Raw genomic sequence first — 136,579 nt, forward strand, 5'->3', positions numbered from 1 at the left:
TTGTTGTCAATAGCTTAATTTCTCTCTCTTTTTGAAGTATTGTTCATGCCTATCTAACTAGGTGTTATGCTTTTGTTGATCTCTCCATCCAAGCACTCTTGCTATGCTCATTAGGAATCTATTCTAATGAAATTCTCACTATGTCTATGTTATTTTCCGCTACACACAAGTTACTAGACCATTAAATGTTACATTGGTAGTAGAGCACAAGGCTTCTCTTTTCTTGCTCAAGAAGAGAGGTCCTCAAGATGACTATAAATGGTTGGTATTATTAATTGCAATTGAGTAAGTAGAATAGGGATTTTTCAACCTTGTAGTGTGCCTGCTTTGTGCAGATAACGGGGCATCACCGTCAAGAGCTATGGTCTTAATAGTGGAGTCCTACGGGGCTTGCCTACGGCTTAAAACCACTATTGAGCTATTAGAATCGTGACAAGAGCTAGTACTATTTTGGTGGTGAAAGACCCTCTCTTCTATTCCTTGTAGTTAATGATATTTGAGCCACGTGTACATAAGCTTGAGTGCTTTTCTAAAGGGGTTAAGCTGAGTAGCAACTAGGGCTTGAAGTACCAAAGTACGCTTAAAAGATTTACACCTAAAAGTTGTTAGAATGGCTGACAATAGTAAAGAGAGTGAAATTAATGTTGATAACCTTGATTTTGCTAATGAACGGGCTACTAATGATGTCTCTATGCTTGTTAATTACCTTGTTACTAGGATTCAACAAGCCATGGGCAATCCATCCCTCCAAAGTGAAGTGCAACGGCAGCTACGTGCTCATTGGATTCTCCAAACTCCCCAACAAGAAGAGAGAGTACCTAGGAAGCCTCCTTGTGAGACTTCCAAAAGAGGCCTCTCACCGATAAGGGAAGACAAAGAGGATCCGCACGAAGGGCTCAAAAATCTAGTACTTGACGATGCATCTCCTTTCCAAAGGAGAACTCAAGTTTCAATGGTAGAGCCCCCACCAAAAGAACAAGAAAGAAGTGAGTATCCTGCCACCTTAGTGGAGATGGCTCCACGAAGACGGAGGGGGCTAAGACCAAACCCAAGACCTCTTATTGTAATACTCACCTTGAAACTTTCTCGAGCTGGTAAGCTTTCCATCTCTTTCCAGTCAAAAACGGCCAAACTAGGTCAAAAACTTATGAACTTCTCTTAAAAGAACTAAAATAGCATTCAAATTTTAATGCAAACATCAGCAAATTCTTTCAAATTGTATCTAATCATTTATATGTAGTAGCATCAAATCATGCTAAACAGGCATACATGTGCAATAATTTAAAATGCAAATGCTTCTAGCATGCCCATGCATATCCCAATTAACCTGGAATTGTGTACAAATTGTCAAAAAGTATTGCGGTCTACAAAGTGTCTTTAATGTTAAGGGGCCAAAAACCTAAAGGTTTTATGGCCTTTGAGCAAGAAGACGTGCCCAATTCGGGCTACTACAGAGGCACCGACAGCAGCTCGTGGTGTGGTTGTGGTCGACGCGATGAATCAGCAGGATCTCGTACAGCGATCGACTACTGGCAACCTGGTTTGAAGACTGTGGGTGATTGAGGTGCTAGGGGGGCAATGCTGGATCTTGTTACTGCAGCAGGATTTTGTTACTGCAGAGCGACACCAGTTGACTGTTGCTGGAGACCTTGTTTGAATATTGAAGGTGGTTGACGCACTAGGGAGAGGAGGGAAATGCTGTGTACTAACACCCCCCACAGGGCTACCCACTCACCTAGGGGGGGGACTGAGAGAGAGAGAGAGAGAGAGAGAGAGAGAGAGAGAGAGAGAGAGAGAGAGAGAGAGAGAGAGAGAGAGAGAGAGAGAGAGAGAGAGAGAGAGAGAGTCCAAAGGGGATCCAAAATGTTCGGTCAAGGTCATTCCAAAGCAAGTCAAACAAGCAGGTGGCCCAAAGTGGACAAATGGAGAGCATGTCCGAACAATCAAAGGTGGAGGTCTAGGGGGGAGAGAAAAAATTAAAAAATCCTAAGTGCTAGGGGCAATATCGATGTTGCTACTACACCCCTCTCTCAAGCTAGCACACCCCCCCTCAAGTTCAAGTGCAAAGAGGAGAGAGCAATTCAAAGGAGGCTTCCCCCCCTCCCAAGTTGCTAAAAAATAATGCCAGATGGTCCAATAGAATCCCAAATTCCAAAATTGAAGAGAGCATCCCCTATATACGCCATTTTTTAGTCATTTTTGGGAGCTTGCAGAGAGCCAAGAGAGTGAGTGTGTGAGTCCTTGGGTGGGCTTCTTATGCAAAGGTATGTGCCTGCAAAGCCCCAAGTGTGGTTTTTCTTGCATGGCGACCATGTGGGTGTGCCATTTGTTGTAACTAAGTTGTACATGGTGTTTTGAGCAGTGGTGAAGCCTCCATTGTGTTTCTCTCGCATCATTTCCCCTGCCCCCCTTTTGTACTTCTTTTGCTTGTGTGTGCGGTGTCGATGCAGATGTGTATGCCCCGCAGGCCTCTTTTTTTAGTGAAAAATGGAAGTGAGAGTGTGGTTGCATGTGCGGCAATGGTGTGTGGCTTGAAAGGAGTAGTGAAATGCATGGATAGTTGTGGTGTGCACAGTTGTGCGCCCATGTGTGCGGGCGGTGGCCTGCTAGCGTGTGTCGAGAGTTTCAAAGGTAAACTCTAGTGGATTGTGGTGCTATGAGTTCCTTGGGCTATAGAGAGGCAGTCTTTTTGTGTGTCAAGTGTGTTCCCCCATTCCCCCTCTTTAATGTCTAAGAGGTGAACCTCCTGAGCACCTAGCTTATCACTAGAATAGACACCTCAAATGAAGGATATTTACAATGAACGATGATACTAATTATTATGATGAGACTCACAATAACGCTCTAATACCACTTGTAAGGCTCTATTAAGGAGGATAATGATTAATAATATTTATAATTAAGACATTAAGCTAACGCACTAATTTAAAAATGATGTAAGCAATCAAAGTGCAAAATAATACAAAATATGTAGATTGATTGATCACTTACATAATTTGTACAATGAGCTATGTGCTTATATAGTGACTATGAGAGTGTAGACTCAAGCCACATGCTAAGCCACATCTGGCAAAGGAGGTGGCACTCTTAGGTGAGAGGTAGTGGCATGTAGGTGGCACATTGGTAGTCATGCAAAGTGTAGGGTTTCTTCCCACTAGAGTGTGTGAGAGTAGTACCATAAGGCATTGTTCACATAGGAATAGGATGGAAGTAGGTTTAAACCCTAACAAGTTAAAGATGTTGTAGAGTGATTAGGAGACCAAAACAATAAACCTAATTTTTGTCGTTTATCTTCAGTGCAATTTTTTCCAGATGTCAAAACTGGCATTTTTAAGCTTGATCTTTTCTTATATGACCTATTGAATTAGTGTAGCAAGTTTGGATCCATTCCAATAGTCCTAGCTATCTTAAAAGAGATGTGACAAACTAGCGGTTGTCATGACTGCTTGAGAAAGATAGGATAGAGAACTTTTGGCAAGGGTCTTTTGAGAGATTAGCTAGCTCTTGTAGCCTCCATGCACTAGTCGGGTCAGCTACATCCCACAACTTGACATTTCATGTCTGTGGTTCTTACTTTGCTAGCATTGATATGGTGAGTCTTGGTAGTTGGCTAACATTTTGGCATCGTTGCCAGGGACGAGGCAACCTAGACTAGAGAAAAACCCAAAGCATTCACTAAAATTTCCATTTTTTCCTCTACTTTCAACTAGAGTAAAACACTTTTGGCTTTATCACTACTGAGAGGTGCTTAAGAGTAAAGATACTCGATAAGGACCTCAGGGCATTAGTTTAGTAGGACGAACTAGGTGAATGGCTCTTCGGTAAGTGGAAAACATTCAGGACTGCGTCTGATTTGAGGTGCACTTGGAAAAACCAAAAAATTGTTATCTTTGGCATGCCAAATAGAGACAGGGGTTTTGGGGGGCTGAAACTAAAAATTGGACTTACAAGGTTGAAGAATAACTTGTTTAGACGATCCCCATTGATTTTGGTATCATTTGGACCACCAAAAACCTGGTTGGGCCCAAATCTTGCAAAAAAAACTCCCAATTGTGAGGAAATTAAGGAAAGTAAAGAAAGTTTTGGACCAAACATGAAACCAGTGCAGGGGTAAACCTAAGACCAAGGAAGAAATCAAGTTGTAACCAAATCTGCAAAAAAAATACAATTTTGGAGAATTTTATATTTGCCGCCTAAGATAGATCTCCCACCAGAGGGTAAAATTTTCAATTGATAGAGCTCCATTGGAACATTATATAGCTCTTGAGCAAGGTTGAACAAGTTTGGAGCTTTGTAAGGGTAAGAAACACCAAAAAAAAGGTTGAAACCTTCAACAACGAGACCAAAAAGGGTGACAAAACATTGGTGAACAGTCAAAACTTTTTGAAACTCATTGGACAAGCTTGAAATCACAAATAGAAACCCAGGCAAGTCATGTTGGGCAAAAATATCTTGAAATAGGAAATTATTAGCTTTGGTGCACTAAAGATAAAATTCTCACTAGAAGAATAATTTTGTTGATTTGACACCAAGATTATCTTTTTCAAGCTATGAGGACCTCATGCAAGTGATCAAAGTTAGATTTACTCTCACATTAAGTTATAGACATCTTTGGTCTACCAAAGATAGCCTCCGAGGAATTACAAAGTTTGGGTCACATTGAGTGTATCCAATGATTGGTAGTGGGAATTGTTAGGTATTTTATGACTTTAAATTAACAATCGTGCAATCACATATGGTTTCAAGTGTTGATGTGCATGAAATACATCTTGGCTAAAAAAGGGCTAGACACGGATCAGAGGCACTCTGTCTGAAACAAAAGGCATTTTTCCACGTTTGAAGTATATATTTAAATAAGTTGTTTGAGTCCATATATGAACTTAAGATCTGGTAGAGTGTTGGCAAATCTAAGCACATTGGGAGAAAATAGGAGTAGAGTGTCCATGGAAGAGAGTGTAAACCAAGGGAGACCTTTGGAGACTATAGTGGAAGAGGTTCTAGACACTTACTCTGACTCAAGTTCCAAGATTTCTTCTTTTTCGACTCAATCAGAGACTCGGATCTCACTCAAGCTCAAGCACATTTTGAGCTTCTTTAAGACTAACAAGTATGATACCTTGATTTATTTGGATCCTAACAAGGAATTTGTCATAAGTGTAGATGACCATACGGTTGAATTTGAAGAGGAGGTTAGAGAGATTAAACAAGATACTTTCTACATGGGATCAAAATGGGGTTTGGAGCCAATTTTGAGTTAGACTCCCTTCGTTCGCTTCCCTGACTCATTCCCAGAGGTGGTTTGGCCAATCTCCCTCAATTATGGGCACTCTATCTAATCCCTCTCACTATATGGAACTATTAATATAGGTGAAGGTGTGTCAATGTCTACTAGAGTTTCCTTCAACTCTTCATTCTCCTGCATTTTTTCTTTGTCGGCTCTAGTCTCGATTTCTGTTCATTTCCTTATGATTTTCAATTGGGGTTTCTATTTCTCCACTATGGATTGCATGATTTGCACTAAGCTTTTGTACGCTTCTAGCTTAGCAGCTTCCATATCAGGTGCTGGATAGTTTTCCCATTTTGTTTCTAGTGTATGACATGCTTTCAATCTAGCTTGGAAGGCTTCCAAGGGTGCATTGATTGGTTTGTATATTTTGTCCACACAAGTACATACCCTGCCAATTTTGTTTTGGATTCTTTAAAATCTGATGACATTGTCTGCATTATTTTCTCTACCTTATTTTGCACTCTCTTTATTCTCCTTTCGTTGTTTGTGTCTCTTGAGTTTCTATCATTTACATCGTTCTTTTTTGGACTCTTTGGGTGATTTGATGGGTATGTCCAATCCACTTGCGTTATTCCCCTTAGCATGTGCCCTAGTCACTACCCGAATTGAAACTATGGATTCCCCCTCTGAGGAGCTGCTCGACTATGTATATGGTGGTTTTTTCTTTTATTTTCTAGATTCCTATGACAATATTCTGGAATATGTCCACCCTTGCAACTACACACTCCACAATATGCCTCCATTGGTCTCACATTCTTATCTGGTTCACACCAGTCATTTTTCCAATGGTTGTTTGCTCCACAATTATGACAATTCTTGGTTTTTAGTTTAGGCATTAGTTTCATCATGGGTGGTCTAGCCCCTTGGTTTGCATTGAAGTAAATTGGTGTTGAATCCAAGGGTGCTTGATAAACTTGTTCTACTATGAAATTTGTTGATTGAGTGTATCATTCGCCCTCTACTCCCATCATTGCCAAACCCGCTTCATCATACGACATGATTGGTATTATAGCTTGCTCGCCCACTTGCTCTTTAGGAAGCATGTACTTGACTGGTAGAACATTGTTCCTTGGAAGTGGTGGCTACTTGCCTAATACTATCTGTGGTCTCTCCATAGCCATTGGTGGTCTATAAAATGTTGCCACATTTGGTGGATATCTATGGGTTGTCCTTGAGGCCTCATTGACACATACTGGACGCTTCCATTGTATTTGGGCTTATAGTAGCACTTGTTCATCTCATGGTTTGTCCATTTTTCTTCAATGGAACACCATTTCAAAAGTCTGTGTTGTCCCATAGGTATTGTCTTTGGTCTCTCCATAGCCATTGGTGGTCTCTAGAATGGTGCCACATTTGGTGGATATCTATACATGGGTTGTCCGTGAGGCCTCATTGACACATTCTGGACGCTTCCATTGTATTTGGGCTTATAGTAGCACTTGTGCATCTCATGGTTTGTCCATTTTTCTCCAATGGAACACCATTTCAAAGGTCTGTTTGTCCCATAGGTTGTCCCTCAGATGGACCCTGTCCTGACCCTCTCATAGGCATCATTTGCATGTTGGTCATCATGTTGTTCATGCACTTCAGCATGTCTTCTATAGAATTGACAAGAGGAACCACAATTGGTCCTACTTGTGTTGGCATAGTAGATGTGGTTTGCTCACTCTGTGCATCCTTAACAATGCTTTCCCCGTTAAAAATCTCATAATTGTCTCCCAAATTAGTTGCGTCTAGGCTACATGATTCCCAAGTGGTGTGTTTTGTGCTATACAAAATAGCATGCAACTCCTTATTCATTAATCCTTCCAAAAACAACGAAACAAGTCTCTCCTCTATTGGGATTTCCAACTTTGAACATCTGTCAATATATTGTCTCATTTGACTCACACAGTCTCTTCCCGTTTCTCCTTGTTTCTATCTAAAGCTATAGATTTGTGCCACAATGCTATGCTTGGTTCCCATTTTCAAGCAAGCAACAACAAATCTCATTGCTAAAGTCGGTGGAGCAGTTATAGATCTAGGTGTAAGACAAGGGAAGCTAGAGCCTGAGAGTCCACCACCCAACCACCCATTATATAGCATAGCCCCTAGCCCTTTGCCCTATTTGAACTCCCTTTCCACACTTCCTAGCTGGGCCTTGCCCTTGTCTAGTCCGGCCTTGCCGGTGTCCTGACATTACTCCCCCCTTAGGAAGATTTTTCGTCCTCGAAAACAAAAGTGGGGAACTTCTTCTTAAGAACACTAATATTTTCCCAAGTGGCACCTTCCTCAGGTCTGTCTTTCCACTTGATTAAGGCTTGTTGATGTACGTGACGACATGTACGCAACTCATGATAATCTAGAACACGTTCAAGTTCATGCGCTAAGGTAAGAGGCTCAATGAAATCAACCAAAACCTCTTGTTCAATGACATTGTTGTCCCCATGTAACCGCTTACGTAAACGGCTTACTTGAAACACCGGATGAATGCAAGAATGTGAAGGTAGTAATAATTTGTAGGCACGATCGCCTACTCACTTAAGTATTTTGAAAGGCCCACAATATCGGGGAGATAATTTAGGTGTTGGCCCAGTTTTCAGACTTTCTAAATGTTCTGGCACACGTAAAAATACTTCCTCCCCTTCTTCAAAGGTAACTTGCCAACGTTTCTCATCAGCGTACTTCTTATATCGATCTTGTGCTTGTCGGACATTCTAACGAGCAAGTTTCAGCATATTCATGTGGTCTTGGAGAAAATCCTTAACCTGTTGGAGTTTTTCGATTGCCAACCCCACCGTAACTGATGACCTAGGTTGAAACCCGTACATGATCATGAAAGGACTAAAGCCTATTGTGACATGCTTAGCACTGTTGTAGGCAAACTCGAGAATAGGTAAGTATTCTTCCCAGTATGACTGTTTTTTGCTGACGTAATCTCTTAGCATATCCTCTAGCACCTGGTTAACTCGTTCCATCTGACCATCTGTTTCTGGATTATCAGTTGTATTGAGGTTCAGTTGTGCAACCAATTGTTTAAATACAGCTCTCCAAAAGTGGCTAATAAACTTGGGATCACGGTCACTGACAATGTTACTTGGCAAACCATACACTTTGTATAGATTGTCCACAAACAACTTGGCTAGTTCTGGTGTCTTAACCGTTGATTTGGTCGAAATAAACTTATATAGTTTAGTCAACCTGTCTACGACCACCCATACCAAGTTATGACCTCGTACTATGGTTGGTAAGCCCACAATAAAATCCATACAGATGCTTTCCCATTTTCCATTGGGAATTTCCAAAGGATGTAAGAGTCCTTCTGCTTTCAGGCGCTCTGCTTTGTTAACTTGACACTTTTGGCAATGCAAGACATAAGCTTGAACAAAGCTATGTATACCTGGCCAGTAAAATTATCGTCGTACGAGAGCATAAGTTTTTCTAATCCCGGGGGGCCCTGCACTTGAACTATCATGGCATTCATAAAGAATTTGGCACCGAATGTATGTGTCTGTCGGTACACAAACTCTCCCCTTATGGAGTAGGTACCCATTGTCGATGGTAAAAAGCTTCCATCGATGTAGTTCATCACTTAATAAAGGAGAACTAGGTGTGGAGGTTAATTGTACACTATCGTCATTGGAGTGAGAAGGATCCCTCTTTTGAACATGGCTCCACACTTTGGAATATGCTTCATCATGCTCTTATTTGCCTTTGAGAGAATCTAAAAATGCACTATGAAGTTCAGTGAACAAGAGCGAATTGATCTCTGGCATTCGACTTACAGCGTTCGACATTGTACCGGCCTTTGCGATACCTTAGCTTAGCGTCATATCCCTGAAGAATCTCGGCCCACCTGGCTTTTCGACCCTTCAAATCCGTTTGTTGTGTAAACCATTTGATGCTTTCATGGTCAAACACAATCTCAAACTGAGCACCATACAGATAATGCCGCCATGTTTTTAAGGCAGACACTATTGCGTAGAGTTTGCATTCATCAGCAAAATAGTTTTGCTGAGCTACATCAAGCTTCTTGCTTTCAAATGCAATCGGCCATCCGTCTTGTAACAGGACTGCTCCAATAGCACGGTCACTGGCAACCGTTTCCAAAATGAATGGTTTCAAAGGATCTACAATAGCCAGTTTAGGAGCTATAGCTAATGCATCCTTGAGAGTATCGAAACTGTGTTGTTGAGCGGATCCCCAATGAAAATCTTTACCTTTGCCTTTTAGTTGATCCGTCATAGGAACAACAATTTGAGCATAGTTTTTAACGAACCTTCGGTAAAAACGTGCAAATCCTAAAAATATATGTAATTCTTCCAGATTTTTAGGAGAAGGCCATTTCCGGATGGTATCCACTTTGGATTGATCCATATATAGCCCTTTAGCTGAAATAACATGCCCTAAATAATGAATTTTGTCTTTTAGAAAATCACATTTAGATTCCTTGGCATATAATTTGTTTGTGCATAACAACTCAAACACCTGCCTGAGATGTTGTAAGTGTTATTCTTCAGAAGCACTATAGACTAGGATGTCATCGAGGAAAACAATGACAAATTTGCCCAAATATGGCTTCAAGACACTATCCATAAGTGTCATGAATGTTGCGGGCGCATTGGTTAATCCAAAGGGCATCACCAAGAACTTGTAGTGTCCAAACCGTGTTCGGAATGCAGTTTTGGGTATATCGGTAAGTCGATATGGACTTGGTGATATCCTGACCGCAAGTCTATTTTCGTAAAAATGCGAGCATGACTGAGCTTATCAAACAACTCATCTACTCTGGGCAATGGGTATTTGTTCTTAAGCGTAACCGCATTTAAGCCACGGTACTCTACTCACATGCGCATACTGTCGTCTTTTTTCTTCACTAAGAGGATAGGAAAAGCCCATGGTGAAGAACTGGGTTGTATAAACCCTCTGCTAAGGTAGTCAGCAAGTTGACGTTCCACCTCAGCAGCTTCTGAATAACTCATACGGTAAGGTGGTTTACTAACAGGTTTACAGCCTGCAGCCACATCAATGCTATGTTGTACTGATCGTGTCAGCGGTAATCCTGATGGAAAATCATTAGGAAATACATCTTGAAATTCCTTTAATAATTTCTGTAATTAACTAGCAACGTTTGCTTGTTTAGAATTAGCAATTGGTAGAATACAGGAGAGAGAAGCATGCAGCGTTGAGGAATGTTCAACAGACTCAATGTTAAAAAGAAAATGAGACAGTGAGTAACACAAGAAAAGCTAATCTATTTCATTATCAGAAACGAGCTGCATAAGCTTAGCGGTATAAATCAGTGGTGATGAAGGTATATCTTTTTCTCCTAACAACAACACGTGTGAGCCATGGGATTCAAACATCAAGCTGTTGTGCTCATAGCTACTCTTCAGTGATGGTGCTAGGCTATGCAACCACTCCCTACCAGGAACCACATCAGCCCTTTCCATGTTCATAACCTGAAAATCCAAACATGTGGAGTACCCTTGTACTTCCAATGGAACAGCTCGGCATTGAGTATCCCAGATTTTAGTATCATGTCCATTCATCATTGCTACCTTGTAGCGGTGGGTACTCGGAGTTTGAGGCAATTTGAGTTTTTTCACCAATTCGTAATTGATGAAATTGTGAGTAGCACCATCATCTACCAAGATGCGCACCTTGTGCCCTTGCAGATATATGTGCATACGTACTAACTCATGTGGTCCAAAGGTTGATTGCCACATGGAAGCTGTGAGACAGCATTCGTGCACCACCTCAGTGTGTGTTACTTCCACTATAGAGAATCGTGAGGAAGACTCAAGAGGCAGCATTTGCACCGTGTGCACTGCTTTCTCCTTGCCCTGAGCAACAGATTTCCCCTTCGGACAATCCTTTTTGCCATGACCTCTTCCTAAACGTTGAAAATATAATTTTTCTTTCTTGGCTTTTCAAGAGAGAGAGGTCCCTTGGACCCCTTGGGTTTTTTAGATGCATCTGAATTGGCAACTAGAAATTTCTTTTATTGTGCACATACTGAGTGCGTGTATTACCATGTATATTAGTAGGCAGTGACTATTATGTGTTTTCTTTTCATCTGGATCATCATGAATATGTGCTTTCACTATGGCTTCCTCAAGTGTTTTAGGGTCTTGGGTCTTGACATACTTCTTAAGCTCGGGTGTCAGACCTCGTATGAACCCCCGTACTTGTTGAAAGGTATCTAAGCCTTCCAACTTGAGGATAACATCCCAATAGTGAGAGATATATTCAAGTAGTGATGGGTATTGGTGCATGGAACATGTGTCGCAAGCCGTCCAATTCCAATCGGCCTCGTTTGTGGGTAAAAATTTTCCTTGCTAAACATTGCTTCAAAAGCTGCCTAACTCTGTGGTATGATGTTCTTCTCCTTGAGAGACATCCACCATTTGTAGGCCTTGCCTTCTAGAGTTACGCTCATTTGTAGAGCTTTGACTGCGTCCGGAGTATGCCGTAAGGCGTGAATTCCATCCCACTTGCTGAGAAAGATATTCACTGCATCCTTATTGCGGTCTCGGTCTTTTCCCTTAAAAATTGGTGGTTTGGTGTTTTTCAACAATTCATCCACCTCCTTTGCAGTGAGAGTATGCAACATATCAACATTTGGGCCTTGCCCTAGATTAAAAGTGCCTTGCCCTTGTGTAGCAGCGTGCTCATGCATGTGCATGTCAGCAGGACTCTTGGACTGCTGTTACATTTATTGAATTACTAATGTGGATAGTTTAGTAACATTTTCATTCAAAGCTTTAAAATTTTCATCCATGACTCTCATGCGTGTCTAAAGTCCACGAAATTCTTGAATATCGAGCAATTTGTAAGTATCCTCACCTGTCGTAGCGTCGCGGGTACTCTCCTTGAGAGGATCTGGCCATGGGCCATCATTGGCAGGATCAGACATACTTTGCTCAAAATCGAATGTCATATTGATATCCGAATCCATGGCAAAATAGTGTAGTGGAAAGAATAGCAAGAAAAAATACCTGTAGATGTAGGATGCACCGCCAAGGCTAATTAAGGTCAATTAGCCTTGCTAATTACGTCGATTGTCTAAATTGAAAAACGATCCAAAATTTCAACCGTGCAGGTACTTGTCTTGAAAACGTTGCAGCCGAATCGAGTGCGAGTGGTATTGCTTTCGACCGAAATCAATTTGAGAACTACTGTCGCAAATGAATCCGCTTATGAAGCTTTATCGACGTGCAGAATTTCTGCAACCAGCACACAGGGAATTTGTGAAAGCCGTGTACTTTCCGGCCCCGTCTCAATTTCACTCGGATATGTGCTCAAATCTCGAGAGTTTGTTGCTCGTGGCGGGGTGTGTGTCGGTTGCAGGGGTGTGTATCACCCCTAAGCTTTAATTTAAAGTCCTCTTAGGCGTTTAAGTGTGAACTCCAAGCTTCAAAACGCCATCGCCATGAGCAGGTAGCACGCAGAGGCTTGGGAAGCTGAGGGCGGATGATGCGTTGCAAGGCGCGCTTCCGCCCTGTGTCGAGAAGTGACCAGCAGGCCCGCGCGTCTCGGTTGAGCCCGAGTGCCATTGATTTGGTGCTCCTGCACCCGGTAGCTCTCCTTGCCAAGCCCGCTTGCCCACGGTGCTTCCTCCTCCTCATTTTCCTTAGCAAGGGGTGATCTCCACAGTCTTCGACCACGACATGCAAGGCTTTGTGTGGTTAGAAAGCACCACGCCTTCCCCTTTCCCAAAATAGGAACTTAGCTCTGATACCAGTGTAAGACAAGGGAAGCTAGAGCCTCAGAGTCCACCACCCAACCACCCATTATATAGCATAGCTCCTGGCCCTTTGCCCTAGTTGGACTCCCATTCCACACTGCCTAGCCCGGCCCTGCCCTTGTCTAGTTCGGCCTTGCCGGTGTCCTGACACCAGGGGGTATGGTCTAGAACCAAGTCAAAGCCTTACATTCTAAGGTCATTCCAAACCCTTCAAACTATTGTGGAGTATGTGTGAAAGTTTGCTATGCATTTAGCTCTCAGAACTTGTGTAAAGCTTGCTAAGTGATCATATCATTTATACCAGTGGATCAGCAAATCATCCACATATAGAACAACAATGAGAATTTCATCACCCTCACGCTGCTTTACATACAAAGTGCTTTATGTTGGACTATTACGAAAGCCTCATTTAACCAAATGAGTGTCAGCCTTATCATACCAAGCACGAGGATATTGCTTCAACACATAAATGCTTTCTTACATTTGCACACTTTATCTTCCTACACTTTAATGAAAAAACCGTGAGGCGGCATTAAATAAACTTCCTCAAATATGTCACCATTCAAGAAAGCAATAACAATGTCTGACTGATGTACATCCCAACCAAAATGAGATGCCAATGCACATAGAAAACGCACAGTAGCCATACAAAAAGTGGGAGAAAAAGTCTTTTCATAATCTATCCCTTTTTGCTATGCATAACCCTTTGCAACAAGTCGAGACCTATAGCAATCAATCTCACCATCCGGCTTGCGTTTCAACTTGTAAACCCACTTCGTATCAATGGAATTTTTGCCAAGAGGCAAATCGCATAAAGTCCATATGTCATTTTCTATAAGTGCATTATATCCTGATTTCATGGCAGCCATCCAATTTTTTAAATTTTGTGCTTCATCCAAAGATAGAGGTTCCTCAACATCACATAAGCTAGACATAGCCAAAGCGTAACAATTTGATGCATAAGATGCATGGCAAGAACCTGAACGATTACGGCTAGACAAAGGTACATCCAATTTACTGTCACGCAAAGTATGCACCAGCCATTTTGGCATACCTCTAGCGTACTCATTCTCATCCCTTTTGTCATCAAGTACATCATGTACACCTGCATCAGGAATAGGTTGATTTGTAATATTTTCAGAAACCTCCATATGTTGTACATTTGCCTCATTGGAGTCTATATTCAAACTTCCACCACTGAAAAGAGGCAACAAAGTGTCATAAATGTCCTGTGAGCTTACACTATTGTCTCGAGTACATGACATCAAGGGCTAAACAGAATCTTCCACAAACACAACATCCTGTGAAACCAAGATACGCTTTGTTTGCGGATGATACAACTTGTAACCTTTGCTTTTAGCACTATAACCATCAAAAATGCATTTGCCAACCTTATCATCTAATTTTCTGCGCAGGCATAGTAAATTGGTGTTTTATCCCATTACTAGCTAGAAACGCATTAAATTCATGAGACATATACTCTCTCCCTCGATATGAACGGAGGGTGCCCATAGTACGTTTTGAGACATTTTCAGCCATAGCCAAAAATTGTTTGAAGCACATAAAGACTTCGGACTTTGCCTCTTTCTTTTTAGCCTCTTTTGCCTTTAATGTTGGACACTTGATCAAGTGATCATTAGCTTTACAATAATGGCAACGCATTTTCTTTTTGCCCTTTTCACCAGAATTCCCAAACAAATTTATGCCATCAAAGTCATTAGGAACATGTGATTTACCACTCGCACAAGAACCATGAGGAGTGGCTACATTTTTGTTACCAACTTTTCTTTGAGCAGCAATAAAGGCATGTTCAACTGCATGTTGTCTAGTCCTATTTGTTTTTGGAAAGTGACTCTTGCAGCAGCAATGTGCATAATGCATAAAACTTGACAACTTCTAGATTTCCTTGGGTCATGAGTCTCCAAGTACTAGCAAAATTCTGGTAAGAATCTGGCAAACCATCAAGAACAGTCTGCACAAGGGAACTATCAGAAATGACTTTGGCTGTAGAAATAAGTTTCTCATTCATATCCTTGACACCAGCAAGGAAAGTGTCCATCTCATCTTCCTCATGCATAATCTTTGACTCCAGCTCTTTACGCAACAATGCAATTTTAGCCTTATTGTGACTTGCATAAAGACCAGCCATAATATCTCAAGTGTGTTTTGCAAATTTTGTTGAACAAATATGAGGAGTAATAGTGTGCTTCACAAACAACGCAATCAAAGCATGAGCATGTGCATCTTCTACATCCCAACGAGCTTGCTCAGTCATATCTTAGGGTTCTTCACAAAGGGGAGCACCAAGGTGAAATTAAATTTTGACATTTTTGTCTAGTTCTCATGGTATGCATGCTTAACTGCAAAGGTTTCCCAAATTGGTTATTAACCCAAAACCTTAAGATGCTAGGACCTCCACTCTGACCGATTTTATGCGGACCTTGTGATTAGGCATCACCTATATCTCATGAGTTGGGCTTACCCTAGCAATTGATCCACATATTTACATCAAAGTGCCTTTTGATATCTATACAATTTCAAGATTTCATACATGATTATGTAGTCAATCTCAAATTGAACAAGGTGAAGATCTTCACATTGGCATTTCAAATCCCTAAGGGGTCACTAGAGTCAAAAATCTAATTTAGAAAGGTGAAATCTCACAATGGCCTCCAAGTGCACCACACACACACACACACACACACACACGTGTGTGTGGGTGTGTGTGTGGGTGTGTGTGTGTTTTAGAGATGACGGTTAACATTTAGGGTGGGTTCAGACTAGGCGGCAGAAGAAAAATGCAAAGGGGCGTCGATCCTTCATGATGAAATTTTATTGGTTGGAGTTGAGGCACTCTTCCGCCGGGCCCTCCATTTTTCTTCCAACCCCTCCCCCCTCGGAAGAGTTGATAACCTCTCTCAACCCCCTTCACTTTTTCACTTTTTCTCCTCCACATTGTTCACACTAGGCGTCGGCACATTTAGGAAGGCTTGTTTTTTCCGTCCGTTCAGTCTAAACCCACCCTTAGAACATGAGATGAGAAGTTGACATTACCCCATCCACCCACTTGGTTTTTAAAAAAATATATAGCCTTTAAGAAGATTTAGATAGTAGAAGATGGCTAGTCTATTTGAAAGTAAAGCTTTTTATATTTGATAGTAATGTTTCTTATGTTTCGTCTACATCACTCTAGACTCTTTTTCTTAAATGATGGTGACAATTTGGATGGCAAAAGTTCTCCTCTATGGCCTTCTGTGGGCCAACAACGAATTTTTGGTGGTGTTTATAGGATGGGTCCTCTCCCATAATTTGGATGAACACACACCTTACTTTACATGCCTTCCAACTCTCTCTCACTCTCTCTCTCTCTCTCTCTCTCACACGCGTGTTTGACAAGGTTTTGTGATTTTCTTCCGAAAAGAGAAAAACGTCGAAAAAGGGAAAGGGATGTGTTGAAAAGTCTCTCTCACATGGACCCTCTCAATCTATGACAAGTGCTTGTACCTTTATGATCACAATATTATATAGGCCCTAAGCTTTAAATGTAATAACACGCTTAGCATGTATATGAGATGCAAAAGGCTAATGTTTATCACATTGACTTCTTGAATGGTTACAATCATACTACGCAAAGGGAAGGAGAATATTTTGTCTATGATTATCCATAAAGGTTGCAAATGCCCTCTACTGATGGTGTTCTATTCTTCAAATCTCAAAGAGCTATCAAAATTTTCACACTTTGTCAAATTCTTTTAGGTTCTAGAGCTTAGTTTGGACCCTCCACACTGTCCACACACTATATGTGGACCCAAAAGGTAGCACCACATGCATATGCAACACACCAACCATCCTTCATCAACTTTTGCACAATGTATACATCAATAATGGATGATCTAGTAAATGCATTATTATGAAACATGCTGCCTACATTGCTAGAATGAAATCATGACCAAGTTTGAAGTAAATTGTTATGTACCCTCTATTCACCATATCTTAGCAGTTTTGAAAAACCGCTAACATTGGTGGCGTCTTGCAACAAAATGCTACCAGTAGTGATGTTACTACTGAACAAGACTTGATTCTTGAAAGAAACCTACATGTGACCATAGTCACAACGTCTACTAGCCAGAAAGAATCACAGATGACGTTTGAAGCTTGTTTTGAGGATTCAAGACCGATGACTCCATGTAAAGTGTCATGAATTCGAAAGCTCTTTTTTAAGGGCTGGGCATCCACTTGCAAAGATCCATCATAAGAAAAGCAAATCATGTAAGTTGGACCTTAACTACTTCCTTGCTTGTGCTACATTAAGGCATGCAAAGTTGTATTGAGACAAGAAGCTTTCAAAAGATGAGGATGGGGACTACAAGTGATCAATTAGCATAGAGTGAAATCTTCCAAGGTTGGCCTTAGGAATTGACACTGTCCATATGCCTTAGTCAAGCAACATCCATATTTTTCCTCTCTCTCTCTCTCTCTCTCTCTCTCTCTCTCCAAAAAGTGAGCATGCAAAAAGCATGAAGACAGTCTATGGCAATGGCTTTGGTGCCCTTCAAAGGCAACTTTTACTCTTCAGAGAAGGATAACAAAAATTTTACCCTTCGAAAAAAAGCAATATTCAAGAAAGGGCATTTTTCCAACCATACATAATTACTATTTACCATTTCCCTAAAAGGAAATTTTAAAACTTTGAGCTATTAGGTATTGATTTTGCAATATTTTGCTCAAAATCTAGATAGGATTTTTTCTTTTTTCGCTCGCTCTCAATCGGTATTTTTTGATGTTCAAAGTGGCACGATCATGAGTTTGTTGAGACACACTTTTCCTGAACAGTGGAAGAAGGATAAGATTTTCAAAATTGTTTTTTTTTTAAAAGTGGTGTCACAAAGCATCCGTGACCTAAAATATGGCTCGAGGAGGGGGGTAGGTTGAAATTTACCCTTCCAATGAGAGATTAGGGTCACCCTTTAGAAATGAGGCTTGACAATGAGATATCACAGAAAAACACAGAGGAGTCCAAGGATCTTCTTTTTGCTTTTGGATGAGAAGGGGAAGTGGTTAGACTTTGAGCAAGCTAAAGTCAAAAAAAAAAAAAAGATATGGTTATGGGATTTTTGTTCTCATGCACGCGTGCTGACTTCTTTGTGATGAAACTTTTCAACATCAATATCATGCACTCTCAAAAGCTACACTGCAAAGTCCACACCAACCTTTTTGTGAATAATTATGCAAGCACCATTCTAAATATTTTAGTTCCTACTTGGGCAACTCCATCACTCACGTGCTTTCATGTTCATTTACTGTGAAGGCTACCTTTTTTGTAGAGTTCATTACATTTTCTATTACATAAACCTTGGGCTTCACACAATTGTTGGAACTTGGCAGAGATTTTGTAGTCTTGCCACATAGTTTGAGAGTGAACTCTATGGAGTCAACTTGCTTGAGGATCTCATCATGTTGAATGCGGTGTAGAGACAATGGGACGACTAAGTCTACTCACGCACATCATGTCAGGGCAAGGAACAAACACTTGACTACGCATTGTGCTATAGTTTGCTATCCCTTTGAAGAAGATGGCTGTCACTAGTTTTGTAACTTACATATCAACGGTTTCAATGTGGGTACTTTTGTTCATGAAAATTGAATCTTAAACTAAAGCTTGTTTCTTGATGTGAGCTGAGGTTTTTGCATAACAATTTATTATCCCTTACCCCACTACGAGCAATACCGTATATGTACCGAGTCAAGTGGAAAAAAAGTATATAGGCCTTAAACAAACTAGGGCAACACACTTTGATAAAGTGGTAAATCAAGTTGGTTCACATGCTTCCATGCTGTAATTCAAGCATATTCAATGCATATTACCTTTGTACCATCCAAATTCTTGAAACAGTGGCAATGGTCTCAATTACCAAAAAGTATCTCAATTCTCAACTCACCAAGCTTCTTCATATCGAATTCTCTCAACAAGATATTCTTGAAAACCATAATCTACTCATCAATAAGGCCTCTACTACACATTTTAATCCCTTGCATCAACAATGTGATTATCTTTTTACTTCCCAAACAGCTAGTTACATCATTACCATTCCTATTGGGTTAGATCTAATAGCAGTTTGGTGATTTGGTTTAAGTGATTTGGTTAGCACCTTCAAGGTGCTCCTTAATTTCATCAGGAGTTGAAGCTACAACCAATTGCCAAACTCCCCGTGCACACTAACACGGCACACCATATTATTAAGTAAACCATAAGGCAATTTTATCAAATCCCTTCTATTGATATGAAGGTTCTTACAAGCACATAAACAATGAAAAAAGGCATCATTTTCATGGTATGTATATGTGTTGAGCTTTCTCAATCCTTTTGATCCATAGTCAATTTCATCACGAGACTACAACATACACTTCTTACTTGGTTAGTCCAAGATGGATTTTAAGAGATAAGCATTTTTGTCAATGCTTAAAAGATACAAGTTCATTGTTCATCTCCTTTGATCCATCCCAAGTAAGCAGGGATTGGATTTTCTCTGTTGGCAAAAACAAGAACTCTAATGAGGGGAAGCGAACACTTGTTGACACCAGCTATTAAAAAAGTGTCTTGTAAGGGAGGGCTCCCAGTTAGCAATCATATCACATCTTCAATCGTAACTCTATAAGTGGCTATGAAATGGCAAAGGCCTACACTATTATGTATATTTAGGATCCTCAAGGCTTAGACCATGCTTCAGGCTCATTGTAATTTCATTTTTGAGTTAATTTAACTCCATTCACAATTGTGAGTGTAAGGAAACAAAACAAAAAACAAAGATACAATTCCATTCAACTACAGTATATGTGGTTTCTCATTTCAATACATGGAACAATTGTAGTTAGAGTGGAGCTTGAAGATAAAAACAAGTTGTGGAACTTCCATGATTGAGGAGGATGCTAAAAATTAAACAACCATTTACGTTGTCGAGGATCTCTCATCAATCTTTAGATGACTTTGAAAGTTGTGGGTTGTGAGTTGTATGGTAGTCCTAGGAAAACTATAGGCTTTCTAGTAGGGCGTAGAAGTGTTTTTATCAAGATACTCATTTGCACGAAAAAACAATTTAATTAACGCTAATGTGCAATTATTTAACACAAACTTTCAAAGAATGAGCTTTTTTGCAAAATATTAACAATTGCGGATTACAATTATCGACTTCATTTATGGAAATCTTGCGGCCCTAGGTTCAACTGTTGAAATGGATATGGCTATAAATTTAAAATTACAAAAAATAGATTTTGGGAAGCTTAGAAGTTGGAATCAAAGTTTTCCAAGTTTTGTGATCAAATAACAAAAACATCCTAGAAGCTCACTGCACAAGTTTCTACATACTTTGTGAATTTTAATTGCATATTGCAAATTTAGTGTCCCCGTTTGGGGACTTTATCCAAGAAAAAGATCATGGCCATGTACACAAGAGTTCGCTCCAGGCCGCATGAGTAAGAGAGTTTCTTAGTGAAAATAGCTTTTGCACATATAGCCTTTTGGCTCATGCATGCAACACACAACAATGGAGTTTAAATTGATTGGTGGTTAAGAGAATGCATGACACAAGGTTTCATCTCCACATAGTAGGAGGTCAGTTGTGCATGGGTACCAGAAGTTGTTGCATGCCTCTTCCCAAGCCTTTGATGTATATACTTTAGGGAGGCTTGAACTTGATAACCTTGAGAATTTTTGCAAAGTAGGCTTCAAATTTGATAGAGAACTATCAAGCTTTAGCTTCAATCTCGAGGACTCTTGGTTTCTTGTGCGATTTCTCTTAAAGAAGACTTTTGAAATCTAAAATAGTTATTTTTTTATCAAATTGAATGGTGCTACTATTGAGCGAGTTCACGCGGTTATAAAGGTTATGAAAAGATTATAAGGTCTTTTTTGTCGATGCCGTATGACGTGGTCTCCTCCACATGGGAATGAAAGCTCCATGGTAGATGCTTAACAAAGGTTAACAATGAACCACAAAAATGGCTCAGATCAAGATTCTTGTGAATGAGACATAACTTTTGTATATGACATCAAAACCTCATGAAACTTTTTATGTATGGGTTTAAGATATGAAACAAGTTTTCAAATACACAATTTACATGAAAAGCTTAAATACAAAAAAAAAAATCTTTTCTAAAATTATCAAATTAAATGTAAAATTACACTTGACTACTTGACTTACACAAATAAAAAATGTCAATTTGAATATAAGTCAAAAAAGCTTGGTACATTTGTCACATACCTATTGAGGGATTTTCTAGAGAAGTTTGAGCCTGCTTCTCCACAAATTAGTTGTCGAAGATGGCCATGAAAAGACGCCTTTCAACCTTCATTTAGCTTTGTACTATTTCTTATCAACTCTTATTGAGTGTTGGGCATAATTCCCTGAAATCATTTTTCTATTTAGATAACCTACATAGTGTTGAAGAATGTTTTACGAAAGTCTCTAAAACCACAAAAGTGGATATTTTTTTACAAGACTAATGATAGACTCCATCTACCACAAAAGTTACATCGACTAATCAGGGTACGCTTGGTTTGTGGATTATACAACATGCAATCTTTGCTTTCTTAACTATAACCAAAAGTCTCTAATAGCCACATAGCTATTTTTTTACAAGACTAGTGTTAAAATCCATCTACCACAAAAGTACATTGACTAATGAGGGTACGCTTGGTTTGTGGATCCTACAACGTGCAATCTTTGCTTTCTTGACTATAACCAACAAAAATAAGTTTCACAACCTTATCATCCAATTTTCTACATTGTTGCTCGTGCATTAAAGCATAAGCCAAGCATCCAAATACATACACGTGACCAATGGATCACTTCTTGCTATGCCACAAGACCAAGTGGAACACCGATTTAGTACATATGCAACACACATGATAGCCTCAAGCCAAAAAGCACGTACAAAAGCTCGTTTTTTGACCATACATTTTGCCATCTCTATTCATGACTTGTTTTTCCTCTCCATAATGGTGAGAAATATATGACACTATGCATTGATGTTTTGTTCCACGACTTGCCAAAAATTCATTGAACCTCTTTAGACATATAATTCTCCCTTGATCATGTCAACAAGTACCTACAATACAACCTGATATGTTTAATGTCAAATTGTGTGCATCACATTATAACCAGTATGGGCTTTGGTCGTAAGTAGATATACCCATGCATACCTGGAGTAATTATCAATAAAAGTCACAAAGTAAAATGGTTTTCAAGAGAGAAAATGTGTGCATCGAACCACAAACGTTACTATGAAAAAAAACTATAATTTGTGAGTGCCATGTGCATAGAACCATCCTTATGAAATTAGTTTTTTGTATTTTGCCTAAAATATAGCCTTAACATGTATGTTTCAATCATGCTAAAGAAGGAGAAACAAGGAAATCATATCAAATTTCTACAAATGTAGCAAATTGATAAAATTCTGAAACATGTGTACCCAATTTATTACATGTAAATACTCTTAGAATCAAACATTACACATGTTGAATCTTCCACACTTCTCTTGTACTAAGCTTACAACACACACAAAAATTTCCAAATGTCCCAATTTTGTGACCAAAACTAAGATCATCCCCAATACATCGGTCATCCACAAATTTGACTACAAGGCTAACTTTTGCAAGTGCACATACAGAGAGAAGATTCTTCTTGATTCCAAGTACATATAAAGTGTCAGCAAGTGTGAAAGAACTTCCACCTAGATCAATAAGAATAGTCTCACCAAGTTAAGGAACTCCCTTAACTAAAGAAGAGGCATCATTGGTACATGTAATAGTATTTTCTAAGAGAAGTCTACAAATCACTGTGAAACATAATTTTCTTGGTGCCACTACCATCAAAGTACCAAATATAAGCCACAAACTACAATAAATGCTTCTTGACTAGATGGTTATTGTATTGTAAAATAAAATCCCATTCTGCACTTTAGAGAGTAGTTTTTTAATCGCATTTAAAGAAGCATAGAATGGTTGTGTTTCCCCCTTTCTTGTGCAAGCCTCTTAGTATTAATCTGAGGACATTGCTTAATGAGGCAATCATTTTCTTATAGGAATTGCTTTTCATCTTCTTCTTGTCTTTCTCACCAAAATTCTCAGCCATTACTATGAAAGAGGAGTTGTTGTTTGAAGAAGAAGCAGCTATTGTATCTTGTTGCCCAAAGGAGCCTTGAAAAGGGAACATTAGTATTTTTCTTTTGAGGAGCCACAAATGCCTGTTCACCCTAGCCTTATTTTTTCTAGATTAGGCATCTTACACCAATTTAAATAGAAGACCATCCATCATCAGGTTTATTCTCTATTACAAGTCTCTAAGTAAAAGCCAAAGTCTGACAAGAATCTCCCAATGCATCAAGGATTGTCAGCACAAGGAAATTTCCCAAAATAACCACACCAACAACAATGAACTACTCCTTGAAATCTTTAATCTCCATAAGGAATACATCCATATCATCCTCCTTGTGCATAACTTTTTATTGTAACTCATTACACACTTAAGCAACTTTTGTCTCAATATGTTGTGCATACAAAGAAGCTCGTCTATCACATGCTCGTGTTTGTTGTTTTTGCTGAGCAAACTTGCAAATTAATGGAGCACTTACCAAAGAGTGCAATCAATGCCTTGGTCTGCACTTGTCTGATGTATTTCGGGGTCTTTTTCTAGAAAAATTATTGCACATGAATATCATGTTTCTCTTTGCGGTGTTCTCTATATACTAATGCACAACAATTTGTATTACAATTTTGTGTTTTCCGATTCATGTGGCAACCATCATAGAAAAATTGCTTTCCTCTTCATATATGTGTTGTTGACTACTTCAAAAATGGGGCAACCTTTTTAGACGAATCAATCTACACAAATTATGGTCTCATGAAAATCTTTTTCACAAATGTGACGCAAATCTAGTTGGCTCCTTTAAACCCAAAGCTACTAAAACAAGGAAATGTGACCGCGACAAATTGTTGCATCAACTAGGCTTGAAATATATGGGTTTATGTAGAGACGGGAACTTTTTGAACTAAATTATTGCAACGAGGCACATTTTAACACCTTGTTCATATGAAATCCTCCCCTTATCATTTGCAACCAAAATTTTATAAGTCAAAAATTTGATGTTACCAAAGTCGGTGGTATTTACTTGCCATGACCGGGATGGAAATTCATGTTTTATGCTTTAGACTTACCAACAAAAACTGAAGGGGCTATGGCATTGTTCTGATTTAAACTTGACATTGGTATGGAGCTACTACATTGTATGGAAATTGGGTTGTTTAGAAGAAGATAATCTGTGCAACTTTTATGTATGTGAGTAAGTGCAAAATTGTTGCAAGTTCCCTAGGTGGCATCAAGGTCTGGACATGGTATTAGCCTTCTAGTTCAAAATTGGTGAAATGTTTTGACGTTGCAGTTCTATTAAGAATCTGCATGTGCACTCCAAAGACCTAGCTGCAAGGTATGTGGTAAAAAGAAAATTCCAACTTGCATTTGATACGCACGAACAATAAATTGCAGAGGTGGCTGCGTAGGTGAAGAGGTACAAGCTCATGACATTCTTAGAAACCTGATTGTTCAATTTATACATGATGGGTTTTCGTCTCTTATGGAAAATAAACTATCTTGGAATTCATGCCTCAAGGATTGCTTGAAAAAGCACCCCATGTAAAAATCAACATGGAACTGCTAGACACTAGCGAGGCGGTTCATTGGTAGCACACACACAACTGAACTAAACCTGCAAACACTTTGACTTGAAAGAGCACTGGACACAAGACTATGCACTGGCCCCTAAGTCGGGCACTCCACACAATACTTCTTTGCTTACTGATGAGCACAGATACAACTGCCCAGAGTCAACATGCCTAAAGGTGCCACTTATTTCTGTCTGTAGTGATGGCTAGCTACTCTTGCAATAGAGGCTAGTGCCTTCCATCACCTTTATGGTAGGAAAGGCAAAACAACAATGCTGATATTGCCCCTGCCAAACTTATTGCTACTGTGCAAGTCGCATCTGTTCACACCCAACACCCTTCTTCACACGCCATATATTCTGATGTCCAACACTAGGTTGCAAGACCGCGTTTCGGCTGCTGAAATGCATGACATGAAACTCTTATAAGCAATCGACCATCTTAGTAAAAACTGGCGAATTGAGTGATCACAAACCTTTCTAACTGGGAGCTTAGATACTGCTGTCAATCATGATGCCAAAAAAATTGACAGACAGCTGCATCTTCGTGCTATCAGATGGCTTATTCACCTGGGACCTTGCTACCGACATGTGGTATATGACTATAAGAACTACTGAAGTCCATATCCATTGGCCATTGCAAGACAGCTAAGTTTTAAACCAACAGTTACTGGTACAGATGGAAGGAGTGTAAAAAATGGTTTCATTCTATATTTCTCTCCAGAATTATACTAGGAATCAATGGCACAATGCTCAGAAAACATATTTCTCTAATGATACATCACAGAAGTGCCAAGTTGTATATTAAAAAAAGTAGCTCCCTATCATTGATTGACCGAGGCTGTATTGGCCACTATCTGCTGGGGACCCATTGTATCGTACTCTTACCTACATTGAATACTATTACACTGATGAGAGCTAACAAAACTTTCTGGCAATCCCAAAACCAATTTTAAGTTCTTGTTGATTTATCTACAAAATCAAGAACGATAACAGTGGTGTTATCCTTTGTTCGTAACGTGCGGGCTTTATTGATGAGCATCTCAGCTATGGATTTTACTGAAACTGGTTTTGAAATAACCCCATCCGTGTTTCCTTGACCTTCCTTTACCTGCAATATTGTACATGGTAGTCCAGCAGTAAGTACTTAAAAGTAATGCAAAGAAAATGGAGGAACCCAATGCAAAACCAAGGTAACAGCTTCCAGGATTGATTCTCGCCTTCCAGTACCAGTATTGCGGCTTCCCCAAACCTCCTACTTTTTTTTTCCTTTTAGCAAGCCCGGAAGTCAGCTGACCTACTCTGGCAGGGCGAAGATTTCGTCACTGATTTAAGCGCCGGAAGGCACCACCTTGGGGACAGTGAGCCTGTTCAATATTTTAGAACTTGCATCCTTGAACAAGGAATCCCTGACAGACTTCGTTAGGAGCATGACAGTGCCCAAAGGCCCCTTAGGGTCCCAGGACTCCCGACTTGGTTTCGCTCACCTGCTAAACCCTTGTTTACCCACAAAAGAAATTGCCATGCGTCGACTCGAAGGTGGAGTCCCGTTCCTGCAGCAATTAGAGTCCCTTCCCTAAACCTACTACATCAGGCCCTTGGCCAATAGCTGTCTTAGCTAATGTTGACTTCTCATCGAGGACATTGAGCCATTCTATAAGGCAGTACATTTAAGCTGAAGTTAACGCGTTATATGTAGCCATCACGCATGTTTCAGAGCAGCAGATGTGTAGCCTGCACAATTTTTTAATTGGCATCTTTTTCGAACATCACAAACACGATAAACAAAAGGAGAAATTATATCATCTAAGCCTCTAATTTATCCAATCGGGCTGATCCTTTCCACCCAAGGTGATTCAAACCCGTCATTTTCCTATGGCAGACCATTACTTTCCAAAGGTCCAAATGCAGGTAACAAGCAGAAACTGGGTCAATGATAAATGAGCCATTATACCTCAAGGGCCAGTTGTACAGCACGCCGTTGGCTCAGCACATCCCAAAGCCCATCACTGAAACCCAAAATTTTATGGGGGTGACTTAAATGCAGAAAGACATTTCAGTAAACAGACGAGCTCCTGAATAAATCAAACCTTGCCATAACTGCTAAAGCTTTGCATTCTTGTGTTATTTGTAAAACATCACTGACAAATGGTGTAGAAGAAAACCTAACTTCTTGCTCCTTCAAAAATTTGTCACCCAACACACGTGCAATGTTCATACCTGAACCTCAAATGTAAAAGTCAAGCACAGTGCTTGTTACTGGCTTCTAGAATTGGAAAGTTAAACATAACAGCAGAAACCACGGAATGGCTCTCTTACCACAAAGACGAGTCTCTCCTTCACGAAGCTGCTTACCCATCTCCAGCATTCGTGTTTGTTCAGTAAGACTCGTCAATCTGTGATCTTCAGTCATGCTAATATACTTGCCATCGACACTGCATGATCAGATGAAAGCAATGTTACTTACACAGGCAGTGGTAAAGGTAAGAAGATTTATTCTTTTCATTTAGGTTTAAGCCAAAGTAAAAACGCGTTTCAGCCTCGAGCTTCTCCGCCATGATCCCCTTCCAGGCTCTCCTCCATTCTTCATGGGAATACACTAAAACCTAGGTATTTACTATTTTTTAAGCACTGCTTCCCCCTCCTACCAAAATTCCACATTAAAACATCCAAAATTTCAAAAAGATCTCAAATTTCATGTTCATGCTGAAGGGCAGAAAAACATCATCGTTATACTGCCTCTTCAATTCCCCCTTCCCCCTCTCCTATGCTCGCTCCCTAATCAGCTCCTGTGTGTCTCATAAGCCCCTCTTGTACACTTTCCTTCTTGAGTGCGCCAGGCCCGTCCTCCTAAGGCGGCACGTTGCACCTCCTATTGTAGCATCATCTCCATCATCGACTTGACCAAAGCCTCCATAAGATTTGGTGCAGTCCGTGGCGTAGATAGGGATGGGGGAGGATCGGGGAACAATCCTCCTAGTGTAGAAACTTCTTCTTCTCCAACTCCACTCTCATCACCTTCACGCAAAGTGTCACGTGACACATCCAACCCTATGTGTCCGTGGACAAGCTATAGCATGACCAAGGTTCAGTTCAGTCAAGTCAGTCTAGAATAGGAAGTGTTCTGGCACTTTTATGAGTCTGTTCGCAGACCGTGCATGTCCAAACACTTAGATTAGATGCATATCCTCTGGTTGCACCCAGCATTCCCATCAGAATCCATCAGGGGAATTTTCCAGTGCATTAAACCTATTTTCCTTATTTTTGACATTTTTCACTTATTTATTAAGTGACTTTTGTTCGGAACTAGGTAGGGTAATTTTAGCAAGCAAATATATAAGTAAACCTAGCGCTAGCACTTTCTGGCAGAAGAGGTAGCAGGAGCAATCGCTCAACAGGCAACTTCTCAGCCAAACCCCCAGATGCCCTAGCGTTTTTGGACCAGATTAGCCAACGTTTTTGCATTGGCAACAGCCTGGCGACAGCAAGAAGCAACAGACTCCCCAGCGTTAGTAGCAGATTTCCACCACAAGGACAGGGATCAGCCCTAGCATTTTTGCATCTGCAAGGCACTTCAACGTTTTTGCAGATCTTCGCGACGGAATCCCCACAAGCATCAGCGTTTTCAGTTTTCAGCAGTTAGCACCCGCAGTAGACCCTTCAAACCTCGCAGATCTCACCTTCCCGCAGCAGATCCTCGCCGCACGGTCAGATCCCACGTAGTTTGCAGATTCAGCCTGGAAAACGCAGATTTCAGCATCTACGCTTTCAACGCATCGTCGTCATCGCCATCGTCAATGACATAAGAGTCAAAATTCAGCACATAAAGATTTGCAAATTTCAGCCCTTAGCATTTTCAGGTTTCAGCCCGTCTCGTCGTAGTCCTCATCGTCGTCGACATCGTCAGCAAGTCCAAGCATTGTAGAGATTTGTGCAATCAATAGTAGACCGCTCTCGCCATAGAAAGTGGGGCCTTCGGAGGAGGGTTTGACAACATTCTGGTGTCGTATTCTCTCTATCTATCTCTCAGTCTCAGCACCTTCATTCACAGTGTCCATTCACTTTGTTTGTGTCCATTGCACTCTCTCACTAAAGGAACGGAAGGCTCTCCCTTCCCTAAGTAAAAGGAACCTTGAGCACAGTTCAGAGCACTCATCTTGAGCAAAGTTCAACATTCACACTTCCGCTGCACCTTACATTAGTATCAAAGCTTTGGCAATGTTCTGTATCACTCAAGGAAAGAACCACAAGATTTTTTTTTGCTTGTTGCGGTCGCACGTAACCCAAGTCCTCTTGGCGTGTCGATTCCTAATTGTGTTTTTGAAGAGTGACAAGAAACCCAAGAAAGAAGGGCTTGTCCAGCCTCCCCTTGTGCCTCTTTTCACTCATTGAAAGCGGACCGTGCACTTAGCGGCCGGCCAATCAACGTGAGGTGGGAAAAAGCAACCTTGGTATGAGCGCAAGGCGGCCAAGGGGTGCGCCCGCGGAAAAGAGCAAAACTCGGGTGAAGAGAAGATCCTTCTCTAACACACATTGCAAGAAAAAGAAGAATCTCAAGAACCTCAAGACCCTCAAGAACCTCAACAACCTTAAGACCCTCAAGAACCCTAGACCCACAAGAACCCAAGTTCCTCGTGAACTTAAGAACCCAAGACCACCAGAACCCACGACTTCAATGGATGGTCATCACTCGAAGCGGAATGGATACTTCGCTTAGAGGTGATGAGCATGAGAGAGGTGAAGAAGAATTTTCCCCACCATGAGGTTTTTCCGACCCTCCCCCTTCCCCATCTACGCCAAGGATTGCACTAACTCCTATGAAGGAGTTGCCGCAGTTGTTTATGGACAGGAAGTTAGAACAGAGGACAGCCATAGATCGTGACTACGAAGAAAGAAGGGCAGCCATAGATCGTGAATACGACGCAAGAATGGAAGCCTTAGAGCGTGACCACGAGCGCGAGAACAAAGAAAGACAAGCAAGATTTGATCGCGAAAACAAAGCAAGAATGCAAGAGATGTTGCGACTCTTTTCTATTGTGTAGGCACCATTTGAACAGAATCCGGAAAAGGAGAATCTCTCCGTCTCTTCTTCTCCAAAGCACGAAACACAAGATTTGCATGATGATGAGCATGATCAAGATGTGCTTTCTCACGAGCATGATGATTTGCATGATCAAGATGTGATTTCTCACAAGCATGATGGTTTGCACGATAAAGATGATGTGATTGTTCACAAGGATGATGTGTTAGTTGATACTTTCTCTCGTAAAGCTAACCTCATTGCAGATTTGATCAATCACGAAGAACCAGTCTTGGCTCTCGAGTCGAGGTCCAAAGAACCTCCACAAGAAGATTCGATAAATCCCGAAGAACCGATCTTGGCTCTCGAGCCTAGGTCCAAAGAACCCTTACAGGAAGTACTATGTGTTCGAGTCAACGTCTTTATGTGATCCCTTTTTCTTAGGCATGACATATTGTACGTTGAGCACGTTTCACTCATGAATGAGCACGGATGTATGCGGATTGTTCATGAATAGCTAAAAAGTATGCATTCAAGGAAGTCACATTCCATGTCTTTTCCTTGGCACAAGAAAGAGCACATGAAAGTATGAGCACCAAGCATGGGCATTTCCAATGTGAATTTCCACAATTGATTTATTTAGATCAACAAGACAAGATTCGATCTCATTGTTTGCATGTGTGTGGTGAACGGTTTGGCACTCCGTCTATTTGTTCATCTACATTGCATGCACAGTCTTTTAGGAAGACAAGATTTTCTCCACTCACTTTACATGGAATAGGTATGTTCATGTTTTTGTGTTGGAAGTGGTTTCAGGAATTTTCAGCCTTGGAGATTCTTGAAGAAGCTGGACCTACGTCCATAGACAAAGTTGAAGCATTGAAGGAGCTACACATGATTTTGTGTCGCTTTCGGCGCGGCCCAAAGAAGCAAGCGTTGCAGACCTTTATGAAGTTCAAGTATCGCACGACCCACACCTCACAGTGGGCCGACGAAGAGTCCTTTCCAGGATTCCAGATGCTATTGGCGATCTCCCTCGGCGCCATATAGTTCGGTACAAGTACCTCACTTTGAAAAGGAGGGGATGTCACGTGACACATCCAACCCTATGTGCCCGTGGACAAGCTACAGCATGACCAGGGTTCAATTCAGTCAAGTCGGTCTAGAATAGGAAGTGTTCTGGCACTTTTAAGAGTCTTCACAGACCGTGCATGTCCAGATACTTAGATTAGATGCATATCCTCTGGTTACACACAGCATTCCCATCAAAATCCATCAGGGGAATTTTCCAGTGCATTAAACCTATTTTCCCGATTTTTGACATTTTTCACTTATTTGTTAAGTGACTTTTGTCGGGAACTAGGTAGGGCAATTTTAGCAAGCAAATATATAAGTAAACCTAGCGCTAGCACTTTCTGGCAGAAGAGGTAGCAGGAGCAATCGCTCAACAGGCAACTTCTCAACCAAACCCCCACATGCCCTAGCGTTTTTGGACCAGATTAGCCAACGTTTTTGCATTGGCAACAGCCTGGCGACAGCAAGAAGCAACAGACTCCCCAGCGTTAGTAGCAGATTTCCACCGCAAGGACAGGGATCAGCCCTAGCATTTTTGCATCTGCAAGGAACTTCAACGTTTTTGCAGATCTTCGCGACGTAATCCCCACAAGCATCAGCGTTTTCAGTTTTCAGCAGTTAGCACCCGTAGTAGACCCTTCAAACCTCGTAGATCCCACCTTCCCGCAGTAGATCCTCGCCGCACGGTCAGATCCCGCGTAGTTTGCAGATTCAGCCCGGAAAACGCAAATTTCAGCATCTGCGTTTTCAGCGCGTTGTCGTCGCATCGTCGTCGTCACCGATATAGAATCAGAATTCAGCAGATAAAGATTTGCAGATTTCAGCCCTTAGCATTTTTAGGTTTCAGCCAGTCTCGTCGTCGTCGACATCATCGGCAAGTCTAAGCATTGTAGAGATTTGTGCAATCAATAGTAGACCGCTCTCACCATAGAGAGTGGGGCCTTCAAAGGAGGGTTTGACAACATTCTGGTGTCGTTTTCTCTCTCTCTATCTCTCAGTCTCAGCACCTTCATTCACAGTGTCCATTCACTTTGTTTGTGTCCATTGCACTCTCTCACTAAAGGAACGGAAGGCTCTTCCTTCCCTAAGTAAAAGGAACCTTGAGCACAGTTCGGAGCACTCATCTTGAGCAAAGTTCAACATCCACATTCCGCTGCACCTTACAGAGTATCCATTCCGCTTCGGGTGATGACCATACACCGAGATCTTGGATACGGGGGTTCTTAAGGGATTTGGGTTCTTGAAGTTCTTGGGTTCTGGAGGTTCTTCAGTTCTTGAGGTTCTTGGGTTCTTAGCTTGCAATCGGTGTTTGAGAAGGATTTTCTCTTAACCGAGCTCGACTCTTTCCTGCGAGCACACCCCTTGGCAGCCTTGCGCTCACACCAAAGTTGCTTATTCCCACCTCACGTCGATTGGCCGGCCACTAAGTGCACGGTCCGCTCTCAATGAGTGAAAAGAGGAACAAGGGGAGGTTGGACAAGCCCTTCTTTCTTGGGTTACCTAACACTCTTCAAAAACACAATACGGAATCGACACGCCCAAGTGGACTTGGGTTACATGCGACCGCAACAAGCAAAAAAATTTATGTGGTGTGATACAGAACACTGCCAAAAAGCTTTGATACCAATGTAAGGTGCAGCGGAAGTGAATGTTGATATTGCTCAAAATGAGTGCTCCGAACTATGCTCAAGGGTTCCTTTTACTTACGGAAGGGAGAGCCTTCCGTTCCTTTTAGAGAGAGAGTGCAATGATCACAAACAAAGTGAATGCTACTGTGAATGAAGGTGCTAAGAGTGAGAAAGAGAGAGAGAGAAGAATATGACACCAGACGGTTCTCAAACCCTCCTCCAACGGCCCCCCTCTCTATGGTGAGAGAGGTCTATACTATAGATTACACAAATTTGGTACAATGGTCTAGATGCGATGGACTTGCCGACGATGTCGACGACGAGGACGGCTGAAGACTGAAAACACTAGGGCTGATCTGCTGAATTTCTGAAAACGCTGACTTTCTGCTGAAAACTGACATTGTGTCGGCAAGGACGGCGATGGTGACGACGCGACGACGATGCGCTGAAAACGCAGATGCTGAAATCTGCGAACAGCGGGCTGAATCTGAAAACGCTGGCTAATCCGACGGTACGATGAGGATTTGTTGCGGGTAGGTGAGATCTGCGAAGCTAAGGATCTGCAATGACTAAGGGCTGAAAACTGAAAATGCTACCTGGTCTGACTAATCTGGCGACGGAAACTGCAAACACTAGGACGGACTGCTGGTGGAAACGTTGGGGCTGATCTACAACTGAAAACGCTAGATGCTCAAAAAACGCTAGCTCTCCTGCAGGCTGAAAACGCTAGGTCTTTTGCCGTCTTGCTGAGGAGAGAACACTGCAAGCCTAAGCTTCTTCTGCCTCTTCTGCCTGTAGTGAGCACCCCTCCCTCTGCTTGTATACCTAAACCAGGCTGGGTCGAGAAATCTCCCCAACAGCCCACGACCTCATAAAATGGAATTTGGACATGCTGCTTGGACAATGCATATGCTAGGTGGTACTGGGTTGTGCAATCAGAGGATATGCAACTACTCTAAGTGCCTGGACATGCACGGCCTACGCACAGGCTCACAAAGGTGCCAGAATACTTCCTAGGCTAGCTTGAACCCTAGACCTGAGATAGCTTGTCCACATGCACATAGGGTTAGATGTGCATGTGACATTTTGCATCATTTGACTTTTGAGCTTTTAAGCGCTAGCTTTTTGAAGAAATTGACTTATAGGCTTTTAAGCCTTTGTAAAACCAGGCCAAGGGCCTTAAAATGAGCCTTGGGGGAGCCAATTGCACTCATACAGTTGCTGAGTTTTGGGCAAAGCTCCTCCCGATAGTTGTACATGTGAAGAGAAATTATTAAAGGAATACCATAAGGGGTGCCTAGTTTGGGGCCATTGCATCTGGGAGTCGAGCTCTGCCACTCTGTGTCTCGTTTCAAAAGTGAAGATCTCTTTCAGTTAAAGTATTTAAAGCGTTGAAGATTCTGTTCCAGCTGTTATTATCCATCAGCACATGGTGCCTTTCAATTAGACCCTTGACGTGCACAGTGCATAGATGGATGCTGGGCCGTTGCTCGCATGTGGCTAGGGGACTCATGGCTGCAGCCCCGCCCGAAATTATGGTGAGTGGATTCAGAGGATGCACAGAGTGACAGATTGGAGGAGACGGAAGTCTGACTATGCCAGGAGACATTCAAGCAAAGGACTCAGCAGATTTGCACATTCCCTGTGAGCTCCAGACCCCTCCAAGGATGGGGGCTTTCACATGATTGGAGGTGTTGATTGCAGTCAGAGAATGTACAGACGAGGGGAGAGAGCATTTCTTTTGAGGTTCAGGAGGGGCGGCTCTTTCACAGACAGTATGCCTCTACCTTTGTCTCAAAGTGCACCTTCCAGAGGTTCAAGGCTCTTGCAGCAACAGAAAGTTCGTGGATTCTACACCCGGTTCCAGGTAAATCAATCAAGGGACACTGGAGGTTGAGAGATTTCCGCACACGGCCCCTAGCGCGGCTAGGGGGTGGGACCTTTGGGAGTGGTTCGGAGGGACCCCTCCTCCTCCTCGCCCCCCCCACCCCAAAAAAAAAAGGGCAGAGACCTGGACTCAGGAGAGACACACGGGAGTTGATCATTAGCCTTGGCCTATAATTCATCTGCAGGGCTCAGTGATTCTTCGGAGGGGCAGCATGAGCCACCTGTAGTGACGTTTCATGCTATCTTGCTTGAGCTTATACAGGGCAGCTCAAACAAGGGTGAGAGACGACATGCAAGGATTTCATCAATTTGTGGCAACCAAGACCTTCCTTTACAGTGGCATGGTCTCCATTGGAACTACTTGTTTGGCTATTTGCCCCTCTACTCCATAATGTAGCCATTTTATATCTTTTTCTTCCAAGTTGAAATGTCTCTTCTTTCTTTTGGCAACCTGGTGCGCACAAGAGTCAACAAAAAGCCACTACCAATTGCCTAAAATTTGACTGGTCTTGTCTATCTTTTGATCAAACAGATACACACTCAAAAAAGTATCTTAATTAATAGTCATAAAACCCTGGCTACACTATCAAGCTTTAATTTGTGGGGTAGTGGAGAGCAACACTGACCTAAATATACACGCAGAGTCTCCAACATTTGCGCATTGAGCATGGATAACCCTGCTAGCATCCAGCCATACTAAAAGAACAGTGGCAGTGCACCCCTGAAACACAATTCAGCCAGAAATAGAGTATTTTTCATCCAACACAAAGCATCAGTATTGTACCCTGAAAAGCAGAGACAATGTTTAAAACACCAATTGGCAACGAGTCACAAAGGGGTATAAAACACATAATATAGGGCAATGGTCATTGGTCTCTATAGAACAGCAAAAAGCCCCTTCTCTGTTATTAGATGGGATCCATTTACAAAATCTGGATGGAACCAACCCATTTTTAAAAGCTGGCCCCAGAAGTTGAAAAAATTGACCAAAAACATTTGCAGATAAGACCTCATAGTCATATTCCAAAGCTGCTTCTGTTGCATTAAATGCATCCAGTAAAACATCTTTAGCATCAGCACTCCTAATGACCTCTTCCCTCCTTGAATCAACCTTCAACATATCATGCAAGTTTTGCCGTAGAATCCTGTCAGTAAACAAAGCAGAAAAACCAATAAAGACCGAAGGGACATACTTTTAGCTGATAGATAATAAACTGTCAATATTCTTGAAAATGTGTAAAAAAGTTAATGATCAATACATGGCTTTGGTAAAGATCCAGCCAAGGATTCACCCCCCCAAAAAAAAGGCAAGGCAGAAAACGGTGCCTTGGGAAAAACAAGAAAATGAGATAAAGCTAAACTTACTGGCTTGCTGCTGAAGCAGCTGCAGCACCACCATGGCCATCAAAGATGCAAAAGACTCCAAACTGCAGATGCACCATACATACAGGTTGCACTGAATCAAGTACGGCCAACAGAAAGGGGGGGGGGGGGGGGGGGGGGGGGGAATGCTTTATAAATATACACATGAACATAAAAGCATGCACATCCAATCCAGAAAAAGCCAACAAACCTCTAGAAGACCACCTAGAGGCCATTCATAGAAGTAAACATCTTCCATTGGCAGCCTTTTCCCGCCTCTACGCAAGGCCATGGGATCAGCTGCAACACCAACTTCAATTGGGCAAGCTGACAGGGTAGGATCAGATCTAGAGCCATTGACATTTTCATGTATATGAACCTGCAATAAACATTCTTAAAGCCTGTTTACTTAACAAGAAAGGAAGTGTAAATGTGACATATGAGGATCTGACGTAACAAATAAGCTTGCAGAACAAACTTGATTCAAGGAAGTAGGTTATAACCAACTAAAACTGTACAATTCTGAGTGCATGTTTAACTATGATCGCAAAACAATTGCAGACAAAGCTGGTGATCAGAAATGTCCCAAAAGCAACAAAAAAAAGGGCACAAGCCTAGCATTATTAAAACTTCTGCCCCACCCCCTACAAACAGACCATCACACAGCAAGTCACAATTACAGGCCAAAAAACACAACAAATCTCCTAAATAGATAATAATCAGCTAAAAAGTGTAGAATTCTGAGCGGGTGTTGAATCATGATGGCAAAATAATGACAGGCAAAAAGCTGGTGATCAGAAATATCCCCGAAAGCAACAAAGAAAAGGATCAAGCCTAGCATTATCACACTTCTTGCCCCCATACAAACCGACAGTCACACCGGAAGTCACAATTATAGGCCAGAAAATACAATGAAGCTCACGGCTCCTTGTTTACTTCAAGTGTTACCAAAAGCATTAGCAATATCCACCTACATAGAGAACTACCTAATAATTACTCAAGTCAGAAGTTTCCTGAAATGCTCTCTTGTGTGTACACGGGAAATTTCACACAAAAGGTCCTGTCAGGCACATGAAATGATAAAGACTGTCAAAGGTGCAGTGGAAAAGTGAATCAGATAATAGCCGAGTCTGCAACTAGCAAGAAAAGACCCTCTTGGCCAAGGGCAGTCAACGAACCTCCAGTCTACCACGATGAAACTACTCTCACTCGTCCTCGAGCTGTGGGAAGCCCTCCATAACAACGATGCGTGGCCTAGGGCAGTCCGTCCTTGTGCAAACCGGCAAGGGCAACACATAGCGAAGGGGAAAGGGGGGGAAGGTGTGTGTGTGTTGGGGGGGGGGGTTGTTTAAAGTGTTCCTTCATAGGGAAAACCGGGCCATGCCCGACCCCCCCCCCCCCCCAAAAAACCGGACGACCCAATGACATATGGACGCCCTTGTTTCCTTGCTTGAATGTGTGCTACTTAGCACGAATGATGGTTCCTTTTATTTCTTTGTAAAGAGAGAATGAGAGAGAGGTAGAGATGTGTAGAGAGGGCTCCACACCATTGCCGATGTGGTATTTTCTTTTGATTGGGTAAATGGAATGTACACACAAGCAATATTTTAATGCAGACTCTACGGACTCGAGTGGGGATAGTCACCGTGGTAACTCTTCGAAATGAAGCACCTCCGGTGCTGATTTGATGCACCTTTGGATCTGTCTCAACGAGGGCTAATGGCCACCAAGGGGTAGATCTAGCGCTGATTTGCGCTCCCGACATGCGAGGAATGAAGGGCTGACAATGCAGATGATGATGGAGCAAATGATGGACAGCGATGGGAGCACTCGATGCGGCAGGGAATGGCCGGAAAGAGGCTCAATCGGTTGCCAAAGGTCCGGGCTGCAGCAGCAGGGGGAGTAGCGTTAGTAAATCCAAGAAAGGGGGTGAAAACTGAAAACGTTGTACTGATTTGCTGATCTGGGCACTTGCTCACGGTGAGGACCAAAACGCCAAGGTTGATCTGCAGATGCAGAACACTAGGTCTGAATTCTAGCGCTCGCTAAATATGACCCAAAAAGTTGGCTGATCTGCTTCTTTTATAAGGCAAAATTCTGCTTATGAACCTTTTAGGACTTACGGCAAACTTGGAAGACAAAGTTATAAAAATAAATCATCTGAAACGATTTAGCAATAAACTTGACTTCGACAGAGTTTCTGGGTGAAATTGTCGCACATCTGTCCACCCGGGAATCCGATTGACGCGAGGAATGGCTCCTTGGATTCCTCTAACCTAGAGCTACATGCGCGCCATGCCAAATGCCCACCATAGTGTAACAACATCTGTCAAAACTCTTGTACAAACCATTTATGCAAGAGGGTTCCAAAACTGGAAAACCTAATCTAATGGACTCGTCCAGACATGCAGGTATGCGATCGGGCTCACAAAATTGCTAGTACTAATCCTCCTAGGATTCTAAACACTCGTATATAGGGATAGGTGCAAAATTGGCTCCTTGGATTCCTCTAACCTAAAACTACATGCGCACCATGCCAGATGCCCACCGTAGTGTAACAACCTCTGTCAAAACTCTTGTACAAACCATTTATGCAAGAGGGTTCCAAAACTCGAAAACCTAATCTAATGGACTCATCCAGACATGCAGATCAAGCTCACAATTGCTGGTACTAATCCTCCTAGGATTCTAAACACTCGTATATAGGGATAGGTGCAAAATTGGCTCTGGAAGTCGATGAAGCATGTCCATGTGGCATGCAGAGCCATGTGCACGTGACATTACCTCCTCCTTATGGTGAGGTACTAGTACCAAAGTGCAGGCCTTAAGATGGTCTCGCATGAATGGCCTTCTAGATGATGTCTTCCACAGCTACTTTTGAGAAAGAAACTTCACGTCCCCGGGTGATGTAGAAATGTCCAAAAGACAAGGATGGTGATGATACATCTACTAGCAACCAATGGACTGCCTCCTAGATCAACGATTCCCTTGTTGGTTATCGGGTAGCCTTTGTTGCCCCAACTCAGATGGTGTGAACCAAACTACAAATGGATGCACGTAAAACGAATGGCTAGATATGCAAGAATTGATGTCCACGAAGGATACTAGCCAACCTATGATGTCTCATGAAACCGCCAAATAACTCCTCAAAGATAAGAGACTCCTCTTGGGGCTTCGACTAGATTGCCGTATGATGAAAGCTATAGATGACTCCTCGTCTCTGCAACAAATGTGGCTATGAATGTAGGCTCATGATGCTTGTAAACTCACACCATGGTTGCCTCGGATTGGAATCCTTTGGCTCCAGATTGATGGCCACTGATTGCTAAGAAGATGCAGATAGTGTGGACCCAATGTGCTGCCAAAGATGTGTTTATATCGATGACGATGCAATGCCTCTTCTGGAATCATGCAAGTCTCCAAGCAGATGGGGAGAGGCCCGTGGGGCGGTAGGCTTTGGCTTTCACCCGAAATTCTTTACTTCAAACACACACACAGAGAACGTGCAAAGGAAAGCTGTGACGAGAATTAACACTTAAGCACACACGGCTCGGACGCTAGAATGCTCCGAGCGTACGCTGACAACCTGCAGGCCCAAAAAGTGGCGCCCCTTTCGGTATTTCTTTATACTTAGAGAGGGTAAATTACAAAGTAGAGTCCTGGGAATTCTTTACCTGTATCCACCTAGATACCACCTGTTTTGGCCAAATTTTGGCACAATAACATCCCCAAAACTTGCGCAAAGCCTATTCCCCTGCTGGAACTCACTTCCATTGGCAAAAACCCTCTGATTTCTGCCCAAAAACAGTAAATTCAGCTCGCTGTATTTACTGGTTTTCTCCTTGTTTTCAGCCCTAAACAGTCCCCAAACTGTCCTCTGTCAGTGGGGCACTCTTCCCAATGATGGTGGCGTCCGTATGGCTGAAAAACAGTCAAAATACAGCGCATAATCAGCGCTGAAATTGCACCTGTACGATGAGGTTATCACCCTCACCGGTGCCTGCTTTTGGAGTAGTAGTTAGCTACTCCTGTTCCTGCTCAAGGAGGCTCTTGCCTCAGCACAAAAGCATGAAACCACACAGTTGTACATCAGTCAAATGAAGAGCCCTCTTCTGCACGTAGGGGAGAGAGAGAGAGAGCACTGGGTAGCCTGCAGGTCATCACTCCTAGCACCACACTGTACATAGAGAGGAAAGCAAGCACTCCATAGCTCTTAACCTGTGACAAGTTCTCAATGAAGCATCCCCCCAGCATAAATCGAGCACCCCCTCTTCTGCGCTTGATCTGTAATGCATCTGTGAACAAATAGATGCAAAAAGGGGAAGATTTCCATAGCTGCCAAAACCTGCGTATCGCTGAAAACGCAGCAAAACAGCCCTGTAAACACGCATCTAATGCCTTCCAATGCTGAAAATGAGCTCGTTGGTCCTAGGTAAAGTCATGGGAAGCTCAAAAATGGAGAGAAATGGCTAAAATTCAGAGTTATCAGCCTCCAAAACTACTCCAAAAAGTCACTTACGAGCTATGTTCTCCCAAATTTGGTAAATTAGCCAAAAAGTGCCATTTGGCATTCATACATGCAATTTCTCCACATTGGGCTTCCCGCTTGAAAACCTCTTAATTGATGCATCAGTTGACTTTGCAGCAAAGTAATAAAATGTTCCCCTTGTCATTCCGAAGCTAATAACGCGAGCAGATTTCATGGCCCAAAATAGCAGTTCCCTAAATTTTAGGAGATGCTTCCGTTGGGCTCCCATTGGTCTTCTAACCATCTATCCTCATTGGGACCACATCCAAAAGTGCAATGTGGCCCAACTGTCGGATACTTTCTGTTGGTGATCCCACCTTGACTTTATGCCTTTATTGAGTTCACGTCCTAGTATCCACCAACTTGCTAAGTGCGACGGGGGGACCTACATGATCTTAAACTGAGCCTAGACATCCCCTTACTATACGAATTCCAGTGCCGACCAACTTCTCGTCTGCGGGTGAAACTATCGTTCACATTGGCCATATAATATCTGACCATTTGCAACTTCAAAAAGAGGATCTCAAAAATAGAACAAAAATCATTGGAAAGAAACCAACAACTAAAGTTAGCAGTTGCCACGTCCTCGTGACATAGTTAACAGTTTCCACGTCCTCGTTACAGCGCACCGTCAACTACCCTCTCGCAAGCGCATCACAATTGTAACCCCCAGTATACAGTGTTCGCATTTCCGACGCTCAAGGCGCATGGTCCTACGCGCAATGGCAAGTCTTGCAATTTATGTGACAGAAGCATCCTTGGCCAAAATGCTACAACACACACTCAAACACTAGCGAGAAAAAAATATAAAATTCAAAGATTAGTGCATTAGTGCAAAATCACAAAACTTTGATAGCAATGTCAGGTGCAATGGAATTGAAATTGTGACAAGATCTAGACTTTGTACCTCCACAAATCTTGACTTCGGCTGAAAACTGAAAACGCTGGGCTGATTTGCTGATCCGGGTACTTGCTTGCGGTGAAGGACCAAAACACCAAGCCCAATCTGCAGACGCAAAAGGCTAGGGCTGAATTCTGACGCTGGCTGATCTGCTCCCTTTATAGGGCAAAATACTGCTTATGAACCTTTTAGGACTTTAGTAGGGCAAACTTGGAAGACAAAGCTATAATATAGATCATTTGAAATGATTTATTAATAAACTTGACTTCGACAAAGTTTTTGGGTTAAACTATCGCACACCTGCCCATCTAGGAATCTGATTGAAGCAGGGAATGGCTCATTGGATTCCTCTAACCTAAAACTACATGTGAGTCATACGAGATACCCACCATAATGTAACATATGTTCCAAAACTCAAAAACCTAATCTAATGGATTCATTAGAATACAAGTCCTGCGAACAAGCTCACAAAATTGCTGATACTATTCCTCCTAAGATTCTAGACACTCCTATCTAGGGATAGGCTTTGGAAGTCGATGAAGCATGTACACGTGGCACACGGAGCCCTGTGCATGTGACAGCAGCAGAGGATTTTAACTCAAATCTAGTACTTCGCACAAACACAAGGTTACTTTACTTCACTTAATACAACTGAATTGAACACAATGAAGGAGAGGTGCACACACACAGAGAGAGAGAGAGAGAGAGAGAGAGAGAGAGAGAGAGACACTGCATGTCGGGTCCCAGCCACCCTCAAGGGCCCCCTTGCTCTATTGCCATGTACTTAATTTAGATTAATTGCACAAATTGCTACAATGTTGAATGCTAGATGCTGAGGAGAGCTGGTACTGTTTTTTGTTTTGTTTTAGGAGTCGGGTTGGGCACTTCCAGCCGCTCCCCTCATACACCAAAAAGTGCACAAGAAGAACGACCAGAACTATGCACCCAGGCTCCTAGAGCAGACGCTTTTGTCACTAGTTTCCTCTGGACTACGTGAGGCCAGAATTATCTACACTCTGAGAGACCCATTTCGCTGACTAGTGATGGGCGTAACAACGACCAAGTACCTTTGTTCAGAGGCCCAAGTACTGCGGGACTTGCTTCGGTCTTCCCTTTGGAGTTGCCTCCTCCAAGTAACTTATCGCTCACCTCACTAAACTGCCCTTGTAACCCGATGGTTTTCCCCTAGGAAATGCCATACCCGCTTGGAAGGGCGTCGGCTCAAAGGTGGTGTCTGCTGAGGTTGGTGGTGTCTCCCTTTTGCACCTCCCAACCCCTTTTAGATGAGGTTGACCCTCCCGGGGGGAAAGGCATTTGGGTGCTCTTGTAGCTCATTTGGTTTCACTTGGGGGGAATTACGTCAATTCCCCTCGGAAGGGATCGGATTCAAAATAAAAGCATAGGAAGGGGAGCGGTTGGTGGTGTCTCCCTTTTGCACCTCCCAACCTCTTTTAGGTGAGGTTGACCCCCCCCTCCCCCGGAGGGGAAAGGCACTTGGGTGCTCTTGTAGCTCATTTGGCTTCGCTTGGGGAGAATTACGTCATTTCCCCTCTGAAGGGATCGGATTCGAAATAAAAGCATAGGAAGGGGAGCATCACCCCCCCATCGGCCTATGCAGAGTACCCAAGTACCGAGGTACAACCTCACCAAGGAACTTCGCCACAGGCACGTGCCCTGCGGTTCCATCCCTCGAGTGCACATCACGACATACCCAGAAGGGCATCCGCTTCTCGCGAGCCTCCCCACCAAGGAGGATAATGGTCCTTTCTTTAGGGTCCCCGTCACATGATACATCTAACCCTATGTGTACGTAGACAAGCTACAACATGACCAGGGTTCAGTTCAGTCAAGTCAGTCTAGGATAGGAAGTGATCTGGCACTTTTGTGAGTCTGTTCGCAGACTGTGCATGTCCAAACACTTAGATTAGAATCTAGATGCATATCCTCTGTTTGCACACAGCATGACCATCCGATTCCAGTCAGAACCCATCAGTAGCATTTTCTCAGTGCACAGACCTATTTGCCCTATTTTTGACATTTTTCACTTATTATTTTTAAGTGACTTTTGTTGGAAACTAGGTAGGGCAATTTTGCTAAGATAATATATAAGCAAATCAAAGTTAGCACTTTCTGGCAGAAGAGGCAGCAGGAACCAGTGTGTTCAACAGGCACCTTGTCAGCAAGACCCCCCACATCAGCAAGGCTAGCGTTTTTGCATCTGCAAGGACCTAGCGATTTCATCCACAAGTAGCCTGGCGTTTTGTGCACAGCAGATCAGCCCCGACAGCAGCAAGACAGAACAAGAAGCCTAGCGTTTTGCATTTGCAGGACATCCAGCAGCAGTAGGAGGATTTTCAGCCCTAGCGTTTTTGCATCTACAAGGCCTTTCAACGTTTTTGCAGATCTTCGCGACGGAATCTCCACAAGCACCAGCGTTTTCAGTTTTCAGCAGTCAGACTCTGCAGTAGAAGTCCTGAACCTCGCAGATCTCACCTTCCCGCAGCAGATCCTCGCCGCACAGTCAGATCCCGCGAAGTTTGCAGTTTCAACCCGGAAAACAAGATCTTCGCGACGGAATCTCCACAAGCACCAGCGTTTTCAGTTTTCAGCAGTCAGACTCCGCAGTAGAAGTCTTGAACCTCGCATATCTCACCTTCCCGCAGCAGATCCTCGCCGCACGGTCAGATCTCGCGAAGTTTGCAGTTTCAACCCGGAAAACAAGGCATCGTCGTCACATCGTCGTCATCGACATCGTCATCGACATAGAGTCAGAATTCAGCAGATAAAGATTTGCATATTTCAGCCGCCGTTAGCATTCTCGGATTTCAGCCCGTCTCCTCGTCATCCTCATCGTCGTCGGCATCGTCGGCAAGTCCAAGCATTGTAGAGATTTGTGCAATCATAAGTAGACCACTCTCGCCATAGAGAGTGGGGCCTTCAGAGGAGGGTTTTACAACGACTCTGGTGTCGTATTCTCTTCCCTCTCTATCTCTCAGTCTCAGCACCTTCATTCACAGTGTGTATCCACTTTGTTTGTGTCCATTGCACTCTCTCACTAAAGGAACGGTGTCGTATTCTCTTCTCTCTCTATCTCTCAGTCTCAACACCTTCATTCACAGTGTGTATCCACTTTGTTTGTGTCCATTGCACTCTCTCACTAAAGGAACGGAAGGCTCTCCCTTCCCTAAGTAAAAGGAACCCTTGAGCACAGTTCGGAGCACTCATCTTGAGCAAAGTTCAAACATTCACTTCCGCTACACCTGAACTTTGCTCAAGATGAGTGCTCCGAACTGTGCTCAAGGGTCCCTTTTACTTAGGGAAGGGAGAGCCTTCCGTTCCTTTAGTGAGAGAGTGCAATGGACACAAACAAAGTGAATGGACACTGTGCGTGAAAGTGCACGAGACTGAGAGATAGAGAGAGAAGAGAATACGACACCAGCATGTTGTCAAACCCTCCTCCGAAGGCCCCACTCTCTATGGTGAGAGCGGTCTACTTATGATTGCACAAATCTCTACAATGCTTTGGACTTGCCGACGATGAGGACGACGACGAGACAGGCTGAAATCTGAAAGGGCTAATGGCTGAAATCTGCAAATCTTTATCTGCTGATTTCAACCATTAGCCCTTTTGAGATTTCATTGAGCACAGTTCGGAGCACTCATCTTGAGCAAAGTTCAACATTCATTCGGCTGCACCTTACATTGGTAACAAAGCTTTGGCAGTGTTTTGTATCACTCAAGGAAAGAACCACAAGAATTTTTTTTGCTTGTTGCGGTCGCACGTAACCCAAGATTCTTGGGTGTGTAGATTCCTAATTGTGTTTTTGAAGAGTGATAGGAAACCCAAGAAAGAAGGGCTTGTCCAACCTCCCCTTGTGCCTCTTTTCACTCATGAGAGCGGATCGTGGACTTAGCGGCCGGCCAATCGACATGAGGTGGAAAAATGTCACGTGACACATCCAACCCTATGTGTCCATGGACAAGCTACACCATAATAGGGTTCCCATCAGTCCAGTCAGTCTAGATTAGAAGTGATCTAGCACTTTTGTGAGTCTATTCGTGGACCGTGCATGCCCAACCACTTAGTTTAGATGCATATCCTCTGGTTGCACATCGCATAAGCATAAGCATTTCCATCAGATTCCATCAGAGTCATTTTGGGGATTTTTCCAGTGACTTTATCCTACTTTCCCTATTTTTGACATTTTTCACTTATTAATTTAAGTGACTTCCCAACAAAAGTAGGTAGGGCAAATTGGGTAAGAAAATATATAAGCAAAGTTCAAACCCAAGTTAGCACTCTTGGGCAGATGAGCAAGGAGCACAACAGGCCCTCAGGCAACAAGTACTCCCCCCTCTCTCAGCAAGACCCTCTCCAAGCCTCCCTTGGTGAGCCCATCCCCATCCAGCCCCTAGCGTTTTGCTATCACCACCCCTTCCTGCAGCTTGGCGTTTCCACAAGCAGCCCATCACCACAGAGACCAGCAGCCTTAGCGTTTTCCATACCTTCAGCAGCCCCAACCTCTAACGTTTCTGGATCGCTATCAAGACTTGCAAGTGGGCAGCGTTTTCAGCCTCTGTCGCAGCCCTAAACCTGCCATTATTCAGCGTTTTTAGCCTTCAAATGCAGCCATAAAAACGCAGCCCTAACCTGTTATATCTCAGCGTTTTTATCAGCCATAAGACCAGCGGCAAACCAGGGATTTTCAGCCACAAAAACAGCAGCTAACACAGCGTTTTCAACACCCAAAAGTGGTCCCAGATTCTCAACCATTATCCCTTTGTGGACAGCAGATAGAAGAGCACCGAATTCAGCCCTAAAGTCATCGTCGTCGTCACCGGCATAGTCACGAATTGCATCAGTACATGCATCATCATTGTTCACCTTTGTGCAATCAAAAGTAGCCCACTCTCGCCGACGAGAGTGGGGCCTTCGGAGGAGGGTTTTACAACGTCTCTGGTGTCGTATCTCTCCTCTCTCTTTTTCTCAGTCTCATACACTTGCACGCACAATATCCACTCACTTTATCCGTGATCATAGAACTCTCCATAAAGAACGAAAGGCTCTCCCTTCCATAAGAACTAAAAGGAACCTTGAGCAAAATATGGATCACTCATCTTGAGAAAATACAACATTCATTCCGCTGCACCTTACGTTGGTATCAGAGCTTTGGAAGTGTTCTATATTACTCAAGGAAAGAACCACAAGAATTTTTTTGCTTGTTGCGGTCGCACGAACCCAAGTTCGCTTGGGCGTGTCGATTCCTAATCGTGTTTTGTTGAAGACTGACAGGAATCCTAAGAAAGAAGGGCTTGTCCAGCCTCCCCTTGTGTCTCTTTTCACTCATTGAGAGCGGACTGTGCACTTAGCGGCCGGCCAATCGACGTGAGGTGGGAAAAAGCAACCTTGGTGTGAGCGCAAGGCCGCCAAGGGGTGCGCCCGCGGAAAAGAGTAGAACTCGGGTGAAGAGAAGATACTTCTCAAACACGATTTGCAAGCAAAAGAAAACCTCAAGAACCTCAAGATCCTCAAGAACCCAAGAACCCAAGACCCTCAAGAACCCAAGTTCCTCGTGGACTTAAGAACCAAAGATCATAGTCATGGTCGTCACCCTAAGCGGAATGGATACTTCGCATACAGGTGATGAGCATGAGAGAGGCGATAAAGAATTTTCCCCACCAGGAGACTTTTTCGACCCTCCCCCTTCGCCATCTACGCCACCAAGTGTACCCAACCCTATGGAGACAATGGTCAAGCAGATGATGACCATGATGGACAAACAAGAAGCAAATCGCCTTGCTTTAGAACGCGAGCGTGACGCACGCAAAGAAAGAAAACAACAAAGAAAGGCGGAAGAGACAACACGAATCGCGGCCTTGGAGACCGAGCGAGAGGCTCAAAGAGAACTACGAACTCAAGAATTGGTTCAACAGGTACTTGCCTCGAAGACCGAACCACCCAAGGATCGTGGGAGTTCATCAAGTGACGCAAGCCACGATACGGATTCCAACAACCCGCTCACACAGAAGTTGCCTTTCAGTAAGTATGATGGTAAGATGGATGCTACGGTTATTCGTTCTTGGTTGCATCAATTTAATGTTTATTTTGCGACACCTAAGAAGACACGAATAGCAAAGTATTGACGGCAGCTATGTATATACCTTCATAAGTTCAGAATAGTCTGAACTCACGAATTATAAGAGGGAATAAAGCACTCCTAAAACTATAAAAGCAAGGGACACAAGAAAAGAAAAGAAAAACAAAAACAAACAAAGAAACAAACTAATTCACTTTGTTTGCTACGAAACAAAACTAGATAAAACAAAGCATTATTAACTTTAAAATGTTTTTAGAAAAGGCATGTGTAAAATAAGTTGACGCAACTTACTTGGCTTAAAACAAGTACTCAACTTTAAGCCAAACCAAAAAAAAAAAAAGGATAAGACATCTTAAAAACTTAATCCTAGAAATCAAACTTCACACAACAACTTCTAACGGAACACATTCTTAAGTCCTCAGGTAAGCTAAATATGAAATCGAAAAATGAATACTACTACAAACCTACGAAGAGCAAAGAACCAAACTTGACAATATGTGATCTCAACTTCACTGCTTGTCCAAACAGGAAGAATAAGATTATCACCTTTATCATGCATAGCTTGGACAACAGCTATGACATCCCTACTCACGTCGTCAGTGCCCAAGAGTAGGTGCAGGTTTTATAGAGGTCATTCATCCTTTGAACGTACTCTACAAAACCAACGAGCTAAGTTTCTATCACCCTCCAGAGGTGATGGGCATACTCAGCCATGATAAAGGCTAGCAATTGTCAAGCTATAGTGAAAATACTAGAAGCGCTAAAGATCAAAACAACAACATAAGGTGTTATTAAGTCAAACAATAAGTGGGCTTTTTAGCTCCCCACTTCTATTGAATTTACTACTGATTATCTTGAACATTCCAAAGGAAGAAACACTAAAAATAAACTTACTACGATGCAAAAATGAACGAACTTTTCTCATGATTCTTTTGAATGAGTATCCTTTTTCAACTAGTAAAGAAATAAGATGGCAAGATTGAACAACAAAAGTAGATTTGCTAGAACAAAGACGAGAAAATCTAAATAGTTGAGAGCAAATGACACTGTACTTAGCTAAAAGAGAAATGTTCGAAGAAATGTGAGGCATACGGATGATTTTTAGATTGGCATATTCTGGTTGAAGGCGCTTATCATAGATATCTACTTCTAATCCCAAGGGAGTCTGAAAATCCTTAAGGTCTAAAAAGGCACAACAATCACTATTTGTGGTACAGTTAAGTTCACAAAACTCCTTGGGATAAATTCCTCCGCCTACAGAACTCGAATTCAAGTACATAAAATCTTGAAAAGAAGGAAGGTCAGGGACAAAAAGATCATCTACAAAGCGTCTTACATTGCATAACTTGTGCAAAAATATTGGGCAAGTGTTAGCAAGGACAAGACGCTCCATAAAATCAAACTCATAAGTAAAAAGATAGAAATTAGCAATAAAAACAGCACAATTGGTGCCCATAGGGATACCAATTGTTTGCTTGAAAAGAGAGTCGCCGATGGTTATATATAAATTGTCCAAAAGAAAATCTAACCAAGATATGATATCAATGTCGTCTACAATCCTGGTGAATCTCTTTTTTCCTTTGTCTACATCTACATTCTTATTTTTCAGCCATAAGAAGCCAAAGTTCAAGGCTGACTTTTCTACTAGCAATGCCTTGTACCTATCCTTCTCAAGCTTGTACGCAAAAACTTTTGAAATAAGAGATTTGACTCTAAATTTAAGGTCCTCCAAATTTAGCTTCGTGTATAGCGTTGTAAAGTCAAAAGTTTGGAGACATAAAGGAGAAGATTTCTCCTTAAGGCTTCTTGAAGAGTTCAAAAACTTTAAAACAGGAATCACACCTACTGATCATTTAAAATCCAACTTGAATCGGTAGGTACGTCTGCTTCCTTTACCATATTATTCCACAATTCATTTACGGTAGGTAAAATGGCTTTGAAACAATAACTAAGCCATTTGGAAACCTCGGTCAAAGAGGTGTTACAAGAAGCAGCTATAAATCTAGGCTTTATAGGGTTCTTGTGGAACTTCCAAACGGTATATAAAAAAGGTAATTTAGGCTGGCACTTGAAACCAAAAGACTTACAAAAGTCTTGATGTTTCAAGATAACCTCTTGCATTGAAAGATCACAATCCCTGTAAGTCTGAGAGTTTACTTCACCTAACAAGCATTCTAAATAGAACTTTTTGCACGTAACAACAAAGTTATTAGAGCACTTATCTACATAAGAGATTACAAAATCACGATGAAATTTCCTAAGAGCATCACGATCAGAAGAAGATAAGCTATTCCTTCCTGAAGAAACGTTCCGAGAGCAAGATGCTAATTTCAAAGAAGCTTTCTTGAGGATTACAGACTTCCAATGGGTAAAAATACCTTGAACTCCTAAAGACTCCTCAAACTTTACTACGAAACTAGAAATTCCTTTTTCTATGGCTTTGGGAAGGCAAGAGTCGTTTGAGGAAGGGAGCCTATATTTAGTACCTCTTGAGAAAAGTTCTTTCAAGGAATCCAAAGGAAGGATAGAACAATCGGCAGTAACTACATGACCCAAAGCTCCATTTATGTAAGAAGAAAACACACTTTTACTACAAGGGCAATCAATACTTGAGATTGCTAGCCTCTCTTGCTTTTTAAAATTACGTCCTATGTCACTATAGTTGAAATCTTTTTGTCCTAAAGTTTTCACATATTTGAAAGCTACGACAGGATGGTTCCATACCTTTCTCACACAAAGAGGGAGAGCATCCAAAGCTTCTTGAGATCTCAAAATAGAGCTTAATCCAATCTTGTCTAAGTCAGGGGAGGTGAAGATAGTTATCAACAAATCTTTCTTTCCAACCAAGGGATTTTTCAGACTAGGACATTTGGACTTCAGAAATTTGCCTAACAGTACTCGAAGTTGAGTACTATGAGACTCTCTTAGCTCCAAATCTTCATAAGAGTAGTTCTCAAGGGTATACAAGAGCTTAAATAAGATCCTTATATTATACCTTTCAAATATTTTATAAGACAAAAGAACCCAATTCCATGGCTCTAGATAGGTAAATCAATCTCCGTTTGAAATCTCTATAAGCAAAAATTCTATGGTTAGAAGGGTCATCACTCTCAATTCTAGAGATTGAAGCCCTAGGGAGACCTTGTACTCTACTAGAAATAGTGTTGTGCAAAACAACTGGATTGATTTCAAGGATAGAAGGCGGATCTGAACAAGAACCTTTAGGAATCCAAGTTTTTTTAAACTGACTTGAAGGGAGAACTAACTCGGGTTTGGGATGCCTTCGCCAAAGCATAGGTTTCTTATGGTAAATTGTCTTATTTTTACGTAAAGAAGACTTTCCTTCCAAGTTGAATCCTTTAGGGAAAAAAGTATGCAAAGTTCTCATCCAAAACAACTCTCAAGGCCACGCTAACTTATAGAACTCTTTAGAGTTTCTAAAATTACCTTCTATGTGCTCAATGGGAAAACAACGGAAAGACTCAAACCCATGTTTTGCTATTGCCGCATACAAGGGTTTCACACTTTCACGTACAGTGCTCTTACTTTGAACTTTTCTCGCTTCTCTTACATATTCTTGAAAACGAACAAAAGTTGTTCGAAAGGTTTGGCCAACATACATCATAGAACTATCGTGAATATTATAAATAACATAAATAACTTGAGAGGTAAGAACCGGACTTAGAGGACGATCTACCGCAAGATGTTTTTTGCTTAAACGCCTTAAACGATTGAGGGCTTTTATGGAAGAACTTGTGTAATGAGTACTAACTAAGACATTCTTAAAAGAAGCCCAACGAATAGGACCATCACCAAAAACATGCAAATTCTTCAAATTAAACTTAGCTAAAAACTTAAATGTTTCTTGATATAGATTAAGACTATTTCTAGCTACTGAAAAGAAAGAAGGGTCGAAAAGACGTACCTGAGAGTCATCAACATTGCTGGTTGAAGCTGAAGAAGAAGTAAAAGTGTTTTTCATTTTTGTGGTAAGGTCAGTGTTTCAGATCAACGCCCGCCTCAAGGCTAAAGATCCTAAGGCTAGATTGGTGCTAGCCACACCCCTCATTTGTATAGCAGGGCTGCTGCCAAGCAGTGAGGTCCTTAAATAAGGCTGCTTGCTATACTCAAAAGATCATCGACAATAGCGTGCAATCGAGTGCCCGTGATCCCTTGCTAGAATAACTACTCAACCTCTCCTCTCACAAGAGATATTTCATGAAACCGCACAAGAAACCCTTGATCCAAAGGACCCAAATTAAGATGTTATTTTTATTTTTTAAGAGATTTAAGAGAAAAACATTATTTATTAAAAACATACAATCTACAAAGTTAGATTTATAACTTTCTCACTACAACAATCACACACACACACACACACACACACACAATCAAAAGCAAAAAACAACAAATAGATAAATCAAGACAAATTAAAAAATAAAAGACATAACACTGAAACAAACCAAAATCAAAACGAAAAGAAGCTCTACACAATAAATCAGGATACAACCAAAATTACAAAAAGACCCATTACTTATAAATAAATTAAAAAATATTTTTTTAAATTTTTTTTATTATTATTATTATTTATTTTTAGTAATAAAAGTAATACACACATAAAATCACATCAACACACATGAGTATAAGATCGGTAGCTGTTGGGATATGCACACCCTCCCAATATATCTTCATGAAGCTCAACAGCTGGTCACCACTCGGACGAAAATCAAAAAGATTTGTATGTCCGCTAGATGACTGAAAAATATACCTTCATAAGTTCAAAACAGTCTGAACTCACAAATTATAAGAGGGAATAAAGCACTCCTAAAACTATAAAAGCAAGGGACAGAAGAAAAGAAAAGAAAAACAAAAACAAACAAAGAAACAAACTAATTCACTTTGTTTGCTACGAAACAAAACTAGATAAAACAAAGCATTATTAACTTTAAAATGTTTTTAGAAAAGGCATGTGTTAAATAAGTTGACGCAACTTACTTGGCTTAAAACAAGTACTCAACTTTAAGCCAAACAAAAAAAAAAAAAAAGGATAAGACATCTTAAAAACTTAATCCTAGAAATCAAACTTCACACAACAACTTCTAACGGAACACATTCTTTAAGTCCTCAGGTAAGCTGAATATGAAATTGAAAAATGAATACTACTACAAACCTACGAAGAGCGGTTTATGCCACCTCAGTACCTTGCACGATTGAAGGACGATTGGCGCGATCTCAAGCAAAATGGTATGCCGGTTATGTCTTTCTCTAATCGTGTGTTGCAGCTCGGCACTCAATTACGCAAATCGGATTCGGAGCGCAAGGAGGCATTTCTTTACGGATTGGACGAGTATATCAAGTATGATGTCGAGGTACTTGATCCAATCGATCTCAACAAAGCAGTAGCGATTGCTCTCGCACACGAGATGAAGCACAACAAAGGAAAGCCTAAGGAAAACAAGACTTCTCAAGGAACCCCGCAAAATTCTCAGAACACACAGAATGGTAAGAACAGTAAGAATGGTAAGAATGGTAATTCTCTTAGCCCTTCTTCCTCTAATTCCTCGGAAAAGAACTCTAACAATGAATCTAAGGGTAAAGCTAAAGCACCTGCAAAACCTAAGCTAACCCCTGATGAAAAAGCTTCACAAGGAATTATAGGAGGATACATCACGGCTGAAGAACAAGTGATTTATGCTAAAGAAGGTAGATGCTTTCAATGTCACGTCAAGGGTCACATTAAGAAGGCCTGTCCTAAGACAGTCCCACCTAAAGAACCAAAGGCACCCACACTGCACAGCTACCACGAGCACTGTCACAACACAACCTGCATCTTCTCCTGACTCTGACACACACATTGATGAGTCTCTCCTGAAGTGTTATGGTCATGTAAAGGAGCAGCGTTCATCATATTGTTTGATCCAGGAAGTATGCCTGATGTGATTAGTCCCCCTCTTGTTGAGAGAGCTCGCCTAGAGGTTAGTCAGAAATCTCCTCTCGAGGTTTCTGGCTTCGCTCCTGGTATGGACTCTCTCATCACGAAGGAGTGCCTTGATCTGATGTTTACCGTTCAACAAGCTTCTTTTCGTAGGAAATTTCTTGTATCTCCTCTCTCAGGATGTGATATGATTTTGGGCATTAAATGGTTTCGTGAACTCGATGCTCACATTAAATTTGGTGCTAACACGATCACTTTACATTCCAACACTGATTTCCCCCTCATCATTCATGCTGAGGAGGGCTTGCATTCTTTGCCTCTCATCTCTCATGTGCAGGTAAAGCGTGAATTACGTCGAGGAGCACAAGCGGCATTCATCCATGCTGCTCCAGTTTCCCAGGCTCCAGCTAAGTATTCAGAGTTGTTTACGAAATTTAAACATCTCTTTTTGCAGGATGATCTTCCACCTCGTCTCCCACCCGAGCGGCCGGACGACCATCGCATCGAGCTTATGGAGGGGGCGCAGCCTGTCAGTAAGGCTCCCTACCGTCTGAACAAGTCTGTCACGTGACACATCCAACCCTATGTGTCCGTGGACAAGCTACACCATAACAGGGTTCCCGTCAGTCCAGTCAGTCTAGATTAGAAGTGATCCGGCACTTTGTGAGTCTATTCGTAGACCGTGCATGCCCAGTCACTTAGTATAGATGCATATCCTCTGGTTGCACACCACATAAGCATAAGCGTTTCCATCAGATTCCATTAGAGTCAGTTTGGAGATTTTTCCAGTGATTTTATCTTATTTTTCCCTATTTTTGACATTTTTCCAGTGACTTTATCCTATTTTTTTCCCTATTTTTCCAGGGCAAATTGGGTAAGAAAATATATAAGCAAACCCAAGTTAGCACTCTTGGGCAGATGAGCAAGGAGCACAACAAGCCCCCAAGCAGTAGGTACTCCCCCTCTCTCAATAAGACCCTCTCCAAGCCTTCCTTGGTGAGACCTCCCCCCTTCAGCCAGCGTTTTTGCTAGCGCCATCTCTCACAGCAGATTGGCGTTTTTCCCAAGCAAAGCCTCGCCAACAAAAACCAGCCCTTGGCATTTTGCCATACCTCCAACAGCTCCAACACTTAGCGTTTTTGATCGCCAGCCAAACTGCAGATTTCAGCGTTTAATATCAGCGTTTTCAGCATTGGAAACGCAGCCATGACAGCGTTTTACAGCAGGTTCAGCAGCAAGTAAATTCAGCCCTAAAAACACAGCCTCATCTGCGTTTTTCAGCCATACGAACAGCCCCAAAGTCCCGCAGTTTTCAGCCCTTAAGTCAACGTCGTCGTCACCATCGTCGCCACTGACTTAGTCTCAAGTGCATCAGTTTTCCATGCATCATCATTGTACCACTTTGTGCAATCAAAAGTAGACCACTCTCGCCGACGAGAGTGGGGCCTTCGGAGGAGGGTTTTACAACGTCTATGGTGTCGTATCTCTCTTCTCTCTCTATCTCTCAGTCTCATACACTTGCACGCACAGTGTCCATTCACTTTGTTGTGATCATAGCACTTTCCATTAAGAACGGAAGGCTCTCCCTTCCATAAGAACTAAAAGGAACCTTGAGCACAGTTCGGAGCACTCATCTTGAGCAAAGCGCAAACAATCATTCCGCTGCACCTAACATTGGTATAAGAGTTTTGGCAGTGTTTTGTATTACTCAAGGAAAGAACCACAAGATTTTTTTTTGCTTGTTGCCGTCGCACGAACCCAAGTTCACTTGGGCGTGTCGATTCCTAATCGTGTTTTTAAAGAGTGACAGGAAACCCAAGAAAGAAGGGCTTGCCCAGCCTCTCCTTGTGCCTCTTTTCACTCATTGAGAGCGGACCATGCACTTAGCGGCCGGCCAATCGACGTGAGGTGGGAAAAAGCAACCTTGGTGTGAGCGCAAGGCCGCCAAGGGGTGCGCCCGCGGAAAAGAGTAGAACTCAGGTGAAGAGAAGATCCTTCTCCAACGCGATTTGCAAGCAAAAAAAAACCTCAAGAACCTCAAGACTCTCAAGAACCAAGTTCCTCGTGAACTTAAGAACCAAAGATTCTAGTACATGGCCGTCACCCGAAGCGGAATGGATACTTCGCATACAGGTGATGCGTATGAGAGAGGCGACGAAGGATTCTCCCCACCAAGAGATTTTTCCAACCCTCCCCCTTCACCATCTATGCCACGAGTTGTTCTAACTCCTATGGAGATGATGGTCAAGTCAACGATGGACATGATGCTGGCACAACGAGAAGCGACTCGCATTACGATGGAACGAAATGAAAGAAATGCACTACAACAACAAGAAGCGACTCGCATTACGATGGAACGAAATGAAAGAAACGCACTACAACAGCAAGAAGCGGCTCGCCTTACTTTAGAAGCGAATCGAGTTGCGTTGGCACAACAAGAAACCAATCGCCTTGCTTTCGAACGCGAGCGCGATAAACGAAATGAACGAAAAGCAGAAAGGGAGGCCGTCCGTGAAGCTGAAAGGGAGCTACGCATTCAAGAGTTGCTTTCCCAAGTGCTAGCCGCGAAGATTGAACCACCCAAAGATCATGGGAGTTCCTCAAGTGGTGCAAGCCACGATACGGATTCCAACCATCCAGTGACAGAGAAGTTGACTTTCAGTAAGTATGACCGTAAGATGGATGCTACGGTTATTCATTCTTGGTTGCATCAATTTAGTGCTTATTTTGCGACAACTAAGAAGACAGGAAATAGCAAAGTTTTGACGGCAGCTATGTACCTTGCCCGGTGATGCCATCAATTGGTACCATGCATGGCAAGAGGCACAGCTAGCCGCGCACCTAGAGGAAGCCGACGAATTCACGCCCCTTTCCTTCAATTGGGCTGATTTCCAAGACAAGCTCAAGGCACGGTTTATGCCACCTCAGTACCTCGCAAGATTGAAGGACGATTGGCGCTCTCTCAAGCAAAATGGTATGCCAGTTATGTCTTTTTCTTAATCGTGTTTTGAAACTAGGCACTCAATTATGAAAATCGGATGATGAGCGCAAAGAGGCTTTTCTCTTTGGATTGGACGAGTATATCAAGTACGATGTCGAGGTTCTCGATCCAATCGATCTCAACAAGGCGGTAGCGATTGCTCTCGCACAGGAGATGAAGCACAACAAGGGAAAGCCTAAGGAGAACAAGACTTCCACAAGTACCTCGCAGACTTCTCAGAATCCTCAGAACGATAAGAACGGTAAGAATGGTAACTCTTCTAACCAATCTTCCAACAATCTCTCAGAAAAGAATTCTTCCAATGAATCTAAGGGTAAGGCTAACACAATTACTAAACCTAAGCTTATTCCAGATGAAAAGGTAGCACAAGGAATTGTAGGAGGATACATCACGTCGGAAGAGCAAAGCACTTATTCTAAGAAAGGTCGTCGTTTTCATTGTCACATTAAGGGTCACATAAAAAGAACGTGTCCTAAGCTTGCATCGAATGAATCTAAAGAATCCATAGAACCCACTTCGTCTGTCAATGCAGTTAATGATAACACGAGTGTGCCCCAAGTTTCTCATGACCCTCCCATTGATGATTCTCTCATTAAATGTTATGGTCGTACGTCGGGGCAGCGTTTTGTCATATTGTTTGACCGAGGTAGTATGCATGATGTGATCAGTTCCTCTCTTGTTGAGAGAGCCCGCCTCAAAGTTAGTCCGAGATCTCCTATCGAGGTCTCTGGCTTTCGTCCCGGTATGGACACTCTCATTACGGAGGAGTGCCTTGATGTGTTGTTTGCAATTCAACAGACTACCTTCACTAAAAGATTTGTTGTTTCTCCTCTCTCAGGATGTGATATGATTTTGGGTATTAAATGGTTTCATGATACTAAGGCTCTCATTGATTTTGAGACTAACACTTTAACTCTCAATGCCAAAAGTGATTCTCCTATTGTCATTCATGGAGAGGACATTGCTCATTCTCCATCTCCCATTCCTAATATGCAGGACAAGATTGAAAGGATTCGGGAAAAGGAGACTCTCTCAGTCTCTTCTTCTCCAAAGCATAATACCAAGGATTTGCATGATTGTATTAAGCATGATGAGAAATTGAATGATATTGATTTGCATGATGATTTGATTGACCATGATTTGCATGATGATTTGGATGATAAAGACAAGCATGATGATTTGCATGATCAAGATGTGATTTCTCACAAGCATGATGAGTTGCATGAAGAAGATGTGATTGTTCATCAGGATGATGTGTTAGTGGATGCTTTTTCTAGCAAAGCTAACCTCGTAGATTCGATCAATCACGAAGAATCGATCTTGGCTTTCAAGTCGAGGTCCAAAGAACCCCCACAGGACGATTCGATCATTCAAAAAGAACCGATCTTGGCTCTCGAGCCTAGGACCAAAGAATCCTCACAGGAAGATTGATACGCACGCATTGTTCAAGTGTTTCATTCGTGATCGTTTCCTGTATTTTAGTCAGCATCGTTATGTGATCCCTTTTCCTAGGCATGACATATTGTATGTTGAGTCCGTTTCACTCATGGATGAGCACAAATGTACGCGTAATTTTTCTAAAAAGCTGAAAAGTATGTATGAAAGGAAGTCACATTCCATGTCTCTTCCTTGGCATGACAGTTTTCGAACGAGCACATGAAAGTATGAGCACCAAGCATGGGCATTTCCGTTGTGAATTGCCACAGTTGATTGATTTAGATCAGCAAGAAAAGATTCGATCTCATTGTTTGCATATGTTTGGTGAACGGGTTGTCACTCCGTCTCTATGTTCATCTACATTGCATACACAGTCTTTAGAGAAGACGAGATTTTTTTCTTGATATGTTCATGGTTTTCTGTTGGAAGTGGTTTCGGGAATTTTCAGCCATGGAGATTCCATTTCCATCAAGCTCAAGGCTCAAGTTTGAACTTTGAAGCTCTCCTCTCCCTCTTCTACCCACTTTGAAGCTCTCCTTTACTCTCTCTCCACACAAGCTCTCCTCTAACCCTTCTAACTTCTAAGCTCTACTCTCTCGAGTCTCTCCACCATCATGTCATCTCAAGCCAACTCCACTTCTCAAGCCGCTTCTTCTCGAAGGAGGCCCGCCGTGCAAACGTGGTCGTGGTGGGATGAAGTCGACTTTAGCTCGCGTGGCAAAGGTGGCGGTGCAAGACCATGGACGTGCAAGCTATGTCCATACAAGAGATCGGGTGGTTCAAACAAAGTGCGAGCCCATCTTCTTCATGAACCCGGTCACGAGGTGAAGTTTTGCCCTCATGTAGCTCCCGAGAAGAGGTTGGATCTTCTTGAGAAACTCACGGTGTATGAGGTTGCGGAAACGGCCAAGAGGGGCCGTTTTGTTGCCATTGATCCCTCCGCCACGGCGACACCGCGAGAGCAAAGGGAAGCCAACCTTGACGACATCTCTCGAACCTTCAAGAGCCATGGATCTACACCGTCCTCTTCCCTTTCGCATCGCCGAACCACTCTCAACGAAAATTGGAATCCTAAATTGAAGGAAGAGGTGGATAGGTCGGTTGCCCGATTCTTCTTCCACGACCACATTGCCTTCCATGCTTCGCGGTGAGTTTCCCTTGGCATATGCACATTGCAATCTTCCATTTTGTATTCATAATGGGTTATAATTTCTCGACTCTCCATACTAACGCAACATGCTCTATTTTGTGTGGATAGGTCTCCGTACTTTCGAACCATGGTTACGAAAATAGGGGAATATGGCTCCTCTTATGTGCCACCTTCATCGGAGAGGCTTCGCACCACCCTCCTTGACAAAGAGAAGCTTGCCGTGGAGCAAGCGGCCCAAGCAACAAAGGATTTGTGGGAGACCAATGGCGTCTCTCTTCTTGTAGATGGATAGAGCGACACCCGCAAGCGGTCCATCCACGGGGTGGTGGCCTACTCTCGGGGGGAGATGTACTTTGTGGAGTCACATGATGCATCCGATAGTGGCAAGGCCGCCGAGATGCTTGCTGCAGAGTGGACAAGCACCATAGAGATCACCGGCCCGGAGAATGTCCTTTGTATGGTTGCAAATGGAGAGGCGTCAAATAGGGCAGCCGGAGCTATCATTGAGGGCATGTATCCCAGCATCCATGTCACATTTTGCATGGCGCATTGCCTCAATAACCTCCTCAAGGACATAGGGAACTTGTCATGGATTTCACCCACCATTGGTGACGCCTCTCGAATTGTCTCCTTTGTGCTCAACCATCAAAAAGTGCGCCATGAATTCTCAAAGAGGAGCCACTTGTCTTTGCTCAAATATTCAGAGACAAGATTTGCATTCAATTGGCTTATGCTAGGCCGCTTGTCTACATGTGGCGGAGCCTTAAGGGGCCTCTTTCTCAGTGATGAGTTCCAGGCCATGCCGGAGTCTACATCAGCAGTAGGATTGAAATGCCGAGAATGGGCCGACGACGCCGCTTGGTGGGAGGAGGTGAAGACTCTTGACGCCATGGTCAAGCCTATTCTACACCTACTTCGAGTGGTGGATGGCTTGCAGCCATGCATTGGCAAAGTCTACGAAGCCATGGATCGGATGATAGAGGCACTTGAGAAGCTTGTGCCTGACCCTGTTCAGTATGCGGAGATTCATGGCTTGTGTGAGTCGAGATGGAATGGATACTACTCTCCACTTCATGCGGCAGCTTATGTGCTTGACCCTGAGTTTCAAGGAAGACGTCAAGAGACCGACAAGGAGGTGAGCAAAGGATGGCGGCTTGCATTGGAGCGCCTTGAGCCTAGCAGTGACATTAGGCGCAAGATTAGAGACGAGCTACTCAACTACAGGCAAAAGAATGGCTCCTATGGATGTGCAGATGCACAGCTTGATCGCAACAAGATTGGCTCGGTTTTGTGGTGGGAGGACTATGGAGGAGATGGCCCACATTTGCAGCGCTTGGTTGTTCGTGTCCTTAGCCAAGCATGTACCACTAGTTGCTTGGAGCAACTATGGAGTGTGTACAGCCACATTGCCTCTAAGAAGACGAATCGCCTTGGGATTCAGAGGGCCAATGATTTGGTGTTTGTGAGCACTAACTTGCGCATGCTTGCCAAGAGCGTCACACACAAGGCAGATCCTTTCACTGAGTGGGAGATGGCACAAGAGAATCCATCTATGGCCGATACTCTTTTGGAGGAGCTAGAGGAGGATTTCGAGCCTCAATGCGAGCCTCCGGAGCCGGAGCCCTCATACGTTGTTGACGACCTCGACTACGACGACGATGTGGAGATTTAGCAGGCGAGCACTTCTTGAGTTTGATGATCATTGATCACTCGACTCTCGAGTCTAGACTCTTGAGTCTACGACTCTACCTACTACATAGCCCTTTGTACTTTTTGTTATCCTTGAGGCCTCAGGCTTGTCCTAAGTCCTTTAGGCTTTTTGACTCTTGAGCCCTTGTGGCATGCACTTCTCATTTTGTATCCATCGATCATCGATGTTTTATTAGCACATTTCAGCCTATATGACTCGTGTTCTTTGGTCTATTTAATGTAAATTTATAGTCAAAGTGATGCTCTATGTGTGTGGCATGTGTGTAGGTCAAAAAATGCCAAAAAAACTCTCCTTTTTTTTTGCCGTTCCGACCCCCGTCCCCGTTTCCTGACTTTTGCCGTCCCGACCCCGTTCCCGACCCCGACCCGCCGTTCCATGTAACTATGCTTTTCGCACCGAGCGACGACAATGGGAGTATATTGTTATGCCTTTTGGATTGACAGGTGCCGTAGGTACGTTCAATCGTCTCATGGTAGGTCGTTTCAACGATATGGTCAGTGTATGTGTGGTCATCTTTTTAGATAATATTCTCATTTTTTCTGCATCGTGGGAACAACATGAGAGAGATGTTGAAAGGGTACTAACTCGTTTGGATGAGTGTCAGTTGTACATTGCAGCTAAGAAGTCTGAATTTTTTCTTACTGAAGTCACTTATCTGGGTTATATCATTTCTGCAGAGGGCATCAAGCTGGACTCCGCGAAGGTGGAACAAGTTCGTAATTGGGATTTGCCCAAAACTGCATATGATGTGCGTTCTTTTCTTGGTTTAGGTCAAGCATATAGTTCGTGTCACAAACGGGAGCGCATAACAATATAAAATACATTCGGATAAATAGGATTTATCACTTATTATTGAAGCCAGAGGATATAGAGAGAAATAAATAGAGAGAGAGATAGAGAGTGAGAAGATCGACACAGTACTGGGGACCAGAAGATGGGCTGGTCCCCCCCCGTAATAGTATCCTATCACCCCGTATAGAAGACGTTGCCAGTGATGCCCATCGCGGCCGGTTTTTTTTTTTTTTTTTTTTTTCCTGTTCTGCCAGAAAAAGAGAGAGAAAACGCTGGCTGATCTGTTGCCTTATTTATCAGATGGCTGGCCACTTATTAAATGGGCGGCCGGCGTATTTTAAAAAATAGTCTGAACCTGCCCAAAAACTCAATAAAACCTCATAAGTTAAAAACAATGCTTTCACAGCACTTCCCAGGCGTCCCTGGATGCAATCACACGCACAATTGCAATGCAAACATAAACTTCCTCCCGGGAAAGCATCTGCTTTCTCGAAAAGCAATCCCGCTTTCTCAGAAAGCATCTGTTTTTCCTCAAAGTTTCCTCTGAATCCATCTTCATTCAAGTGCTTGCTTTTTCCTTGTGCACAATTCTAACACAGTTCGGAATTTCCTCCCGACTATGGATATTCCCTTTCCGATGCACCCGTCACCCACCTTGTGACGCATCAGGAATACCCATCACCTAGTCCTTTCCTACCGAACTTATGGTACAATCTCCTTCACTATGCTCTATGTCACCCATCCTATGACGCATCAGAGATATCCGTTCCCGGATGGTCGGATACTTCTTTCCGATGCTCCCTGTCACCCATCCGATGTGACGCATCAGAAGTACCCGTTCCTGTTGGCCTTACAAATATTCCCGTTCTCAGTGCTTCCGTCATTACTTTGAACGACGCACTAGGAATACTCTGTACTCGGATGTCTCCAGTGAGAAAAGCCCTCTCACTTAAAATTCCAATAATTCATTTAGAATAATTTTTCCTTGGTGTTCCAAGCAAGAAAACCCTCTCACTTATAAATCCAATAATTCATTTAGAATTATTTTTCTGTAAGATAAAGCCAATTTAGCAACAGTTCGCACATAGAGAATTTTGCACGCATTGCTGCACCTATGACTGATGTTTTGAAAGGGGTAAAGACTCGCCGTCAGCGCGTAGACTTGCCCGAGGCAGCCATTGAGGCTTTCACAGCTCTCAAGGTTGCGGTGACAGAAGCACCGTGTCTTATCCTTGCCTCTTGGGATGATCCCTTTGAGGTATGGACGGATGCGAGCAATGTCGCCATAGGCACTGTGCTCCAGCAGCATGGTCGCCCAGTAGCTTTCCTTAGCTGGAAGCTCAATAGTGCGGAAAAGAATTATTCAGTTTATGATAAAGAACTTTTGTCTGTCATTCACTCTCTTAAGCATTGGAAGCATTTTCTGTATGGTAGAGAGTTTACAGTGCGCACAGATCATCAAGCCCTCAAGTGGCTCCAGTCTATGTCTAGTGCACATTGGAGTGATCGCCAAGCGCGGTGGTCACCAGAGGAGTGCAAATGGACCCGGCCAAGATAGAGACTATCCGTGATTGGCCCGATTTGAGGAATGTCCATGAAGTTAGAAGCTTCTTGGGACTGTGTTCGTACTACAGGCGGTTCATACGAAAGTTTGCAGAGGTTGCTTCCCCTTTGCATATCTTGACACAGAAAGGAGTACCTTTCTCGTGGGGACCCACGGAGGTGACTGCCTTTCAGACATTGAAAGAGAAATTGACTACGGGACCTATTTTGACTTTGCCGGACTTGCAAAAGTCATTTGAAGTATATTGTGATGCTTGTGGTCGTAGTCTGGGTGCGGTCTTGATGCAAGAAGGCCATGTCATAGCTTATGCGAGCCGATTGTTCTCTAGGCCGGAGATGACAGCACAGATTTATGAGAAAGAGCTTTTGGCGGTTATCCATGCTCTTACTCAGTGGCGGCATTACCTACTCGGAGCGGATTTTACTGTCTTTACAGACCATAAGAGTTTGTGCTACTTCTTGTCACAGAAGCAGCTTTCGGAAAAGCAGATGTGTTGGGCGAACATCTTGTCACAGTTCCACTTCCAGATTGTCCATGTGCAGGGACGGAAGAATGTGGTGGCAGATGCTTTGTCTCGGTCCTCGGAAACCGTTGGTTCTGGCTATTTCCGCGATACATCATAAGAGCTTCGAGAATATGGTCGATCAATTTGCCACAGATACAGATTTTGCAGATATTTTCACACGGATACGGGATGGGGAGACAGTAGCTGGATACTCCCTTCGGGAAGGCTACTTGATGAAAAAGACTATGTTGTGCGTTACACAGCCGTTGAGGGAAAAGGTTACGACTGAATGCCACTGTCCACCTTTTACGGGTCACCGCGGCATTGCTACCACCATGAAAGGGGTAGAGAGATATTTCTTTTGGTCGAGACTCAAGAAAGATGTGGAAGAGTTTGTGTGCAGTTGCTTGGTATGCCAGAAGGTCAAGTTTGATAGGCATAAGGCACAGGGACTGTTAAAGCCTTTACCCATACCCACCCGCCCCTGGAAAAGTATTGAAATGGATTTCATTGTTGATCTCCCGAGAACACAGAAAGATCACGATGATTTTCCGATTGCATGGCACGTCTGAGACGATTGTCTTCGACAGAGACCCCATATTTATGAGTTTGTTTTGGAAGGCAATTTGGGAGAACATTAGCACGCAGTTGCAGTTCTCGTCATCGTTCCACTTGCAGACTGACGAGCAATTTGAGATTGCCAATTCAGTGATTTTAGATTTATTGAAGTCTTGTATCTCGTATCAGAAGACTCAATGGGAAAAGAACTTACCTTTGGTGGAATTTGCCTACAATAACACGATACACTCTTCGACGAGGAAGACGCCATGTGAGATTGTTGAAAGTGCTGCGAAGGTTCCATCCTTCCTGAGCACGAAAGGTTAGATATTTGAAGCGGATGAATATTCGCGAGATTTGGATACGGCTTTTGCCAAGGTTCGCGAGACTTCGCAGGAGTCTCAAGAACGATAGAAAAAGGAGCGGATCGCCATTGTCGCGACTTGAAACTGAAGGAGGATGATTGGGTGCTCTTACTTTTGAGAAGGCACGCCTAAGAAAGAAAAAGGGAAAGGAGAGGCTTTTTCCAAAGCTTAATATGCGATATTACGGACCTTTCCAGATTACTGAAAAGATAAATGATGTCTCCTTCCGATTGAAACTGCCAAATACTTGGAGGATTCACAATGCATTGCATGTGAGTCTCTTGAAACCTGTTAAAGTGATGTGCCTAATGATGGGGAGCCTGATGAGCAACCCGAAGTGGAAGAAAACGAGGAGATCCTTGTTCCTGAACAGATTTTGGCACATAACGATACGAAGAAAGGTAAAGTCCGAAGGCGGTTCTTGGTTAAGTTCAAGAACTTTCTTGCATTTGATGCGAAGTGGATGGAGGAGGAGGACCTAGCAGATACTCCTCATATTGTGAAACTTTACCTAAATGCTTTTGGTTTAGCATAGTCTACTCCAAATGGAACCCAGAATTCAGCTTGGCTGAAGATCTGGTGCAGTGGGATGCACAAGAGGGGAGTCACTCCACTCCTTTGTCAACAGATGCTTTAATTTTGATACTAAAGTCACTGATGTCTCTTTGAGCTTCAGGGATACTGAGAGCTGACAGTATTCTGCTGGATGACTTTATGAAATGGAATTCCTGATATTGATACTGATTTGTTCTTGACTTCTTGTGAGTGCAAGAACTGATAGCCGAAATGACTGCAACATTTTGGTCTGATTGATCTCAAATAGACATGGTTGCAATAGAGGTTAGTCAATCGGACATCATTGAGGTCCCGATTGGACCTAAATGTGATTTCTAGCTACATTGCCGATAAATCATGGTCTAAGATCCGAATGAATGTTGAATGTCATGTGATGTCCTGTGATGTCGTCTGATGTGAGTGTCGATTTTGTACATGTGCTAGATATGTGTTCCTAGTACGTAAGTACTAATAGTCAGTGTCTGCTAAGACGGTTTATGGCTTTTGTCGGTTTTGCAGGCGTAATCGCGGTCGATTACAATTCACAAAGTGATGACGTGGCGGACAGCAGAAACCCTAATTTCTGCCAGAAACCCTAATTTCCGAAAATCGCGGAGGCTAAATTTAATTTTTTATTTTTTTTTAATGAGCGACGCGAATCTTGCTTTTTCTCTATGCAATGAGAAAGAGAGAGAAGGCTTTTGCTTTCAAGTTTTGACTCTCTATGAGAGAGAGAGAGAGAGAGCAATTGCTTTTGATTTAAAGCTTTTGGGGCTCTACTTTTGGGCATCCCTTGTAACCTTTAAATTAGTGGTGAGGACCTCACTTCTCAGAGCATCTGGACGCAGAGTCCGAGAGTGAATCCCGACCCACTCTCTTATACTTTGATCTGACTAATATAAAAAGAAATACCGAAAGGGGCGCCAATCTTTGGGGCCAATATCTCTAGGCACAGAACTCCGCCGGGCCAGTGTACATTTATTGTGATCTGTGACTTGTTTTGAAGTGGTTATGTGGTGTTGTTGCGGTTGATTCTTGACTTGGAGTGTCCAAGTCTGTTACAGATTTCCACATCATGAAGTTGGGCAATTGTGACCTTCTATTAGGCATGCCTTGGCATGACAAGAATGATGCCACTCTCCAGGTCCGGAACCGAACCATCACCGTGATGCAGAAGGGCAAGCCAGTCGTCCTCAAAGTTCGGTTGTCCGAACAGAATGAACTCTCTAGTTGTTTTAAAGTTAGATAATTTTGAACTTTGTTTGAGAAAGTATTGTTTGCAATTTGTTTGAAATGGATAATATCTGTTTAAAACCTGTCTTGGTGCCGATTTGAAATGTTTGACTCTGGTTTTAAAACTAGTTTCGATGATTGGTGATTTTACTCCCGGGTGGAGTAGTGAGAAATGATGTTTGAGAATGCGTATTCATACTCATGGCCCGGACCCTTGTGGTTACTTGCAGGGGAGTATTGAAAAATTGAAAAGTGTTGTTTTTACCATAGTTACAGGGGACGGGCCCTAGGGCTGGGGGACGGTCGTAACCGGGCCGGGAACGGCTGGGAACGCCGAGGGACGGACGGAAAATGGGCCGGACGGGCGGGTCGCAGGGGGGACGGACCGGGGTCGGACGGGGACGGCAGGGGTCGGCCGGGGTCGGATTCAAAAAAATGGCCGTTTTTTACCGTTTGCAACGGCTCTGTGCAGCCCCAACTGCCATATTTTTTAAGCCTTGGCCCTTGGGAGGCTATAAAAGGCTCCCTTGGGCCTCTTAATACTCATAGTCTCAATGCTCAATGCTCATTCCATTTCCCTCAAGCTCAAGGCTCAAGTTTGAACTTTGAAGCTCTCCTCTCCCTCTTCTACCCACTTTGAAGCTCTCCTTTACTCTCTCTCCACACAAGCTCTCCTCTAACCCTTCTAACTTCTAAGCTCTACTCTCTCGAGTCTCTCCACCATCATGTCATCTCAAGCCAACTCCACTTCTCAAGCCGCTTCTTCTCGAAGGAGGCCCGCCGTGCAAACGTGGTCGTGGTGGGATGAAGTCGACTTTAGCTCGCGTGGCAAAGGTGGCGGTGCAACACCATGGACGTGCAAGCTATGTCCATACAAGAGATCGGGTGGTTCAAACAAAGTGCGAGCCCATCTTCTTCATGAACCCGGTCACGAGGTGAAGTTTTGCCCTCATGTAGCTCCCGAGAAGAGCTTGGATCTTCTTGAGAAACTCACGGTGTATGAGGTTGCGGAAGCGGCCAAGAGGGGCCGTTTTGTTGCCGTTGATCCCTCCGCCACGGCGACACCGCGAGAGCAAAGGGAAGCCAACCTTGACGACATCTCTCGAACCTTCAAGAGCCATGGATCTACACCGTCCTCTTCCCTTTCGCATCGCCGAACCACTCTCAACGAAAATTGGAATCCTAAATTGAAGGAAGAGGTGGATAGGTCGGTTGCCCGATTCTTCTTCCACGACCACATTGCCTTCCATGCTTCGCGGTGAGTTTCCCTTGGCATATGCACATTGCAATCTTCCATTTTGTATTCATAATGGGTTATAATTTCTCGACTCTCCATACTAACGCAACATGCTCTATTTTGTGTGGATAGGTCTCCGTACTTTCGAACCATGGTTACGAAAATAGGGGAATATGGCTCCTCTTATGTGCCACCTTCATCGGAGAGGCTTCGCACCACCCTCCTTGACAAAGAGAAGCTTGCCGTGGAGCAAGCGGCCCAAGCAACAAAGGATTTGTGGGAGACCAATGGCGTCTCTCTTCTTGTAGATGGATAGAGCGACACCCGCAAGCGGTCCATCCACGGGGTGGTGGCCTACTCTCGGGGGGAGATGTACTTTGTGGAGTCACATGATGCATCCGATAGTGGCAAGGCCGCCGAGATGCTTGCTGCAGAGTGGACAAGCACCATAGAGATCACCGGCCCGGAGAATGTCCTTTGTATGGTTGCAAATGGAGAGGCGTCAAATAGGGCAGCCGGAGCTATCATTGAGGGCATGTATCCCAGCATCCATGTCACATTTTGCATGGCGCATTGCCTCAATAACCTCCTCAAGGACATAGGGAACTTGTCATGGATTTCACCCACCATTGGTGACGCCTCTCGAATTGTCTCCTTTGTGCTCAACCATCAAAAAGTGCGCCATGAATTCTCAAAGAGGAGCCACTTGTCTTTGCTCAAATATTCAGAGACAAGATTTGCATTCAATTGGCTTATGCTAGGCCGCTTGTCTACATGTGGCGGAGCCTTAAGGGGCCTCTTTCTCAGTGATGAGTTCCAGGCCATGCCGGAGTCTACATCAGCAGTAGGATTGAAATGCCGAGAATGGGCCGACGACGCCGCTTGGTGGGAGGAGGTGAAGACTCTTGACGCCATGGTCAAGCCTATTCTACACCTACTTCGAGTGGTGGATGGCTTGCAGCCATGCATTGGCAAAGTCTACGAAGCCATGGATCGGATGATAGAGGCACTTGAGAAGCTTGTGCCTGACCCTGTTCAGTATGCGGAGATTCATGGCTTGTGTGAGTCGAGATGGAATGGATACTACTCTCCACTTCATGCGGCAGCTTATGTGCTTGACCCTGAGTTTCAAGGAAGACGTCAAGAGACCGACAAGGAGGTGAGCAAAGGATGGCGGCTTGCATTGGAGCGCCTTGAGCCTAGCAGTGACATTAGGCGCAAGATTAGAGACGAGCTACTCAACTACAGGCAAAAGAATGGCTCCTATGGATGTGCAGATGCACAGCTTGATCGCAACAAGATTGGCTCGGTTTTGTGGTGGGAGGACTATGGAGGAGATGGCCCACATTTGCAGCGCTTGGCTGTTCGTGTCCTTAGCCAAGCATGTACCACTAGTTGCTTGGAGCAACTATGGAGTGTGTACAGCCACATTGCCTCTAAGAAGACGAATCGCCTTGGGATTCAGAGGGCCAATGATTTGGTGTTTGTGAGCGCTAACTTGCGCATGCTTGCCAAGAGCGTCACACACAAGGCAGATCCTTTCACTGAGTGGGAGATGGCACAAGAGAATCCATCTATGGTCGATACTCTTTTGGAGGAGCTAGAGGAGGATTTCGAGCCTCAATGCGAGCCTCCGGAGCCAGAGCCCTCATATGTTGTTGACGACCTCGACTACGACGACGATGTGCAGATTCAGCAGGCGAGCACTTCTTGAGTTTGATGATCATTGATCACTCGACTCTCGAGTCTAGACTCTTGAGTCTACGACTCTACCTACTACATAGCCCTTTGTACTTTTTGTTATCCTTGAGGCCTCAGGCTTGTCCTAAGTCCTTTAGGCTTTTTGACTCTTGAGTCCTTGTGGCATGCACTTCTCATTTTGTATCCATCGATCATCGATGTTTTATTAGCACATTTCAGCCTATATGACTCGTGTTCTTTGGTCTATTTAGTGTAAATTTATGGTCAAGGTGATGCTCTATGTGTGTGGCATGTGTGTAGGTCAAAAAATGCCAAAAAAACTCTCCTTTTTTTTTGTCGTTCCGACCCCCGTCCCCGTTTCCTGACTTTTGCCGTCCCGACCCCGTTCCCGACCCCGACCCGCCGTCCCATGTAACTATGGTTTTTACTCATGGCCCAGACCCTTGTGGTTATTTTACGGGGGAGAGTATTGTTGTTGTGACTCTCGGCCCGGACCTGGATGGTTATGTGGGAGGAGTATTAAGAAGTCTGAGCAGTGGTTACTCTCAGCACCTCCAAACGACGCAGGCTGCGGTCTGGGGGGCGTTTGGTTGTAAAAGGCCTCTATATCTCCTAGCCCGAACCTTTTTAGGTTATGCGGGAGGAGTGATGAGAGAGTCGTTGAATATCTCCCGGCCCGGACCTTATTAGGTTATGCGGGAGGAGTGTTCATCGGCAACTTTATGTTTCTATGTCTTGTAGCATGCATATGCGAGCATTTGAGTTGCATTGTGATGTGTCAACTACTGAATATTCCTGATTGGATAAGATTGTTTGGGTATGTAATTTTAGTGCATCAAGACACCCGTGGAAGATCAGTACGGTCTAGGTGTGATGGCTAATTTTACTACGCCGGAATATCAAGTGTTCCGATCTGGACGAAAGGAGAAGCTAACTCCTTGATCAAAACAGCCGAAAGGAGAAGCTAACTCCTTGATCAAAAGAGCAAAAAGGAGAAGCTAACTCCTTAATAAAAAGAGCAAACTGATTGTCCCTCGGAATGTCCCTCGGAAATTTTTGAGCTAACTTGAGTTGTTTTGCAAATATGTTGTAATCGCGAACGATTACTCTCTTTCAAGAAGGGGAGATGTAACAAACTGCTGACGTGTCAAAGCCTAAAGAATGGAGCCTACTTACACATGCCGGCCGAGGGGCCTAAACCCTAAGAGAACAAGTAACAGAAGAAGAAGTCCTACCAACTTACAGGGAAACCGTCCGATGGGGCCCCAAGTGACAAAGGATTCAAATAAAGCAGGACCCACACACGCACACACAAACTGATGACATGGCAAATTTTTTGAAAATTGCAATGTCATGATGATGTGGCAAGCTGTACGGAATTACGCGTTTTGCGCTCGCTGATGACATGGCAGGCTGTACGGATTTCCGTAAATTACGCTGGTAGCTTTTGGCATTGCTTTTTAAACCAGAAGCTTTTGAGTTTTAAAGGCTTTTTACTGTAACTGCTTTTCAGGCCAAGGGCCTTTAAATATGAGGCTAGGGCTCATTGTCTGGCATGCTTCCTAGAGAAGGTGCAAAGTTTGGAGTACCAGCTTGTACTGTGTTGATGCAATATAAAGAAATACCGAAAGGGGCGCCAAGGTTTGGGGCCAATACTCTCTGGGTAGAATTTCACCACTCCGTGTCGCGTGTCGTCTCTCTCTCACAGTTCTGTTTTTATTGGAGTGCTAAGGTCTGTTCAGTCTGTTCTTTTCTATTGGCACGTGGTACCCGTCTTGTGACATTGGCTCCATAGAGATTAAAATAAAGCAAGAACCCCCAAATCGCTTGGAGATGGTAACGTGGCAGAGTTGAATGGACGTTCCGCAATTCGCGCTAGCTGCCGACGTGGCACCTGTACGGATTTCCACGATTTGCGCTAGCAGCATTAGCGCTATCTTTTGGGACCCAGATGCTTTTAGACTTGAAGCTTTTCACGTACACTGCTTTGAAACTTGAAAGGCCCAGGGCGTATAAACAAAGTGCCAGGGCCTCAAGTCTCAAACAGATACGCTTGGGAACACTGTTGAGACGAGGACCCTCGGACATTGTACTTTGTGAAGCAATAATAATTAAGAAATACCAAAAGGGGCGTCAGTCTTTGGGGCCAATCTCTCTAGGCACGGAATTACGCTGTGCAATGTCGTCTCTCTCTCAGTTTTGTTCAGTTCTTTCAGTTTGCTCTATGTGTTGTGAAAGATTCTCGACTTGGAGTGTCCCAAGTCTGTTACACAATTTCAGTTTGTGTGTTGCTATAGATTTCTCGCTTGGGTGTCCAAGCCTGTTACAAACAACACCTCGGAGCACCCGGAAGAGAAGGGAAAAATCCTTTGCGTCTAGAGGAACATACATGGCTATAGAGACAACCAAAACACAGGACTAAATATGGCCAGAAGATACCTAACATGAGAAAACTACCTCACCCTGGCCAGGCACAGCCACAAAACCACCCTCGCTCCCTATAACCTTTCCCTCGGAGATACTAGGATCGACTGAACGAATCCAACGAGATGCCATGCTCTAGTGCCTGCAACGTTCAACAAGATTTTGGATAGAATCTTTCAAAAGCATAGACAATATGTAGATACCTCTTGTAATGACATCATTGTTTTCTCCGAGACCCAAGAAGAGCATCAAGAAAACCTGACACAAGTGTTCAAAGCATTGCGGGAACACAGATTGATAATCAACGGAAAGAAGAGTGAGTTCGTTTTGCCAAAGATACACTTCTTGGAACACATTGTTTCATCCAAGGGTGTTAGCATCCAATGAAAGTTGAGGCTATCCACTGTAACCGGCCTGTTCAATCCAAAAAGGGCGGTAGACTTTACTTTAAACCTTGATTTAGCTTTCACCCATTATTAGTCGTCTATTTTACCTGTACTTTCAAGACACAACAAAGGGGAGAGGGATACAGGCTGCTAGATTGCACCTGTATGAGTAGACGGACACCAGATTGGCCCCTAACTTAGGCGCCCCTTTCGGTATTTCTTTATTGTTCAAAAGAGGGAATAAACGCTGTGGTTCCTACAAGCTGCCCCGCACAAACTCGGCTGAATTTCCACTGTTCCAGCCCGATTTCGGCAGCATAACTGTACTAGAACCCTTCACAGTCAGTATTCCCACGCATTGGCCGACCTTCCCGACGCATACGAGCGCTTTGCAAAACCTGGCGAGAATCTGCAGCACGCTGAATTCTCTGTTTTCAGCCCTGAAAATGCACCAGATCACCTGTACAGCGGTCCCCTTGCGTCCCCGAACCTCCTGGGGGTATTAGGGTCCGTTTAGGGCCAAAACCCTAAACCTGCAAAAATACACAGCAGGCTGTAATTCACTGTTTCGGGCTCCGTTTCGCGTGTCGGTCGCATCCGTAGCAAGTCCTCGAGCTCCCGCACCTGTAGGGCTACTTGCCCTTTGAATCGGACGAGATTTCTGGCGTGAAACCTCTCCGAATTCACCTGTACCTGCGGGGGGATTAGCCGCTAGCTAATCCAGTACCTGTGCAAGAGGCTCTTGCCTCGGCAATCGCGCATGAACCCACACAACTGTACATTGGTCAAATGAAGAGCCCACTAGAGGGGCATAACATACTGCCAAAGGGGAGAGAGAGGGCAGTGCGTAGCGTGCAGGGCATCACTCCTGACACCGCACTGTGCATAAGAGGGAAAGCAAGCACTCCATAGCTCTTAACCTGTGACAGAGACTTGCAAAATGAGCCTCCCAGCTATAAATCACGTTTTTGCCTTCTCTATAAGTAGTAAACTGGCCTCAGAGTGCCAAGTGTCACTCATTTGTGCATTTTCCCGCTTTAGACCCTCGGGTCTAAAAATATCTCACCTGCAGCCTCTGTTGACTTGGCCACAGAGTAACAAAATGATCCCCATGTCAAACTGCACGTAATGACGCGAAGACATTTTCAGGTCCCAAAATAGCAGTTCCCTAAATTTTAGGAGATGCTGCCATTGTATCTTTCTAGGTCATCCGACCCTCTTTGTACACTGCGGCCACATCCAGAACTGAAATGTAGCCTCTGTAGCAAAGGATTCCACTTTGGCTAGTCAATGACCCCACTTGGCTAACCATAGTCCTTGTCCAACCTTAGTGCTCTCTTGCCCTCAGGCCTGGACTCCCTCTGGACAGTTCCACACTAGCTATGCAATGCAGGGCAGTTAGATTTCCCGAGGGGTGTTTCCAAAAAGTGAAAGTAAATAGATAATAAGAAAGAAATCAACAAAAAGGATAGATAGTAGTCACACGCTGGTGACAATCCACCCTCTTGAAATCTCAAACGTCCTCGTTTGCATCTATGTCGTACATGCTTACTATCAACACTGATGTATTCAACACCTGTCGACACATATACGACACATACATGCTCATTGTCAACCCTGGTGTATTCAACACCTCGTCGACTCATGTATTGCCTGCGTGTGAATCCTGTCCCAATGACATAGTGGTAGCTGCGCACTCTGCCATTGCTTTGAGTCACTAACTTTGTAATGACAAAATGGTAGCTGCACATTTTGCCACTGTCTTATAGTACACGTTGGATCCCGTAACACTTTCGAGCATACCCAAACCGACAGTTCAAGAATGCAGTTACACATGTACTCTTCAATAGAAGCAATCACTGTATCCTTGACAAAGTGACAAGAAATACTCACTTCTATAGCACTAACCAAACTTTTGGACATTCCATAAGAGCAATTGCCAAACTGACAATCTGTACAGCTCTAACATTCATGTAACAGGTATTTCATTTGAGCTCACTTTAAATACCATGTACATCATTTGTTTGAGAAGCCATTGCCACACTGACAATCCACTTAGCTTTGAAACTCAAGGGGTCAAGGTAGGTTGCAAATCGAAGGCTTCAAGGTAAAGTGATAACACAGTTGGTGACTCTGCAAGTTCACCTTCTTCCATCCACTTAGCATCCATTGGTGGATAGTTTCTGAACTTTACCAAGTAACGCCTAGCAACCTTGCCTTTCACTTTCCTTTCTTTGTGTGCCAAAATCTGTTCCGGGACCAAGATCTCGTCAAGTTCCTCGACTTCTGGCTGATCTTCAGCTTGCATATCTTCTGGCACATCACCCACATAGGGTCTGAGAAGACTCACATGAAACGCATTGTGAATCTTCCAACTGTCAGGCAATTTCAGCCTATATGCAACATTACTGATTATGTCGCACACTTGAAAAGGCCCATAGTAACGCATGCTGAGCTTTGGAAACAGTCTTTCCTTGCCCTTCATCTTCTTTAACCTTGCCTTTTCAAAGCGTAAAAGCACCCAATCACCAAGTGAATATACCACTTCACGACAATGACGATCAGCTGCTTTCTTTTGCTTTGCCTGAGTCCTTTCTAAGGCCACTTTGACCTTCTTGTACATTTCATCCATGTCCTGAACATACTTATCTGCTTCAAATATCTTGTCCTTTGTATGCAGTATGGGAGGAACTTTCTTGCCACCTTCAACTATCTCAAAAGGTGCTTTGCCAGTTGATGAATGCACTGTATTATTGTATGTATACTCCACCAATGGCAAATACTGCTCCCACTTTCCTTTATGCTCTGACACATAGCACTTCAGCAGATCTAGGACAGTAGAATTTGCCTCTTCTGACTGCCCATCTGTTTGAGGATGAAATGACGAAGAGAATTTGAGCGTGGTGCCCATATTCTCAAACAAGCCTCTCCATAACAAACTTGTCATGCGTGGATCACGGTCGCTAACAATCGACTGTGGCATGCCATGATACTTGAAAATATTGCTCATAAACAAGCGTGCCATTTGATCTGGCTTTATCTTCTTCCTGACAGGAATAAAATGAGCCTGTTTGCTGAATCTGCAAATAATGGTCCAAATACCATCGTTTCCTGTCTGCGTTCTCGGAAGATCAAAGATAAAATCCATAGCAATACTTTCCCATGGTTTATCTGGAATAGGTAGTGGTTGCAATAACCCTGGTGCCTTTTGCCTGTCAAACTTGACCTTTTGGCATATTAGGCATTCTCGCACAAAGGCATCCACATCTCTTCTCAATGTAGGCCAGTAGAAGAATGTCTCAACCGCTTTAACTGTAGAATCAATACCACGATGCCCTGCATACGGTGGGACATGACTCTCTTCCATAACTTTGCGTCGCAATGGCTTTGTGACACACAATCTGCCATGCATCATCATGAACCCGTCTTTAAGAAGATAGTGTTCATGACGTTGTCCATCCATTAGTTGCTCGAAGACCCTTGCAAAATCTTCATCATTTTCATACTGTTCTCTCATATCATCAAGTTCATGATGATAAGGAATTGACACAGCTGAAATTTGTGGCTTCCTAGACAAGGCATCAGCCACAACATTCTTCTTGCCTTCCACATGCACAATCTGAACATGGAACATGGACAAGATATTTGCCCATCGCATATGCTTCTCAGATAACTTTGTCTGTGTCAAGAAGTATCGCAAGGTCTGATGGTCCGTTTGGACAACAAAGTCTGCACCTAGCAGGTAGTGTTTCCAACTTAAGAGCGCATGAATCACAGCCAGTAACTCTTTCTCATAGACCTGCATGGTCATCTCTGGCCCTTGCAAAATTCTGCTCTCATAGGCTACTACCCTGCCATCTTGCATTAGCACTGCACCAATGCTACTACCACAGGCGTCACACTGGACCACAAATGACTTCCTAAGATCTGGCAACACAATGACTGGATCTGAAGTCATCTTTTCCTTTAAGAGATTAAAAGCTGAAATCTCTTTCTGTGTCCATCTAAAAGTGACTACCTTCTTTTGAAGAGCATGTAAAGGTGAAGCAATCTCAGCGAAATTTCGGATAAACCTTCTGTAATAGGAGCATAGTCCCAAAAAGCTTCGAACATCATGCACCGTCTTCAAATTTGGCCATGACTTGATCGCTTCAACTTTTGCAGGATCCATTCTGACACCATCCTTTGAGACAATGTGTCCCAGAAAGTGAATCTCTTCCATTAAAAACACTTTTCTTTGCATTAATGAGCAACCTATGACTACGTAGCTCTTTGAACACAATGGCCAAGTGATGCCTATGCTCCTCTTCATTCTTTGAATAGACTATCATGCATCAAAGAATGTACCAACAAACTGCTGGTGTGGACGGAAAATTATGTCCATCATCCTATTGAACGTAGCAGGAGCATTTGTGAGACCAAAGGGCATCACTAAAAATTCGTAAAGGCCAAACGTCGTTCTAAAAGCAGTCTTGTGCACATCCTCTGATCTAATGCGGATCTGATGGTACCCACTCTTTAGATCTATCCTGCTAAATATAGCTGCTCCTTCTAATTTGTCCATAATATCATCAATTCTAGGTATAGGAAACCTATTCTTGATGGTATTCTTGTTGAGTGCACGGTAGTCGATGCACATACGCCATGAGCCATCCTTTTTCTGCACCAACAACACTGGAGAACAGAATGGAGATGAACTGGGCTGAATCAGCCCCTTTTCTAACAGCTCCTGTACTTGGCCCATTATCTCTTTCTGCTGAGCCGCACTAACCCTGTACGGAGGCTTATTTGGTGGGCTACTGCCTGGCACCAAATCTATCGCATGGTCCTCGGATCTCTCTGGCGGTAATTGAGATGGTAATGAATCGGAAAAGCAGTCACTATACTGTTGTAAAAACATTGACCTTTCTTTATCTAGCACAGATAAATTTGATTCATCACAATCTGACACTTCACGTGCAAAAACCAAGTACGCAGAAAGATGCTTTTTCATTACAGAAGTAATAGCAGAAGCTGATACAGTAGGAATGGACTCTCCTTTAAGCTTTACATCCAGAATGTGAGTCTTTCCCCTGCTCTGTACAGTGATCTTTTTGTTGTAGGCATCCATGACTCCCTGTACGCGAAACAACCAAGGAATACCTAACAACACATCACATCCGTCCAGTGGCATGATGTAAAATTCTTCAACATCTACATAGGACTGGATATGTAGACGCAACTTTCCAATGATGGGTGTCACAGCCTCTGTATGGCCAGGACATGCCAAACCTGCCTCTGCTGTATACCCCATCTCTTCAGGTCTGATTCCCAACTTTGAAGCCAATTCTGGGGAAATGAAGTTGGCTTTGGCACCTGGATCAAAGAAGATAAGCACTGTTTGATCCCTGACCTTTCCCCATGCTCTGCAAAGCTCACTTGCATCTGAATTTGGCTTGTCGCCCACCATATCTGGCACTAGACCAGCCATGGGCTTCTTTCCTTTCCTGTCCTCCTTGTCTTCAGAATCAGCTGGCCTTTTCTTTGTAGGACAGTTGTAAGCAATGTGGCCAGGCTGCTCACATATAAAGCATTTGTTTTCTGTCCTCAGGACTTTCTTTTGCTCTTCTGACTTGCGAGGAAAACGTCTTTTCCATTTCTTTGCTGGTCCTTTTTCTGATTCAGCTGTAGCTTTGTCTTAAACGTCTTTTCCATTTCTTTGCTGGTCCTTTTTCTGATTCAGCTGTAGCTTTGTCTTTCCCTGCGTTGGCTGACTCCTGAGTCCCTTTAGGAGCCTCATTGGGAACGTGCTTCTTGGCTGAATTTTTCTTGCCTGATCCTGCCTTGACGCCAGTGTAAATTCACAATCTTCTCCCTTGAGCAAACCATTGCCAGTGTTTGCTACCTCGATGAGCTGCGTCAAAGTAGTGACTTTTGTCTTCGTGCAGTATTTTCTCAATCCTTTAGGTAGGCCACAACAGTATTTTTCAATCTGTTCTGTCAATGGCACAAACCTATAGGAAGTTACTGGAAGTAGAGCTTTCCAAAACTTCCGATTGTAATCATCCAGATTTCTGCAAGTGGCAGCATTTAGCTAGTGCCATTCTGTCATGACATCTGCTTCAAAGTCATCAGATAACCATGCTGCTGCAAAAATCTGCTTGAAGCAAATCCATGTGGACGGAGCTTGCCCTTGAAGCAATAAAGTTGTCCACCATTGTCCTGCATTCCCTGTCAAGAAAGTGGCTGCCTTGCGGACCTTTGAAGCCTCTGTAAAGTTTCCCCCTGCATAGGCCTTGTCAAACTGCTGGAGGAATGAAAGAGCCTTCTTCCTGTCATCAAACCCTGTAAAGGTCGTGAATGTCACACCTTTGCCACCTTCTTTGTACAGAGTTGGCCTCTCCAGCAGCGTTAAATTGTCATATGGAAGTGATTGAAACATGGGAACACTATTAGGGTTCATCTGTGTTCCTTGGCCGCTATTAACTTGACCTGGAAATGCAATATTTGGCTGCTGATTTGTAATTCTAGCCATACCAAAATTTGCCTGTGGCATCCCAAATTGGCCCTGAGTGCTCTGAAACCCTGGTTGCATACCCATGACACTGTACATGGGGTTAGGCATCATCGTTTGAGCACCCCCAAACACTGTTCCTGGCGTGTAAAACTGATTTCCAGGTGCATGACCAGCCATGCTCTGGAATACCGATCCACCTCCAAAATAGCCAGGGTGTACTGAAGGTGGTGGGAAGACCTGTTGCATAGCCTGTAAGTTGCTTCCCTGCCCATTAGAACCAGCTATAGGCTGCTGAAAGGTGGCGGGCTGAACTGGTACAGCTTGGGAGACTGGCATCTCAGCCACCTGTTCTTGCACCTTAGGCATAGGTTGTGGAGACTACATGTTCTCCGTCAAGTGTACAGGTGTTTCCATTGACTGTGCGGTATGAATCACCTGTGCTCGAGCCTTAACAGGCTTTTGAATATGATCCAGTGACCCAACTAGTGACCCAACTTGCTGAGACGGAACAGGAGGTTGCAGAAAGGCAAAAAACCTCGGATTCTGCATTACTTGTGTGAACATAGCCACAGCAGTAGCCAACTGGGTCCTGAATATATCGTCATCTGTCTGTGGTGGTCTTGAGGACTTCATGTGTCTGTTGACCCTGTGAAGAGGAAACCTCTTCAGTCACATCATCTGGTCTGTCAGCCATAATTGCAATTCCTTGTGTCTGGTCTATGATCCCCTGTGTCTTCAAGCCCAAAACTGCACAAGGCTCACTTCTATGGGAAAAAGTGATTTAATCCCGGCAATGGAACCATGTAACCGGCCTGTTCAATCCAAAAAGGGCGGTAGACTTTACTTTAAACCTTGATTTAGCTTTCACCCATTATTAGTCGTCTATTTTACCTGTACTTTCAAGACACAACAAAGGGGAGAGGGATACAGGCTGCTAGATTGCACCTGTATGAGTAGACGGACACCAGATTGGCCCCTAACTTAGGCGCCCCTTTCGGTATTTCTTTATTGTTCAAAAGAGGGAATAAACGTTGTGGTTCCTACAAGCTGCCCCGCACAAACTCGGCTGAATTTCCACTGTTCCAGCCCGATTTCGGTAGCATAACTGTACTAGAACCCTTCACAGTCAGTATTCCCACGCATTGGCCGACCTTCCCGACGCATACGAGCGCTTTGCAAAACCTGGCGAGAATCTGCAGCACGCTGAATTCTCTGTTTTCAGCCCTGAAAATGCACCAGATCACCTGTACAGCGGTCCCCTTGCGTCCCCGAACCTCCTGGGGGTATTAGGGTCCGTTTAGGGCCAAAACCCTAAACCTGCAAAAATACACAGCAGGCTGTAATTCACTGTTTCGGGCTCCGTTTCGCGTGTCGGTCGCATCCGTAGCAAGTCCTCGAGCTCCCGCACCTGTAGGGCTACTTGCCCTTTGAATCGGACGAGATTTCTGGCGTGAAACCTCTCCGAATTCACCTGTACCTGCGGGGGGATTAGCCGCTAGCTAATCCAGTACCTGTGCAAGAGGCTCTTGCCTCGGCAATCGCGCATGAACCCACACAACTGTACATTGGTCAAATGAAGAGCCCACTAGAGGAGCATAACATACTGCCAAAGGGGAGAGAGAGGGCAATGCGTAGCGTGCAGGGCATCACTCCTGGCACCGCACTGTGCATAAGAGGAAAAGCAAGCACTCCATAGCTCTTAACCTGTGACAGAGACTTGCAAAATGAGCCTCCCAGCTATAAATCACGTTTTTGCCTTCTCTATAAGTAGTAAACTGGCCTCAGAGTGCCAAGTGTCACTCATTTGTGCATTTTCCCGCTTTAGACCCTCGGGTCTAAAAATATCTCACCTGCAGCCTCTGTTGACTTGGCCACAGAGTAACAAAATGATCCCCATGTCAAACTGCACGTAATGACGCGAAGACATTTTCAGGTCCCAAAATAGCAGTTCCCTAAATTTTAGGAGATGCTGCCATTGTATCTTTCTAGGTCATCCGACCCTCTTTGTACACTGCGGCCACATCCAGAACTGAAATGTAGCCTCTGTAGCAAAGGATTCCACTTTGGCTAGTCAATGACCCCACTTGGCTAACCATAGTCCTTGTCCAACCTTAGTGCTCTCTTGCCCTCAGGCCTGGACTCCCTCTGGACAGTTCCACACTAGCTATGCAATGCAGGGCAGTTAGATTTCCCGAGGGGTGTTTCCAAAAAGTGAAAGTAAATAGATAATAAGAAAGAAATCAACAAAAAGGATAGATAGTAGTCACACGCTGGTGACAATCCACCCTCTGCACCTTCGTATTGAAGCATGCCAGAGAATGAGCCCTTGGCTCATATTTGAAGGCCCTTGGCCATGAAAAGCAGCTACATGAAAAGCTTCAAAGTCAAAAGCAACTAGTCAAAAAGTTGGCGCTCAAATGTTGTCAGTGCAATTTTCAAAAATCCGTACAGTGTGTCAGTGCAGTTTTCAAAAATCCGTACAGCTTGTGAGCGCAATTTTCGAGATTATATGTACAGTCTGCCATGTCATCATGTCATCGCAATTTTCGGGTCTTATGTACAACCGCCACGTCATCACGTTTTTATGCATCTTTTGTGCGTGTGAGTGGGTCCTGCTTTATTTGAATAGTCTTGTGTCACTCGGGCCCCATCGAACAAGGTCCCATTAGTTGGTGGGAACTCTTCTTTAAAAAAATAGGCCACTCGGCAAGAGTTGGTAAAACATCTCTTATTGCTTCTCCTTCTTCTTAGGGTTTAGGCTCCTCGGTCGGGATCTACAAGTTGGTTCCGTTCTTCAGTGTCTTGACACGTCAGCAGTTTATGACACCGGATGCTCTCAAAGCATGAGGGTTGGCATCAAAAGGGAACTCTTAGCAGTGATACATGCTTTGAGTTAATGGAAGCATTACTTGCTTGGTGTAGATTTTACATTGTACACGGATGACCATCGTTTGAAGTATTTCTTGTCTCAAACCAAGTTTTCAGAGAAACTGATGAGATGGGCAAACAACCTCTCTCAATTAGCTTCCAGATAATGTACTTGAAGGGAAAGACATTGCGGATGCCCTGTCTCGTAAGCCACAAATACCCGCTATTATAGAAGTGCATTATCAGGATTTTAAGAAGATGCGAGAGCACTATGCTACAGACTCAGATTTTGGTAAAATTTTTAACAAGGTACAAAGTGGGGGGGAGAATTTTTTGCTGACAAGACTCTGCTGAGAGACCTTATATGATATGTACATATATTGTTTTGCCATTACATTATGGTCGAAATTCCCTAGAACTGATTGATTAATGGACATATGCAAAACACTTAAGCAGCAAAACCAACTCCAAGAATCAAAAGAACAATCTCTCAAGCTAATAATCCTTTAACAACCATAAAGAATGTGAAAACAACCCACAAGTTACGATTCAGAAACTGTACACACAACTATTAATATATGCCCTTATACCACCCGGCTGTGCAAAATGCAAGAAAACTACATAGAGGAAACTTATCGCTGGGCTGCCTCGGTACCAACAGTTCCATCCTAAGGCAACTTACCAGCAGTCGTGATGAGGAGCCCAGAAGAACAATATCACCACTAGCCAGTTCAATTGCAAGGCTAGGTTTCCGAGCAGATCCGCCATTGGAATGATCCAAGGACACAAGCTGATCGTTGACATGCGTACCATTCAGGCTACCCAAATCCACAAAGTCCCATGCTGAGCTCTAGAAATGAAAAAGCACCAGCTAGTCATGCATAGCAAACACAACTAGAGTGATGCTGCTAAGTTTTATGGAAACAAACAAGAAGAACCTGAGAGTTCCACTTAATGCAAGCATGCCTTCCAGAAACCTCAGCGTCATTTACAACAAGATTGTTTGTGGGTAATCTACCGATTGCAAGGGACTGCCCGGGATAACACACTGCAGAAGCTCCCGCTGAGGGCCCAGAAACAACTTCTAAGCTGATTGTACTCCCTGTTTCAGGCAAAAAAGACTATGAAAAAAAATAATTCAGACGGTAACGAATGCGAGGATAAAAAAATGGTGCGCATTACCACACAGCTTGAAGCATATTTGAAAAGCAAACCAAAAAGCACACTAATAAAACCTCGGCTGAGTTTTGTTTGCTTGTGATCCTCCTCAACAACAACCCCAGAATCAAACACCTGTGCAACCCGTATCCTCCGATTACTGTCCTCACGTTGTAAGCTTGGCACTGCCCTGCGTTTCAATGTCTGCCCTGTCTCCAAACCCAGAACCTCCTGCTCAGTCACTTCATTTGGTTCAATTTGAACAATCAAGGGCTGATTGGCGTCATTAGGCTGGCAAGTTTTCTGAGAGCAGACAGGAGAAAACCCTGATTAGCCATCTTTGATAACCCGACAAAGGATCTTAGTGAAAAGCACACATGCAGGATTTCTTAGACGTCAAAGAGCTGGCAAATCTGATGATTACGATCAAACACATTAAAAAAACCTGCTCTGTGTGCCAAGCTAGGCAATGCCAGAGTTTCCACACAGCCAGGAAAACTAGGACCACAACAGCGACGCAAATTGCTGCAAGGATCGCCTCATCCAACATTGTGCAACATTTCCATCACCGGAACCTGATAAAGCTCCGCAATATCAGATTGATCTGTTGTCTTGGCCTTCCATCCTTGCGAACAGGGAGTGCAGCGACATCTCTTACAGACGACAAGCTCGAAGCTAGACAGCCTCCACACACAGAATGGACATCCAGTTTATTTAAGTTGTAATAAGGGACTTTGTTTTGCAGTCACGAAGGGAGGCAAAACTTGTGTGTGGGTGTGTGGGTGTGTGTCAACGAGCGCTAGCTCAGCTGGAAAAGTCATATCAAATGACTTCCAAAGGTGGTGGGATCGACACTCCTTGACGTCTTGTATGACTATTTCTAGCCTTTAGAGGTGGTTTTCCAAAATCAACTATAAGAAATCTTAAAGAATATAAGATAGTAAGAATACAAAGAATGAATGTCAACGAGTAGCTTAGTTGGTAGAGCAATAGCCCCTTGTGTCAAAGGTCTTGGGTTTGAGTAGCTTAGTTGGTAGAGCAATAGCCCCTTGTCTCAAAGGTCTTGGGTTTGAACCCCCTTGACAGCTCGTTTGACATGTAACCCTTAGGGGCTATTCCCCTAGTCCATCCTTATCCGGCCGAGAAGACTCACCTTAAGAGTCGAGTTGCCTCCACCTACGAGGGTTGGGTGAGTGTGTTGTAATTTCAAAGTTGTAGGTAATTCTCACAAAAAAAAAAAAAACAGAAAATGTTAAAGGGGGTGTGTGTGTGTGTGTGTGTGTGTGTGTGAGGGGGGTGGCCCCGGGGGGGCGGGGGAGGGCATGAGAGGAGAATTGTCTTGAGATTAAGGATGTGTGTGTGTGTGTGTGTGTGAACGAGAGAGAGAGAGAGAGAGAGAGAGAGGGGAATGAGAAGAGAATTGTCTTGGTTTTTAAATTTTTAACACTGCTATGTCATTCTTCACATGGCATAATGGCTTTGACCCTAAAGGAGACAAGCTACTAAAGTACCTATGTGGGTTGACCTACTAGACTTCCCCATTGAATTCTATCCGTGGACCAAAGCAGTAGGTGATCAATTCGGGAAAGTGAGCCTACCAATTGTATTGATTTCAAATGGGACCCACAACTTTTGGTAGAAGTTGATTTGCGGCATGAACTTAGAGAATTAATCTTTGTGAAGGATTGGGAAGGCAACACTTTGCATAACCAAAGGATTGTGTACATAAACTTACCTAATGCTTGTTTCCATTGTTTTAACTAGGGGCATTTGATTAGAGATGGTCCTATCCTCAAGTCAAAAGAGGAAAGCAACCATCAACAAAGGGGATTATGTCCCTCAAGCCTAAGGTTTGACATCTAATTGTAAAGGCCTAACTCGGCCCATTACACGTAAAAAATTGGTTGTCTGACATACAACCTGATGTCGAAGTTATTTGTCTTCAGGAGCTAAAGTAGAAGGGAGATGTCCCCATGTTTAATCTCAAGAGATTGAGTACATACTACAATCGGTACTTCACAAATCACAGATGGTAAAGGTGGTGTTATCATAGGGATCCTCACAAGCTTGTCTTCCTTCGTTTCAGATGTTCAGGGGGACCCTCTCCACCAATGGATTTCTCTCACCTTGGAATTCCCTTATGCTTCCAACTTTGTTTTTGCCAAAACTTTGTGTTGGCAAGCTTTAAACCTATTTCCTCATCCTTTGTTGATTGCAAGTGACTTCAATACGGTAACCAACACGGATGATAGGTGACTTCTTTGTCTGCTTCTCTCTCTCTCTCTCTCTCTCTCTCTCTCTCTCTCTCTCTCTCTCTCTCTCTCTCTCTCTCACACACACACACACACACACACACACACACACATTATGTACAACAATGAGACACTTGAGGTTGTTGAGAACTTTAAGTACCACCGCCTTGAGGTTCCGGTCAATCATAAGTGGCATGAATGTGCTATGCGTCGTTTGGAAGTGGGAAAGAGAGCATACTATGCATTTGAGAACATGTCTAATGCGAGAAACATCAAGTGTTGGGTTCTCAAGAAGTACCTTTTTGACACATTGGTGACACCGGTTCTTCTTTATTTATGGAATTGAAGTGTGGGGTGGGAGCATCTCAAATTCTACTTGGAAAGAGTTTGAGAATGTGCAAAAGCGTTTTCTTACAAACTTTCTCCAAGTTAAGACACAAACATCATACATGCTCCTCCTTCTTGAGTGGGATCTCTTCCAATTGAGGTTATGGGCATGGAAAGGGTTGTGGAGTACGTGATAAAGATGCGTCAAAAGCCCTCACATCGACTTTCTACAATTGCGTGGGAAGCAAGCAAAAAAGTTCAAAAGACGCATAAAAGCAAGATCTTGAGCACGAGATGGATGCAAGACATAAAGAAGTGGTTTGGGAGATGAGATGCATTACACTTGCTACATGATGCCTCAATTGACTCGCAAGTGAATGAAGCTTTTCTACAACGCCAATGTATTATGGCTTGGGAAGAATCCAGTGGGTCACGCAGCAAGAGTTACTTAGAAAGTAACATTTTAATGGTTGGAAGAAACCAGATTAGAAAGGGCTTTGATTGCACGATTCCAACCCAACAACGAGAGGCTCCTTGAGTAAGGCTTTTAACCAAGCCTTTTGACTGTCAAAGTGTAGGCCAAAAATCCTTTGGAATTTCTGAGAAATTCAGGAATATAATGCTCAAAAAGGTCCATGAACCTTTTGCCAAATGCAATCGCCTATGCTTGCACCTTGAAGGCATGTGGTCTGACGCAATACGCTCACATGGGTGACAGAATTCATGATGAGATCAAGGGATGTTGGAGAAACAAGTTGTACTTAGAAATGTTATGGTTGTTATGTACGTCAAATGTGGTGCCCTTACAAAGGCCGCTATATGGTTCTTGATGAGCTTTATGTTCAAAATTCCATGTCTTGGAACGTGTCGATTGTAGGATACGCCCAACATTATTGTGAGAAGGTAGCTTTAGGATCTTTTAACTGAATGTGAAGGGAAGGCCTTTTGCCAAATGTAATCACCTATGCCAGCATCTTGAAGGCATGTGGCCTTATGCAAGACCTAACATGGGTGAGAGAATGCAGGATGACTAGATCAAGGACTGCAAGAGAAACATATTGTGCTTGACAATGCTTTGGGAAAATGTCAAATGCTTTGAAACATATTGTGCTTGACAATGATTTGGGCAAACGTGTATCAAATGTGATGCCCTTACAAAGGCACATAAAGTTTCTCGATGACCTGCTCAAAATTGTCTTTTGCGACGGTTTGATTGAAGGATATGCCCAATATGGCTATGAGATGGAAGCTCTGAGCTATTTTTATCAAACATGAAGCAAAGCCCTTTTGTTGAATGTAATCGACTATGCTTGCACATTGAAGCTAAGGCATGTGGCCTTATGCAAGACCCTCACATGGGTGGTAAAATTCTCGATGAGATCAGGGGCTACTGGAGAAACATGATGTGCTTGCCATTAATGTAATATGTATGTCAAATGTAGTACCCTTATGAAAGCACAAAGTTTTTGATGAGATGTTTTAATCAAAATGTCATCTCTTGGAACACGCCAATTGCAAGATATGCCCAACATGGATGTAGGAAGGAAGCTCTCAGCTGTTTTAACCAAATGAGAAGTGAAGGCCTTTGGCCAAGTACAATCTATGCTTGCATCTGGAAGGCATGTAGCGTTATGCAAGACCCTCACTTTTAAATTTAAAATTTTTAAAGGTAAGACTTCAGTTTTGTAAGTGGGACTACGTTTGGGTTTTTAAGTGTGCCCAAATTTTTTTGGCGGGCCATACATGCCACATGTTCTTCTCTCTCCATCTCTCCCCCCCCCCCAAATCCAGAGGACGGGCCACACACTCATAATTATAAATAGGGTTAAAAACCCCTTACGAGCCCTCAAAGAAATACAGGAGGACCGAGAGTACCAACAAAGTCTTGTGTACAATTTTAACCAAGATTGTAAATGATAATATACCGGATTGGGATCAAAAGTTGCACTCTGTTGTTTGGGCTATAGAGTTGCATACAAGAATGTTTTAGGGACAACACCTTATAACATTGTTTTTGGAATTAATGCTATTTTACCTAGAGTTTTTTATTCCAACTTTGCAAGGAGCAAACAAAGTGGAGTGGACATGACATAAATGATCTAACCGTTTGGATGACCTAGAAAAAAATAGAATTAGGTTAAATGTAGTTGTCTCAATATACGCTAAAAAACGACGCATGAAAGAGTTTCGTGACAAGCATGTGAAGTTGAAAGACTTTGTTCTAAGGGATTACGTGCTTGTTTACACTCTTAAGCAAAAACAATAAATTGAAAAAGTGAGTGATGGGACCATTTGTGATTCATTCTATATCACCAAGTGGGGCCATGCTACATTGGATGGACAAGAAGTGCCAATTGCATCAGTGGCTGTAGGTTAAAGAAATATCACTTTCCACTAACTCAAGAGATGCTTGAAAGGGCACATGCAACCAAAAACAAAAAAGACAATCAAGTACACGAAGCCATCACCCACAAGATTGACGACCATGTCGTGTCCACGCTACGCGAACAACAACGGCGAGAGGAGATCGCCCTCAATGTTCGCATTGATGGGCTGCCAAGTGACTGGAAAGGGGAGAGAGACCTCAACCGCAAATCCATTGCCCACATCCAAACCACAACCCACATGATAAAGTGGTATCCAACAACAATCGACTCCATCACACATGAGCATCGCACCAATCATGCGATCCTCACTTTCAAGACCAAAGTGGACCAAATTAAATTCCTTGAGAAATCAAGGCTTCTCAAGGGCACTAGAATCTGTTTTGCAGAAGATCACACCCCTTACCAACTCAAGCAGAAGAAGGTAGAACTACAAAAGATGCGAGCAGCACGTACGGCAGGAAAATGGGACCTTTTTGTAATGTGTTGTCTTCTGGTCCCATAGGTCATATCTGACCTCCGTGGACGATAATTCAATCTATCTATCTATCTAAAAATCAGCCCACCATAAATGGTCATCATGTTTGTGGTTGGTTGCTACATTTCTCACTATGACTCCAACTTTTATGCTTGCTTGGATATGGATAGAGATCAGCCCTTTGTTGAACTAGAGGAAGACATTGCTCATTACAAGGACCATGGTGAAGTCATTGTCTTTGGAGACATGAATGTTCGCACAAATACGTTACAACACGACACACAACAAGTCGACATGCCGCATGTCTCAAGAAGAATGGATGACTCATACATGTATAATCGAAGTTCTAATGATGCAAAAGAATTCGGATCACTATGGAAAGTCGCTTCTACATATGTGCAATAGTATTGGAATGCTCATTGCAAATGGTGTATCTTTATGGAAAGGCACCAATGACTTTACATGTAGAAAGCACAATGGTGATAGCGTGATTGACTATATGTTGTTTTCGGAAGCCACTTTAGAATGCATACAAAGCTTTACACTGGTGAATGGAATCTGGGATCACATCATAGGATGCTATGTATTGACCTCAAGTGTGGTAAAAGACCCGAGCATGTAGCCTCCAATCATGATGTGAATCATTCGTACCTACGTCTAGACTTCAAACGAGCACTTATATATGCTAATATGGTGGACCAAATGTTAAGCATGACAGAGCATCAAGAGAGCCCAACATTAGAATGCAAGTGGAAAGTTTTCAAAGAAGTAATTTTCTCTTGTGCGAAGGAATGCTTTTCGGCGAAACACGTCTTGCAAAAGGTCTAAAAAGTTTCTCTCGCATGTCGCATCGTCTATGAATGTTACATAGTACAATGAGCCACCAAGTGATGCTGTACTTGCAGGACCCCAAACATCAGAATGAACCAACTCAAGTTTTTTATTTTTTCTTTCATTTCCTGATTGAGTCCACTTCTTTCAAACTTGGTAGAAACTTCTTTGTTTGAAGGATTTGCATTCCTTTGCCACTCATATGCCCAAGCCGATAGTGCCACACCGCACTGGCAACTTCCGTAGCTATTGCACAAGTTGAAGATTGCGTGCTAATAGTACTTCAGTAAAGTGTACTGACCTTTTCTCCCTTGGCAACCACCAAAGATCCCTTTGAGATCCTCCACAATGTGGAAATAGTGGGGCCGATAGAGCGGTTGACCATAGCTATGGCCAACCAGGAACTATGGCTAGAAGTCTACTCGAAGGAGGAGCAGATGGCACAACCGACTCTTGACGATGTTGTAAAGGAGACAGGGGTGGCTGTGACTGTGCTCTACGAGATACCTCGCCCACATGATGAGTCGATCCTAGACCAGTAGAAAGCCGTTGTTGCGGCTGAATACATCCAAAAATAATTTCTAATCCCGGTCAATTCTGATGCAATGTTGTTGTGGACGCTCGTACTCCATTGCCAAGACAGCACAACCTGCTAGACTATCTATAACTGCATCCCCAACCTTTCTGCAGGTACCCAACAACCACCTGTTTACAAAAGCACAAACATTAGCAGACATTCAATGGCACATTATCAGACTAGTTCAATGGCAAGAACCGAGCATAAAGATGCCCTCCTAGACTTACCAAACAAGGAACTTGATCTTCTCCACTCCAGGCCAAAATGGTGCTCCAAGGGCATCTAGCATCCATGGCAAGTCCTGTAGTAGCTCTTGGATCATGTCACAATCAAACTCGAATCCATCGTTGTTAGTTGCCACATCTCCTGCTTGACGATCATATAGCGGAATCACTGGAAGGCCTTCAATTTTACGTGTAAACACGACCAGCAATAAGGTCGCGACCTACAATATGAGTTTTGTTTTAAACAAAAAACACACCAATATCTACCAACCATGAAATTCATGGAGAAATGGTTGAGAACTTACTGGATCCGTGAAGTCATCTATCAAAGCGTATGTGTGTGACACCATACGAAGAAAAATAGTGCGAAGATGACAAAAGTCATGCAGTGGGCCTCCTCGGTGATGACTGCCAAGTGGTCTGCCCAACACACGCCATCCGACAGTAAAAACTCTATAGCCAAGGTGAACACACTGGCAACGAGCTTGACAGAGAATGCATTCCATCAAGGTATGCCACCAATGCCGGAATCAAGTTTACCATGTGTAGGAAGGTCTGCCCACACAAGTTGCACCCCTCCAAGCCACTGATCAGGCTCTGTTTTGCCGGAGTCTGAGAGAGATCCAATCAAACATTGGATCACTCGAAGTCTCCTGCAATACATAAATACCATGCAAAAGAAGATTGAGAAAGTGCTTACCAAATTCAAAGTGTCATAAACTCACTCAAAAGAAATCTTTGGATCCATAATAGCCTTCCATAGATGGCATACATCAGCAAGTACTGCGAGATGTATTGGGACTACCCCAACACTTAAATTTTTTTCCATTTGTGTGTCATAGTGAGCCAAAACTGTGTCAAACACAAAATTTAATGAAATGTTAGGTATCACAATTTTGTTGTTGTCAAGACAGGTATTGTGGTGGCATCCTTACCTAGTGGAAAGGAGTCAAGTACTTGGGTGGTCGAATAGAAGTTGGGTGGCTTCCCTTGCTTTGTCCAGTAGCAATGGATATGGTTCACTTGGGACCTCGAGATCTCAAGGCTTGGGACTAGATCTCCGTGACTCCAAGTGACGTTCAGAATCACCTTGCTCATAATCTGACCCGCCACCTTCATGCTCGCTGCTTTCACTCTGAAACTCCTTCGAGAACTCTAAAAAATCACTAATGACTGGTCATCATCTCCTCTTACCTTGTTTAGGTCTATCCTGAGCATTTTTTGGGCTTCGACATCGCTTGGTCGTGCTAGGGGAAATGGCATCGGTGGGAGGCTGATTGATGGTGACAATTCTGCTTTTGCCCTTACCCTTAACCTTTCTTGTGTGATGTTGCAAGTCCCAAAAAAAAATGAGGACACTATAGCAAATTAAACACACTAATTGAACAAGAAAAACATTACTTACAGTTGTATGCTTCAGCTTCGTCTTCGAGAAATTCGCCATCCGCATAGTCCAAAAACCATGGACAGTTTCTCCATATTTTCTTACCATGGAGCTTCTCTATCCAATCGTCAGGATAGAGACCACTCTGTTCTCTCTCAGAATCCACCCACGCATCATTGGGATACTCGCAGTATGGACTGCAAAGGCCTATTTTAAGGGCACCCAGTCACCATCTACAAAAAAACAAGAGGAATAACTCCACCATTCATAACACACAATTTTAATATTGTATAGTTCAATACATGTATAGCACGCGTCGGATAGTACAAGCAAAATGTGGTTTCTCCTCTGCGTTGTGCGTAGCTCGTTGCCACAATCACGTGCGCGCGTGCATGTAGTTTCTTTAACGTGGATTTCTCGGCCTCCATCTTTTCGGCCACACTCACTACACCCTACGTATTAGTAATGTGGCAGTACTAGATAAGACCCCAAACTCTAGTGTTAGTACACTCACCTTTCAAGCTGCCACCAATATACGTGCATTCTCAACCATTGTGAGAAGGGCTTCTCTTGCGTCGGAATAGATGCTTCCACTGAGACACATCGCCCTCGGCCAATATATCAATGAGATGGTATTTTATGCAATTTATCATTGGATACCATTCTTAATAAATTAAGGAGAACAAACAGTGCTTTCAAAAGCAGATAGTACTTACTCCGAAGGACTAATCCACACTTGTGCAACCTCAAAGACTTGAAGGGGGTCATTTTGCAACCCTTCTATCCCCAGCCCACAAAAGAGATGCATTCTTTAAAAAAATATGTTCCATTTTTGGGATTGTCTAGGACTATTATCTCTAGTCCCATTCGCCCAAAAAATTTCTCGATCTCTTTCATAGCCAAATCATAGCTTGCCTTGTAATCATCTTCGTGCACGTGGGACTCTCTACTCCCCTTCACTAGCAAATTTTGTGTTTTGAGCCGATACATTGCATCGAACTCTTTCTGCAATACAAATCGCCAAATCAAACTCATTTCCAAAAAAAAAAAAACATGTGCTTACCGAATGCATGTGTATTATAAATTTACAATTACCTTCCACAGTAGTTGCGTTAGCAAAGACATAGGTAGTCTAAGCCATTTTGAATGGTTCATTGCCGTCCCACGAAGTGACCTATAAGCTTTTGCCCTATCTTCTTCATTGAATTTGTCCAATAAGGACCGGGGTCCGCAAGCGCTAATTTTTGCATCATAAATATGTAATGCGCATGATGTGAGGCACATGGACTTGCGTCACCCTAGTTTTAAATGAAACATTATATTAACAATTGATAATATTAAGTGCACTAATAGAAGTGTGAAGAAACTTATGCCATCTCTGCAAGGTCGCACTTCACAATCGTGCACTCAACCTTCGGTGTAGAGAATTCATCCAACCACTCTCGCAATGCCCAATCTTTCCACGCATGGAGCTGGTGGTTGCCGTCCCAAACAATGAACATTTTTCTCCTCCATGTGAGAGAGCTCGAGAATGTCTCTAATTTGGTCATAAAATGTGATCGACATCACTAGCTCTCTCCCGTAAGTGCCATGCCTATCAAATGGTATAGGATCTTGTTCGGGAAAAGCTTCGAACACAATGAAGCGAGCCATCATGGGCTAGTAAGCTCTTTCGGCTATAGAGGTCGTTAGTTCAGCCACACAATCATCATTAGTTCTAATATTAGTTCTAATGGTCAAGTTGGCCAAAAGGCGGCAAAGGGGGATGCGAGGCAACAAGTGATTGTATGGCACAACATGTGCATCAATCCAATCCAATGAGATGTGGCTATCAACAATGGATCCAAAGAAATTGGTAAGAGGAACATTACATGTGTTTTCCGCAAGGATGGTCATCGACGTGACTGCACTCATCGAAGGAGGCACTTGAATCGTCGTAAAAACGGACGCTCCAACCACGGAACCATTCTCTTGAGTGGTGTGCAAAGGATTTTCTTCTTGGGTGATTTGAATCACCATTTCTTCTTCGGGGTCCATGTCTTTGGGCTGTTTTCTTGTTAAAATTCTCATCTTGTTTGTTAATTAGAGTGCTTATGATGATGAAAGGTGAAAGTAATATGAGAGAGAGGTTTGAAGGTGTGGGAAGAAGGTTTAAGAGAAATGCAATAAAAGAAAGTGGGAGGGGAAGGTTTGGAAAGGTACGAAGAAATGAAAAAAAGAATTCGCTTTTCTAAATGATAGAGATCAATAACTCTTAGAACTATGAGGAAAAATTAAAGAGCAGAAGCGTAAGCTTTTAGCATTTGAGAGAGGGGGGGGGGGGGGGGGGGGGGGGGGGGGGGCATTTTGGTTGGGGCAGGGGGACGCGAGCAAGAGGGGAGAGGGGGTGCAGGAGGGGAGGGGGGGCGCATGATAGGGACGCGAGGGGCGTGAGGGAGGTAGTCGGCGGGGACGGGGGACGCGGGGGCGGTAGGGACACACACGGTAGGGGCACGAGGGAGCGGAGGTCACGAGGGGTAGGGACGTTGCAGGGTCCATGTGGCAGTCCACGTGGACCCCGCAACGTCCCCTGCCTGGCGCCCCACCCCCCCCCCCCCCCCCGCGTCCCCGACGCCCTACCGGACACCCCTTCCCCTTGCCGTGCGCGCTTTTCCCTACCCCCCAACGCGTGCCGCCCTGCCAGAGAGAGAGAGAGAGAGAGAGAGAGAGAGAGAGAGAGAGAGAGAGAGAGAGAGAGAGAGAGAGAGAGAGAGAGAGAGAGAGAGAGAGAGGCCAATAGAGGGGGAGATTTGGGTCCGTGTGATTCACATGGAGAGAGAGAGAGAGAGAGAGAGAGAGAGAGAGAGAGAGAGAGAGAGAGAGAGAGAGAGAGAGAGAGAGAGAGAGAGAGAGAGAGGCCAATAGAGGGAGGGAATTTGGGTCCGTGTGATTCACACGGAGAGAGAGAGAGAGAGAGAGAGAGAGAGAGAGAGAGAGAGAGAGAGAGAGAGAGAGAGAGAGAGAGAGAGAGAGAGAGGGGGGGGGAGGGCAATGGGGGCACTCCACACGGGAAGAGAGAGAGAGGGGGGATGGGGGGGCGGTTCACACACACACACACACACACACACACACACACAGAGGATGGTTGGAGGTCGAGAGATACAAAAAGGAGGGAGATAGATAGATAGATTGCATTATCATCAATTAAGGTCAAATATGACCTATGGGACCAAAAACAAAAACATTACAGCATATTTCTTCTAAGTGAAGTCATTACATACATCTAAGTTAAGGACTGAGGGTCCAACGAGGGTTTAATATAGATTAGAACAACAAGAAAAAAACCTACGAAGGGACAATTGAGGGAGAATCTGGTTTGGGAGTTTGAAACTCCTGGATGATGACTTTACCTCCTCGATAAACTGCCCATTTTCCTGTTGTTATGCGCGCTTCTCACATGCTTTGGAGTTTTACCTTCTTTTGTTTGAGTTGAGTGGGTGTAAGATCTTCTACAAACCAAAGTCTAGTGTCTTTGAGAAGCCTTGATTGTTCGAGGAGTTTGATTTGGTCCGCTTTGGTCTTGAAGGTGAGGATGGCGTGATTGGTTCGATGCTCATGTGTAACAGTGATAATTGTCTCTTCGTCCCATTGTACCATGGGGATTGCTGCTTGAATTCGGGGAAATGCATCATGGTACTCAAGGCCCCCCTCTCCTTTCCAATTGCTTGGGAGCCCACCAATGCAAACATTGAGAGCACTATCTTCTTGTCGTTGTCGTTCGAGTAATATGGATGTCACATGATCCTCAACCTTGCGAGAGACGACTTCTTGCACCTGAGTCTTAACCTCCTTTGTAAGGGTGGTCTCTACCTCCACCTTGGCTTGAATGAACATAGCTGCCATATGTTCCATCTCTTCAGTTTTGTATTTCTCCATTGTGGTGAGATGACGAGCATCAATTGCACCGAGTCTCTGTTTTAACTCATCATTCTCCTTGCAAAGCCTGTTGACTTCACGCTGAAGGTTGGTGATGTCTAGCTTTGGTGGTTTGCCACAACTCCGACAATTGCATGATAAAAATATCCCTGTAATGGACTCTTGGTTAGTTGGTGGGAGGTGCGTATTGCACATTGGGGGAGCATCATGTCAGCAATGGAGAGGTGTTGATGGTGCAAACACTCCAAGAACCAACTTGGCTGAGAGCAAGCATGGTAGGTGGCTTGCAACCGAAGGGTTCAAAAGAAAATCTCATTGTATGACGCATGTACTTCAGATATGGCAAATGCAATACTACAAAGCACAAAGGCAGTTTCTTACTCTCAAGGTAAACATATTGGAAAGGGTCCTTCACTAGAGAGACTCAAGGAAAGAGTTTCCTCTAGTCCAACACAAGTGATAAGAGTAGTAAATGAGACTACATATGGAACACCCATGTATAAAGCTTGTACCCCGCTTGAAGGAGACAAAGAAACCATTCGGCAAAAGCGAGGGCCATCGATTGTGATTGATGTTGAGGATGAATCGACACATAGGCCAAAGTACAATGCAAAAACATGACACCACACAACACATAGAAGGCCAAGGAAGATCATTTTCATGGAAGATTTAGGGATAGTGAGAATTCCAAAGAGAAGATGAAGTTTTGTGTTTTGGAATGAGAGGTCAATGAAGCTATGTGGTTAATCACAAGAAACCCTATCGATAGTTGTGCGACATGCAGTGGCATCCCCAATGGTGGAAAAAGATGTGGACAAAATATTATGGCATGTAGTAAAGGGACTCCTATACCATCCTTTGAGGGGTATAGAAAACATCCAAATGGGCTACTTAGACAATGGTTTTGGTTATGTCCTAGACATGTTATTCCTTGCTATGTGGTGGATCATAATATAGAACCAAGTCCAGCTCCTCCTCCAACAACTTGACCGGTTGATCTAGGAACAGATCTCACAGATAAAGAAGTTGAGGTACTACTTGAAGGAGGATTTCAAGTGGAGACAGTTGGAAGAGAACGAGAGAGTGCAACAACCATGCAAACTCCTCCTATGGGTGGAGGTGATTCCTCTTCCGCTTCAACAAAAGCAAGTAGCAGTGGTTCAATACTAAGAAATGGCATAAGAGTCAAATTTTGAACCTCCATTTCAAAGGAGGCAGCTAAGAAAATTGGTCTCGCGCTTTGTTTAAAGACAGGTGATTGAAGAGGAATGCATTGTAGACAAAGCACATGAAGTCTTCAAGGTTGAGCATCACGTAGTAGATGGACATGTGGGGGTGTATGAGGTGCACATCAAGGATGAGTCCTATTGCAGAAACCCTGATTTCATCGATAGGGAGGCCAAGAAAAAAAAACTTATTTGGCTTGCAAGCACTTGTACTTCATTTTCTTGAGAGTTCTTGGATTGATCCAAATGAAAACATGTTTATACATCAACCCATGCTAAGCAAAGTACATGTCTACAATGCTCTTAGTCGTGAACGCACATATCCAAACTTAGAGTGAAGCCCAAATTGTACAATTTTGTGACACATTTTTTGCCATGTATTGTAGATGACGAAGTTGATATAGATTGGGTAGGAATTGGACCTTTGGCAAAGATGTTTTGGATCATCTTGGGTTATACAACTTTTAATCTCTCATCTTGCTAGCACTGATCTTGATGTAAATTGATTTAGATGTATACTTCTCCTTGAGAGAGAGAGAGAGAGAGAGAGAGAGAGAAGGGAGAAAAAGAGGAGCAAAAGCGATGGTGACGACGATGTGGGATCAAGGTGTGTTTACCAAGGAAAAAATATGAGAGAGAGAGAGAGAGAGAGAGGATCAAGAGAGAGAATAAAGTTCAGAAGAGAGGAAATAAACTTTTTGGAATCTTCTTGCCGGATTCCAAAAAAGCGCTTGCCAAAAAATGCTCGCCAAAAAATATATCCCTATTCATACGTTAGTCAATTCTAGCGCACATTTGAATACAATTAGTTGGAATTTGTACTAGAAAATGCCAGAGCTAGTCCTACAACTGTTGAAAAGAACATTCACAAGATTCAATGGGACTGTTAATAGTGCCCCAAGCTACATGGAGCTTTTGCTACACATCAAAGAGTTACCATGTTCTCACAAATCTTTTGTATCACCTCCAGACTCCCTTGACAACCAACTAATACTAGGCACACTAGGGCAATGCAAATACATGGCATTAGTGTAGCTAAAGTTGGTCGATGCTATGAGGAGTGCAATGCAGGACTATGCGTACTCATAGGGACATATGAGAGTTGTCAGGCAGATCTAAAGGTCAAGGGCAGAGAATGTGTATGCTTTATATGTAGTGCTAGCATAGAGGATTGAAGCCCAAAACACTAACTTTGGGTGTGCTTTTACAGTTGGCAAAAGAGTTAATGAGCATTGGAAGGGAGACCTGCAATGTGGTGCTAGAGAGAAAGATGTAAAATAAAATAAAATTGTGGCGGTCTTTTTTGAACAAAGGGGTGCGAGGTCTGTGGGCTACCACATGGCATGGGTTTATCCCACATGCATACGCCGGGCCCTGGGTGCCGTGGTATATAATGCAAGGAGGACCTCCCATAAGCAAGCAAGCAAGAGGAGAGAGAGAGAGAGAGAGAGAGAGAGAGAGAGAGAGAGAGAGAGCTTTAATGGCGCTCCCCTTACCCCTCACATGGGCGGCATGTAGCGCTACTGCGGTGGCTCTTTGCGATGTTATTGGCATTCCATTGCGTGCGTGGTGTTGGTGGTTGTTGACGGCCTTGCTGGTTGAGGATTGCACTACACTCATAAGGGCTTGTTCACACTTGGAGGGCCTAAAAGGCCTCCCTTTTGTTGAGGATAGAGGTCCCTCCGGCCTAGTGGCATCCAACACTACTGTTGAGCAATGAAGGATGGCCTCCCGCACAATGCTAAACTTAGGAGATTCGGGCAAAGTAGTGGTTACATGCAAGCATGCAAAAAATAGCGTGGACAATTGTCCATCGGCAAGAAAAGGAATTGCTAAAAATAGACTACTCGCCCCAATAAGAGCCCCCCTTTTTGTTTTTTGGAGAGCTTCTGGAGTCGAGGAGGGAGGGCTGCCTATAGGAATGCGGAGAGCACACAGAAGGAAGTTGTACTCCATTTTTTGAAGAATCAAGCTTGCAGTTGCCCCATTGTGCTATCAATCCCCCATCCCCCTTTTGCTCTCTACTATTTCCGCTTTTTTTGTCGATGTTGGCATGTGTGCGTTTCCCTAGGGCCATTCTTTTGTGTGGTGCAAAGAGAGAGTGAGAGAGAAGTGATGTGTGACGGTGGCATGAGCAATTGAAGCAGTGTAGGTGCTATGTGAGTTTTGATTCTCTGAAGTGCATGCATGCTTGTTGGTAAGCAGTGTAAAGGGTACGTTGTGTAAAGCATGTCATTTTGAAGGTGTTTCTGAGAGGAGTGGGGTGTTGTGAGTATCGTGGGCAATAGAGAGGCAATTTAGTGTGTTTTTGGGCATGTTCCCATTCCCCCCCTCCATCTTTTGGAGACTACACCGAGGAGCATCTGATTGCTCCTATTTGAAGGTGAAAGCATGGTTTTGGTGATGTTAGATGTGCGGCTTTTGAAGAGCAGGTGCTCTTGAAGAAGGATATGGTTGGGTTTTTTTAATTTTTGATGGGGTGGAAGATGCAGAAACGTGGCTACAAGGCTACAGATTGTTTATATTAGAAAGTAGTTTATAAAGGGCAGAAGGCGCGGCTTCAAGTTTTTTTGCTCCTAGTTCTAGTAAAGCAAAGAAGTGGTACGACAGATAACACAATGAAGAAAAGGTGAATTGGGTGACCTTTGAGGCGGCCTTTTGGAGTAGATTTATGGTAAATGTGCAATTGGATGAAGTCAAACAAAGGCTAGATGGTTTGAAGCAAAGCTTGGATGGAGATCTTGGAGCATTTGAGTGGGAGTTTGAAGCTCTTTGGGGACTGCTTATAAATGTAACTACTGTAGAAAATGTTGATTTTTTAAAGCTGAGCAAGTTTATGGATTGCCTACATGAGGAGGTTCAAGATAAAGTGGAGGTGGATGGACCAGTGTTGTATGTGGAAGCGGTTATTTTTGCACGATGTCGGACCAAAAATATTTTGAAGCAGGGTTGGTCAAGTTTGGTGGTGCCAAAGCCAGTTGATCTGGTGGAAAGCAAGGAAAATCCGGTGCAAGAGAATCTACATATGCATGAAGAGCGGAGGGTTTTTTGGTTATAGAGAGATCGAGTGGTTGCTATGCCCAAGACGCCAATTAGAGAGGTTCTAACTATTGAAGAGGTGCCAAAGATTCCATATGAGGTAGAGGATGTACGTTCAAGCTCTAGTACGGTTGGTCAAGCTTATTTGGTTTGTGCTAGAGATCAAAAAGTGAGGTTTGTAGATGGGCACCAAAAGATGGAGAGGGGGAATAGGAACACACCCAAAAACACAACCAAATTGCCTCGAGGGTACTCATAACACCCCACACCTCTCAGAAACAGGACATCCATAGCTATGAGCCGACTCCAAGTCGACCATCATACTATGGGATGCTAGGAATTTTGATGCCACAGGGCAGTTGGTATGTTAAATTTAAGTTTCAATTTTGAACTTATTTACTTTTGAAGGAATTTTCACAATGCCAACTTGATGAGCAAATGTTGCTTTGATCAAGTAGTGTTTGGCAATCGATCACACTTGATAGCTAGTTGTAGATGCTATTTCTATCATTATTGGGCAATCTCATGATTCTCAATAAGTTGCACGATTTGGCAAGGCCGATTCTCTATGAAATTTTGACAAGGTTGATTCTTCTTTTCTTTGAATATGTGTTTTACCAAGAGCACGTGTTAACTATGAGCACTCATGCTGTGTTTGTCTCATCTTTTTGATGAATTTATGTGAAGCAAGGCTTCACTTTAGGGCATCTTGCATAGAAGTTTCCAAAGTTTGGAATATGCTATTAGCATACGGACTTCGGGGAACTTGGCACTATCTGATTTTCTTTTAGAGGTCAATACGACCCAAGTAACGATGGCATGTAGCTCTAAATTTCTCAGCATACAGGGCTATGAGCCAGATTCAAGCAATGGCCACTTATCTCATAGGGGCAACAAAATTAGTAAATTCAAAGTTATGCTCGTTTTTTGTCCAATTTAACCTTCCACTTCAAAAAGATTACTCTACTGTGCAACGCAAAGTTCTTTGCCAGACTTCATGCGAAGCAAGGCTTCTCTTATTGCTGAGAAATTGTCACTTGAATTTAGATAAAGGATAATGGCACACATATTTGACATTAATTGAGTATAAGCTCACAGTTTGAGTATGGCAACAATGCACTGTGATCTATCAATGCAAGGCACGTATAGCAGTCGCTCACAAGGTTGAGACTATGAAGCCAAAGGCTTAACAATCCTTTTTTTGATATGCATGCATGGCATGCAAATAGGATGGAAGTACATCCACCCATCATTGTATACGCTTTTGCATTACCGTCAGCTACTCTATCTACAAATATTTGAGACTGGTAGATGGGCTTCGAATCGTTGTGTATATAAACAACAACGAGCACTTTACATTATTGCCTCCATGCACAAGGTGCACAGAGGCAAGGTGCACTTTACATTATCAACTCTATGCACAAGGTGCAACCAATCCCACTGACGATTTTTATGGGTAGCAAGTAGGCATGGCCAAGCTATCCAGCAATTGATTCAACGAAAGACATGAATACATAGAGAGCCTCCATGCAGGTAGTCTCTTCTGTAAACACGTGAGAAAATCTAGTATGACTATTTTCTTTGAGGGTATTTGCCATCTTCATCCTGTAGCATGAGGGAGAAGATTTTGTCAGACTTAGTTGTAAATAAGATTCCAAATGAAGAGGAGTTGTTGCTTAGTTGCAACACTAATTAGGCCTCTAGGAGTGACGTTTTCAGGGGTATGACGCCGTTAATACATAATTACTCCATAGGTGTTGAGAGTCATGATTTGAGCTCATTACAATGGCACTTTCAAGGAAAGAAGTCTGCAACCTACCAAGGAGTAATGGACAAATTCAACTTTCTCAGTTGATTCCAAACATTTTTGAACACAAAGCTAACCAAGTGGTTTTGATTACAAAGGCAACACCCATGGTTACCAGTTTCTATGGCTTGTTTTTCCAATTGTTTCTAGTGCACATGACTACAAGTAAGTGAATGTTATGTTCAATATCCATGTATGCATTTGATTTGGTTTTATTCCATTTTGAATATGTTTTGGTTGACTTTTTCAAGTTGGATGAATAAGCGTGATTGCTTTCATCCGTTTTTCTCTTCAGAGACATGACAAGGTCATGTAAGAGCAAAGAATCTTGGACCACAATGTCCAAATACATTTCTGCATTATGCAGTTATGGACCTATATGTAGGGTTTTTCTTTGGCACATGTTGTCACATGGGATACAACATGGTCTAGGAACTCAAGGAGTACGCAAGGCTAATGAGGGTCCCTCTCACTCACGTCACTGAGTGTTTATATTTACCTCCATACACAAGTACATCGAGTACTTGAAGGATGTTCTTTTTTCAGGCATCTTTAATTGAGACATATTCCATATGTGGAGAATATGAGTCTTTGGGATTGACACTGGTGCCCGCTATTTCAATTATGTGTCGGGACAAAGTCCTTAGGTGCTAGTCAAATCCGCTTATAAGACCATTTATGTACATCGTATCAAGAACAATTTCAATGGCCAAAAATTATCGGATACTTAGTCAGACTTGTTAAGGTACAAGTGTTGTTAAACAACTTTAATGGATGGTTGTTTATACAGGTAGCAAGGTTCCGTTCTATTGATGAACATTTTTCATTGGTACCTAGGTGTGATTGATTTTCACATTCCATTATGGTCCAATGGAGGGCCAAGGGCCAAGACGAACATGGATATGCAGGTTCAAATTTGTTTTTGCTAAATGCATGCACACTGGGTGTTATGGGCCCTAGTGTTTAGCAAAGGCTAATTTGGAGTGGCATGCACATTCATGACATAGATCTAACAATCACCAATAGAGGTCATGGCTCGGTTTGAGTGATTGTGGATCTTTCACACGTTAACCAAGACGATTATTCAAAACATTGTTGATTCCTCAACAATGGCCTAAGGCACTGTGATCCCTGTTTACCAGTCATTTTGGAAGACTGTTGGTAAACGATGGGAAACACACCTTAGTATTCTCATTTATTCAAAGAGGATAAGAGAAATCTTGTGCTAAAGGATATGTGAAGCGCGTACGTTAGCACCAAGCAATCTAATTAGAAAGCATGTATTGCTCTAGTTGGAGTTTGCTAATCATAAGGTAAAGCATGTTTCTGACTAGGTTTAGTCTCTTCATGATTAAGTCAGGTTCTCAACCTTGAACACTAGCTATGGTGGGGTTGTTTACTAATACGTTAAAATAACAAGTGAAGGACTTATACTTTGTTGATTGTTGGGTTAAAGGCCCAAATGGCCCCCTTTAATGTACATTTTAAAGGTTACTAACCTTTGGCCAAGTTCACATTGAACTTGGCCACTAACTTATTAAATTGGTCCTTATACAAATAATAAGGGATAGTGAGTTTTCACAACTTACTCACTTATCCCCTAACAAACTGACGTGCTCTCTCTCACCTTCTTTCGATTTGCCTGCGCCCTCCTTCTTGCTGGTCTTCGCCACCTCTCCCTGCACACACCCCGTACACTCTCGCGTACTCTTTCACTTGCACACACCTCCGCGCGCTCATCAACTGGTATCAGAGCCCGATTAGGGTTTTCCCCCAAACATGCAAACACTTAATTTCAGCCAAGAAGGTCAACTTTCACGCGAGATTTTGCAATTTCGTCGTCAAAGGACTCGTCCCCGGACACTAGAGAGCTCGCGACAACCAAATTGACCCAAAACAGGCTGAAATTAGGTCAAAAACAGTAAATTATAGGTTATGACAACAAAATACAAGTTTTGTAAATGATGTATTAAGGTGTGGGAATACTTTTGCTAAGTCCCCGCTACCCGAAAACACTGAAATTGCCGAAAAACAAGCCCTAAAACAGGTGTTTCAAGCAAATTTCAGATTTACGCAGGTTTTTACAAGTGTTTTTATGATGCGATTACATTGGGGAAAGTGCAAATAGATGCAATCCACACACATTTGGCAAATTTTATCGATGTATGACCATCTGTGGCTCAATTTCATACAATTTTGATGCTACAAATTGGGGCTTTTACGCTTACATGCTTCTAAAGGCAGTGTATTAGCCTTATGTATGTCTTCTGAGGCTAAAAACAACTAAATTTGTTGCTTTCGAGCACAAATTCGCTCGCTGAAAATTCCTACGTATAAATTTCAGAAATTGAATTTTGTGCCCAAATCAACCTATTTTGCCCCAAATTGCTCCTATGACCATTTGGAGCTGTAGTGCACATCTCTGTGAGGCTATAATATGATTTTAGCGCATTTTGCCCAAAAATGCAGCGTATTATCCCTCTTATTTTGTGCAACTATGGCCTCATCTTCTTCGGATGTGAAGAATCTCTTCGAGATTAGGAGGTTCGATGGAACAGGTTTTGACCTTTGGAAAGACAGGATTCAGGGAATCCTATTTCTTAAGGATTGCGAAGGGGCACTTGAACATGTGAAGCCGCAGAATATGACGGATGAAGCATGGGTTAGCATGAACAGGAAGGCTGTTACATACATTAAAATGGCCATGACCGATGAGACCGTCATTGATGTGAAAGGTCTCATGACTGCTTTTGATGTGTGGGAGAAGTTAAAGGGAATGTATGAAAGTACAACGCCTGTCAACTAGGTGCACTTGATGCGAAAACTTGTTGGCATGCAACTAGATGAGTCCAAGAGCATGGCAGAGCACTTGTCATTATTCGCAGGTACTTTGTCGCAGTTACAGGATTCTGGCTTGCCCCCTTTTGATGATAAGCTGAAAGCTATCTTTTTTCTTATGACCTTACCTGAGTCATGGGAAACTTTGGTGGTTTCGTTGTCCAATAACTCCAATTTGACCTTTGATGGTGTTAGGGGTTCTATCTTGAATGAAGAAATAAGGAGCAAAGCAAGTGGAGAGGGAGGCAGCTCTGCCAACATGGTTAGAGGCAGGACATAAAAGAAGAATGCTTATGCACAAAGGAGTAAGAGTAAGAGTAAAGAAAGGGGAAATGCAAGCAAAGGCAAGGGTGATGTGACTTGCTATCAATGTGGCAGGAAAGGTCACAAGAAACCCGATTGTTGTAGGTACTATAAAGCTGAGTTAGAAAGGAAAAAGAATGGCGGAGACAAAAAGAAAGAGAAGAAGGAAGTCAAGGCAGATGCACAAGATAGCTCAAAGGACAAAGAGAAGGCCAATGTGTCTTCTAATGTCGTGATTGAGGAGCTGTCAGATGTAGAGGACATCTTGTGTGCCACTTTGTCATATGATGATGCTTATGACTTTGATGCCTCTCTAAATGTTCATTCACAGGACATGCAGATCACCAAGAGTGATCTTATTGATGCTTTGTTGACTGTCAATGATACATTATCCCAAACTTGGATTGTTGATTCCGGTGCTTCATTTCATGTGACTCCTATCAAGGAGTGTTTCTCTACTTTTGATGTAGGCAAGCGTGGCCATGTATACCTTAGAAACAATCATGCATGTTCCATTGAGGGTATTGGCACTGTGCATCTCTCCATAGATGGCACGAATGAGCTTGTCTTGCATGATGTTAGATATGTGCCGGGAATCAAGAAGAGTCTGCTTTCTATTGGTCAGATGGATATGCATGGTCACAACATCTTGTTTGAGAGAGGATCATGGAAAATGACCAAAGGTTCAAGGCTGATTGTAAAGGGCACAAAGAAAGTACTGCATGCATGGAAAGGCCGTGTTGGGCAAGTTTATTGCATTGGCTGAAATTAACTCTCACATGGAGTTGTGGCACAAGAGGCTTGGCCATATGAGCCAAAAGGGCTTTTCTAAGCTTTGTACTTTGAACAAGCTTGATGCTAAAGGCACAAATCTTGACTTTTTTAATGAATGTCAATATGGCAAGCAAGTAAAGCGTTCTTATTACTCTGGTGTCTCTTGTAAATCTTGTGTGCTTGATCTTGTACATTCCGATGTATGTAGCATGCCTACTAAGTCTATGGGTGGTGCATGTTATTTTGTCTCCTTTGTTGATGATCATTCTAGGAAAATTTGGGTTTATTTGCTTAAGTCTAAGGATGAAGCCTTTGCTGAGTTTAAGAGATTTCATGCATTTGTGACCACCCAAACAGGTAGAAAGCTAAAATGCTTGCATACAGACAATGGGGGGGAGTACACAAGTGCTGAATTTAACAAGTTTTGTGAAAATTTGGGCATTAAGAGGGAGCTTCCTGTGCCATACAGCCCCTCTTCTAATGGTGTGACTGAAAGATTCAATAGGACACTTTGTGAGAGGGTGAGATGCATGCTGTCCACAACTAATCTCTCTCATGGATTTTGGAGAGAAGCTTTGAAAACTGCAGTGCATATATGCAATTGATCCCCTCACATGTCTTTGAAAGGTGACATCCCTGAAGAGGTTTGGTCTAGCAAGCCTGCTTCATATGATCACTTACGCATTTTTGGTTGCGAAGCTTTTGTGCATGTTATACCTGAGTTGAGGAGTAAACTAGATGCGAGTCCATTAAAGGCCTCTTCATGGGATATGGAGAAGAAGGCGAAATGGGTTACAGGATTTGGTTACCTCAGCTCAAAAGGGTTGTACGCAGTTGGGATGTTGTTTTTAATGAGGCAAGGCTGCTTCAAAACAATTGTGCCTCAAAGCATGACCATAAAAGGGTGAAATTTCAGCATGACCAGCCACCTGTTAGGCTTATTTTTGACCCTCAGGATGCACCACAAATGGCTGAAAATGTAGATGATCCAGTGGTGTTTGAGCCAGATGATGTTGGACAGCAAATTGAGGCTCCTAAAGGGCATTTGCAACCAAGAAACAATGCTAAAAGTGGTGCTGAAAATGATGTATAGTAGCCCATTGTTGATGATTTTGTCGTGCCACCTAATGTAAACCCATTGCCGGATAATGTGGATCATTGGGTGAGGCGGTCTACTCGTCAAAGACGGCCTGTGAGTCAATATGACCCTCTTTGCATTACATTATGTTGACAGATGAGGGAGAGCCTCTTACGTATAAAGAGGCAAAGACATGTGAGCACATCGACAAGTGGGAGCTTGCTATGCAGGAAGAGATTAAAGCTTTGCATGCTAATCATACTTGGGATTTGGTTGAATTGCCCAAAGGAAGGAAGGCTATTCCTAACAAATGGGTGTATAAAATCAAAGCTGTTGATGCAAAACCCAAGTATAAGACAAGGCTTGTGGCAAAGGGATATGTTCAAACCAAGGGCATAGACTTTCAGGAAGTATTCTCTCCTATTGTGAAGATGACCACTTTGCGTGTATTGTTTGCCATTGTGGCTACTCTTGATTTGGAAATGGACCAAATGGATGTACATACCTCTTTCTTGCATGGTGATGTGGAAGAAGAGCTTTACATGAAGCAACCCGAGGGTTTTGTCATCCCTGGCAAGGAACATTTGGTATGTATGCTCAATAGAAGCTTGTATGGGCTGAAACAATCATGTAGACAGTGGTACAAGAAGTTTGATCGCTTCATGCTTAAACATGGTTACAAAAGAAGCCATGGAGACCAATGTTTGTATACCAAACCTGATGAGGATGGCAACCCTATCATTCTTGTGCTCTATGTAGACGATATGTTGATAGTTGCAAAGAAAAGAAGCACTGTTGATGCTCTTAAAGGGCAGCTCAAATCTGCGTCTTCAATGAAAGACCTTGGGGCAGCTGAACATATACTTGGAGTGCGTGTTACACGGCAAAGAGACAAGCGCCTATTGTATTTGTCGCAAGAAAAGTACATTGAAAAGGTGTTGGACAGATTTTACATGGCTGAAGCAAAGCCTCTTGGTGTGCCATTACAACCATTTGTCAAGATCTCCAAGGACGATTGTCCCATGTCAAAGGAAGAAGCCAATGACATGCAAAGTGTGCCTTATTCTTCAGCTTGTGGTTCACTTATGTATGCTATGGTTGCTACTAGGCCTGACATAGCCCATGCAATGGGACTTGTGAGCCGATTTATGGCTAATCCAGGCAGGTTGCATTGGGATGCAGTAAAGTCCATTATGAGGTACTTGAAAGGGACTAAAAACAAATGCCTCTGCTATGGTAAAGGACCAATGGAATTGAAAGGATTCAGTGACTCTGACATGGCCGGTGATGTGGATACACGGAAATCCACAAGTGGCTATGTATTTACTCTTGCGGGAGGTGCTGTTTCATGGTGTTCTAGATTGCAAAAGATTGTTGCATTGTCTACGACAGAGGCTGAATATATTTTAGCCACTGAAGCTTCCAAAGAAGCTATTTGGTTAGCACGCCTATGCAGTGAGTTTGGTTTGCTTGCCAAGGCACCTATGCTTGGTTGTGATAGCCACAGTGCCATATGTCTAGCAAAGAATGCCATGTTTCATGCACGCACAAAGCATCTTGATGTGCAGTATCACTTCATACGAGAAGTGCTTGAGGATGGCCTTATTACATTGGTTAAGGTCCATACATCACAAAATCCAGCAGATGCTCTCACTAAGTGCTTACCCAAAGCACAACATCATCTATGCATAGAGATGGTGGGAGTCACGTAGCTTAAAGGTGCCATTTATGCCTGTAAGTGGGAAGTTGTTGGGTTAAAGGCCCAAATGGCCCCGTTTAATGTACATTTTAAAGGTTACTAACCTTTGGCCAAGTTCACATTGAACTTGGCCACTAACTTATTAAATTGGTCCTTATACAAATAATAAGGGATAGTGAGTTTTTACAACTTACTCACTTATCCCCTTACTCTCTCTCTCTCCCTCTTTCGATCTCCTAGCGCCCTCCTTCTTGTTGGTCTTCGCCACCTCTCCCTGCACACCCCGCACACTCTCGCGTTGTCGAGAAATTTGCGGTCTTGCCAGGAAAGCACCGGGCTTATGGCTGTGAGAGTTTGTGAGAGAACTCGACAAAAACTATATGAAGGAGTTAAACCATAGATGCCATGAAGACTAGGGTTTGGAAAGAAGCACAATCAAAGAATCCCACCCATTCTCTCTTGCACTCACACGCACAAAGAAAGAACACAAAAGAAAATGTCAAAATAACACAAAGATGAAAACATCAAGGCTATGGTCATATCGTATCATGGGTAATATGAAAGGGTTAACATATGAGTTAATGGCATTCAATCTTGGCTGCCCAAATAGGCTACGAATTGTTCTTTGGAATTGTAGTTTTGTGCTTACCATAATATATATATTTTGTCTAGTGATTGGGATTAATTGTGTGTACAAATCCTCTTGGTTCATAGCAAGATAACTACGCTTACGTCAAAAGAAAAGTTATAGTTTATGAGAGGTAGTATGATGGGATCCGGTGATAGAAGTATTTCATTGAGCCTTTCTGGGCCAAAGAGAAACACTATACGTTGTTGAAAGTGTATTTTACGGCTAATCCATACGTTAATTCTAATAGATCGTACAGAGTGAAAGCGATAGAAATTATCATCATGTGGGTTATTCATCTAGGATAGTATGTGATAAATGTAGATATGAGAGAAGTGAAGAGATGAGAAGTTTCCCTCCCAAGCCCTATTCTTGCCCGTAAGCAATAAGGATACTGCGGGGAGAGATGTACCTGTAGCAAAGAGAACCTAGAGAGGATGAATTACTAAGAATGAGAGAGATAGGTTTGATTAAGGAGATGAGATTAGATACATATATATATGTTGGATTAGAGATGAAAATGAAAACAACAAGAAATCAAGAAAACATCAATGTAGAACACATCTTACTTGAAACCCTTCGGCACCATTATTGATGGGAGAGAGAAGAAGAGTGGATAATTCCACTTTGATTGATACACCAAGTGCAAGACCTTCTTTGATTAGAGTTGATCTTCCAAGGTTAGCTTGTTGCAAGAATGGCTAGTCTCCCTCTAGGAGAAAGTGTAGGCTTGGGCTTATGTTAATGGCTAAGTACAATTAGGCATTACTACTCACTCCCTCGAGAATTCCTCTCATCAATGGCTTGAATGCTTGAGTTCCTTCCAAGGAAGAAGAGGTCCCCTTTTATAGGTGAAGGGAACCCACAAGGGTTTACACAAGAAGAGAGGAGCTAGTGTGAACAGGAATTGGAAAAGTTGGAAATGAGCTGTCCCTGCATGATGTGGGCAGACTGGGGTCCAATATTTTGATCATATCTCCTCAACCGTGGCTCCAAATAAAAAAGTAAAAATATGGGCAGAAACTTCAGCTGATTAGCTACGATTTTCATTTGAAAATCGTTTTCCAATTCGGATTGGAACCTTGTGTAAAAAATTCATCAAATAGGGTCTATTTATGGCAGCAAAAGTCTTCATATGGTCTCCTTAGCCTAGACTTTCATTTAATTCTAAAGGACACCTCATGCCATATGAAAGCATGACATTGCTCCTTGACAAAGTTTTGTAATCATGCTTGCAATAATGCATCAAAATAAGTGTATCTTTGAAATCATGCCACCTAGTGTCCCACTAGGATATGATTCTCTCATAGTAGTTATTTAAAAAGAAATATAAGAAAAATATGAAAAATACATAGAATATATATATATTGGATTTTACACTAGATATAGGATCTAGCTAGGGTGTGAGATGATAATGAGATAGTATAAATAAATAATCAATGCTTTTTGCCCCAAGTTAAAGAGGTGGAGCTATTGATGCTTTTCCCATAGTATTTTGTGATGGTAAAGTAAGAATAGGTTACCCTTGAGAAAAATAATAGGATGAGATAGAAGGCTTATTATTATACTTAAATACGCATATGTACACTATAGGAAATATAATTATGTATCTAAAAAAATACAAGATAGATCTTGTAGCGTGCGTTCCCACTATGTACGTGTCACAGCACGACATCACCAAAAATATGTCGAGAAATTTGCGGTCTTGCCAGGAAAGCACCGGGCTTATGGCTGTGAGAGTTTGTGAGAGAACTCGACAAAAACTATATGAAGGAGTTAAACCATAGATGCCATGAAGACTAGGGTTTGGAAAGAAGCACAATCAAAGAATCCCACCCATTCTCTCTTGCACTCACACGCACAAAGAAAGAACACAAAAGAAAATGTCAAAATAACACAAAGATGAAAACATCAAGGCTATGGTCATATCGTATTATGGGTAATATGAAAGGGTTAACAGATGAGTTAATGGCATTCAATCTTGGCTGCCCAAATAGGCTACGAATTGTTCTTTGGAATTGTAGTTTTATGCTTACCATAATATATATATTTTGTCTAGTGATTGGGATTAATTGTGTGTACAAATCCTCTTGGTTCATAGCAAGATAACTACGCTTACATCAAAAGAAAAATTATAGTCTATGAGAGGTAGTATGATGGGATCCGGTGATAGAAGTATTTCATTGAGCCTTTCAGGGCCAAAGAGAAACACTATACGTTGTTGAAAGTGTATTTTACGGCTAATCCATACGTTAATTCTAATAGATCGTACAGAGTTGTTAACCCTCACGGCACACGGACACCCTATGATCTATAAACATTGTATTATTTAGAGTCAAGTACCGGGCTTGTCGGACCAATAGGAAAAGGGTAAGAGTGATCGCCAATGAGAGGCGCACTCTAATTGGGACATTCAAGGGATTAGTTGGCTAAGCATGGGCGCCCAAGTGTGAATGGGGTGAGCTCCTATAAAAGCCAACTAAACCTAATTTTTACTCATTCTCTCATTTGTGCAATAGAAGAGTGCTCTTGCTCTATCTCCATCTCCATCTTCTTCTTCTTCACCTCCTTGTGTGTGTGTGTGTGTGTGTGTGTGTGAGAGAGAGAGAGAGAGAGAGAGAGAGAGAGAGAGAGAGAGAGAGAGAGAGTGTGTGTGCGATCGAGCATTACGAAGGCACGACGGCGGCGAGGCGGTTGAGCGTGGCACGACTGCAGCTTCTTCTTCATCGCGGCGAGGAATCCACCACGAAGGCGAGCGTAGAGCGGTGAGTGACACACCCTTTGCTCTCTTGAGCTTGCTAGTTTAGGCTTGTTGTGTGCTTGGAGCCGTCTGCGGCTCGCATATGGTGTATCGGCAAGTCCCTTGCTTCGACAGTGCGGCAAGGAGCGCACATTTTTGGCGCCGCTGTCGGGGATATGCCCTACACTAAGCTCGGTTAGCACTTTACGCTTTCTTGTGGTGCAATTTCTATCATAGGAAAGGCAGGGAATGAGTGTGTGTAGTTGTGTGGAGATTTCTGTTTTTTGCGTTTTCTACGTTTTCTGGTTTGCACTGCACAGTTAGCATTTCTTGCGTTTTTGCATTTTCTGCATTTTCTGATTCTATCAAGTTTCAATTTCTGCAGTTTCTGCGTTTAATTTTCTGTCAAGTTTCAATTTTCTGCAATTTCTTGCGTTTTTTCAATTTCTGCAATTCTTGCACTTTTCTGTGCTTTTTCAAATTTCTGCAATTCTTGCGTTTTCTCAATTTCTGCGTTTTCTGCAGTTCTGCATTTAAAAAAAAAAACTGCATTTCTGCATTATAAAAAAAAAAATATTAATTTTTTTGAAAAAAAATAAAAAATATGGAAATTAAAAAAAAAAATCGGAAAATAAAAACGCGAGTGAGCGGGCGGTTAAATTTTTCGAAAATAAAAAACGTGACTCTTAAAACGGACGGGTTGGTTTGTATAAAAGATAGATCGGGATCGGGATCATTTCCCCAAGCCCAAGCCCAAGCCCAGGCCCAGGCCTCAGTCTTATGATATATACTAAACTCACTCTTATATATATACCCTACTCCCTCAAGAGAGAATGAGAGCATGTGGGACAAGTCCTCCACTCTCCTCCTTTCTCTTCCCACTTGCACCCTTAGACTTTCTAGTTTGGGCCTAGTTCCCTACTGGAAATTGACAGTTTTAGGGATTCCGAGGGCATAGAGTGACCAAATGGAGGGCTGTAAAGCACGGCACGACCCTCTGACCGATACGCTCGTTTCGAGCTATCACACGGCCCATTCCACGACACGCTCTAAAAAATCTAGCAAAAAAACAAACAAAAAACACGCTAAAAACTAGTCACAAGGCTTCCTAGAGCAGCTTTTTGACACCTTAGGGTATCAAAAGCACATGCACTTACGCTCTGGGCGGGTGCTAGAACACGAGCATATTGAGGGTGCCTCTGTTCATACGGACACCCATTACCCATCCACGATAAGCTCTAGACCCTCAGCGGGGACACAAGGTAGCACCACCCAAGACCCTAAAATAGCCGCTAGTGATTCCTCCTCCGACTCAGAAATCATGGAAGCATACCCTACCCAAAACACTGAGAGAGAAGGCCATGCACCTCCCGAAGCTCCACAGCCTAGTACTAGTATGTTTAGCTGTTTCATGGAAACATTAGGTAGAGCTACTCGCTCGGAACCTGATGCAAATGAAGCACACGAAGGGGGTGGGGAAGTGGACTCTCCTTTCACATCGCACGTGGACCCCACACCCCCAAAGAGTGTCCATGTGGATATCCTGCCAACTTCTAACCAAGAAGGCCCTGTTGAGCTGCCTCCTTCAGAAGTTCCCTCTAGAGTACCGTTGGTGACAAGTAAAACCACGGGGAGCAACATTGCTTCTACCTCACAAGAAACCGTTAACACGTCGACTCTAGAAGGATTGTTCGTTAATGATCATTGGACATACGACCTCCACACTGAGGTGTTGACGGATCTACACTCTGGCCACGCTTACCATGTAGGATGGATAGAGATTGTACAATCCACCTCTAGTGCCACGAGCATCGAAGATCAAGAGAAAATGATCTGTAATGTTATCCATGGCATTATTCAATCAGAAAGGCAAAACCGAGGGGTAAATATACTCTCAACTGGCCCCATGAGATTTCTGGATACGAGCAAGGCTCAACAGCCTACTCTATCACAAATGGAGACTCCTCTAATGAGCCCCATGGACCCATCTTACGTCATTTCACCTGGGGTCTCTATGTAATCTGAGCCTCCGAACGAAAACTTTAGCTTCCCTAACTTGGCTCAACCCTCTATCAAGGAAAACACAGTGCTCACTCCAGGGATAAGCCTGATAGAGAATGTACCGATGACATCTACGATTAGCGCAGTGCCACTACCTAGTGTCGTAGTACCTAATATGGGGCCTCGACCATATGTGCCTCTAGCCCCTTATGCACACATGGCCCCCACACCTCCAATTGTACCACTTGCTTATGCTCCTCGAGTGCCGCTCCCTAGCCCTTATCCGAGTGGACCTATGCCCGGTTATGTTCCATATCCTGCATCATCCACACAGATGCCAAGACTGGTACCCGTTCCTCTCCCCCATATGATTCCAAGAGTACCTCCACCGGCCCTGCCTCCTCACAGAGGTGACTTGGCAGCGTTTGCTCAAACCATAGGTCGATCTATCGCGGAAAATATGCGTCATGCATCTGATAGAGAGCCTAGAAGTAAGGCAGTACAAATTGCCAAACTCACGCAAAAATTCAATGGGGACGAAGATGCTAGGAAACACATTGAAGTGTTTGAACAAGTATGTGATTCCTTAGGGGAACGCAACGAACTACATAAGTGCAATGCCTTAAGCTTGACATTAAGTGGGAAAGCTGATTGGTATAGGACCCTAAGGGTGGACGAGAAAACAATCTACCCTACCCTTCGAAGGTTGTTTCTAAAGGAGTACATACGAGAAGGTGTGCTTTGGGGTGTAGCATCTCAGCTACAGAAGGCCGAACGTAAGGAAGGAGAGTCAGTAAGGGACTTCATTAGTCGTCTAAAGCACCTAAACTCTCGTTGCCCTATAAATGAGCGCTTCAACAATAACCAACTGCTTGATCGATTCATTCGAGGGTTGAGGAATGAAGGAATCTATAATGGACTAGTGATTAGAGGTATCACAACCTGGGAAGATGTCACTGCCAATGCAATCCAATTAGAGGACAACTTGATGATAGCAGGCATGAGGGTGTCTACTGACACGAGATCCACTAGCTCACAAGCCATTGAGTATGAACCCATGACTGCAAAGCCCATTGCCAATGAGCCAAAGGTATTTGAGACATTCTTGACAGACCTCACCAAGGCAATCCAAGAGTCTCTTAAGGATAATCGACCCCCTCAAAATAGTCACATGTATCCAAGAAGGGAGCAACAATGGTGTTCCATTTGCTTAGGTCCACATAGCACTAGTGAGTGCCCTACGTTTAGAGTAAAATTTAATGGAACTTGCAACGCATGTGGTAGGTATGGTCACCAAGCTAAGGATTGTTTAATGATCAAACGTATGATGGCAAATAGACCACCTGTAGCCTGGACGGATGCGCCTCGAGCTCCTGTATTGATGCCTACTCCACCTGTTGAGCAACTACCGCAACACATGGTCCCTAGATCTCAAAATGTTGTACAAGCTACACCGCTACCACCTCCTGTGCTAGGACCGCAACCCCCGCATCCAAGAGTCGCCCCTATGAACCAAGTGGGTTGCGAGCCATCAAATGCTTATCCAGATGGCTGTGAGGAGGAAATAGACACTAGTATTGCCTACGGACTTGATACATTGGAAGAGTGTCCTATATACTACATGGAAGATTGTTGGGGGCAAGTCAAGCCAATTTATCAAGCTGCTGCTCTCGCATCCAGAGGTCAAAATATCAACACCCAGGCTAGGAGGCCACCTCTTCAATGCTACGAGTGTGGTGGACCACATCGAGCAGCGGAGTGCCCTATTAGGCTGCAAAAGAATGCTGCACAGATGCAAATGAATCAAGGGAGCACGTCTGCAATGCCAATACTCACATGTAATCGTTGTGGCATAGATCACTTGATTGCCCAATGCCCTTATAACCCAAATGCGCCTAAAATCACACCCCTAAATTTGGTCGAAATTGCTAGTGTGACATCGCCAATACCACCCGTCGCACCCGCTTATGCGATTACACGGTCCATGCTTCAAGGGTCAGGCCATATCCTCGAAGAGAGAGATACCGCGTCAGTTATCCAAGCAAAGAAAAAGAAGACACGAAGGAAGAAGTCGCAGAATACGGAAAATTCAAAGCCAAGTTCCAAAACAAACATAGGAACATGAGATGACCCCGTGTATATGAATGACCTCGAGGATGATTCAGATTCAATGGAGACAATGGAGACTAAAACCAATACCACAAAGGGAAAGACCGACAAAGAAAACTGTAACATGGAACCAAATGAAAACCGAATAAGAGAAAACCATAAAGAGCCTCTGAAAACACCACAAGTGTTTCCAAATCCAATCCAAGACCCCCAAGATAAACCGCAGGGGCAAAAAGGGAAGAATCGTAAAAAGAAGATTGGGACATACCCAAACCCAGTAGACGAGATTGAGCAGGTGAAACATCTAAGAGGTTTAGTGGAGGAGACTCAAAGGAACCTAGAACCAGAACCCATGCATGTCAAAATTCATGACACAGTGTTTCCCACGCAAGTTCATCCACCCCACATGAACCATAGACCGTTAGCCATATCTAGTATCATCCAAGAAGGGAGTGAGGACGGGACATCAGAAAGTGAGCGTACACCTTTCTTGTTGGAAAGGATGTTTAACGAAGGAATACCTGATCCCATTGAGGAATATGAGATTCCATCCTCACCAGTTCCTAGTCAAGGTCCTACACCCTGCAAAACGCCAATGAATGTTGCCAAACTAGTGGACTTCATGTCTTCTGAGGTCCGAACCACGATCATAGCAAAGCTGTATGGAGATTCTGAGTTATTCCTTGCACTTCGAGCATTCCTTAACGGAGAGCTACGAACGGGATTATCGCAGTTTGTGCAACCAAATAGGCCTGACTCGATTATGATTGATGAGGAAAATCATGTGCAATCACTTGACTTAGATGGACACGAGTCTGTGATCGAGGTACCCATTAACGAATTAGGGCAGTATTTTGAAGGCGACGAGTCTAATGCGACCCTACCCATCACTACCAAGGGATTAACTATAAAGGGAATTCTTGATGGTGGTGCGGGAGTTAGCATCGATACAAAAGATTGTTGGGAATCCATGGGAAAACCCCGCCTCCATGTTACTAACATTGTGGTAAAGATGGCAAATGGTACCATAGCCAAACCTATGGGGATGCTCAAGGATCTTAAGATCAAAGTTCTAGGACACAAGGTACGACATACGTTCATTGTAATGGATTTCTCTAAACACCTTATGTCATATGAAATGATTTTAGGACGACCATTCATGAGGGAAGCACAAATGGTTCATGATTGGTCAAAAATCATGTCTATTTGCAATTCCAAGACTCTGTCCTTAGAGTGGATTTGGTGACTGGTAAGGTACACCCCTTAGGGAGTAAAACCATTATTGATCATCGCTCTGACACCACAGTTCACTCGGCCCCACTACAATATTGTTACACTTGTAAGAAGGATAGAGACATTGGCCAAGATTCTCCTTATATGGATATCCTACCTGGGATGACTGAGTCGGACAATGTGGATTGGGTCCACCTAGCATCAACAATAGACACTTGGGGAAATAGGGGGACGACCTGGGTAACATCTGAGGGGGATGAAATGCCTATACCCTTAAATATGCTACAAGCAATGCATATCGCTTCCGACAAGACTCATCCTAATGTCACGAAGAAAACATACAAGTGGGTCCCTAAAGCTTCTTTAGTGACCATAGCTAGTGCTAAAAAACAGAAGCCTTGTAAGAAACGTGCCACTCGCTCCAAGAAAAGTAAGAAAATGTTGCGATGGATCTCTAAACGACTATTGGAAGCCCAAGGCTACTATCAAGGAAATGATCAAATCTGGGTGCCAAAACGTAGATTGTGCTCTTACCTATCACCTGACCCAAGTGAGCCCAATCCCGTAGCTCCAAAACGAATCAATGATTGTGAAAAGAAAAAAATCACAGAATGCTATACACCCGCTCCCGAGCTAGTTTGGGTACCAAAGAAAGAACGATTTGTTCCACCTAGCTCAGGAAGGGGGGAGTCCCATGAAGCTTCTAGCTCCTCATGTAATACATCCATAGAGGTAAAAGCTTCTACACAGCCTCCATCTATAGTAGTGGACCTCCATGAAGCTACCAAAGAATCCACACCTCCCAATGTTCAAGAATCACCTGATGAACCACTTCAAGTTCGATCCTGGGAGAGTACCTTACCACCGTTGCAACTTGACGAGGCACCTAGGGTAATAGAAAACTACTGGCAAAAATCCTCACCTATTACCAACTGGAACAATTGGTTTCAAAGGGTGACAAGCTCATTTCAAACGGTATGATCTACCCAAGGAAGGGGGGAGTGTTTGCTGACAGTCATCATTCATTTGTTTCCCTCTCAACCTTTCTCCCTGACCTCTCAATCACCAATCTTAGGGAATGTACATATAAAGCTTTATACTCACAAAAAACAAAAAAAATAAAGAGCAAGAGCAAGAGCAAGAGCAATTAGCAAACGAGTATGCACATTAAAAGTCAAGACATTGACTCAGACCTGCACATGTCACATCTGGTACAGTGAAACAGAAACCTATGCCATAAAACACCTTTGATCCTCATCACTTGACTGATGGAGGGAAGGTAAGATTAGTACGATAGGAGTGTTTCTGTTTTAGAGTTGAGAGATTAGCAAAGTTCTCTTTTCCCACTGATGTGCCTCCTAGAGGTATTGTTTGTGTTTCATAGTGTGTACAGGAGCGTGTTGCTATTGATAGGATTTGGACCTTCATGGAACCTTCAAATCAAGCGCGACCATCAACACAAACAGGTGTTTCTTGTCCATTAGCATTGACCTTATCTTTTTGCATCTATGGTTGTCTGCTTTGATTGTGATTGGTAGCATAATATTCAACGCATTGGCTTAGTATCAAACATTTAATTCAATGTAATGTTTTGTCATAATCACTTGTCTAGGTTTAAAAATCAATCAGTCCGACTAAGCTAGTTTGACCAAGCTAGGTATTAGAAATCTTCTTTTAATACCATGGGGAATGCCTTCCTAATAAGCAATGGTTACTTAGGTTCTTAATCCGATTTAGGCAGCATTGTGTGAAATGTACTAGGGCTTTCTAGTGGGCTTAACCCTATTGACCTTTAGCTTAAGTATTCTAAAGGGAGTTTACTAATGTGATGAGCCTGGGGAGGGTAACAATGTTATATGACCCCCCAAAGTTACAAAATTAAAATGCTGAAAATGAACAAACAAAAAATCAAAGTGCCACAATGTAAAATTTTAAGCTGGAAGAGAAATCTCAGCTTGATTTGGTACTTCACTCACATGTATTGTCTATGGTACTAGAGCCCTAGAGGTTCCCAGTGTGGGCGCTTTTCCTTGAAAAGCAAAAAACCCAAGGCATACAAAATAAGCACACACATCATAATTGAATCAATGTGAAAAGACTTTGGGGGGTCAAAGAAAAAGTAATCAGTCAGGCGATGATTTCATGAGAAATTCCTTTTATGGTAGCTTAACTACAAGGTTTTCTAGATATAGCTTCTAGTCAGCCCTCGAACATCAATACTTGGCTCTCGCAATTAAACAACTTAATTGACCACTGAAAATTAAGAAGCTTACCCATGGTATTAATATTCGATCTCTAGTGCCTTTCGACCGTCAAATTAGCGACCCCACACTTGTTTAATTTTTTACCTTTACATCTGTTTATGCATTTGATTACATTGCAATTTAATGTTCATTGCTGACAAATTGTTTGAAATTCTTTTACCAATCAATTTGTCTACCTAAAACTGCATCTGCTTTTTAAGAGAATGCAATTACTGTGCCAGTGTTGTTTGATTTTGCAGTGACTGAAGAAGGCTAAGGACATTCATCTCAAATGCTCTTCCACCTCGACGACCCAGCTTCAACTCAATAGCTTCCGAGGACGGAATCTACATCAGGAAGGGGGGCATGTTAACCCTCATGGCACACGGACACCCTATGATCTATAAACGTTGTATTATTTAGAGTCAGGTACCGGGCTTGTCGGACCAATAGGAAAAGGGTAAGATTGATCGCCGATGAGAGGCGCACTCTAATTGGGACATTCAAGGGATTAGTTGGCTACGCATGGGCGCCCAAGTGTGAATGGGGTGAGCTCCTATAAAAGCCAACTAAACCTAATTTTTACTCATTCTCTCATTTGTGCAATAGAAGAGTGCTCTTGCTCTATCTCCATCTCCATCTTCTTCTTCTTCACCTCCTTGTGTGTGTGTGTGTGTGTGTGTGTGTGTGTGTGAGAGAGAGAGAGAGAGAGAGAGAGAGAGAGAGAGAGAGAGAGAGGGAGAGTGTGTGTGCGATCGAGCATTACGAAGGCACGACGGCGGCGAGGCGGTTGAGCACGGCACGACTGCAGCTTCTTCTTCATCGCGGCGAGGAATCCACCACGAAGGCGAGCGTAGAGCGGTGAGTGACACACCCTTTGCTCTCTTGAGCTTGCTAGTTTAGGCTTGTTGTGTGCTTGGAGCCGTCTGCGGCTCGCATACGGTGTATCGACAAGTCCCTTGCTTCGACAGTGCGGGAAGGAGCGCACAAGAGTGAAAGCGATAGAAATTATCATCATGTGGGTTATTCATCTAGGATAGTATGTGAGAAATGTAGATATGAGAGAAGTGAAGAGATGAGAAGTTTCCCTCCCAAGCCCTATTCTTGCCCGTAAGCAATAAGGATACTGCGGGGAGAGATGTACCTGTAGCAAAGAGAACCTAGAGAGGATGAATTACTAAGAATGAGAGAGATAGGTTTGGTTAAGGAGATGAGATTAGATACATATATATATGTTGGATTAGAGATGAAAATGAAAACAACAAGAAATCAAGAAAACATCAATGTAGAACACATCTTACTTGAAACCCTTCGGCACCATTATTGATGGGAGAGAGAAGAAGAGGGGAGAATTCAACGTTGATTGATACGACAAGTACAACACCTTCTTTGATTAGAGTTGATCCTCCAAGGATGGCGTACAAGAATGGCTAGTTTTCCTCTAGGAGAAAGTGTAGGCTTGGGCTTATGTTAATGGGGCTAAGTACAATTAGGCATTACTACTCACTCCCTCAAGAATTCCTCTCATCAATGGCTTGAATGCTTGAGTTCCTTCCAAGGAAGAAGAGGTCCCCTTTTATAGGTGAAGGGAACCCACAAGGGTTTACACAAGAAGAGAGGAGCCAGTGTGAACAGGAATTGGAAAAGTTGGAAATGAGCTGTCCCTGCATGATGTGGGCAGACTGGGGTCCAGTATTTTGATCATATCTCCTCAATCGTAGCTCCAAATAAAAAAGTAAAAATATGGGCAAAAACTTCAGCTCATTAGCTACGATTTTCATTTGAAAATCATTTTCCAATTCGGATTGGAACCTTGTGCAAAAAATTCATCAAAATAGGGTCCATTTATGGCAGCAAAAGTCTTCATGTGGTTTCCTTAGCCTTGACTTTCATTTAATTCCAAAGGACACCTCATGCCATATGAAAGCATGACATTGCTCCTTGACGAAGTTTTGTAATCATGCTTGCAATAATGCATTAAAATAAGTGTATCTTTGAAATCATGCCACCTAGTGTCCCACTAGGATTTGATTCTCTCCTAGTAGCTATTTAAAAAGAAATATAAGAAAAGTATAAAAAATACATAGAATATATATATATTGGAGTTTACCCTAGATATAGGACCTAGCTAGGGTGTGAGATGATAATGAAATAGTAGAAATAAAGAATCAATGCTTTTTGCTCCAAGTTAAAGAGACGGAGCTATTGATGCTTTTCCCATAGTATTTTCTGATGGTAAAGTAAGGATATGTTACCCTTGAGAAAAATAATAGGATGAGATAGAAGGCTTATTATTATACTTAAATATGCATATGTACACTATAGGAAATATAATTATGTATCTAAAAAAATACAAGATAGATCTTGTAGCATGCGTTCCCACTATGTACGTGTCACAGCACGACATCCACCCCCTCTAAACCTGCACATCCTCCGGTATGTGCCACATTGTCTCTTTGTAAGATTAGACCTCTTGTACATCTTCCTTGTCTTCTTCTTCACTGGATGATTCCAGAGCTTCATTTTCACTTTGATCTTCACCTGTGTTTTGCTCTTCTTCCTCATCAACATTTTCTGGATCATTGTCTCCTCTTCTCTTAAACATTTTGATCCTTTTTCCTGCAATGGGAATCTTTACTTCTGTGCCATCTAGTTCAGACAAGCTGTAAGTAGCATTTTCATGCACATGTTTTACAACATATGGTCCAAACCATCTTTTTGAAAACTTACGCATGACTGTGTGTTGGTTATCAAGGCTACTATCATACACTAAAACCCAGTCACCTTTGTCAATTGCTTTGCTCCTGAGCCGATGTCGCTTATCAAAGTAGTCCTTGTTTTTCAATCTCGCATTTTTGAGTCGTTCTTTTGCAGCCTCAATGTCTCCAGGTCTTCTCTCTAGTTGCCTTATGGGCAATGCAAGGAGATCTTCCCTACTAAGCCCCTCTTGCCAAGGTAGTACATTCCATGTGGGAATTGTATCCTCAATCGGCATCACTGGCTTTTGACCATGCATTAGCTCCGCAGGCATGTAGCCAGTTACTGAGCTATGTGTTGTACGATCAGCCCATAAAGCGTATGGTAACAGTTTTGGCCACTCACCAACTCTTCCTTCGCAAGCCTTGGCCAAAGCTTTGATGATAGGAGGGTGCCCTCTTTCACTCTTTCCATTGCCTTCAGGGTTGTAAGCTGTAGTAAGAGAAAGCTTGATTCCTAATCTAGAAAAGAACTCCCTTGCTTCTTCGGCATCCAGTTCACCTCTGTCTGCAGTGATCTTTCCCACACAACCATAACGGTAAATCACCTCATCAAGAAGGAATTTGCACACAGCTTCTGTGGTCTTAGCTCTTAATGCTCTTCCTTCAACCTGATTAGTTAGGTCCTCTCGTGCAAGAACCAAGTACCTCATCTGCCAGAGTCCTAAAGGTATCGTGACTAGATCCACAACCCATTTATAGTGCATGGCTAGTGGATATGTAGGGTGCAATCCATCACGATGTCGAACATTTGAATACATTTGACAAGTTACACATGACTCTACAAACTGAGATACATCTTTATACATACCCTTCCACCAGTATTTTTCTTTCAACTTGGAGAAGGTTGCCCACACACCCCTGTGTCCAGCCCATAGACTCTCATGAAACTCTTTCATGAGCTTTACTTGAGTCTCTTTTTTACATATAACCCGTTGTGGTGTAGCACCCTTTTGCTTAGGATGCTTCCACAAGTAACCATCCCTTAAAAAGTACCCATATGCTTTCTTGCGTATCCTCTTGAATTCTTGTTCAGACCAATCATCCTGTTTTGTTAGAGTACTCAAGTACCTTCCAATAGAAAGCCAATCACCTTCATAAAGATCTTTCAAGAACAATTCAAGTGAATTAGTCATGCAGACATTGTTACCTTTGACATGAGAGATAGAATAGAATTTTGTGCCTACATCATCTCCCTCATCAATCATTTGTGACTCATCTTCATACCTTGCCCTTGATAGCATATCTGCCACTGTATTGTCTTTACCTGCAATGTGCTTAAACTCGGGATTTAAGGACTTAATGTAGGCAATCCACCGCAACATAGCAATGTCTGGTGTTGAGCAGCTTGTAATCATCCCAAGAAGTGGTAGACAATCTGTTTCTACAACCACACATGCACCAATTAGGTACTCTTTTCCACTTTTCAAGGCTGTAACCATACCCCATAACTCTCTCTTTATCTGTGGATAGTTTCTTTGGTGAGCACTTAGTACCTTTGCTCCAAATCTTATCACATACCTGTGTCCTTCTTTGTCATCTTGCCCTATTGCCCATCCAATCCCTGTAGGACTGGTATCTACTGTCACAATCACTGGCCTTTGACACTCATAGTCTACCTTTCTCAAAGTCGTTGCTGACTGGAGTAACTCCTTTAGCTTTTTCATGGATTTTACATGTGCTTCTGTCCATTTAAACTTTTGATTCTTTCTAAGCAGCTGATAAAGAGGATCAGCTACATGTGCATAATGTGGAATCCAAATAACATAGAAGACACATGCTCCCAGAAACCTTCTAACCTCAGTGATGCTAGTGCATGCTTCTTTCATTCTTTGGATGGCATCTACCTTTGATGGACAAGGTTTCCTACCATATGGACCGCACATGTGCCCCACAATGAGCACTTCATTGACACCAAACATAGACTTTTTCCCTGACAATGTAAGATTCACTTCTTCCAACCTAGACAAAATTTTATCACAATCATTTATGTGATTTACCACAAACCTGCGACATCCCTTGAGATCCAAAGCTTCAACTTTGTCACTTTCTTCACATCCTTTGATAGGCAAATCATCAATGAAAGGCATTGTGATGTGAGGAATAAAGTCACGTAAGACCTTCACAAGCTCATCTAGCATGGACTCATCAAACTTAGGAGCGATAAAAGTAGGCTTTACCATTTTGTCAGAAGTTGAGGTGGAAGGACTTGTAGTGTTTACTACCATCTTGTCCCTTCTTCTTTGTCGTTTGGCAAGCAGTGAGACAGCACCTTCAACCTCATTCCAGTCGGTCTTTAGTCCTTGCTCAACATCTTTATCTTCAAGAAGAATCTCCAAATTTTCTTGAAACTCTTTACCTGCAGCTTGTAAGAAAAGATCTGTCTTCTCTGCTTCTAGTGTGGCCCTTTCTGTCCTAGTGAGTTGTGCATAGCGCCGCTCAAATTCCCTAAGTAGCTCTGTTATTGATAGTCCTTGCTTTGGCTTGAATACCCATTCTAAGAATGTCCTTTTGGTCACTCTCTCAGAGTCCTCCATGAAATATTCCTCCTTTAAAGCTACTTTGAGTTCTTCCCAATTTCTCCCATGCCCATCTTTAATTGCCCTAACATGCTCCCTAATTTCTGGAGCAACAACTAGCTCAAAGCTTTGAATCATCTCACCTTCTGACACGCGATGCAGCTCCATCTCCTTCACATACTCGCGTAAGTACTTGGTTACATCTTTGCCATTGAACTGATCCATTCTGTTGACGACCGCTTGTATGGCCTTCGTTGCTGAAATCTCCCTTCTTTCAGTAGCATGTTGTTGTTGCATGAACATTGCAAATGCTTGAAACATTTGCATTGTTGCTGGGTTAAAATGCATACCCTGTTGCTCAACATGATCACCCATGGTTACCCACAAACTCTCACCCTAGCAGATTCGCGTCGGGTTCACCAAAAATATGTCGAGAAATTTGCGGTCTTGCCAAGAAAGCACCGGGCTTATGGCTGTGAGAGTTTGTGAGAGAACTCGACAAAAACTATATGAAGGAGTTAAACCATAGATGCCATGAAGACTAGGGTTTGGAAAGAAGCACAATCAAAGAATCCCACCCATTCTCTCTTGCACTCACACGCACAAAGAAAGAACACAAAAGAAAATGTCAAAATAACACAAAGATGAAAACATCAAGGCTATGGTCATATCGTATCATGGGTAATATGAAAGGGTTAACATATGAGTTAATGGCATTCAATCTTGGCTGCTCAAATAGGCTACGAATTGTTCTTTGGAATTGTAGTTTTATGCTTACCATAATATATATATTTTGTCTAGTGATTGGGATTAATTGTGTGTACAAATCCTCTTGGTTCATAGCAAGATAACTACGCTTACATCAAAAGAAAAATTATAGTCTATGAGAGGTAGTATGATGGGATCTGGTGATAGAAGTATTTCATTGAGCCTTTCAGGGCCAAAGAGAAACACTATACGTTGTTGAAAGTGTATTTTACGGCTAATCCATATGTTAATTCTAATAGATCGTACAGAGTGAAAGCGATAGAAATTATCATCATGTGGGTTATTCATCTAGGATAGTATGTGAGAAATGTAGATATGAGAGAAGTGAAGAGATGAGAAGTTTCCCTCCCAAGCCCTATTCTTGCCCGTAAGCAATAAGGATACTGCGGGGAGAGATGTACCTGTAGCAAAGAGAACCTAGAGAGGATGAATTACTAAGAATGAGAGAGATAGGTTTGGTTAAGGAGATGAGATTAGATACATATATATATGTTGGATTAGAGATGAAAATGAAAACAACAAGAAATCAAGAAAACATCAATGTAGAACACATCTTACTTGAAACCCTTCGGCACCATTATTGATGGGAGAGAGAAGAAGAGGGGAGAATTCAACGTTGATTGATACGACAAGTACAACACCTTCTTTGATTAGAGTTGATCCTCCAAGGATGGCGTACAAGAATGGCTAGTTTTCCTCTAGGAGAAAGTGTAGGCTTGGGCTTATGTTAATGGGGCTAAGTACAATTAGGCATTACTACTCACTCCCTCAAGAATTCCTCTCATCAATGGCTTGAATGCTTGAGTTCCTTCCAAGGAAGAAGAGGTCCCCTTTTATAGGTGAAGGGAACCCACAAGGGTTTACACAAGAAGAGAGGAGCCAGTGTGAACAGGAATTGGAAAAGTTGGAAATGAGCTGTCCCTGCATGATGTGGGCAGACTGGGGTCCAGTATTTTGATCATATCTCCTCAATCGTAGCTCCAAATAAATGGGCAGAAACTTCAGCTCATTAGCTACGATTTTCATTTGAAAATCATTTTCCAATTCGGATTGGAACCTTGTGTAAAAAATTCATCAAAATAGGGTCCATTTATGGCAGCAAAAGTCTTCATGTGGTCTCCTTAGCTTTGACTTTCATTTAATTCCAAAGGACTCCTCACGCCATATGAAAGCATGACATTGCTCCTTGACAAAATTTTGTAATCATGCTTGCAATAATGCATTAAAATAAGTGTATCTTTGAAATCATGCCACCTAGTGTCCCACTAGGATTTGATTCTCTCCTAGTAGCTATTTAAAAAGAAATATAAGAAAAGTATAAAAAATACATAGAATATATATATTCGAGTTTACCCTAGATATAGGACCTAGCTAGGGTGTGAGATGATAATGAAATAGTAGAAATAAAGAATCAATGCTTTTTGCCCCAAGTTAAAGAGGCGGAGCTATTGATGCTTTTCCCATAGTATTTTCTGATGGTAAAGTAAGGATATGTTACCCTTGAGAAAAATAATAGGATGAGATAAGAAGGCTTATTATTATACTTAAATATGCATATGTACACTATAGGAAATATAATTATGTATCTAAAAAAATACAAGATAGATCTTGTAGCATGCGTTCCCACTATGTACGTGTCACAGCACGACAGCGTGCTCTTTCACTTTCACACACCGCCGCGCGCTCATCACTGATGAGTTACATTAGCCAATTACTTTCATGGAAATTGAAAAGAGGTACTCTTTGGGGTACATCTTTGTTGTGATAACTCATTTAGTATGCTCATGTGGGTCTAAATGGAGTTTACAGACTATGTTGGTTATGGACCGGTTATACAATACAATTGCCTTGGGATGAGCATGATTAATACTTGTGTGGGCATCCATATTCCTATGGGAATGACCCTTGGCAAAAAACAAAGGCCAAATAAAAAACAAAGTGTGAACCCTACACCAAGTCCATGGCAGATTGCATGGCGCCACGCATCAGAAGGGAGAAATTTTTGCTGTTTGTAGAGAAGTCATCACAAGCATGCGTCCATGTGATGAGCTTTTGCCCCCATGCCGATGAGATCCCGTAGAGCCTATCCAAAGTCGATTTTGTGATGGTTAAATCCCGATCCTCTTCCCTCTCAAGTGGTGGTTCCTACCAATTTGCTGCAACGCCTTCTTCTTCTTCCGCTTGCAAGCGACCGATCCAATGGCCCGACTCTCTGTCAAGTCTGGAACTTGCCTTGTATCCAAGGGGCCATGCCCATGACCACATGAGTACCCAAGGTCACCACCTCTTAACGACCCAAGCTCTCCATGAAGTAGAGAGAGAGAGAGAGAGAGAGAGAGAGAGAGAGAGAGAGAGAATGAAAAATTTTGCAAAATATCCCCCCCTCCTCCATGGCTCTTCCCTCCCTTGAGCTCTGATATCAATGTGATTGAGGGAACTAAAGCTTGTAACTCTCCACCCAACCATGCCCTATATAGGTCTTGCCTTGCTAATAATAGGGTCCTCTTGATGCATGGCTACGTCCTGGCCCTTGGCCTGCCCGATCTTACCCTAGGCCTGACAGGTTCAATGGCTAAGGGATGGGTACTCGGAGAGTGTACGTTGTCATGCTGTAACACATATATAGTGGGAATGAATGCTACAAGATCTATCTTGTGACATTTTAAATACATAAGTATATTTTCCATAATGTACATATGCATATCTAATTATAATAATAAGCTTTCTATCTCATCCTATTATTTATCTCAAGAGTAACATATTCTTACTTTACCATTAGAAAGTAGTATGGGAACAGTGTCAATAGCTCCGCCTCTTTAACATGGTGCAAAACGCATTGGTTCTTTCTTTCTACTATCTCATTATCATCTCACACCCTAGCTAGATCCTATATATAGGGTAACTTCCAATATATATATATTCTATGTGTTTTTCTTATATTTCTTTTTAATAGCTACTAGGAAGGAATCAAATCCTAGTGGGACACTAGCTTGCATGCTTTTCAAAGATACACCTATTTTAATGCATTATTGCAGGATGATAATAAAAATTTATCCAGGAGCAATGTCATGCTTTCATATTGCATGAGGTGCCCATTGGAATCAAACGAAAGTGTAGGCTAAGGGGACCACAAGAAGACTTTTGCTGCCAGAAATGTATTCTATTTTGATGATTTTTAAAACACAATTTTCCAATCCAAATTGAAAATAGTATGTAAAATGGGGGTCGTGGCTTATAAGCTGAATTTTTTGCCCCTATTTTTAGTTTTTTATTTGCAGCCACGATTGAGGAGTTATGATCAAAATGGTGGACCCTAATCTGCCCACATCATGCAGGGACAACTCATTTCAAACTTTGCCAGTTCTTGTTCACACTGGCTCTTCTCTTTCTTGTGTAACCCTTGGGGGTTCCCCTCACCTATAAAAGGAGACCTCTTTTTTCTTGAAAACCATTTAAGAGGGAGTGAGAGGATTGATGCCTAATTGTACTTAGCCATAAACATAAGCCTAAGCTTACACTTGCTCCTAGAGGAAGACTAGCCAATCTTGTAAGCTATCCTTGGAAGATCAACTTTAATCAAAGAAGTTCTTGAACTTGGTGCATCAATTAAGGCTGAAGTCTTCCCAAAGAGTTTGTCAAGTAAGATGTGTTTTAATTTGATATTTTGTTGGTTTCTTTTTCATCTCTAATCTAACATATATCTCCTATTTCATTCCCCTCCCTAATCAAATCTATCTCTCTCACTCTTAGAAATTCATTCTCCCTACAAAATTTAGGTTCTCCTTGCTACAGGTACATCTCTCACTGCAATATCGTTGTGAGCGGGATGGAAACACACAGAACGCCTCTATAACGACCCGGCACACACTCTTGAAATGATACACACACACACACACACACACACACACACTATGGGGCACCACTCGGTTACACAATCCACCTGGCCGAGACAGGGAATACACCAATGGAGTGAGAGGAGAGAGACTTTCCACTTGCCCACTCAACACAGAGACACACACACACACGCACACACCCAAAAAACTCAGCTCAAAAGAGGAGATTTTCTGATGTTTAGATACAAATGAGCTTGGGCCAACACCAATGGAGCAAATAGTTTACACAGTATTGAAGAAATACACCATATACAACCACAAAGTTAAGTAGAGGCTTCACTCACCGGAGAAGATTACACAACAAAAACAGCAAAAAAAGAGTGAGGAATTTGACAAAATGGACAGCGCCATCGCGTCGAGAACGGCCCAAAACCCAAGTCTACAATGTCAAAGTGCTCAAATCCGACCTCGGATGAGCAATTTACGGCCAAAACAGGCTCCAAAAACCCCAAAAACACAGTTGCGGCCGTTCCTCCTCTCTTCTCCACGTTTTTTTCTGGTCTTCTCTCTGTTTTTTCAGTTCCCACACTTAGCTTTATTAGTTGGGCACCCTTGGCCTTTTAGATGACCTCAAACGGACCCCGAACAGGCCAAAAATTGACCTCGCAGTGCATAGTTGTCACCTTTTTGCATCATTCGCACACCTGGCACTCAGCTTTTTTCCAATAATGCATCCCGCCACCACGTGAAGTGGCCCCAAAATAAGGTCCTCATGATGACCTTTCTGCATAACTCTCACAAGAAAACACCCACGTTGTGTCCGTATTCATCCACGTGCAAATATTGACCCCGTTCGGCCTCCTGACTCCACTAGATGCCATCTGACGCACCTGCTTACCTCATGTCGTCGGCCCGTGGATAGCTTCCTCGAGAATTTTTATGCGCTAACAACTCCTCTTTATTATAGAAAAAACACAGTGGTACTGGTAATAGTGAAAATCGATGCACTATGTACACCCTGTCCTACCTGTACACATGTGGGCCCCACGTAACCACCTGGCTCTAAAAAATGGGCAACTTTATTTGATGCACCATGCATGTATATGTACATATGCGCAATCCCTTGCTCCAAAAAACTCCTGACATAATTTGCCCATCCCCTAGCCTGCTAGATCATTCATGATCAGCAGCATCAAAAAGCGATATGAGACTCGCAGCGTCACAAGTCTCCTCATCCTTCACCAACACTCCTTGATCCACATATAGCTCATCTTGCTCGACCATCATCAACCTGACATGATACAATTTAAGACGCAATCCATTTACCCTTGACTTATGTAGAACACCATCCAGGTTAGCCAGCTGATATGTGCCATTCGGGAAACACTCCACTACCTTGAAAGGGCCTTCCCACTTAATTTGAAACTTCTTTTGGAAGGTGTTGTCCAGCTTACTATTGTAGCGCAAAACCAAGTCATGCTTCTTGATACCCTTACTTTTGACCTTTTCATTTATCTTTGCCAAAGCCCTATCTTGCATCTGCCCATAATGTTCTAATGCACTCATCCTATCCAGCTGAACCTCTTGTAGCTGTAAGAGCCTCTCTTTGAATGCATCACTAGGCAGCCCAAGCAACTTCTCTAACATCTTGACCACAGGCAACTCTACCTCCACAGGCAATAGTGCTTCCTTTCCATACACCAAATGAAATGGAGTAAACCCTGTACCTGTCTTCACTGAAGTACGGTAAGCCCATAATGCACTAGGCAATTCCAAATCCCAATTCTTTCCTTGGTGCTCAGTCACTTTCGAAAGAATCTGTACCAACTCACCATTCAATCTTTCATTTAAGCCATTACACTGTGGGTAATAAGGAGTGGTATGCTGGTGCCTAATCTTCATCTTTGCGCATAAGAAGTCTAGCAGTTTAGCTCTAAATCCTGGCCCCTTAATTGAAAGTAGCTCTAATGGTACCCCAAACTTGCAACATATTTCATCATACACAAATTTTGCCACATCCTTTGCAGTGATCTGTTTTACTGCTATAGCCTCTGCCCATCTAGAGAGATAGTCCACTACCGTCAAGATATAGCTTTTGCCCCTGCTTGTGATAGGTAACGGGCCTATTGCATCAATCCCCCACTTTTCAAACACATCAAACTCCATAATGGTTTTTCGTAGCTCTGGCTTCAACACTCTCTTCCCAAATGCTTGACACCTATTGCAAGACCTACACCAATAGTGAACATCCTTGTGCAAACTAGGCCATACATACCCCTCTTGCAAAATCTTATGCAAGGTGATCTTTAGAGCAAAATGGCCACCACATGCGCCTTCATGATTCTCTTCCAACACTCTGTAAAGCTCCTCCTGCCAAGGTACACGTCTCAACACGAGATCAGCCCCTTTCATGTATAAGACATCACCAATCAATTTGTACCTGTATGCTCTACGCACAAAGCCATACTTCTTAGACTTCTGAATCTCCTTTGGAATGATTCCTGTTAGCAAAAACTCCTCTTCTTGATCCAAACCTTCCCGGCCATGATAAAGAGGTAAAGTGGTCCTCAACACAAATAGCTCCCCAATCATGCCTTGAGTTGCTTCATGTGACTCTCCATTTAGAGCACGTTCAATGTGTCTGATGATCCATGCTTCGAACTTTTTTAACAGGCCTTTAATTCTGAAGCACATTTCCTTCAATGAGGTGTTCTTGCTCTTCCACACACCCAACACTTGCTTCACCACTAACAAGGCATCACCTTTTATGCTCAACCTTCGAACCCCATGCTTCAAACAAATGTGTAATCCGGCTTCCAAAGTAGCATATTCAGCCTCATTGTTACTATGAGCATCCAATTTGAACCCTCTCTTGCATACTAGCTTCCCCTCTGGATCATAAAGTGCTATACCCCCTGAAGCCGCATCATGGCTCTTTCTGTATGAACCATCAAAGAACAACACATGTGCATTGCTGATCTGTGGCACTTCTTCAACTACCTTTCTCACCACCTCTTCCTTAACAATAAGGGGACTCTCCTTGTAGGTCAACAAATCAGCTAGGGTAGCCCTTGTACTATCTTCCACTAGAAAAGAGAACTCAAACTCTTGCAGCTCAATTACCCATTTCTTCACCACATTTGACATGTTAGTACCATTAATTAACTGTGGCAAAAAGGCATAACTCGTCAAGAAAACAAAAGGCCGTGGTAGCAAGTAATGACGAAATCGTCGACAAGCAAATATTACATTGGCCATCACTAGCTCTATTTTCGAGAACTTTCTCTCCGCTACCAACTTCACTCGGCTTGCACAATACACTGGCCTCATATAATGGCTACCCTTCCCCTTTTGCAATAGCATGGCTCCAATGGCATCATCCCCTACTGATGGATTTACATAAAACACTTTCTCCCAATCAGGAGCCTGCATGGCTGACAACCCCCCTAACACCGCTTTCACCTCTTGAAACACTTCTTCACACTTGTCATCCCATTGCAATGGATCATGCTTTGCCACTTGCTGTAATGGATAAAGAAGCTGCGAAGACAATGGAATAAACCGTGCCATGTACTTCACTTTGTGTATAAAAGTTGCCAATTGCTTCGTACTCATAGGTGATGGAAGAAGAATAATAGACTTAACCTTATCTGGATCAGCCTCAATGCCATTTTCTGACACCATATGGCCCAATAACTTCACCCTTGGCTATGCTAGATGACATTTCTTTGGATTTAGTTGTCCTCCACATTCATCATATCGAGCCAATACCATCTGCAGCTTCTCATGGTGTTCAGCCCTACAGCTTCTCATGGTGTTCAGCCCTACTGCTATAAACACAGAAGTCATCCATAAAAGCTTTAACACAACTACCAATGAATGGTTCCAACACCAAATTTGCTCTCTCTTGATAGAAGGAAGGTCCATTTGACAACCCAAATGGCAATACTGTGTAGCAATAGCAGCCCCATGGCGTAATAAAAGTGATCTTTGTGCGGTCTTTAAGAGCAATCTTCAATTGAAAATAGCCTGAAAAACCATCACACACACTATACCTCTCATAACTTGCCACTGAATCTAAGATCTGATCGATGAATGGAAGAGGATATGGGTTCTTCTTAGTGGCTGCGTTTAAGGGTTTAAAATCTACAGAAATTCTCCACTTCCCATCCTTCTTTGGACTGACTACAACTGGACTCACCCATTCTGTGGTCTCCACAGGGACTATGAACCCTGCCTTCAACAACTTGTCCACCTCTTCTTGCAAGGCTTCCATTTTCTCTTGACCCATCCTTCTTAGCCTTTGTCGCACTGGCTTAGCACCTTCTTTCATCTCTATATGCATCTCTTCACCCTTGAACCCTCTGATCTCTTCATATGAAGTAATGAACAAATCAGGAAAACTAGCCAGCATATGCAAATATATATCCTTCTCCATAGCTGAGAGGTCTCCACTGATCATTTGTGTCATCAATTCCTGCTTCTTTGACAACTCAACCTTGGTTTGCATCAGCCCTTCAATCACTTCATAAGGCCCTTCACTTTCATCTTCAACCTCATTCGCAAATGCAACTAAACCAAACTCCTGGATTTCTTTGTCCATCAAAAGAAATGCAACATCAACATCCTCATCACTGCTGGTAGTGCTATCACTGTCCTCATCTGTCACCCTGGAAGAGTCTTCATCACTAGACTCATCCTCATCTTCATAAAGCTCCTCTAATCGTTTCCTTGTGTCCATATTATAAAGCTCCTCTAATCGTTTCCTTGTTTCCTTGGTACCTGTCTTTCCATAGAGGCTAATCGTACCATGTCGCCAATCTTGAACAGCTCCCACTGCATGTAACCATGGTCTGCCCAGTATAATAGGATATGATCCCAACCCTGCTGGCATCACATGAAAATCAACCACTGCCTTTGCATCATATGCCTCCACTTCTAAGCTCTTTACAACACCCAAGCATTTTACTTTTTGATGGTTTGCCAATTTAATCCGAAAACCTGACACCCCAGCCACTGTGAGACCCATCTTCTCAATGCATGAGTGTATTATGACGCATATTTGGGCTCCGCCATCCACATAACCTTGTCCCAAATTTTTCCTTTTATGCCACACATCTACTATTTGACAAATGTCTGGTAGCTCATCCATTGCCAACACCTTTACTAAACCTCTCTCCGGCTCTTTCTCCATTGGGTTAACCATCCTCTTCCACTGTCGCTTTAGCTTAGGTACCATCTCTATAAGCTGCCCAAAAGTAACATCTGCCTTCCTGCTCGTTAGATCCTCCTTCAAGTCATAACTTAATTGCCCATCCCTTAGTGGAAAATCTGAAACATGAAACTTTCGACGAGCTCTCCTTTTTCTCGTGGCCTTGACATCCTCGCCTTCATGACTCTTTCCCTTCTTCTTACTAGGACCTGGGGCATTTCTTCCTTCCTTATCCTCTGTGGTCCTCTTCCCAATAGGCATCACTAATGTATCCTCTAGCTTTGATGCCTTTTCCAAGGTGACTACACTTAACACTTTTGTCTTTCCCTTTTCCTCCTGGGTTAATCCACTGGTTCCTTCATCTCCCTTAATTTCGATGCCATAATCATTTGACCTAGTTAATACCTGTCTTGGCAATGGATACATGTCTCCCCCCATCCTTGGTGGCTTATCACATTGCGGGCTGATGTGACCCAACTCTCCACAATTGTAACATGTGGGCGTCTGCCTCCAAAACCTACCATTGCTTTGTCCAACACCATTCCTAGGCCTTTCTTCACCTCCTGGATGATTTGCAAACCTCCCTCGACCTCGATTATTTCCCACCTGACCTAGCATGTTTAGGCTGAGATTCTTCATTAAATCTACCACTTGCCTCATGTCTTGCCTTAGCCCATCATCTTGCACTGCTGTAGTGACCCCTGTTGGCATAACCTGAGTAGTAACAGGAACCACTGGTTCGTGATGAACTCCTGGCATGCGACCTTGTAAAGAGTCCATAGGCTGAAATTCAGACCTCATGGGCAAAGAATCCACCCCTAACTGGCTCATTTTCCTCAACTTCCACTCTTTGTTCCTTGCTACCTCCAATGCATCTTCATATGTCCTAGGCTTCTTTAGCTCCACTCTCCAACGTATATTCTCCCAAAGACCAGCCAAGAACCTGTCTTTCTTCATCATGTCAGGCGGGGGTACCTGTGGCCTTGCACATTCGCTCCCATGCCAATGAAAACTTACGTATGTACGCATCTACTGGCTCACCTTCCTTCTGCACCAAACCTTGTACTTCTTGCCACACTTTGTCAGGATCTTCTATCTTCACAAACTCCACTTCCAATCCATGCCTTAGATTGTCCCAACTCAATCTTACGGGTGGATCAGCCACACGCAACTCCTCTTCAAATGCTTTGGACCAGACTCGTGCATCACTCTTCAAACAAATTTGGAGAAGACGTAACATTTGCGCAGGGTTATGAATCTGGTTGCTAATGCAAGCAACCTCCATCTTTTCCAAAAAATCTTCCACATCTTCATCACTTCTTCCATGAAACTCCAGATAAGAGAAAGCCATGGCTACCCAAGTTACAATGCTTTGAGAACCCCTTTGAACACACATGCAAGAACCCAAAACTTTTACTGACTCAATTCCCAGAAACTTCAATGGAGCTCAACTTTAGATAAGGACAAACACATGCACATCAAATGAGTTTTCATAGTTGATCATCGGAATTACAACAGGCAAAGGACATTCCAAGATCTCTCGTAATCTTCTTGGCCCAAACATAAAGACTATGAGCTGCTGGAAAAAAATCTTCCTGGACACATGAACATTTATCTGGATTCTTTGAGTTAAATGAAATGGAGTGAATTGAGGGCCATTCTGATCATCCATTAAAGCCAACCATGTAGCTCCCAAGAAGGCACACCTGTCTTATCCTCTGATTTTGCCAAAATTTCAGCAGCATAACAACATAAATGGCTCAAAAGACCAAAAAATCAGCCATCATATCTTGGAAAAATTTTGACAGAGTTTCCCCAAAAGTAGAGCAGTAGGAACCCAAAATATAGATTGTATATGTATGCATAAACTGTCAACAATAGAACCCGAGCATCAAATAGGACTCACTAGTACATAGCCTATGGTGAGGTCACGAAAAGGGTGCTCTAGCTACCTGTATCACCGAAAGGATCTCCACATTTGAGAATCCCCCAGCTCAATAAAACCTCACGCTATCGACCCTCACACGAAGGCTAATGCAAATCGCGTATAGTCAAGTCTCAGAAATGACTATCTTCCAGACCAAGTCTCAGAAATGGCTGGGACTGCCAAATAAAACCATATATGGCTCCACAAAGGCGTACCATGGCAGTTTCCACAAGTAACGTACAATCCAACAGACAATGCGCTCAAACAGGCGCCAACTGATGCATACCCACAACAACTGCAAGTGACACCAATGGTAGTATATCACTGCACTCCAGCTACCTGTACCTGTGTGAATCACCTGTACCTGTCCCTGTCCCTGTAACCTGTAACCTGTAATCTGCAACCTGCAACCTGTAATCCCGAATCTCGAAGCAGAAGGTGCTCGAAGAAGATCCTCCGTGGGGGCGCCAAAAGAATGTGAGCGGGATGGAAACACACAGAACGCCTCTATAACGACCCGACACACACTCTTGAAATGATACACACACACACACACACACACACACACACACACACACACACACACACACACACACACACTATGGGGCACCACTCGGCTTACACAATCCACCTGGCCGAGACAGGGAATACACCAATGGAGTGAGAGGAGAGAGACTTCCCACTTGCCCACTCAACACAGAGACACACACACACGCACACACCCAAAAAACTCAGCTCAAAAGAGGATATTTTTTGATGTTTAGATACAAATGATCTTGGGCCAACACCAATGGGGCAAATAGTTTACACAGTATTGAAGAAATACACCAGATACAACCACAAAGTTAAGTAGAGGCTTCACTCACCGGAGAAGATTACACAGCAAAAACAGCAGAAAAAGAGTGAGGAATTTGGCAAAATGGACAGCACCATCGCGTCCGGAACGGCCCAAAACCCCACTCTACAATGTCAAAGTGCTCAAATCCAACCTCAGATTGAGCAGTTTACGGCCAAAACAGGCTCCAAAAACCCCAAAAACACAGTTGCGGCTGTTCCTCCTCTCTTCTCCACATTTTTTTCTGGTCTTCTCTCTGTTTTTTCAGTTCCCACATTAGTTGGGCATCCTTGGCCTTCTGGATGACCTCAAACGGACCCCGAACAGGCCAAAA

General features: G+C 43.0%; 1 protein-coding gene across 4 annotated transcripts; it reads right to left on the reverse strand.

Moving 5' to 3' along the window:
* Window positions 1-24,563: 24,563 nt before the first annotated feature.
* Window positions 24,564-83,088, reverse strand: KAPP (kinase associated protein phosphatase). 4 transcript variants are annotated; one of them, XM_086499367.1, is made up of 13 exons: window positions 82,751-83,088; window positions 82,383-82,608; window positions 82,086-82,249; window positions 81,830-81,997; window positions 41,138-41,236; window positions 35,914-36,081; window positions 35,706-35,767; window positions 35,350-35,485; window positions 34,967-35,061; window positions 27,051-27,166; window positions 26,822-26,951; window positions 26,686-26,740; window positions 24,564-25,128 (listed from the first exon to the last, which is right to left on the reverse strand). In XM_086499367.1, exons 1-13 carry the CDS (start codon window positions 82,853-82,855, stop codon window positions 25,105-25,107), a joined length of 1,548 nt encoding a protein of 515 aa, XP_086355493.1. In that variant the 5' UTR covers window positions 82,856-83,088; the 3' UTR covers window positions 24,564-25,104. The 4 variants fall into 4 exon arrangements, with proteins under 4 accessions (XP_086355493.1, XP_086355492.1, XP_086355490.1 ...); XM_086499366.1 differs by having other exon boundaries at window positions 24,564-25,131; XM_086499364.1 differs by lacking the exon at window positions 24,564-25,128 and adding an exon at window positions 25,344-25,842 and having other exon boundaries at window positions 82,751-83,087.
* Between the last annotated feature and the right edge of the window lie 53,491 nt (window positions 83,089-136,579).

The sequence above is a fragment of the Adiantum capillus-veneris genome, chromosome 24 (assembly GCF_014529385.1).
Source record: "Adiantum capillus-veneris isolate H3 chromosome 24, ASM1452938v2, whole genome shotgun sequence".
Lineage (NCBI taxonomy): Eukaryota > Viridiplantae > Streptophyta > Polypodiopsida > Polypodiales > Pteridaceae > Adiantum > Adiantum capillus-veneris.

Bases quoted from the DNA above. Each gene is read 5' to 3' on its own strand.
- KAPP (XM_086499364.1), bottom strand. From the start codon at position 82,855: ATGTTGGATGAGGCGATCCTTGCAGCAATTTGCGTCGCTGTTGTGGTC. The intron at 41,237-81,829 runs GTAAGTTGCCTT...TTGCGTCTGCAG, and splicing joins GCTCCTCATCACGACTGCTG to ATTGGGCTTGGTGTTTTGGT. The intron at 25,843-26,685 runs GTATAATGGCTC...ACAATATTGCAG, and splicing joins CTGTACAACTGGCCCTTGAG to GTAAAGGAAGGTCAAGGAAA.